The following is a 116,166-nucleotide window of genomic DNA, read 5'->3' on the forward strand; positions in this document are numbered from 1 at the left end:
ATACAGATAAAGCAGAAGAAAATGACCCAAAAAATGACTTTAGGAGAATGTTTGAGGCCTTTAAAGAAGAAATGAAAAGTTCTTTCAAAGAAATGTAGGGGAAGACAAACAAAAAATTGGAAGAAATAAACAAATCCATTAATAAAAATGAAGAAAAAAGCAATGAAACGGGTCAGAAAAACGATTCAAGACTTGAAAACCAAAATAGAGACAATAAAGAAAGCACAAGCCAAGGAAATTCCAGAAATGGAAAATATGGCAAAAAGATCAGGAATCACAAATACAAGCATAAACAGAAGAATAGAAGAGATGGAAGAGATAATCTTAAGCAATGAAGATATGATAAAGGAAACAGACTCATTGGTCAAAGGAAATGTTAGATCTTATAAAAGCTTAACACAAAATATCCAGGAAATATGGGAGACCACGAAAAGATCACCCTAAAAATAATAGAGACAGAAGAAGTAGAAGTCCAACTCAAAATCACAGAAAATATATTTAACAAAATCATAGAAGGAAACTTTCCCAAACTAAAGAAAGATAGGCATATGAGAATGCAAGACACTTACAGAACACCAAATAGACTGAACCAAAAAAGTCCCCTCACCACATAATAACATACTAAATATACAGAATAAACAAAGAATATTAAAAGCTGCAAAGAAAAAAAGGCCAAGTAACATATAAAGGCAGACCTATCAGGATTACACTTGATTTCTCATTTGAGACAATGAAAGCCAGAAGGTCCTGGTCAAGCATTATGCAGACATTAAGAGACCACTGATGAAGGTGTAAATCACAAAACAATCCCACACCAGTTTGGAATTATGATTAATAAAAGGGTACTTTATTTAAGGGGAAAAACTTACTGTCCTAGACAACAGCCCTCGGTGTAGCCAGGAACAGAGTCTGGCACTGGGAAGCAGAAGCCGAAAGCAAGAGAGAGAGCTCACAGCTACCACTGCTTTTTAAAGGAAAAGAGACCACGCCCAAGTGGGCTGGTATCTTAAGGCTGTTGGCTGAGGGGTAAAATGTGCTCCCACAGCACCTCCCCCTTTTGTTTAAATAAGAGAGTTTCAAACCTAATACAGAACTATATACATTAGAAAAAGATATTAAGTATAATTAGAATTACAACCAGCATAAACAATATTAAGCAAGGAACATATGCTAAATGTTTTAACACACATTCTATTCTATGGAGTCTAAGTCTTGTATAGGAAATGGCTTGGCTAGATCATAAGAGTACAGTCACTATGACTATCTAATCTTCAACCCCATCGAAGGCCTGAGGAGATAATATTACTTGAGCAGGCAAGAAGTACAATCAAGTAGCTTCCAAAGCAAGCAATATATGATGGAGATAATTAGTTACTGAGCAATCACCCAAAGTCTCATTTTGCAATATTGAAGCAACCAACTTTGGCTAAGGCCTAGCATAACTGACAGACCATTTTCAGAGGCAGGAAAATTTTCAAAACTGTCTTACCCTGTCTTGGTAAGATTTGACAGTCCTGCTTATCCATTTCCAGATACTATGCAACTTGTCAGTGGTTGAGGCATTGTCAGTTCCTTGCCCATAGGCCAGTTTTGCCAAGAAGAAAACAAGCTCCAAGTGGAGTGTCTTCAGTGCTCAATATTCTCTCAAGAATAGATTGGTGGTGTCAGAAGCAATCATGCCTCATGTCAACAGAACCCTAAGTTATTTAAATGCCATGTTCTACAGATCCTTGAAGTTGTTGAATATTCCCTATCTAGACAGAATACAATCTCAATATATCTAAAGAACCTAATTGATCTGACTGTATGTACAACAAACATGAACAACTATTGACCTATAATGATCAATACCTGTATAACTTAAAGACTAAAGCTTCATGTCAGAATATTAAATAATCTGTAAACAAATGTGCAACAAATAAGGACAGGGACATCCAAATGTAAACAATCAATAAGTATTTTGATCACAGGTAGTAGTAATATATAATGCAATATGAAAATATATCCTAAAAGTTGTATCAATATACAAAATGTCCTAAACAGAGGTAGAAACATGAATATATACAATATGAAAAAATAATTTTGTATGGGTGTACAAATGTAAACAAAAGTAATAGATATAATTTGAACTTGTACCAATATACAAAAACTATACTAATGTAAATTATCCATAAATAATAGCTCACAAGTATTACCCTATTACCCACTCTTACTATCTCCCCTTTTTCTTTTTTTTTAAACAAACATAGTTTTCACCCTAACCCTCTACTCTATCTAGTACAAGAAATAATCAACAACCCCTAAACAGTGTTTCCAACCCTATGGACAAACATATTTGGGATGGGGGCATCGTCTTCTAGAATTGCCGCCTGCTGTCATGGGGGCGATGTTCTCTTAATGGGATTCTGCAAAAATTTAAGTGGTGGTTAAGTTCCAAAATTACTGTCTTATATGATTGCAAACAATTTCTGAGCAGTCAATAGGTTTATTTTGTTTGTTTTGTTTTGTTTTTCAAAGTTCTCATTTGGAGTTCTGGTCAGAATATGAGAAGGTACACCATTTCAGCAGCTGGTACCCAAAAAAGCAGTCTTATAATAGTGCTGTCTACATCACAATGTCATCTCAAATAGGTGGACTTGTTGCTGTGGGGCCCCATCTTCTTCCTGGAAACTTCAAAGATTACTGCAGGAAAAGGATCTGTAGGAAAATCTATGTTCATCATGAAAAACTTAAACATCATTCATATAAACATACATTAAATGAAGAATATGATACAGAGAAAATAAGCATGAAGAAAGTAAATTTTTTCTCAATGTCTTTCTTCTGTCCATACCAGATGGCTCCCGATATGAGACAGAAACTCTGAATGTTCCTTTTAACAACATGCTTGGATTTAGAGAAGTACAGAGCCATTGTCCAATTCCAAAACCAGCTAAATATATTAGTGTGTGTGGTGTGTGTGTGTGTGTGTGTGTGTGTGTGTGTGTGTGTGTGTGTAAATGTAAGTGAAACCTATACCTGGATTCATAAACCATATTCTGTTTCCTAGATGCTCCTTAGTGGATAGTTATTTCTTCTTCTGTAAGCATTCAAACATCCAGGGTCTCTTGAATTTTTGATGATGTATATTTTCCTGTAAAGATAAGAGCAGAACCTTGCCCTAACTTATGAGCTTTGCTTACTACCTGTATGATTGTCACCATTGTGGATGTGCTGTCATTTCTCTTTTTCAAGAGGTTTCTCCTTTTCAAAGCAAATATTTATTAATTTTGATGGTATCCATAATATTTCCTCTCCTGTGGAAACAAGAGCAAAACCCTTTCCCCAACATAGCAAATCTCCTGGTTTCCATTATGAGGTCAGCACATCCTTGAAATACACTGGTTGATTCAATTCAGAAGTTTTTTCCATTATCCAATGCCTCTCTGCTGCTGTTGCTGTTTCTCATTAGAGTTAAGAAAATTCAAGGTTAATAAAGCATTATGCAATCTATTTCTCGGAGTATTTTCCATCCCTTTCTGATTGTTCGGCATATTTTTTATGGTAGGATTTAACCTTTCTAAAACTGCTTGACATGTAGGACTATTTGATATACCTGTAATGTGGTTTATATTATAATAAGCAAAAAAGTGTTTCATTTTTTTAGATACATATGCAGGACCATTGTTTGTCTTCATTTGTGCCGGTATACCCATGATGGCCATAACTTTTAATAAATGTGTGATTACTGAATCAGCCTTTTCTGTGCTCAAGGCGGTTGCCCATTGAAAACCTGAATATGTGTCTATCATGTGATGTGCATATTTTACTTTACCAAATTCTGTGAAGTGGAACACATCCATCTGCCATATCTCATTCCTTTGAGTACCATTTGGGTTATTCCCTGCAAGCAATGGTGTGTGATTATAGAAAGAACAAGTAGGACATCTCTTTATAATCTCTTTAGCTTGTAGTCATGTAATAGAAAACTATTTCTTTAAACCTTTGCTATTGACATGATGTTTTTTTAAATAAAATTCAGAGGCCTACAACACACTTCCAAACAATAATTGTAATGGCCAGAACCTGGAAACAACCTAAATTCCCCTTGACCAAAGAATGGATAAAGTGGAATTACCTGGCACGAGTGAGAAGGAAACATGGACCACACAACAAACCTGCTTAGTAGTTTATTAGAGGGGGCGTGTACAGGCCTGGGGAATCAATGTGTAGAGAGAGAGAGAAAGATGGTGAGTGCAGCTTTTTAAAAGCTGCCTAGCGTATGTGCACAGGGGTTTGGCATGACTACGTCATACACAGATGAAGCAGATGACAGGCTCAGGCATGTGCACACATGGATCATGCAGGGTCCTTTAACATTCAGGCACTTCTGCCTGAGGACTTGTCTGTACATGCATGGCTCTAGAACCTGGTAGGATCAGCCGTATGTGGTTGAAATCATTACATAAAGATATACACAATGAAGTACTATATTGTGGAAAAAATGATACCTTGAAATTTGCAGGCAAATTATCGTGGACCAGCCAAGACAAAAATACCTCTCACCAGAGTGAAAGTGTGGGGATTAGAAATATAATAAAGAATATGAAGGCATGAATGAAAATAGTAAAATGGAGAAAAATATAGGATAGTTGTAATGATCTTTAAGAAACAAGTCACACCCACTCCCTCCCTCATCTGCTGAGGCAAGCTGATCTTCAGCTTCCAACCTGAGTTCTCTCTCTTTTCCATCTTCCTCTTGGAGAGGCAGCTTCGGTCTCTCTCTCTCTCTCTCTCTCTCTCTCTCTCTCTCTCTCTCTCTCTCTCTCTCTCTCTCTTTCTCTCTCTCCCCTATTCTTCCCTCCCTTCCATAACCACTAAATAAATATCCAACTCCACTCTGCATGGTGTGCCTATCCGTATATCTCTCACCTGCCGCTGGGACCAGCCACCTTCGGAGCCCGTTGGACATGATCTCATGCGCAGTCCCTGCCTAGGACTGGCTGCTCTCTGGACCCCCTGCCCACTGCCTGCCATTGCCAGGGATTCCGCAGCAAGCTACTTGGGGATCTACAGCAATTTTTAATAATCCATTACAATAGTATCAGGAAGGAATTCCAGTGAGTACTAAAAATTCACCGTGTTTAATTTCTAACTGCTTAAAATATCACTGAACCTAAAAGGTGTAAGACAGAAGACTACATTAATATGATACAAGGAAATGAACATACCAATTGAAAGTCGCAGGCTACATTCATAGTTAAACATTCTGTTGTTAGAACAAAACAAGTCACCAAGTCAGGCTCATGCCCTAGACCAAAACATTCTGTAGACAAATCACTCCCTGGGTGAAATCCAAAGTTATCTCCATAAAGGAACTAAAATTTAGTTGGCTCCTTAGACTTTTGTTTGAGGTAGGAACAGATCTACTTCTCTATTCCTGGCTATTAGCCACACCTGTTGAAAATAACCTTGAAAAAGCAGAACTCTCTGATTAATGTCTAGGCGGGGCCTTTGTTTGAGGTAGAAGCACTATAACCTCAAAGGATCTAGCAGAAAGTCCCAACTCTCTGACTTTTGATCTATATGGAAACAGGCTCACATTTTCAGGCCTCCACAGCAAATGGATGAATCTAGAAAACAGCATATCAAGTGAAGTAATCCAGACCCAGAAACAGAAATGTAATATGTACTCACACATAAGTGGCTTTTAGAAATAAAGCAAAGAAAAATCAGCCTACAATCCACAATCCCAGAGAACCTAGACAACAAAGAGGACACTAAGAGAGACATACATGGATCTAAACTACTTGGGAAGTAGAAAAAGACAAGATCTCCTGAGTAAATTGGGTGTTTGGGGATCATGAGAAAGGGTAACAGGAGAGGAGAGGAAGGGAAGGGAGTGGACAAAAATATATAGCTCAATAAAAACAATTTAAAACATTACATGCTAAAAATCATTCCCTTTAACTCCTTTACTTTCTCTCCCTAGTCCATCTGTGCCAGCATATTTCAAATCAACTGGAGACTGCTCCAGGTGTTCCCTCAAAATCTGCATCCCAGACAGCTTCAAAGCAGATAGCCCAGGTGGTCCTGCCTCACAAGCTGCTCCAAACCTTGCCTGCACTTCTCTAGCCACAGAGGGTCCTGAGAGCCTGGACAGCAAGTGAAACAGCCTGCTCTTCCCTGACATGGCTGGCTTTCCAGCTCTTCTGCCCTCCCCCAACAACGGCACCCCAATGTCAACAGGAAATAGTCATAGAGAAGACTGAGTCATCCTTCATCATTTATTTATTATCAACAAAAGGCTAGGATGTTAGGTTTCAAACCTGGGACAAATGGCTGAGGTGCCTATTTAACATACCAAAGTGAACCTGGCTACCAGTTCTCCCTGCAATCCCTCGGTCCTACCTATTAGGAGCCCTTCTGGCTGGCATACCTGGACCCCTATCCTAAATTCTCCAGGTCAGGGCCTGGGCTGCTCTTTCTGATTCAATCTAGCCATTTTGGTAACCTGCCCCTTTTGTCTACTCTCTTTTGGGCCTCCTTCCTGCTGCCCCTGGTCCCCCTTTCTCCCTTTTCCTTTTGTTGGACCCTAGCGTCCAATCACCGAGGAGGAGTCGCCGCCCCAAGAGACCATCTCTCATATCACAGCTGATGCAAAAGTGTGAGGATTTTATTAATTCTGTCATGACAGGGTCTTCCAGCAGTCGGGAGGCTAGAAGACACTAAATGTCTGGTACAGGCTATTTTTAAAGGGAAAAACCACAGAAGGAAGGGGTGTCTGGGGGTTGTTCTTTAACTATTATGATTGGCTTATTCAAAAAGGCTATTACCAATAATTGGCTGGAGAGTGGTTGCCAGATCAGATGAGGTAAAGGGAAATTTCTGAGGGTCACTTTGCCCCTTCCCAGGGACTAAGTCAAAACATCAGTAACTGAGTCAACACCTAAGGGTTATCTTGCCCCTATTCAGGGAGATGGAAAGTTCCCTACATCTCAGTACGAGCATGCATAGCTGTCATGTCCTTGGTTCCCAGGAGAGGGGGGGAAGTACTGAGAGTTGTCAGAAATGGCTTCAGAATTGTCTTAAAGTTCTACACTTTTTCCTTCCTGTCTCCTCACATGGCTCGGGGTCTGGATTCTCCCCCAGAAGTTCCAGCCTCTAGCTATGCTCTCCTGCATATCTATCATAAAGTTTCTCCTCCCATACTTAGGAGCAGTCATGTCCTCTTGAATACCAAAGAAAAATTGGAAAACAGAACTGTTCATAAAAACTTCCAAGTTTAGATGTGAGAGAAGAAAGCCTCTTACCACATAGGACCAGACCCACATTCTAATGGTACCCTTGAACTCCCACCTGGTACCTCATGGGTATCTAAAGCTTAACCTAAGCAAAATGTAATTCTTGGCCACCCCAATCCCTGTATAGGGAATCTAACACCTCAACTACCCAGACATGAAGTTAATATGTGACCTTTAACATGAAAATATGCAGAAATCACCAGTTCTGCTATTTTATACCGAATGCCTGTTAGTACTGTCAACAGTGGGAAAGATTAAGGATTGTACTGCCAGTTCTGTTGCTACAACAAAATGCCCAAGGTAATCAACTTAGAAAGAGTAAAGAATTATTTATAGTTTTGCTCCATGATTGACTGGGCCTATTGTTTTGAGCCTAGTGCTTGAGAACATGGCAAGGCAAAGCCATTCATCTCATGATCAGGAAAGAAAGAAAAAGTTAGGGATCGGGTCCCACAATCTATGTCAAGGGCACATCTAGAGACAAAGAACTTTTCCGATGACCTCACTTCTCAATGGTTCTATCAACTCCCCAAGTGCCCCTTTGGGGAACCCAACATTGCCAAGGGAGAAAGCAAGTCCCTCTCTCAGGGACATGACCCAGAAGCCACCCCCACCACTTCCTCTCACGTGTCACTGATCATAACTAGGTCACAGGTCATGCCTAACTATAAGGAAGTCTTTCTCCCCCTAGGCAGTCACATTTGTAAACGGATTCTATTAAGATAGGAATCAAGTACTGGCCACCTTTATTCCTCACAGTTACGGCCCAGCACGTAGCATAGGGGACATCTCCACACACACACACACCCTTGGAAGTATGGGAGGGTGTTTACAAAACATGAAAACTTCAAATACATCTTTCTTCAATTTTCTGTCTTAAAAATACCTTCTTTTTTGAAAAGATTAATTTTATTTTTATTTATATGTATCTTTTGTGTGTGTGTGCATTATCATGCTCAAATGTTGTGGAATATTATTTTCAGGTGTGTAACTTTAGTTTATGCTGCATTTGTTTAACTCTGTGAAGCTGTGTTACTGAGCCTGTCGTAAACACCCGATGATCCTAATAAAGAGATGAATAGCCAATAATTGCAAGGCAGGAGCAAGGATAGGTGGGACTGGCAAGAAGAGAGTATAATAGAAGGAGAAATTTGGGAGGAGCAAGAGAATAAGGAGAGGAAGACATAAATGGTCAGTCACTTAGCCAGTCACAGAGTAAGAAGGAAAGAAAACTATACAGAAATAGAGAAAAATAAAAGCCCAGAGGCAAAAGGTAATCAGGATAATTTAAGGTAAGAAAAGCTGGCAAGAAACAAGCCAAGGTAAGGCCGGGCATTTATAACTAAGAATAAGCTTCCATGTGTGATTTATTTAAGAGCTACATGGCAGACCCCCTAAAATATCAAAAGAGTAAAATATCACACTACACTCAAGTGTGTGTGTATGCTCACCAAGGCCTAAAGAGGGCATTGGATCCACTGGAGATAGGTTACAAGTGGTTGTGGGTTGCCTGGTGTGGGTACCAAGAACCAAATTCTGCTAGAGGAGCACTGTTAAGGGCTGAGAAGTCTCTCCAGGCCCAGAAAGTATCTTCTTATAATTGGACATATTTTTCAATGTAGCTTTTTACCCCTAAGTGAGCCATACAAACATCTGAAGGAAGACATGTGATCAGCCATCACATAGGTCAGCTCCCCAGGAAAGTCTCTGTGTCTGGGATGAGAGGGCAGGTGGCCTACTGGGGTGTGTACAGGAATCAATATCTGTCATGGAAGCAGGAACAGCTGGAGAGAAGAGTTGAACTTCAACCTAGGCTTCTGTTGACCTCCCAGAGGGCTCTGGGGCTAGGTTGGCCCTCAACCATCAGGCCTTGGATGCTGAAGGCATTCAGGGAAAAAGCAAAACCTTAGCGAAGGCCTCCTTCTGCCCAGAGCCATTCCAGGAAGGGACTGAGTAAGAAACCATAGTAGCCACCGCTCAGTTGATGGAATGTGTTTCTGTACAGACCGGATCTGTGCGGGTGCCACAGCACTGGCTGACAGGGACAGGCAAGAAAGAGGGAAAAGACAATCAGAGATAGCATAGCACATACTGTGGGATAGGCCTGTCACTCTGTGCATTATCTCACTTGATCTTCTCGGCAGTCCTACAAGCTGATGATTGGTTAAATTCATCGTATTTCAATCCATAGGAACTCAAGTTAATGCCTCAGAGACACTTATTCAAGAAGAGGCAGACAAGCAGTAGGACTGAGATGCAAACCCAGACAGGGATCCTTCGCCTGAAGCTTTTTGCTGCCTCCAGAACTAAGCTGCAAACATGAGACTGGGATGAGATCTGCTCACAGCTTGGAAGACCTTCAATGCCTCACTGGCCTAAAACAGAAAAGTGAAAAGCTCTGGGGCAGGGCGAACCTGCTCCAGCAGTCAACAATAGAAGGCAGACCTGCTTTGTGCAGCTAGGAGGTTTGTTTTGCATCCTCCTCAGGGAAGATGCTTCTGCTCTTAACACCGAAACTCGGGGCAAAAGAGCACAAACAGAATCTCAGCCAGAGTAAACGTCAGACAAACTCAAGCTGAATAGCCACGTAACCAGCCTGAATGTCAACACATGATGGTCAAGCCAGGCAAAGGAATGCCGAGGAACTGTCCAGATGAAAGTGTACCAGGCTTTTTCTTTTGGGCCACCAACCAGCTCCCAAATCATGATACGGAGGCTTATTATTACTTATGAATGTTTGGCCTTAGCTTAGGCTCATTTCTTGCTAGCTCTTATAACCTGTTTCTCTTTACATTTTGCCTCGGGGCTTTTTATCTCTTCTTTCTGTACGTCCTACTCCTCCTCTGTCCATCTCTGTCTGTCTGTAGCTGCCTGACTGGCTGGCCCCAGACATCTCCTTCGTCTTCTCCCTCATTTTCTTCTCTGTCTTTCCTCTTGTTCTTCTCAAGCCTAGATTTCCCTCCTATTTATTCTCTCTGCCTGCCAGCCCTGCCTATCCCTCTCCTGCCTAGCTATTGGCCGGTCAGCTTTTTATTAGACCAATCAGGTGCCTTAGACAAGATGAAACAAATGCAACACATCTTTACATAACTAAACAAATGCAGTATAAACAAAGTAACACACCCTTACATCGTTAAACAAATGTTCCACAGCATAAACAAATGTAACACACTTTAAAACAATATTCTACAGCAAGTCCTACATCTTGCAGGCCACAGGAAGTTGACTGAAACACTGGAGGTATCCTGAGCATAGGAAACTTCAAAGCCCACCCCCACAGTGACACACTTCCTCCAATAAGGTTATACCCACGCCAATAAAGCCACATCTCCTGATAGTACAACTTTCTATGAGATTATGGGGTCCAATTACATTCAAACTACCACACTACCTAAGTAATTTTTTTTGAAAAAGATGTTTCTTTGACTCACAGTTCTGGGTGCTAGAGAGTCCAAGATCAAGTGGCTGCTTGTTACTGAGCCAGGCCACATGTTGCTCTTCTACATTCTACTATGGCCTTCCCCAGATGCAGCCACTTGATCTTCAAAGATCAAGAACTCTGCTGAGATAGTATTAATCTGTTCACGAGGACTCTATCCCCACTACCCAAAGCTATTCCACTAGGCCCCACCTCCTAACACTGCTAGATTTAAGAAGTATACATCTCAATATGAGTTTTTTTTTGTGTGTGTGGGAGGAAACCATGTTTAACTGCAGCAACTCTCAAATATTAAAAAACTGGAATCACATAACATAGTGGCAGAAGTAAATACAACAAATATTAACAGTAGTGAGAGGCCATTGTAACTTTTTTGAATTTTTGAAAATCTTTCAAAATGAAGAAATGAAAAAAATACATTCCTATAGCCAGGTTGTGATGTTCCATACTTTTAATCCCAGCACTTGGGAGGCAGAGGCAGGCAGATCTCTGTGAGTTCTAGGCCAGACTGATTTACAGAGCAAGTTACAGGACAGCCAGCGTTACACAGAGAAACTCTGTCTGGAAAAACCAGAAGAAGAAGAAAAAGCCACCAATAGGAGAGCAGACACATAAAAAAGATTGTTAGGATCTCTATAGGCTACTAGGAACACACACACACACACACACACACACACAAATACAGACAGGTCAGATCAAACTGACCTCGTTATCTTTTTAATATAAAGGAATTGCTATAGATAGAATGAACTTGGCTTGGGCAGTGCTTACTCTGCTGCTGCAAACATTCTGTGGATATATTTTGATAACACACCTAAGGGTTATCAAAACCTTGCAGCTTGCACCCTGCCCCCCCCCCCAGAGAAAACTGGCAGTTCCTTGTTTACCTAAGGCTGTGGTTCAGATGTTGGGGGTTTAAACAGCAGGAGGTGCTGTTTCACAGTTCTGAAGGTTATAGGTTCAAGATCAAGATATCAACAAGCTGACTCCTGAGGGCCAGGAAGAAAGGAGTGTGTCCCAAGCTTCTCCTTGGTTTGGAGAGGGTCTTCATGTTCCTGTGGCAGTCCATGTGAGTGCCTTTCTCTGATTTCCCCCTTCCTACACAGACATTCATTAGTCATATAAGCAGAACCTACTCAGATGACTCCATGTTTGCTTGATTGCCCTGTGCATCCCATCTCAAATAAGACCACATTCTAAGGCACAGATGTTAGGGTTCCAGCAGGTAAATTTAAGAGGTCAATTCAAGCCTTAAATGGGGAAAGAGAATCTCTAAGACAGTGTCTCAAAGTTCCTTTCTTTGTTGCTTCCTACCTTCTTTCAACTACTTTTGTGACAATACAAATAGGGGAAATACTGAAATTAGCGTCTAAGGGTGGAAAGGAAAAATAGGAAGTAGAGGCTTCTGAAGGAGGTAGTACAGAGACATGAAATTGGAGGATGGAGTTTCTGTGGCCAACTCCCTGTGTACTGAATGGTCCTGAGACACAGCAGCCTGGCATGAGAATTGAGCAGAGAACGAGCGAGCGAAAGGCATTATGCAAACTGCAAGCCTCACAGAACCCTCTAATCACAGGCACTGCCACCTGCTGGGAGGCTTAATCAGAGTTGGGGGGCAGAGCCCAGACTGAGCCAGTGGGATGCTGACTGCAGTTCAATCAGTGAGCAAGATGGGCCTGCCTTTTCTGTTACTGCTGTTCTGATCAGGTGTGGGAGATAGAAACTTACTAATTTACAAATCTAATTGTATGCTAATTTGTGAAACCTATTTGGGAGAATTCCATCCATTTTCTATTCTTCAAAGGAGTTTAGACATTCAGGACTTGGAGAGATCCTACACAACATTGTTCTAGACACTGTCTTTTCAGTAGCCCTGCCAAGTGAGCTAAGGGGGGGGAAGGGGGAAGAGGGGTGTCACACAAAACCTGATATTTCTCCGCTCTTATACTTCCTTATAGTATGGGGGTCCAGTCCTCTGTACCTCCAGTAAAGATGTCTGTCCTATCAGCTGGCTGCTGGTCTTCCCGACTTGGTCAACTTTGGTTCCTCATCTCCTTTTCTTTCCAGTGCTGGGAATCTCTCCCTTTCCACCAATAACGTGCTTTTCTTTTGCAAAAAGTAAACTTGAGCTCCTATCCTAACACTTTTGCCTGAGCCTGAGGTGCTCTCAGGACTGCTGGGTGACTGCCAGGTGGGACCCACGGGCTCATCATCTGCTCACGCCCAAACCCCCCTTCTCAAAGTCAGAAAACAGCTAGAAAACGCTTTGTCTCTTAGTTGCAGGCTTTGCCAGAATCTTTAATGTCACACTCTGATTCTCCAAAAAGGGACATGTGGCTCCGAATTCCCTGAATGCTCTAACCTGAAACTTAGCTTCTAGATCATCTGCAGAGACGAGCATCCTCCTTCCACTATAGCTGATCTGTACAAAGTTTCCTCTTTCTGCTGGCCGGTTCTCCCAATCCTTTCTTCTTGGATGTAGAGCTAAGCGATATTTCTCTGTGGCTAGAGGGAATTTATGACACAGTCCTTTCAAGACTCTCAGTCTTTTCCAAGTCCTTTCTCCTCAAAATTCCTGACTACTGTGTTGAGAAAACTGCTTTAAATGGCTTGATCATCTCAAACAACGTTAAACTCTTAACGTGGGGAAAGCTCTGCTCCAACCCCAGCTCACCAATCTTATTCCATCATAGGTGTTTTACTCTTGCAGGAACCCTTGTGAAAGGCCGTCACCGACCCCACAGCTGTCTTTACTCTCCGACCTCTTCTCTAATGCTTGGCATTTTATTTCTCCCTCTGCACATTTCTTTGCTGATCATGCCTTTCTCACAACACGTTACTTTAGACTCTGCAAATATTTTTTGACTGATCTTCCTGACTCCATTCTCAGTTCTGTACAGAAAGCGTCTTGGTGACCTCTATGTATTAAATTAGTAGAATGTGAGAGGGCAGGACAGTGCAGACATTCTACCTTTTATTTTTACTGAGGCCATTTCAGGTTTAACTAGAATTTGATCTTCTGGACGGAGAAGATTACCCAACTCTATTCTAGAAACCCAAGGGGAGGATGTCCTAGCTAACTTATCTTAGCTTTTATTAAACTGTTTGTGCAGAACCCCCTCCAGCTAATCACTTACTTAGCTTCTGTTAAACTACTAGCTTCTGTCAAACCCTGCTGCAACTGCCAAGTGAGATGCCAGGACATGGTTTCCGCATTTAAAAATTTAAAAAATCAACGTTCTGGACGCTCAAGGGCAAACCTAGGTCCCTGAACACTTGGGTGTAGTCCCAGCTAGCTGCCAAAAAGACTTTCAGTTGGTGGTAAATTGTGTCTAAGTGATCATCTCTGGAGAATTCCCCATAACAGTGTATTTCTAGAATACTCGAGAAACTTGAAATTAATGCCTGTGGGATGGAGAGCTAGGAATGGGGGACTTATGTCAGTCATATCTGCTTTTGAATGAGAAGGAAATTTACCAGTTGCATCATTTAGTTTTTAGTACAACTGCTCCAGCTCCTGCCTGCCTGCCTGCTGCCATTTTCCCCATCACTATGGTCATGGACTCTAATCCTCTAAAACTGAAATCCCCCAGTAAACTCTTTCTTCTATAAGTTGCCTTGGTCATGGTGCTTTGCCACAGCAGTGGTACCATGGAGTGGATTATTGCTGTGACAGGCCTGGCTATCTACTGTTTGGGGTTTTTTGTTTGCTTGCTTGCTTGCTTTCTTGTTTTAAGACGAATGCAGAAGCATTGGAACTGTAGACTATGAAAACGGTTGAATGCTGTAAGTGGGGGCTAATGGGAAATCCTACAGTAGCTTGGAAGACAGTCGTGGTGAGAGCAATGTGCACTATGGAGGCCCAGCTCAAGGGTTTCAGAGTGCCAAAATATCATAAAATGGTCTCCAGCTCATTTAGTAATATTGTTCACTCTGAAACCCTTGGCGCTAAACTGGCTTTAGACTAATTTCAGTAGCAGTGGAGATTTTGAGACAGCCTAATATCGACTCTATTGCTTGATTACCAGTGATCACTCTTATGCAGGTCTATAATGAAAATGAGCAAGTGGTGCCAGAAGAAACAACAATTGATACAGTTTGAGGAGAAAAAGAACCCACATAATTTAATGTCGGACCCTTGGTTTGTCCTAAAAGAGACAGAGAAATAAAGGGAGTGTGTACCCTTAGGGCAGTACCTCACCTCGCTTATCCTGCAATTTGTGTGTGTGTGGGGGGGGGAGGATGGAGGCCTAAGGAATTATCTGTTCCTAAGAGCAACAACAAATTAAAACTTATAAAAATTTAACTCAAGGAGGGTACCAGGTTTTATCCCAAGCAGGGAGAGAAACTTGGCAGCATGGTTCTGGCTTTAGAGCCATAAAGAATACCTCTTGAGTATTCTTCATCCTCTTGAGTATTCTTCATGAGCAAAGGGGTTGTGGAATCTTCATTTATGATTAAGAAGAGCCACTGAGGCAAGGTATGTGGGAGGGAAGTCCTTGCATGGAGGCCCTAACAGGCCATTGTATGAGGCTGCTTGGTGAAGCCTGGATTGTGTTGGAGATGCAGAAGATGTTGGAGTTGGCAGATCCATGGGCTATCTGCCAAGAAGAGTTTCAGACATGGAATGGAAGAGCAGCCTGAGAGAGAAGTGTTTGGTAGCAAGAAAAACTAGAAGGGAAGAACCACATAAGCCCTTTGACATCAGATGTGGAGTCACATCTGATTTGGAGTTTGCTTTGGTGCACTGTTTACTCACTATGCCCAGATCCCTCCCTTTTAGAATAATAATAATATGTAGTCTATGCCTTTTTAAGTTTGAAATATGTAATTTACTTTTCTATTTTACAAGAGGTTACAATTAAGAGATTGCTTTGACTCTCAGAAGACTTTTAAACTCTGTTGAGACTGTGAAAGACAATGTGAACTTTTGAAGTTAGACTTAATGCATTTTGGATTATGAAATAGCTACAAACCTATGGGGACCAGGGAGTGGAATGAGAATGGCTCCCATAGGTTCATATAGTTAAATGCTTGGTTCCCTGTTGGTGGAACTATTTGGGAAGGATTAGGAGGTATGGCCTTGTTGGAAGAGGTGTGTTCCTGGGAGTGGGTCTTGAAATTTCAAAAGCCCATGTTATCCACTCCATCCTATCATGTTTGTAGATGTGTGAGCTCTTAGCTAAAGCTCCAGTGCTATGCCTGTCTGCTTGCCCACTGCCATGCTCCCTACCATGATGATCATGGACTCTACACTGCTGGAGCTGTAAGCCCCTATAACCAAATGATTTATTAGAGTGGCTTACAGGCTGTGGTCTGAGTATTCCAACAATGGCTGTCTCCTGAAGGAAAGGCCAACAATCCGGTAGTTGTTCAGTCCATGAGACTGGATATCTCGGCCATCCCAGTCTGGTGCTGGAGTCCCAGGGATGTCCTAGAGATCTGCCACCTTTCAGTGCACACTGGAATCCAGAAGAAGTAGGTTCTAACTCCAGTGAGGGAAGGCTCAGGATAGATGAACTTGCCAGTGAGAGAGAGGGCAAACAAAAAGCAAAATCTTCCTTCTTCCATGTTCTTTTATGTGGGCTGCCACCAGAAGGCGTATGGCCCAGATTTAGGGTGCATCTTCTGATTTCAAATGATCCAGCTAGGATGGGTCTCTCACCTCCAACACTCCAAACTAAGAAAAATCTCTCTCAGGTGTGCCCAGCGGCTTGGGTTTTGAGTACTTCCAAACATAGTCAAGTCAGCAACCAAGATTAGCCATCACAATCACAAAGTGCTCCTAATCCCTGAGCCAGTTTATGGGTACAATTTTTTTGAGGGCTTAATAAATATCTCAGATCATGCCAGCAAAACTATGACAAAAAACCATTGTCAATGAAGAAACACAGCATTTCCAAGAAGGAGGAGACACTCACAGTTGGAAAGTTGGCCATGGAAAGCAAGCCAGCACTGAGGCAGGGAGGTTGAGAGCAGCATAAATGACCCCCACAGGTGCAGGTCACACATTATAAACTTAGTAGCAAAGAGGAAACATAGGCAAAGGTGCTAAGAGGGGGAGGAAAGGGAACAAAACGTTTTGGAATTTTCTAAATATAAAAAACTAAACAGCTCTGTATGAAAGTAGAAGACAGGGAAAATTCAAGTGTTACATATGCATTATCTGCTATCACCAGAGTATAATCTCCAAGGACGGTATCTGTGTTGACCAGCACAGAATGGGTGCTAATCGATGTGTGATAGGACTAGAGGAATGGAAAAAGCGAACAGTCCAATGCCAGTGTCAAATTACTCAGCATGGATGAACTCAGAATTGAAGAGGGAGTTCAGATAAAAGCTGGGGCCAGCGGGTTGCAGTGGTGGGACAGGCGTTCCTCATGTGGTATGGCATAAAATTTCCTCTCCCATCTGAGTATTAGCAAGTGGAAAGAAAGGGCTGGATCATGATACAAAAAGAATGTTTGGAAGTGAAGCATGATTATTAAAAACTCAGGGTCAGAAATTGGGGTTCAACTTGAAGATCTGAAAAGCAAAACAGTCAACCACTGGCTCTTACTTCAAACTCAGTCTGAGATGGGAATCCTGCCTCCAAGAATCTCAGAATGAGACTGTGTGTGAGAAGTGTCTCACTCCGTTACATATTCCTCTCTAGGGCTGGGATCAAAGGCATGCGCCACTCAATTTCCATGGCAGCTAGGGTGGCTACTGGGATTAAAGGTGTGTGTCATTGTGGCTACTGGGATTAAAGGTGTGTGTTATCATAATCTGGTCTGTAAGGCTGATCAGTGGGACTGTTTTATTCTCAAATCTTTAGGCAGTCTCTATTTATTAAAAACATTTGAAATGCCACCTGATGGAAGAGAAGATGCATGGGCAAGAGGGCAAAATGGGAAAGCAAAATTCTTAGTTTGTTTTCTATAGAAGGATTCATTTTCAAGCACAAATGAGTTCAGTTAAAGGGCTCCTTTCTTAACTATTCTGCTGCTAGAACAAAATAACAGACCAATGAACATGTAAGAAGGAGGAGAAACTTAATTCTCAGAGTTCTGGAAGCTAGGAATTTTTAAATTAAAAGGCCCACATAGTTTAGGTATTATAACATGGCAAAAAAAAAAAAATACAAATGAGACAAAGAGAGAAAACTGGGTAGAATCCCGGCAATAACTAACTTATTTCCTCAATAAAGGTCTTGACCCATCTGAGAAGGTGGCACTTTCATAATCTAATCACCTATTATAGGTTCCATGTGCCAAAATTTTCAATGGCAAGTAAATATAAAATGAGCTTTAGCGGGGACATCCAAACCATAGTAGCCTATGAGCCAGACATGGACTCATCCCTAGGGATGCAGTAATGAGCTGGGCCACACTTTCCAGGAGAAGGCTAGAGAGCTGACACACTATTTACTAGAGAGCTGATGTGCTTTGAGGACACAGAAGACAGCATCAGTCTTCTGCTAGAAGTGTGCTTTGGTGAAGACACAAAGAGGCCCTGGAAATAATGAAGGACTCCCTAATTACATACATTTATTTATTCCATAGCTTATCAAGCATCTACTCTGCACCAGGTAGCGTTAGGCTTGAGAGCACAAACATACACACTCCTTGCCCTCATAGCATTTGGACAGAGAAGACTTTAGTTACAAATTAAGCGTACCAGTGTTAAAATAAAGTGTAAACAACTAGAAAGGAGAGGCAGGAGGCATTGTGAAAAGCAAAATAAATGTTTGAGTTACAGAGTGGGAATGGTACATAATGTTACCTACTTAGAAGATGTAACATTGTATCTCCCATCTTCTGTTTAGAAAAAAATGTTTGTTATCCATGATAAACTAAATTCCCCAATCCCTGCACCCCCCCACCAAGAGCTAGGTTTTGTTGTGCAACTAAAAGCCAGTGATACGCAGTAACCATCTTGTGTACACATCTTGTGCCTCTGAGAGGCAGCCTCTCAGAGAAAGGTTCAGTATTCCCTCTTCACGACTGCTTGGAGGCAGTGGCGAGCTATCCTGGGGCAGGTGGGTGAGCGCAATATCTGAGGTGAAGTAGATTAAGAAGAGAGGAGGAGGCTGGGTGGCTGACACCTAGAGACACTTCAGCAGCCATGAAAAGCTCCTTTCCATGTAAATGTGTATTAAAAACTTGCTTTCTGTATTTGAGGGTGCTCTCATTCTAGTGATCTGTAAGGTCAAACAACATATAGGATCACTGGATCGCTGCTTAATAATAGTACAAACAATGGCAACTCATCGTGCGTGTGTCAAGAACTACTTGGCACCAGACTAAAGCAGAGTTTGAGTACTCATACATATACTTGGGATTTGGGGATTTCATGGCTGAGAAAAAATGAAATAGTCCAAAACAAGAGAAATTTGGTTTCCAGAGGTTTTGTGATTAACTTGTATGTAGCCTCAAATGCCCCTGAGATGGAAAGGCTGTCTGAATAGGCTGTGTTCACAGAAATGTAACAGTGGGGCTTAGTAAACTGGTAATAACTCCATTCTCTGAGCTTCTCTGCGATTGATTCCTAAAACGGAAAAGCCAACAAAAGAAGTATGGTCCATATCTAGCTCACTGTGGGATGAAACAGATTATGAATAGGAGATAGCTTTCTGTTGCATTTTCAAGATCTTTTTGAAGATCAAGGACAATTTTATTAAAGTTTGAGAGACGAATAAAAGAACAGGCAAGCTGCAAATCTTGGCAACTGCCAGGAGGAGGAGATATGGAAAAATGCATGCCTTTGAAGTTAGGCATGGAGGTCAGAAGAACAGTGCGAAAGCCCAAAATGTCAGAGAAGCACACTTAACAGTGCTGGGTCACAGATCCGAGTTCACAGGACGACTGTTTCCAGACTCTGTGTCACGCCAGGGACACGTGGTTAGAAGCAGAAATAGAGAGCTTATTAAGAAAGGGAAAGCATGCTCAAGAATAAGAATGGTGGAAAAACACAAAAGTCCATTTTCAAAAAAATGACTTGGCGTGACTTTATAGTTTATTAATCACTTCCACATCCACTGGCAGGACTATTTTATCCTCCTGCCAGTTTGTTATGTAAAAAAGACCCATTACTACCTGCCGGTTCTACTGCAGGAATCTGAGTGACCTGCAGAAAGCAAGAGGCTTCAGGGAGCAGAGCCAGGTCAGGATACTGACTGTCCCAGCAGAGGTGAAGAGGATGGCCCTGGCCTATGAATGCTCTCAGGGTTGGTGTGTGTTATAGTTCAGATCTGGAATGTCCTCAAAGGCCTATGTGCTAAAGGTTTGCTCCACAGCTTGGTACAATTAGCAGATGATAGAAACTTTAAGAGGGAGGGCCTACAACAGTGGTTTTCCACCTGTGGGTCATGACCCCTTTGGGGTCAAATGACCCTTTCACAAGGGTCACCTAAGTCCATCAGGAAACACAGGTATTTGCATTACAATTCAAAACAGTAGCAAAGCAATGAAAATAATCTAATGGTTGGGGTTACCACAATGTGAGGAATTGTATTAAAGAGTTGTAGAATTAGGAAGGTTGAGAGCCACTAACCTAGGATGAGGTCTCCACATCATTAGGGTTATGTCCGCAAAGTAATTTTCAGAACCTCAATCTCTTCCCATCATTCTTCTACATCCAAGTCGTTTTATTGCTTATTACACCTGTCTTAGAGAGTCTATTGGTGTGAAGAGATACATGACCATGGCAACTCTTATAATGGAAAACATTTAATTGGGGTTGCTCACTTATAGTTCAGAGGCTCAGTCCATTTTCATCATGATGGAACATGGTGGTGTGCAGGCAAACATGGTGCTAGAGAAGGAGATGCTACATGTTAATATGCAGGCAACAGGAAGTAGACTGTCACACTGAGCATGACTTGAGCATATGAGACCTCAAAGCCTGCCTCCACAGTGACACACTTCTTCCAACAAGGTCACACCTATACCAACAAAGCTACTTCTCCTAATGGTGCCACTCCCTTTGGGGGCTATTTTCTTTCAAACCACCACAGCACCCATTTATTTCGACCCGGATAGACTACCACAGTCTCTATAGCAATTGTTGCAATTGATCATGAACTGAAATCTACAAAACTATGAGCCAAAATGAACCTTTTTCTCTTTATAAGTTATTTTTTCAGGTTTGTTAAGGTGACAGAAAGCTGACTAGCATTGAGGGGAAATACAGTGAGTGTTACAAATTGCCACAGTGCAAGGCTCTGAATGGGAGTAGAGTGTGCCAGGCACTGACAAGAATATCTGGGCCTTTTAGACAAGGACCAAAAAGAGAAGGAAGGAAGGAAGGAAGGAAGGTAGGAAGGAAGGAAGGAAGGAAGGAAAGAAGGAAGGAAGGACAGACAGACACGAAGGAAGGAAGGGAGAAAATATTGCAACTGCTAAAAACTCTACTGTCCCATAGGGATCCACAGATGCTGAACCTGAAGCTGTATGTGAACACATGTTCACACACACACACACATACACACACACACACACACACACACACCCCGTGCAGCAAGAGAGACCTAAGTGCAGGAGGCTGACCAAGAACCAAGTTTAAGCTTCAGAGCTCTTAGTGTGTGTGTGTGATAGATCAGTATATTTGCTAAATATTAACACGATTAATCATTTGGCAAACAAGTATTTTGAGATCAACTAAAGTCACCTAGGGATGAAATGCAGGATCTAATTTGGTCTCTGAACGGTAAGCTCTGATTTTTCACACAACCCCACTTCCTCTTGAAACAAATATAAAAGGTGAAATAAAATAGCCAACAAGGAAATTAAAGAGGGCTTCAACTCAAGCCAAGAAAGACCCCGTGGCTTCATCCTGACACCCTATAAAGAAAACTAAAAGTAGAAGTGGAAATAATTGTAGAAGGATCTAAGTGGAGCTGGGACATCAAGGGGTGTTTGTGAGAAAAGGAGAGGAGTTTCTTCAAACAACTGAAAATATGTACTTGAAGATAGAGACACATGCAAGAACAATGCTACAATGCTCTAAGGGAGACTGAGGCAAGAGGATGATGAGCCGGAGGGCAGCAGCAGCTGCACAGTAAGTTCTTCCCTCAACAAAGAAAAAAGGACAAAAAAATCGCCAATACAATATTTATAGATTAAATACAGAGTAATATCAGTTCTTCTTTTTTTTTTTTTTTTTTTTTTTTGGTTTTTCGAGACAGGGTTTCTCTGCAGCTTTGGAGCCTGTCCTGGAACTAGCTCTTGTAGACCAGGCTGGTCTCGAACTCACAGAGATCCGCCTGCCTCTGCCTCCCGAGTGCTGGGATTAAAGGTGTGTACCACCACCACCCGGCAATATCAGTTCTTAAAACAAGGAAATTTTCGTACATGATACAATTAAATAAACCTTGAGGGCTTATGTTAAGTTCAATACATGTACGTAACAAAAGGACAAATGTCATATGCTTCTGCATATGAAGCATTATACTAGGTTAATTCATACAGGCAGAAACTAGAATGGCGATGGCCGGCACTTGTGAGGAGAGAATAGGGAGTTGCTTTCTAGTGAGCACTTTGTTTGGCGTGGGCTTTAAAATGTGGACATGGAAGTGGCGGCGGCAGCTGTGTTGCTCCGCTACCAGTCACTACAATGAACTATCAGAGATGATTAGTTTATAAAGAAAAGCGGTTATTTTATTTCGAGTGGGAGAGGTTATTGTTTTGGACCTCTGGTAGGTGAACTGGGTGGTAATGGTGGGGAGTGGCAGAGAAAACAGCTTGATTCAGACCAACTGAGGTCCTGTTGACGCCATCAGACATACCCTCCAGTGATCTAAGGACTTATCAGGTCATAGTGCCTCCCAACAGAATCACCCTGGGGCTCACGTCTTCAACATGCTTCTGGGAGATACTCAGCATCCAAACTGTAGTAGTTACACAGAATTGCTAGCATTATTTAGGGACGCTAGAGTGAACATTTAAAACAAATAAATGGTGAATTTTATGATATACATATTTTACCACAAGGATTTTTTTTTTTTAAGGCAAAAGAAGAGTGTGCACCAGAGTGACACAACCTAAGAACTCATCTCTATGACCCCGGCTTGGGGGATGCTATGGTGTCCCATATACGACAAGCAAACCTTGAACTATGAAGCCAAAAGCCCCTTGAACTTCTGACCCTCCTGCCATCACCTCTTGAATGACCAATCACCCCCAGCTTGGTCCTGACCTTTAAGAGGAAGGATCACACACAAAAGAGTCAAAGTTTCTAGAAACGGTGAAACAGCCAGGAGAGATTCTCTCCTAGAAATGTGCACCCACTGACACTTTCATTTTAACCCATTGGGAAGACATTTCCCAATTCTGATCCCCAGAACAGGGAAACGTTAAATGTAAGGTAGTATACCATACTGAAGCCATTTGCTTTATTTTAAACTAGCTGACTTAATACTATTTCTTTACCCACAAAGAAAAGACTCTGAGAACACTTCTCAGGGGTAAGTTTCCCCTCAACTGAGAACAGAATTAATCTGTCCTTGGGACCCCCCCCCAAAAAAAAAATCAGAGCTGATTGCTCAGGTCCAATTGTCAGCTGTCATGAATAAAAATATTGAAAACCAAATCAAAACAATGAGTTGTCTCCAAATGTGAATTGGTCGTGTGATATCTAGTACAAATTATACAAAAAAAAAGAGATTGTATGTCTAAGTTTTATAATTAATTGGTTCCTGTGTTTTATTTGGCAACCCTACCATAGGCCGTTCTCAATGAGATCACACAATGAGCGCTTGTGTTTTGCAACGTTTAAAGACTAAGTGAAAGATTTATCACCTTCAAAGATCCAACTTCCAAATTCTCTTTTAGAAAGTGTCTTTTTGGGCTCCTAACACACCTCGTCCCTAGCACAGGGTCTACCGCGGGAAGGCTCTGGCCTGGCTTTGAGCGCCTGGACAGGCTGTGGTATAGAATCGGCGCGGGAAGACCCCCGCGCAGGCGCAGACCACTTGCTGGGTAGGGGTGTCTGCAGTGGAGGCGGGGGGGGGGGGGGGGGTGGGGAGGGAAGACCCCCGCGCAAGCGCAGACTGCGGCGTGTGGCCGAGCCGCTTCCCGCGCAGAGACCGAGCACCTGTTACCTTTACCTCGGGGTGGCCACCAGCTCCGTCCTTGTCCCCGCTGGGACGCTGCCTGTCCCCCCCCCCGCACCCCCCTCGCCCTGTTTATTTATAGTTCTTGTCCGCACTGGCCCATTTCGGGCAGTGTAGTCAGTCAGGCCCGCCCGGCCGTGCCCTCGACCCCGCGGCGTGCCCAGTCACGGCGCCATCGCAGTGGAGCGAGCGGGGCCGGGCGGCAGCAAGTAAGTAGGGGTCCAGAGGGGACGCGCCCTCGGGTCGGCAGGGTCAGCGGCCGCTGGGTACCCCTCTGGCGTGATTCATTTGCGTGATGCCCCTCCCCCCCATGACCCGTTCCGTCCCAGCTAGGCGCTAAACACCATCTAGGTAAGGGCTGGCCTGCCTTCCTAGAGCTCCTTAATAATGCAGGGTTCGGTTCGTTTAAATTCAGTCAGCGCTGAATGTATCCCTGGGCAACTCTCTTAACTTTAAAGCCAGGAATATAATTGCCCTGCATTTTCCCCACATGATTCTTAAGAGGAACTAATGAGCTATAATGCATATTAAAGCACTTGGGAAAGTAGAAAGAACTGCTAATGCAAAAACACTGGGAGCTCACCAAAGGAAAGAGAAAAGAAAGCTTATTTGTCTTTATCATCTCTGTGACTCGTTATTCACGCCTTGTATATGTTTGGGGGAGAATTATTACTATTAAACAAATCAGGGAAACCACCGCACTTAGGTGGTAAGCACTTTCAGAGCCATCTCCGACCACGTTGGTCAATGTAGGATTGGGGAAACCTGGTGATGGCAGAAACAAACCCAGCAAGGGCGTGTGATGCTGTAAACCAGAGGTCACGAACATAGATGGCTGTAAAATAGTCTACAAGGAGAGAGGAGAACAAAGCCAACGTAAGATAAATAATGGCTGACAGTAAAGGTGAGCAGATATGCTCTCTGAGGAGCTGCAGTTGGCTTTTCAGGTCACATGGGAATCAAGGGTCCATTGCTGCTGTATCTTGCTTTTCCCCTATAGATGTGGGAATGTTTCAGGTTTGTTTCTTGAAGCTGATGAAAGCTCTGCTGGTTATTCCCCCAAAATGAGGCCTCTATCTTAGAGAGCAAATGATGACTATGGATTAATCTTGAGGGCGGGGTAAGAAGTCGATGTCATAATGCAGCACATCTTATGGGAAGGGAAGAAAGTCTTCCGGGTGAATTTTGTAGTTGGGCAAGAGGATAATAGCTTAAAGTTTAAAAGCATAACTTTTAAACAAAGTAAAAAAAAAAAATCTTCCAAACTGATGTGTATATGCGAGTTAGAAAGGGGGAGGGGCCAGCATGGTGGCATGTGCCTTAAATCCCAGCACACAGGAGACAGGAAGGCAAGATCTCTGTGAATTGGAGTCCAACGAAGACTACATAGAAAGACCCTGTCTCAAAAAATATTTCTAAGACAAAAGGGAGGGGGAGTGCAGTTATTAGGAAAGAGCTAGTACCGAACAAAGCATTAATTTGATCAACCAAACCATGCCAAGCAACTCTTACATGCCAAGTGTCACCACGGACACAATGAAAATAGAGAAGTGAATGAAACAAAGCCCTTTATGTCAAGAAAGTGGTATCTGAGCCGAATTTTGAAGAGCTGAACAAGGGAAGACAGCGAGAATTGCATTATGAGTTAGAATTGCTAGCACTTTGACACTACAAAACATCTACAAGGAAGGAAAGCCAGGAAGTGAGGCAGGCAGTGGTGGGAGGAGCCAGATTACAGGGAACCCGCAATACTTGAATGAGTGGTGGTGAAAATTGGCCCTTGATAATTTTTTTTAATGTGAAGTAATAATTTTCTTCATGGTTGCCACTGACTTTTTAAGGCCTTCTTAATAAAGGGTTTTGGTTTTTTTTGTTTGTTTGTTTGTTTTTGTTTTTTTGTTTTGTTTTTCGAGACAGGGTTTCTCTGTAGCTTTGGAGCCTGTCCTGGAACTAGCTCTTGTAGACCAGGCTGGTCTCGAACTCACAGAGATCCGCCTGCCTCTGCCTCCCGAGTGCTGGGATTAAAGGCGTGCGCCACCACCGCCCCGCAAGGGTTTTGTTTTAAACATTGAAACCGGGCTATTATTTTCTGCCATAATGTTGACATTTCTTGGTTTGTTAACTCAAGTCTATTGAAGGCAGTTTTAGAAAAATTAGATTTTTGAGCCTGTCCTAGTCACTTTCTGCTTTTCAGTCATTTTTTGTTGGTTTTAAGTAAACAAAAAGGCAAGCTTTGATGTTGGTCATTTCTATCATGGCTGTAACCTATTCCCTGTTCCAATAAACACATAATAACAATTCTGACTCTAGTAACTTCTCCCATCACACAGGTCAATGCTAAAGAAATTAACAAAGAAGTGAGGGATAGCCACAAGATTTCAAAGCTGTTCTCATTCAGACCAGATAGGAGGTTTCTGTATTTTCCCATCGCTCATAAGTTGGGCTGCCTACACTTTGATATGTAAATTTACAATATATGAAAATTCATAATGTATCTATTATTGCTCTGCATATGACATATCAGATAATGTACAGACATCATTTTCAACACAGCTAAGGTTTTCAGAAGCCATAAGTGATTAATATTAATACAGTCTTTTAAACACATTTCATGAAGTTTTCAATCTATAAAAAAGGGCTTAAAGAACAATGAAGTGTGGATTGAGTCCTCACCATACAGCTAAGGAAATTAAACATTTATACAATTGAAACTCCTTGTCATTCTGTCCTGTTTGTCTCCCTTTCTTCCACACCCCATGAAGGCAACCACTCTCCTGAAGTCAGCGCGTATAACTGCCTTTATTTCTTTATGTTCTGGTACTGCTGTACAGGTCCTTCAAAATACATAACATTTAACCTTTTTATTTGGGTGTTTTCAAATTTATGAAAAAATCCAAGAATAATATTAAAAACTCTGTTAATACACTTTACCAAATTCACCAACTATATTGTCAGAATATATGATCTATACTTTTATATCAGAATGGCCTATCGTATTATCTGTTTTAAACACATTAATAGTATGCAGCATGTAATCTAGTCTTTTTCATAACCATGTTTTTGATACATGAAGATCATATTTATTAATTTTTCTGCTGTACAATATTCTTTTGAGTGAATATATTATAGTCTGCTAATGGATATTAAGTTGGTTTTTGCTATTTCAAACAGTGCTGCTATGAATTTTAATTACTTTCTACTAAAGATGGGGAATTTTCTTAGAAAAGCTTGGTCATTATCAATCATTGAGAAAAGGTGGCAACTGTAAAGACAGAGGAAAGATGATAAACTCAAACATTGCGAAAGCAAAGCATTTAACATTTAATTTACGTAATTCATTCTTTGTGTCTTTCACATCATGCCTCCTGACCCCACCCATCTCCCTCCCCCCAAAATAAAACAAAATAAAATTTAAGAGAAAAAAGCGGAAGCTCATCATGGAAGCTACAGTGAGTCACAGTAAACCCGTGTCCACACATTTTTTACATGCCCGCGTTCATTGCAAAGAATCATTGGTCCGATTCGAGGCCCCGATTTGAGGTCTCTGAAAGCAAAACATTTATGATGTAAAGAAATTGACATTTTCGCTCCCCATTAAATTTATAGCCATGCACTTCTCTAAACTAAATATAGTGGACCGGAGTGTAGCCGCATTTGGGATTTGCAGAGTAATTAGGCTTTATTCTTGTGATTTATATTTGTCTTTGCTACTCGTCTTTCTCCATTATTATGGGTACTATTATTATGAATGCATCAGTTCAGTCGGCTATAAATTGGAGCAGAGAATAACTCCCCATTGATATCATTGAGAACATTTATACAATTTTGTTTTGCTGATGAAAGGAGAATACACTCTCTGCCCTCATTATGAGAAAAAGTTGCTGTCAGCTCTCTCCATTATGGGCTGTATCTGTATCCACAAGGGATTCGTGTATGCACTCAATTTTTTTTGTTTGAAAAATGTTTGCACAGGTATGCCCTGCTTTCACGTTACCAGGTAGAGGTTACAAAGATAATAACATGTATAACCTTATTTGTTTCTTCCAACTACTCTTACATAATTCTCAAATCCCAGGTGAAGAAACTAGAATTTAAAGAGGCTATGAAACATGTTCATAATACTGGGATATGGCAGACGTGGACTCAGACCAAGGCATCAGTAACCAAGCCCAAGTTCAGTCCCTAACTGTGGAGTCCCTAACTAAGTTTGCTGAGTCACTGTGATGATAAAATCTACCTATTGTCCATTTGGGGGCTAAAGACTGGAAAAAATGACTTTGTTTATATGCTTTATCCTCATTGTTCAGATGAAGAAACCAAGATTTAGGAAAAGTTAAGTCATTTTAAGACGACAGCAAGCAACTAACTTAACCTCTGTCTGCCACACCAAAACCTCTGTCTCTTAAATGTAGAGAAACAATGCTGAGAATATTTTTGAAGTGTGGTAGCTGATTTAACAGCCAGGCTATTTTTTTAAAAAATTTCAACCAGCAAATTAATTTGATCTGTAAAGCCAAAGCAATTAGAATACCTTTCAGAAGCCTATAAACAGCAATTAGAAGGAATAGGTACTTAGCAAATGTATATATCCATTTAAAACATTCATAGTAAATGATTCTTTAAAATGTTTGAAACTGTCGTTTCTGTTTTCAAGGAAATTGAAGGGGTTTTGTTGTTATTTGAGTAAGCTAATGTTTGAGAAAGAGGAATCACACCCTCTTTTGTTCAAGAGAGTTTCTATAGGTATGGATAATATAGATATAGGTATGAACAAATAGTTGATATTTTCAAAGCAGACAACCAATTCTCAAAACTCTTGAGCTGAATTTAGGATAAGGAGTGGAGATTAGTCACCCAGACAGGATAGTGTCCTACTCAGTCTTGAGAGTGGGTCTATTTATAGCTCTGGAGCAGTCGGCAACCTGCCACTTGTTTTTGCAAAGTCTGTGAGCTAAGAACAGGTTTCATAATTTTAAATAGCTTTTAAAAGTCAAAAGAAGAATATTATTTCATGACACATGAAAATGGGGCATGTTAAATCTGTGAAATTCAAATTTCAGCATCCAAAATTCATTTTACTGGAGCATGGTCATGTTCATTTGTTTATGTTTTTTTCCTCTGTGGCTGCTTTTGTGCCATAAGAGCAAAGTTGAGCGGTTGTGACAGAGCCCAGACGGCTTGCCTGGCGTATCTATCATCTAGCCCTAGGTTTCCAGCTCTTGCACTAAAAGGAGTAAGGATGCAGACTTAGGGGTCGGATGGAATTGGGCTCACAGTCCTGTCTGTTTTCCATGTATAATGCCTTGGCCATTTTGCAAGAAGCCAATAGAAAAAAGTAACTTACATGATTAGTGTTTTCTTTTCTTTTTCTCTTTTGAGACAAGATATAACCGTGTAGTCCTGGCTGCTCTGAAACTCACCGTGTAGATAAGGCTGGCCTTGGACTCATAGAAATCCTCCTGCCTCTACTTCTGCCTAAGTGCTTGGATTAAAGGTGTATGCTACCATGCCCAGCTTGTGATTGGTGCTTTTTATGAAGGTGGAGTAAGAAAACAAGATTCTGATGGTTCTCCTCAACAATATGGTATCTGAAAATATAAGACTACAACTCACTAATGTACGTAATTATACCAACCTTGGGCCACTTTTCTCAACGTTTCTTCAATGCCGTTTATACAAGTAAAGGTTCTAGATTACAAATGATATCATTCTTAATTCAAATCAGCCTTAACTGCCTCCAAACTGTAAACTGTTGAAATTCATTTTCAAACCCAAATTGCTCTGAATACTCTGCTTCCTTCCCTGAGTTTGCTTTGTCCTGAACATGGCTGCTTTGTCCAGGAACATGGCTGCAACAGTGTCAAACATATGAGCCTCCCAGCCATGGGCGCCAAGACTCAAAGTTCATTGCTATAGCCACCCTTGGGTGTCATGCCTGCCCTTGAACCAGTAATATTAGTAAGGGATGTAGGGGGCCTATCTTTTTCTAGGAAGGTGGGTTGGATACTAAGGGAAGCCCAACATCATCCACTATATAATCTATAAGATGTTACCAGGAGAGCTGACTCAGCAACTAAGGGGACTGGCTGCTCTTCTAGAGGACCCAGGTTTGATTCCCAGTGTGGTGGCTTTACAACTGTCCATAACTCCAGTTCCAGGGGATCAGACAACTTTTGCCTGGCCTCTGTAGGTACCAGATTTACATGATGTACAATTATACACACAAACAAAACATCTATACACATAAAATCAAAATAATAAAAATATTTTAAATGCCACCTATATTATATTTATGAACAAACATAGACCCATTACTTACTTAACTTGAACTTTATTTTTTAATCCCAATAGCCAAAATGTAGCACCAAGAAGTCCATCAGGTAGAGTTTGGCTCCTATCCTACATATGTGAAATCATAGGTTTATAATAATAATCTTTGGGTCTCAAGCATCAGTGTTCTAATATTATCAAGATCAGCATTTTAGGAACTGACCAAACTGCCTATGGTGTGTTAGATCAAGAGCACCTTGTTTGGAAGATGCACTTGGCCTTCTGACATCATGAGCACTGGTATGCTTTGATGGCTTCTTATACATCAATACAAATAAAATACTAGGTTTGTAAAAAAAATAAATAACTTCCTTAGCCAGGTGGTAGTGGCACATGCCTTTGATCTCAGCACTCCAGAGGCAGAGGCAGGCAGATCTCCGTTGAAGGCCAGCCTGCAGATCAAGTTCCAGGACAGCCAGGACTTCTCAGAAAAATGCTGCCTCAAAAAACAAAAACAGAAGAGAAGATACTTCCTTAAAAGAAGGTTTCTGTTCTGGATGAAGTGTATGGCTCCATGGTAAGGAGCTTGCCTAGCGCGTGGGACACTCCAGGTTCAATTCTGAGATCTGAACAACAATAAAATAGCTTGGGTTCTTTTTAGCTCCAACTATAGTGTTTATGTATAAAGTGATGGGATGATGTGTCAGGACACCTACGTAATAATGAATTGGGCTAGTCAGCGTGTGTATAAGAGGATTCAGACAAATAACAGTCTCTTAATTGCCCATAATTGTAAAAAAAAAAAATAGATAAATCAGAGGTTTGCTTTTAACCAGAAAACCATCTCCAAGTAAGCTTTAAGCTGTATGGAAGTAGAGTAGAAAAGCAATACCAGAATGTCCAGCAGGTAGACTTCTCTGGCAGTTTTAGTTCTTAGCTCGGATGGTTGTTACGTCACAGGCTCTCGCAGTGCCCCTTGGGTCTCTATAACTCCTTACTATGTGTAAATCCCTTGTTTATTGAAGTGAATTTTAAATCAACACTCAGAAAGAAAGGAAAAGGCAAACTTCCATGAAATGTCTAATTCTTTACGGAACTATAGAAATTTGGGGAGTCCCTACCCTTTCTAGTTGAAAACTATTCCTGTTTGTATAACCCCACGTTTCTTTCTTAAGCATCAACTCTGCTGCCATTCACTGTCACTGCCTGTAGCTTTGTAGTCAAGCGAGACTAGAAAAAGATATAGAGACTAGGACCCTCTCCTCACAAGAGCTCCTGGCTCTGGGGATGTCTTTCTTTAAATCAAAGCAGCTAATTAACTTCCTTGAAACCTCATGTTTGCATCGCCTGGGGAAGGCGAAGGTGACACCACCAGCTTAGAGACTTTTAATTAGACTAGGGCTTTTAAAGGCAAGAAGCAATTCAGTCTGTGCCACTGTGAAACAGGGAACAAAGAAAAGCTGGGCAATGAAGGAAGACACATTTAGTTTTAAGTTTTAAATACCAGGAATTCACAGACCAGCAGCCATTGGCTTGTATTTTAAAACTCAATAGAAATGAAATTTTCATTACCTACCAGTCTGAATCATTTTTCCCATCCAAAAGTTTAATCAGAGTGTGGACCTAATTTCAAGTCATTCCACTGTCAGGGTCTATGTAGTCCTAGTCCTAGTCTTATGGATTAGTCATTACACATCGGTTGAGTGTTGTGGAGTGGTTGAGTGTAACACTACATCTCTTTAGAAATGATATTAACAGATACTTCTGTAGCCTCAGCCCACAGGGTGACCTATTTGATAACCAGAAATGGAATCGCAAAATTTGCTTATCTTTTTGCTTCTTTCTTCCTTCATCCTGAGATTTTCCAGTCCTAGAAAAAAAAATCCCACTGATAATTAGAAGCTATTGCAGTAGCAGTTAATAACTGATGATTTACACATCAAAGTCTTTTTTAGATACAAAGTAGTTGTCTTAAATTGCTCTGTTCTGAGTGTATAATATTTATTTATAAATGCTTCTTAGTACTAATACTATGCATTAAGTATAAAGAAAGTTTTTTCTTAGACGAAACCTGCTTTTTTTCTTACCCTCAGGACAGTTTCATGGCATCTCTGTTGATTTGTGAGTAATCGGAAATGCAAATAGCCCCTGAGGAATCAAGCTAAACTGAAAGAAACATTACTTACAAACTTCAAGGAGTGTATCATGGAGTACCAGACTGAGGGAAAGGAGAAACACCAGCATAGCTCGAATTTACTAGATAAAATTAAGAATATGAGAGAACTAGAAGAAATGATTGACGTAGTACTCATAGCAGAAGAGGAGAAATTTCCTTGCCACAGACTGGTCCTCGCTGCATTTAGTCCCTACTTCAAGGCTATGTTCACCTGTGGACTACTCGAGTGCACTCAGAGGGAGGTCGTACTCTATGACATCACAGCAGAAAGTGTGTCAGTGATACTAACCTACATGTACAGTGCAGTTCTGGAGATCAATAATGCCAATGTACAGACCGTAGCAATGGCTGCCTATTTCATGCAGATGGAAGACGTCTTTAGTGTGTGCCAAAAATATATGATGGACCACATGGATGCCTCCAACTGCATAGGAATCTATTATTTTGCAAAACAAATAGGAGCAGAAGATTTATCTGATCAGTCAAAGAAGTATTTATATCAGCACTTTGCTGAGGTAAGCCTACATGGAGAAATACTAGACATCGAAGCTCACCAGCTTCTGGCACTTATTAAGTCTGATGATTTGAATATATCCAGAGAAGAGAGCATTCTGGACTTGGTTCTGAGATGGGTAAATCATAACCAAGCATTGCGTACAGAGCATCTCGTTGAACTTTTGAAGCAAGTCAGACTGGAACTTATAAATGCTTCCTTTCTAAGAGAGGCCCTAAGAAGGAACACGATGCTCCTTTGTGATAGCAGTTGCATCGACATGATCCAGAATGCATTCAGAGCCATCAAGATGCCCCAGCAGCACTCCCCTAATCTTCGCTATGGCATGGAGACCACCAGCCTGCTGCTTTGCATTGGGAACAATTCTTCTGGAATCAGATCACGGCACAGGAACTATGGGGATGCCAGCTTCTGTTATGACCCCGTGTCACGGAAAACCTATTTTATTTCATCCCCTAAGTATGGGGAGGGTTTAGGAACAGTATGCACTGGGGTAGTCATGGAAAACAATACTATAATTGTGGCTGGAGAAGCAACTGCCTCTAGGCTATCTAGACAAAAGAGCAAGAATATTGAAATTTATAGGTTTGTATCTCATATCAGGTTTTGTATTTTATGTTTAGTTTTGTTAAGATAAAGTCTCAATATGCAGCCATAACTGTCCTGGAACTCTCTGTGTAGACCAGGCTGGAACTCACAGAAATCCACCTGCCTCTGCCTCCTCAGCAATCTTTATATGGTTTTTTTTTAGTGAATATTTTTTTAATATTTTTATTTATTATGTATACAGTATTCTATCTGTGTGTATGCCTGCAGGCCATAAGAGGGCACCAGACCCCATTACAGATGGTTGCGAGCCACCATGTGGTTGCTGGGAATTGAACTCAGGACCTTTGGAAGAGCAGGCAATGCTCTTAACCTCTGAGCCATGTCTCCAGCCCCCTCTTTATATGTTTTTTAAATCTTGTTTTGACATTAGCAGTTGAAGAAGTACTGCTGAGGGGTCACATTTTAAATTAGATATAATAAATATTCTAGTATAAGTCATAAAGAATAATATACAGAACATCATATTATATATCCACAATATCAATATAGCATTATATTTATAATGAAGTCATTCATATTTTGAAATTATTTTTCTTTTGTTTTTTTTTGTTATTATTGTTTTTGTTTGGCTGCTTTTAGGCAGTGCTAAGAATCAAATTCATAGCTTTGGCCATGCTGGGTAAGTGCTCTCTCACTGAGCTCCACCCTCAGCCTGCCTTTTCCATTAATTGTCAAGACATAAATGAATTTTTAATAACTTGAATATGTCTATGTTATGATACAATTGTATTTTTCAGTTTGGACTTAATTATTTGTATGATCAGGCATAATATATAGTATGTAACTTATAATAACAAGAAAATTTTGTTTATATAAACTCTTTTCAATTGATTTTTTAAGTTACTATTTAGAGTAGTAAGTAAATTTTTTAAAATGGGGTCTTATATATCCTAGGTTGATCTAAAATTCACTGTGTAGCTAAGGATAACCTTGAACTTATGATCATTCTGCCTACACTAGTGCTAGGATGTCCAGTTTATGTATTGGGGATTGGACCTGGGGCTTCCCTCATTCTAGGCAAACACTATACTAACTGAACAAGGGATCTTGCTATGTAACCCAAAATAACTTCCAACTCCTACTTCCTTCACCTTCATGAGTGCTAAGATTATAAGCATGTGACACCTCATCTGCTAGGACCTTTTCCTTAACTAGAAAGTTTTCATTCTTGCCCTCAATTTGTGAATCTTCCCTAAACCTTCAGCATTACTGAACTTTTGAAAAACCTTCAATGATAGTAAGAGGAACAAGAACACCTGCTTAGATATAGTTATATAGATGCTTAGCTACACAGTTACATAGATACATGCTTAGACATAGATACACCAGTCTGTATCTTATTTGTGAAAACACATTTATTTATGATGTTGTAAGTGTTTCTGAATGCTTACTGTTTTACTACGTGAGCATGAAATAGACACATAGAGTAAGTACTAAAAGATGTAACTTTCCTTCAGGATCCTTTCCTTTTTGTCAGGGTTTATTCAGATTTTTCAGTCATAATGTAATTCTTTGCGGTAAGATGGAGCAAAGAAGGAACTTAGACGTTATCCTTAGCTACCATTTCTCCTCACTTATTAGCACCGCACATCTGTTCTGAGCCTTTCCTGTCTCTTTTACAGTCATGATTTAAGGATTCTGTCTGATCTCACCTAGTGGTGACAGATTAGAGTCCTGGATAAGTGGTCTGGATCCACACTCGTGGTGGCCAAGCATGTCCCAGGCTACAGGAGCGTCCTTCCTCAGAATTGTCAGGAGACTGCAAAGTGAAGGCCTTACAGGAGGAATCGTTCTGACCTCCCGGGCAGGATTCTTGCAGTTCTGTTTCCTGGTATGGCACATGCTTTGTGCTGGTGCCCTTTCTGTCTCGGGATCTTAATTAAAGAGCCTTGGGCTCTTCAGATATCTCTTTTCTTCCTCATCAAGACAGTCTACTGGTCTCTCACCAGAAATTACTGCTAATAAGCATCAGCCCTGGTTGTGAGTGTGTGTGTGTGTTCTGTTCTGAGCCTTAGACGTTTCTCGTTTTCACTCTAAGAGCCCCTTTCCTTTCTTGCAGCCATCTAACTGCATGCGCCATCATTTCCTTTTCAACTGTCTTACTCTCAGCCAGGCTCCTGACACCAAACAGCTCCTCCACATTGGTCAGAATTAGAGTAAAAGCACCTTTACCTTTAATGTAAAGTGGTCAGAAAGAAGAGTCGTCAGGTTGTCAGAAGCATTGCTTTGCGCTTAGATGAGACAGACTTCCTCATAAATAGTCACCACAGTGGGCTCTAGAAAGCACTGAGCATCCTGTCTCCCTAAGATCTTTGTCTCAGAAGACTCTTAATCTAGCATCACTACAGGCGAATTTGGTACCAAATTTGTGCTAAAAAGGGGAAATCAAGTGTCCTATGGTGTATCCCTGCAATATTATTTTATAATAATTCTTTCATAATTTTAGGATCATTGCTTCTTATCACTTTAATCTTTGTCCAGATGTTCTTCAGACTGCCTGTGTTGTACAGTTCATAGATGTCTGTGTATCCATGCAGATGTATTTCTTTTTGAGTTAAAGTGTGAAATCGACAACACCCTAGTATGCCAGTTCTTTCCATCTTCTTTCTTTATCTTCCAATTTTGGCATATAAAATAAATGAACATGTATTTATTTACTTATTTTGAGACGGGGTTTCTCAGTGTAATTCTGGCTGTTCTGGAACTCACTCTGCAGACCAAGCTGGCCTTGAACTCAGATCCTCCTGCCTCTGCCTCCCAAGTGTTGGGATTAAAGGCCTGCGCCATGACCCCGCGGGATCGTTAAACTATCAACCTGTTGGCACTGAATGTTCTTGTGACTGTTACTTCCTTTTTCTTATGTCATAGCTACTTCCTAGCCACAAGCTTTATAGTTTTATCTGAGCATTTTATCTCCCCATTTTCAGTTCCAAATGTTAAAACAAAAGTCAGATTAGCAAGTTATTTAGAAAACCATCCTCAACCTTCATGGTACCAATTTCATCCTATCATGCTTTCTTAAACTATGCCTCAACCCAAACTCATTTTTGGTTCTTTTACACAGTCACTCAGCTTGCTTTTCTTCAGCATATTGATAATATCTTCCTCACCTTTGAAAACTCATAAATTAAAAATTAGTGAAAATATTCCTTGTGATTCCAGGAACTCTGACGTCCTTTTTAGAATTACACAGAAGACAGTCGCTGAAAGGTTTGAGAAATCCCTGCATCCGACTGTGACAAGCCATGCATGCCTCTATGAAAGGAATATGCCTTTCAACTTTCCTGTCAAGCCTGAAGCAGAATGTTCTCTGAGGAATGTGAGAGTTGGCCCAGAACAAGTGGGAGAAACTCGGATTAGATGACTAACTGTACAATTTCCTTAAAAACTGAGCTCTGTACAGAGCTCACATAAGATCCTGGCTTGATCTTGTTTCCAAGCAGAACACCTGTTTTCTTGTTCTCTGTGTTCCTGGGCTTTGTGCTTTTGTTCCATGTACAATGGATATTTCTAGATATGTCTGAGATATTTAATTTCAGATATTTTATCCCACTCTCCCTATGTGTATTTTTATCTTTCTCATACCAAATGTCTCAAATTACAATTGGAAAAATACATTTACAGGCCAAGCATGGTGGCACACATCTATAACCAACCATTTGAGAGGCAGAGGCAGGAGGATGGCAAGTTCCAGGCCAGCTTGGGCTACCTGCTGAGACTTTACAAAAAAAAAAAAAAAAAAAGACCCACAGTTATCATGAGGCACAGCTGTGAACTAGTACACTCAAGTCTATCACACACCTACCAGTCAGTTACTGTTTGGGGTTTTAGAAGGCACTGACAGACATCTGTCTGAGGACCAACATCTCTTAAGACTCTTCTTAAATAGATAGTATATGTGAAGGAAATTACCCAAATTACCATATTTAGTAGATGAAAATAGATGTAAGATACCAAACAGACATCTGCAGATGGGTTTTTAGCACAATGCTCTTGATCCAGTTTTAAATCAAAACTATAGCTTAAAATAGTGGCTAGGCAAGGTGATGCTCACCCCAGTACTTGAGAGGCTGATACCAGCCTGGTCTATGACTAAGACCAGCCCGGTCTATAGCCAGGGCTACACAGAGAGACCCTGTCTTTAAAAAAAAGTCTACCTATGTACAATTTATAGCTAGAAGTTCTAAACTGAGATACTTTTTAGATTCTCTGCTAAAACCATTAATTCTTTAATGTTTTACTAAAATGCTATTTTTTATCTAAATATTCAGGGTATTTTGTATCTTTGTTTCTTTATTAATTTATGTTAAAGTTAAAAACTGATTTTCTGAAAGATTTCCTATTCCTGCTTTTCTTTCCCAGAATCAGGAAATGTTAAAAACTAGTCCAGGGTAAGGTATACTCTTTCTACTTGTCTATTTTTCCTGTAATTCTCCAGGGAGATGAAGAATATATTTCAGCATATTATGTCTTATTCATTGATCATTGGGGAAAAAGAAAGAAAATATGTATTACTGTCTGTGTTAATGATCTGTTTCTCCTCCAATTAGAAGAGCCAGGTTATATTGTTTTGTTTTAAAAAAAAAAAAAAAAAGCTTAAATGTGTTTCTTGGGTGAGTTGTTGCCATGGTAACTCTAATACTGGTTCTCTCTCTCTCTCTGTCTCTGTCTCTCTCTTTGTATGTGTGTGTGTGTGTGTGTGTGTGTGTGTGTGTGTGTGTGTGTTAACTTGCAGGTATCATGATAGAGGAAACCAGTTTTGGGAAAAGTTATGCACGGCTGAATTTCGAGAGCTCTACGCTCTGGGCAGCATCCATAATGACCTCTATGTCATAGGAGGACAGATGAAGATTAAAAACCAGTACCTCATCACAAACTGTGTTGATAAGTACTCCATAGATCAAGACAACTGGAAACGAGTGTCTCCCCTTCCACTGCAGTTGGCTTGTCACGCTGCGGTGACAGTGAACAATAAACTGTATGTCATCGGAGGCTGGACCCCTCAGGTTAAGAAATTCCTGTATATCTACCTAGTGTGACTGGCTTTTCTGAAAAATGTATCAGATGTTGAGTACTAAAAGATTATGGCTTACATTTTGGCAAAATGCTTTTTACACTGTATAATATAAACTTAAGTCTTGAAATTGTCAAAGCAGCTTTAGAAGTTGATTTTTAAATGTGTTATTTATAGACATGGGTGCATTTAGTACTCATGCTATGCTATGGACTTCATAAGTCTTCCCCTACTGGCTGACTGAAAAAGATCCCTCTGCCAAGGGGTAGCTGCAGTGAGCATCTAAGTAGTGGTACAACTGGATCCTAATTCCAGTTCTGCTGTCTGATGGCCGAGGGGCCAGGGGCCAGTCACTCGTAGGATTCTTGCTGCAGGGGCTAGGGAAATGTTTCGGTTGGGAAGATGTTCGTTGTGCACACATGAGAACCTGATTCCTAGCACCCTTGCGAATGCCTGTAATCCCAGCACTGAGGAGATAGAGACAGGAGGATCCCTGGGACATACTGGCTAGCCAGTCTAGTCAAATTGTCAAACTACAGATTTGATGAGCTACCTTGTCTTAAAAACATAAGATAAACCTTCCTGGGGAACACCTGGGGTTAACATCTGCATATGCACATGTACATGAAAACCCCCATTCACCATGGGTAAGTACAAATGTGTGTGGGCATACACAGAGACACATACACACAGGGTCCCACCGTAAATGGAAAATCAGAATATTGATTCGGTCGTGGCACCATCCTTTCCAGGAAAGTATGTGTGACTGTAAATACCAAGCATCCTTGCTGGGCATCAGCAATATCAGCAGAGTGCTGTTGGTATTGAAGCCCAGAGAAGTGATGGCAAGCCAGTAGAGATGTCAGCAGTGTGACCACAGTGGCCCCATGTCCTTTAGGGTCCTCCTGGGCCTTTGGCATTTACGGTGGTGTCTTTTCAGCTGTCCTCTGCTCTTGCCTTCTTGTTTTCCAATGCAGATTACTCTTACTCCTTGGCTGTCCCTGTGACATAAATTTATTTTTCCTGTATTTTTTCTTATTTTACCAGATTTGCCTCATGATGAAACACATGCTTTTTTGCATTCCCTCCGTAAGCTTGAAAAACTTTATTATACTTTATATGTTTCTATTTGTGCTATAGATCAAACAGTACAGACTTCATCACAGTGAGTAGCTAGAACCTGACATTATCTATAGTTATATTTTCTAAAACTATTCACCTTCACAGTGAATTTGCATGAACAATCCCTCAAAACAACTTGGAAGCTTTGCTTTACTAATGAGGAGATTAAATACCTAAAATTGAAGGAAAGTAAGCAATAAAGGAAAGGTTTGCTAATTTGTAGTCTCTAAATGAGTATTGTGTGATGAGGCAATCTCACTGAGCTTCAGGTACAGCACATGAAACTGGGCTTTGAGTGCCCATGGTGTCAGCATTCCCATCACTTTAAAGGCCTAGACTAAAGCGAAGTGCATGTAACATTCCTAAGGGTGGCAATTATTTCTCTGTTGAAAACTTGAACCCAAAAGAGAGACACATAAATTCTTAACTCAGAGTTGTTATAAAGTTCCAGATATTATAAAAATAACATTATTTTACCTGAAGTTTACAGGTAGAAGCTGCTTGTATCTATGTAAGAATAAAATTTTTCAATTTTTACTATCTAGTCACAAAATAAATATACAAATATATATACCATAAGTGAATATGTAACCATAACTCCAAGTAATTTATGCTAATCCTATTATCTTGAAAATTGAAATCAGGTTATTTACATATAAGTCATAATTATGGTCTAAAATTCTCTAATTACTTACACAGTTAAAATGTTTTGAATTTTTTATAGATTAGAAAAATATAAAGAAAATGCCTTATAAATTATTAAAAATAGTTCTTCATGAGTATCTTTAAAATTCACAACTATGAAGTTTGTTAAGGTTAGGGTTTCCTTTACACACTGTTCAAGAAAGCAAGCTTCGCTTTTTTTTTTTTTAATTTTGTAGTTGCTTCATTTTTTGGCATCTAAATGTGAAAATCACCAATTGCTGTAAACCAACACGTTAGCCCATTGCATATATAAATCCCTCTGATATTGACAGAGTACTCACAACCCCAAGTCTCAGGACTTGGGAAGTCTGAGTCTGGGTGAGACAATTAACCTCCATTCATCTCCTCCGCTGTCTGTTTTGATGAATTGTGTCTACATGCTCACAAAGGCCTCTAAGTGGTCTGTTGTTACATTTGCTGTCATATTTCATACAGATGGATCTTCCTGATGAAGAGCCGGATCGATTAAGCAACAAACTGTTGCAGTATGACCCCAGCCAAGATCAATGGAGAGAGCGGGCACCCATGCAGTACTCTAAGTACCGATTCAGTGCAGCCGTCGTCAACAGTGAGATCTACGTTCTGGGTGAGTAGGAGATTGCTCGGAGCACAGCCGCTCTCATTACTTCAACAGTGTGCGCCTGGAAAAACAAGTTTCCCTACTTCTTGTGTCCCGGTTCAAATGTATATGCATAATTGGCCAAAACGTATTTCTTGTTATCTGGAGTACAAGCCAATTAAGATCAAGTCATTGACTTTAAGGGCAAAACTATTTTTATGGCCTTGGAAACCAAAAGCAGCAGCGGTCTGTCCCGTGGGACACAGGCTGGTGAAGCAGAAGCATTCTTTGTCCATTTTCAGTTGGTGAAATGTGGGGTTTTGCAGCCAACTGTGCTTGTGTTGTTAAAGAAAAAGCCACAGCAAGGTAGACTGTGCCACAGATTTTTGCCAGTTCTCTTCATTTTCCCTAATGCTCCAAATTCCTAACGTCACACTACCAGGTAACTTTTCCATGAATGCATTTCCCCCTCCTCTCTTGAATATGTGTGGTCAGTACTAACCAGCAGGGATTGGTGAAAGAAATTCCAACAGTTAAGAATCCCAGACATCTCCTGTGGGTCCCCTTCCCTCCTCATCCCTGCATCTCCCCGCTTTCTCTTGTCTTAGTCTTCAGAGTGTGTTTTCTCTGACATCACCCTCTATCACCCGCACTTCCCCAGAGTATGGGAAGACTGGGCATGAGGCTGACTGGACTGCTCTGAGTCTCAGTCCTCCCGCCTGCATGACTGACTGGAACACAGGGAGGTGATAAGAGGCAAAAAAAAAAAAAAAAAAAAAAAAGAAAGAAAAGAAAAGATGAGCGCTCTGAGGTAGAAGAAAACCAGGCCTCTAATGGAGACAGTTAAAAAAAAAAAAAACCATGAAATGAAGGCTGTTATCTTTGGCGGTTTTCACAGCATGAAGCAAGGCAATTCATATACTCAAATATTAAAATTGTTTTATTTAAGAACAATTGTGCAACATAATTTATGATTGCCTCAGTTAAGAGACTCACAATTATAATTAAGTTTTTCCTCTAGATAAATATCCCTTTCTTTGTTATAACCAGATTGAGAGCTCCCCCTAACAAGGAACCTCAATTGGGCTAGACATGTAATAAAAATGGTAATGTCTTTTGGATGACTGAGTGGGAAAAGGCACCTTAGAAACAACCTTAGAAGCTCACTCTTCACAGCATGGACAAATGTTCAGTGGGTGAACAAAAGGTAAACTTAAAGGGACCTACACATTTATGTTGGTGACAAAAGAGTGTATTACTGTGCTTCGGGGGGGGGGGGGCAGGAAAGATCAGGAGGCGAGGTAAGAATGAGGGTGCCAGGAAAAGGGGATCAGAGGAGTGGGAATAAGAAAGCCCCAATATGGAAGGAGACTTGTGATTTCAGTCCACTGTAGAAGGCTCATCAGAGTGGTCTGTGGCAGTGGAGTGGGAGGCAGTGGGTAGTTCACATGGCAAGAACCCAGAGGTGGATATGGCCAAGTCCCACCGCACGTAATCTACCTCACCTGGACAAACCACACCTCCTGAAGTGCTGCAGAACAACTAACTACAAAGGGCTTCATAGTTATGTCTCTGGGATCCCAAAACTCAAATGCCAAAAGTGTGGGCCCCTCAAACTTATTTAATAATGCCTTAAGAGCTTCCAAATTTATTTAAAGTTGTAAACTCACAGACTCAAGAAGTTGAACCAACCCTAAATGGAATAAATCCATAAACCCACACCCATATCACATTGCCAACTCGCAGCAGAAAAACAAAAGGAAAGAAAAGCAAATAGGCAAAATCCCTGAACTGTCTACAGGGGAACACAGTCTGGGTGACTCAAGATGTCTGCCCAGAAACCAGGAGAGCTAGGAGCTGGGCAAACACAGCTGAAGTGCTAACAGAGAACTGTCAGCCTGGAATTCTGCATTCCCCCGAAAGCTTCCCTCATGAGTGGGCGTAAATTAACGTATTCTGAGATAATGGAAAGCCAAGACACTGAATATGAATGTGTCTGCTAAGGGAGTGGTTCAGACAGAAGGAAAAGGTGCCAAGTGAAAACTGGAGCACCAGGATGGAATGAGCTCAGCGGAGAGCAAAGGTCTGGACAAGTGGACTGTTCCGCTATGGAGTTCTTAAAAATATGTTTGCAGATCGAAAGTAAAAATTATTATATTTTACAGTTTTCAGTGTATGAAGGCATGAAATTGTGACAGGTATATAAAGCATAAAAGAGGGTGCACGGGGAACCCTGTAAAGCGCTGGTTCTCAGTAGACCAGGACATATTAAATACATATTTTTGTGAGTGCTCTGCGTCATTCCTGTAATCCTCGAACTTGGAAAGCTGGGCAGGAGGAACTCAGCGAGTTCAGTTGAAGCCAGCACGGGTTACAGCATAAGACTCTGTCTCAAAATGATAAGACAAAAAAGTACATATTTTGTAACCCTCAAAGGAAAACTATTAAAAGGGATAGTGCAGAAAAGTCAGTAAATGCGTCACGTGACTAAAAGATGCTGAAGCACTCTGGCAGGAGGCAGCCCTGTGCCCTTTGCCTACTATCTCTCCATTTCCCCTCTCCAGCTCTGGTGGTCACTTACTCAGCCTCTTCTGACTCCACATGTGGAAAGGCCTGTGGAATTTGTCTGTTTCTTGCTTATTTTGTTTAGTGCAATGTCCTCCAGCCTTACCCATATTGTTACAGATTGTTTTTCTCTTTGTAAGTGTGCATATGATTTTGTTTGTGTATAAAACGTGTGTGGGGTGGAGGAAAGAGAGAGAGAAAAGTGCCTCTTGTGTGGAGGTCGGAGGGCAGCCCTGGGTGGTGCTCCTCGGAGGACAGCTGTGCTGCAATTACAGGCACACCATTTCACTCATTTTCTATGTGTATTCTGGGATTTAAACAGAGGTCCTTGTGCTTGCACAGCAAGGGTTCTGTCCTCTGAGCCTTCTCCCTAGCACAGAGGTCCATTCCTAAACCTAAATAATGCTTGGTTTCTATCCGGTCATCCATTCATAGACACCTAGGCTGTCTCTGTCTGTATCTTAGCTGTCGTGAGAGTGCTACAACACAAGAGCACACATCTCTCTCTGACGTGCTTTCATCCGGAAGGGGTCCCGTGCACTGGTATTTTCACTTTTGAGGAATCTCAATGCTGCCTTCCATAGGCTGCACCGACTGTCATTTCTGAAAACCATGTCAAGGCCCCTGCTTCTCCACATCCTGCTAACACCTACCTTTTAATGTTTGGACAACAAAAATTAACTTATTTTTGTTATTATCCTAACAATTATCCTAACCTCACTGTGGTTTTGACATATTGAGTGCTTTTTTCTTGTGTCTGTTGGACATTGTATGTCTTCTTTGGGGAAGAAGTTTATCTAGGTCCTTTGCTCATTTTAAGCAGGTTGTTTAGACTTTTTTACTATCAGGCTATATAAGTTCCTTATATATTTTTATTAACTTAATATATTATTAATATATTATAATATATTATATATTAATATATTAACTTATTGTTACATATGTACTTTCAAAATACTTTTTTAAAACTTTATTGGTTGTTTCATTTGCCATACAGAAGCTTTTTGATTTGATATAGTGTGTTCTATTTTTCTTTTGTGCCTCAGGTTTGGGCATCATATTATTTTCAAGGCCAACGTGAAGCAGCCTTTTCCTGTGTTCTCTTCTATAACTTTTATGGTTCTAGGTTTTATGTTTTGGCCTTTGATCCATTTGAGTTGAATCTTGTGTATGGTGCAGGAAAGGGGTCCAGTTTTCTCTACATAAGCATAGAGCCTTCCAAGCAGCATTTGTTGAAGAAACGCTCCTTTCCCCCATTGTGTAATCCCAGCACCTTGTCAAAAAATATTTAACCGTATGTTCAGTTTTACTTTTAGGATCTGTTCTGTTGGACTGTGTGTTATTTTTGCGCCAGAGCCATACTGTTTTTGTTATTATAATTTTGTAATGCAATCTGAAATCAGAAAATTGTGCTCCAGATTCATTATTTCTCAAGATAATTTGGAAATTCAAGATAATTTATAATTACATATAAATTTATGAACTTTATATATGAATTTTATGTATTACATATATAAACCTTATATATAAGTTTATTGTTCCATATGAACTTATGTGAACAATGTTGGGATTTTAATGAGAATTGCATTGAATCCTTGTGTCACTCCAAGTAATGTACATATATTAATTCTCTTAATGCATGAATATGGAATTGTTTTTCTTTTTGTCTTTCTTGGTTTCTTTCATTTGTGTTTTGCAGGTTTCATGGTTAAAAACTATTTTATCCTTCTCAATGCTATGACATATTGAATTGCCTTTTCAGATAAGATGTTCTTAGCACAAAAAAATCACATTGATTTTTCTGCATTGATTTTGCTTCTTAAAACTTTATTCAGCTTGTTAATTCTAACAGTTTTTATGGATTCTTTGGAGTTTCCACACATAGGATTATGTCATCTGCAAAAGGAGATAATTTTATTTATTTATTTATTTGTGGATGACTTGTTTCATTTCTCATCTGTTTTCTTTCTTTAAAAAAAAGATTTTTAATTATATACCTATATGTGTATGTGCCTATACATTTGTATACATGGGTGCAATTGCCCTCAAAGGCCCAAAAAGGGCATCAGGGCATCAGATTTTCTGGAGCTTTAGTTTATATAAACAGAGACTGTGCTTTTGTTTTTCGGCCACCCAGATCCAAATAATCACACAAAAACTATATTAATTACAACACTGTTTAACCAATGGCTCAGGAGTATTCCTATCTAGCTCTTACATCTTAAATTGATCCACTTCTACTATTTTGTATTTTACCACAAGGCTATTGGTTTGTTGCCTCACATCTTGCTTCTTGTGCAGCTACATGGTGTTTTCTGACTCTGCCTTCTTTCTCCCTGCATTCAGTTTAGTTTTCCTGCTTGCCTATATTCTGCTCTGCCATAGGCCATTAACCAATATTACCATTAACCAATGGTAATAAAACATTCACAGCATACAGAGGTGAATCCCACATCATCTTCCCTTTTTTGTCTAAATAAAAAGGAAGGTTTTAACTTTAAAATAGTAAAATTACATATAACAAAACAGGTATCAAGCAAGAAGTACAGTTATACTATTTCTTTTTTAGTCCAAAGTTTCATATCTAAATCATCTTTTATCATAACTAAGGAAAACTATAACTATCTGTCTTCAACTCCATCAAAAGACCCCAGGAGGATATAATATTACCTGAATAACCAGGAAGTGCTTTGTAAGCAACTTTCAAAACTCTAGAACTTACAGAGACATCTTCGCTGCTTGGATAGTCACCCAAAGTTCTTCTGTAACATTGGGGAATCCAGTCAGCCTACAGGCCTATAGTATCTGACAGACTTTTCCATGAAGCAGGAAATGTGAAAGACTGTTTTGCCTATATTGGCAGTTTGTCAGTCACTTTCTTCTCTGTCCTGCAGAAAGTCTGGTAGACTTTTTAAAGGAGCAGGAGCCCAGAAGGAATGTCTCACCTTCTTTAGGCAAGTTCAGCAGTCATTTTTCTGTGGGTCTTGCATGTCCAGTTTATACAGCATACTGTAAAGCAGTCCAGGCAAAAGCAGTTTCTTGCCCAAATGGCTAGTCTTGTCACATTGAAGGCAAATTCCAAGTTTCTTCAATGCCCATCAACCTCTCTGAAGTAATTGGTGCTGCCAGAAGCAGACATGTCTCAATGATGAGAAAAGTCTAAGTTTAAACCTTTTAAATGTCATATTCTGTAGGTCTTTGAAGGGTTAAATATTATCTAAATGAAATGTCTCTATATCTAGAAAACCTAACTAACACAATTAAAAGTTTGAATATTATAGATGACTGTCTATTAACCTGTATTTCTTAACTATACATTGCATTACTAAATGAGCTGTACAGATACACTACCTTAAACAAGAGCAGAAATACATATACACTGTGTAACAAAATCAACCTTAAATTTGTATTGTCTCTATATTATATTCCCCCCCTTTTTTTAGAAATTGACTGTGACCATTAACCATTTATAACTAACCCTTTTAAAATGAAAATAAACATTTACAAACAACCATTTTGGAAATTTGGGTATAGTTTTCTCCCCCAAACTGCTTTTTGCTTCTTGTTGGGCTAAGGATTTTTAGGGTTTGTGGACATCTTTTGGGGGGCAGCTATTGTTCTATCAAATCACATTATTCTGGAAGCAATCCACAGGTTCTCATCTTCTGTGGAAACAAAAACAGAACCTCTTTTCCAAAGTAACATATCCTTAAACTCAAGTTTTGAAGTCAAGATAGCTTTATGTTGGTTTAGCTTAGCTGTTCCCATGATCAAATGTCTCTCTGCAGGAAGATTATTAATAGTCAAAAAATTCAAAGAAAACACAAAAGTATACATAATCCAGACACTCTGTGTATTTTCCATCTTTACATGGCTTTTTATATTACTTTTATTGTCTGTTTAAAGACTTTGTTTTACTTTTAAAAACTCTTTCTATAACTGCCTGTACCCATTTTTTTCTTAAACCTACGTACATTTTTTAAATACACTATGACCCGTTCAGAGGTCTATTTCTGTCTGGATCTGTCTTTATTCCGTGTCTGTAATCCTTTTTTGAACACTGTTTTAAACTCTTAAGCAGGTATGGCTAGGACCAGAGCCTCTGTTTGGCCTGTTAGTTACACCTTGCTGGGCTTTCCAACATGGCAGAGGTCTGTTTACTGCCAGCTCTGGGAGCCATGTTTACCACCCCAACTCTGGGAAGCAGTTGGCCACACATTTGTTTACCTCCAGCAAACAGCCTATCTGTAAAAAATTCAGCTACCAAGAAGCTGCTCTTGGCTCCCATTTCTGTAGGTCTAAAAGCCCTCTTTTTTTTTAAAAGCTGTTTTTAGGTCTTATGTGGATCCATGCCATACAGTGGGCACCATTTTTAACATGAAGTTTCTGTTCTGCCTAGTCCCAGAGTCATCTAGTCCCAAAGAAACACACAGAGGCATATATTAATTATAAACTGTTTGGCTTATTGCTCAGACTTATTACTAACTAGCTCTTACATCTTAAGTTAACCCATTTCTATTATTTTATATTTTACCACAAGGTTCTTGGTTTGTTGCCTCTCATCTTACTTCTTGGGTATCTACATAGTGTCTCCCTGACTACACCTTCTTTCTCCCTGCATTCAGTTTAGTTTTTCTGCCAGCTATATTCTGCCCTGCCATAGGCAAAGTATCTTCTTTATTAACCAATGGTAATAAAACATATTCACAGCATACCGAGGGGAATCCCACATCAGAGTTATGCATGATTGTAACTTGCTGGATGTGGGTGCTAGGAACCAAAGTTGGGTGCCCTGGTTCTTAGCAATGCAGGTTCTTAGACACTGAGCATCTCTCCAGCCTGTTTGTTTTCTCTTACTAGTGCTTCCAGTGGCCTGTTATGTAGATGTGGGAAGAACAGCAGCCATACCTCAACCCACTTCTCATGGGAGAAGCTCTTCTTCCTCGCTGATTACAGTACTGTCCTCAGGATATTCCCATGTTAAAGAAATTTCTTTCTGAAGATTATGTTGAGAGTTTGATTTTTAAATTACAAGTAGATGTTGAACTTTGTCAAATGCTTTGTATGCATCTATTGAAGTGATCACATTGTTTTAATTTTTCAATCTTTTAATATTTATTTTGTGCAGGAATAACTAGCTTATCAAAGGTAATTCTCATCATACAAGGCAAAATATTGACATTCTGTGAGCAAGAGCTTATTTTGGGTAAAATATTAGTTACCAAGCTGGGACTGGATTGCTGTCAGTTAGAACTGTGGCTTGTGTTTATTACTGAAGCAACAGAGGGTCAGGCCAGGCAGGCCTACAAGAGGCTCAGTGGGGTGAGTTAGCCCACTGTGTTTAAGGGAAGGAGACTGATCCCTCCCCAGGAGCCCCTGAAGCATGTTCACTGGAGAAAGCTGTTGCTGCTTGATTAATTTTATAAGAAACTAGTTCTGAGGCTGGCTTATTGTGCCTATAGGACGCTTGTCTTTTCCTAGGAGCGTGGGACTTTTGTATATCCCTGTTCTGATGTTTTCATCAGTCAAGCAGCTGGGAGACTTGCAGGAGCTGTCCCGATACCCACTACTGCTGCTCATTCTCCTTAAAGATGGGGTTTTGCTTGTGGGTCTGCATGTTGAACAACATGGGCACATCCTGCCTTTTTCTGTAAAGCATTTATTGAAAGATTTCTTGGGTGAGTTTGCTGTGTAGATTTAAGACTTGACAAACACATCTAACCTTGTAACACTCTAGTTAATGAGTTATACAGATGAAGTCCACAATGGCATGGACCTTCGTAACAATAGAAAATTCTATACTTTTATTCATAAATACCCAAGCAAAGGAATTTAACCTGTTTTTCTGTGTCCTTAGAGCCATGAGATTAACTGTTTTCTGTGTTAGCCAAAGTTATGGGTGCATTTTGAGGACCACTAAAGTTGAACATTCCTGTGTCCAGGATTATTATCCTTGGGAATCTGTTCTCAGTGTTCATCTGTCTCAGGGTGGGCTTACCACTTTAGCTTCCTCTCAGAGGACAAAGCCCCTAAAAGGACTATAGTGAATTAGTCCTGGTCCTGGTGGACATCTCAGACCTGAGTCCTACATAGGGAAAGAGAAAAGTGTGACCTCTATGAAGCAGTGGCACCTCTGGTATTTGTCTTTGGGTCTCGTAGTGGTCACCATTCTACTCCAGGCAGATTTTTATCCTCCCTCTCTTAATGCAAGCATACTTTTTCATGTGTTTTTATTTTATTTATTTAAAAATTATTTTATTTACTTGATTTCATGTTGTGTTTTATCACTATTGCTAACATCTATGTAAAATGTCTCTACCACATTCCAAACTAGTCACACAGCCATTGTTTTAGGTACCAGATTACTAGGTTAGAGCGGTCATCATTATTTAGTAACTAGTAAAGCTATATAATCCCATCAGAGGTATCTTTTTAAGTATCTAAAAAGTAGCTGCGGTTTTAGGGCACCCTTGTTCTCTGGCCTTAGAAGTGTTTGCCATGGCCAGCTGTCTTAAGTCCGGTGATTGCCCTATGGACCAAATGCCTCTAGGGGTTTTCTGAAGAGCCGCACTTTGAGATCCTGTGTTGGTCAGCTTTCCATCACTGTGGCCCTGCCGGAGATGGTTGACAGCCTAAAAGAGAAAGGGATTTTCTGTCCAGTTTCAGGGGAGTTATTTGACCCCCCCCCCTTGCTGCTGGGCCTGTGGCTTCACAGTGCTTCATGGCAGGAGCACACGGCAGAGGAAGTTCACCCACTTTGTGGCAGCAGGAATCAGAAAGGGGAGGGCAGAGACCAGAATACCAGTACTCCTTCAAGGATAGACCTCCAGTGGCCTAAGTTCCTTCTTCAAGGCTTCACGTCTCCTTCTTCTTCTTCTTCTTCTTCTTCTTCTTCTTCTTCTTCTTCTTCTTCTTCTTCTCCTCCTCCTCCTCCTCCTCCTCCTCCTCCTCCTCCTTCTTTTCAGAGCTGAGGAGTGGACTCAGGGCCTTGCAAGCACTCTGTAACTGTGCTCAACCCCAGCTCCCAAAACTTTATTTCTTAAAGGTTCCACAACATCTCAGCAATCATCCAATACTGATGACAAACAGTTAGGGCATGGGCCCTCAGTGGGCACTCCAGATCTAAACTGTACCACTCCTTAATGGGCATGCATCCAATTCTAGAGCCTTTCTTCTAAATCAGCAATTTTCCATCCCAATGTATTTTTTTCTGAGACTCTTATTCCAGGCTTAAACCATTTACAAATAGAAATAGCAAGCTTTAAACTAGTTTCTTTTTTTATCTACCCCCAGAAAACAAGTTTGTCAGAGTCTGCTTTGTAGATGGACTTTTCTGTCCCACCAGCCAGATCCCAAATAACCACATAGAGACTTATTATTAATTATAAATGTTTGGCCAGTAGCTTAGGCTTGTCTCCAGCCAGCTCTTACAACTTAATTAACCCATTTCTATTAATCAATATACCTCCCCGAGGCTTGTTTACTTCATCTATGAACTTCCCATGTTGCTTCTTCTGAGTCTCATGACCCCTCTCAGACTCTGCCCTTCCCCCCAGTATTCTCTCTGCTCCAAAACTCTGGTCTAGCCATTTTTTATTAACAATGTAAGCAATACATCTTCACATTGTACAAAAGGGTTATTTCACAACACTGCTTTCTTTGTTTCTGCTGTTGTCTTTTGTTTTTCAAAACAAGGTTTTTCTGTGTAGCCCTGGCTATCCTGGAACTCACTCTGTAGACCAGGCAGACCTTGAACTCACAGAGATCCATCTGCCTCTGCCTCCCAAATGCTGGGATTACAGGTGTGCGCCACCACTGCCTGGCTAAGACTACTGTTTTTATAATATATTTTTCTTTTAATTTTTATTTTATGTATATGTTAGCTTTGCCTACATGTATGTCTCTGCACCACATGTGTGCATTGCCTGAGAAGGCAAAAAGTAGCATTAGAGCCCCTAGAACTGGAGTTACAGTGAGACACCATGGTGCTGGGAACTGAACTCAGGTCCTCTGGAGGAGAAGCTAGTGCTCTAAACACTGACCATCTCTCCATCCCCCATAAAATCTACTTTTATAATATTCTTTTGCTTCATCTTCGTTGCATTTGCAATTCCGGGTCATTTTTGTTCCTATTATTTTCCCAGGACTATTCAAATAATTTTATGGACAAGGCCTATTTCATGGATACATCAGACTCTTAAGCAGATAAACTGGCTTGAGAGCTTGATTGAGGCCCAGAGTCTGGAAAAAGAAAGATTCTGCATTTTCCAAATACTTGGTGCCAGCCTTTTGGGTACCTAAATCCCATAATATTATTATCAAGAAAAAGATTATTTTAAATTACCATACTTTCATCTGCTTAGTGAAAATTTTCTTCCATGCTAGTCCCTTTACAATAATGTATTGTTTCAGTTCTCAAAATAAGTTCTTAGGGCTAGAGAGATAGCTCAGTGATTAAAAGTACATACTGCTCTTACAGAGGACCCAAGTTGGATTCCTAGAACCCCCTTCAGGCGACTCACAACCTGTAACTCCAGTCCCAGATCTGATAGATACGGCTTCTGTTGTTACTGTACTCATGTGTACATACCCTTACATACATACATACACATAATTTTTAAATAAATTCTTTTCTTTGATTATTTTTATTACACAAATAGTGGAATTAAATCTAGGATTGAAGTCCAAATTTGTTCAAGTTCAAAGTTAAATAATTTTTAAAAAGATGTCATTGCTAGAGTCTGCCTGGGGCATCTCAGTGGATAAGAGTTCTTGCCTACAAGCTTGAGGAATAGAGTTTGATTCCCAGAATTCAAGTACAAGTCAGGCAAGCATGATGGGTCCTGGTAATCTCAATACTCTGTTGATTCTCTGGGCAAGCTGGATAACTAGACTAGAAGGAGTTGGTGAGCTCTGTGTTCAGTGAGGGACCCTGCCTCAATAAACACATAGAAGGCAGTCAAAGGAGACACCCAATATCAACTTTAGGTCTTTACATGCCAATACACACGTGTGAAAACATACATGTATGGACACACACAAAGAGAGAGGGAGAGAGGGAGAGAGAGAGAGAGAGAGAGAGAGAGAGAGAGAGAGAGAGAGAGAGAGATCAGCAAAGGCTGTCTTTACATAGGAATAATGTCCGTGGCTGTTGAATCATGAAACTATTCACCTCCTGAACTAAGATGCCAGAGATAACCAGACCTGGATGGTTCTTTTCCCTTGCACTGCTAGGCAAGTGCCTTTGGTTTTCTCTTCAGCGCTGGGGATGGAACCTAAGGCCCTGCTTCATGCTAGGCAAGTGTCCTGCCATCAAGCCACATCCCAGTCTTCAGTCCTTCCCACTGCTGCTAGTTACTGTTTCAGCATCTTTTGTGGCTGTCACATTGCACATGCAAGCTTCTCTGCATTCTATACAACGTGTACAAGATCGTACTGCAGACAACCGTGTATCTCTACAGACTAACATGAAATTAGCCCATGAGATCATATCTCTTTAGCAGTGTTCCCAAATGTTACAAAACAGCTTCAGGTCTCTGTCACGGCGCTAGTACACAGACACAGTTTACTTTTCCTTTTTTGTGGTTTTTCTGTGTGCTGGGCAGTGGCCTGGACGTCTGACGTCCTGAGGGATGAGTGACGCTGTCGCACCACTGGGCATATATTGCCATGGTTGCTAGGGTTCATAGGGTTCGTGCTTTTCTCCCTTGGCAGCTGGGATAGCACCTTATGATAACCTGAGAGCCGCTCCTAAGGGAGGAGGCTTCCAGGGCCATTCCAGTTCCATTCTTCCCAGTCAAGCACCCTAAGTGCATGGCATCTTCAGTGATAAGTTCTGAAGCAACCAAGGACAGCAGCAATAGGCAATATTGTTTGGGGAATCTCTTGGACTTCCTGACCAACAATTCAAAGGGAGGTTTCCTGTGCTGGGCACTAGGGATTTTGTTAGTCTATGGCTCTGGGGGAGATTGTTATGTAATATGTATTTTTGGGTAAATGTGAAGTAACGTGTTTACCCATGGCTTTTTCAATCATCCTTAGTGTTGTTTATTCCTTCTTGCTTCCTGACCCTGTGCTTTCTTCCCTTCCCCTTCCTTAGTTAAAGCTCTCCCTGCCATTTTTTATTTCCTCCTTCACAGCACCTGTCCTACACCTCCCTCTCTAGAGCTCCCCCACTGCTCATGGTATTGGTCCCTTTTCGCTTGCTCGGTTTGTGTGCTTACTCCAGGTTATCCACCCCTACAGATGAAGAGCTGGAATCCAAAATTAAGAGAAAATATGTTGCATCTGTCTTTCTGGGTCCAGTTCACCTCACTTACCAAGATTGTTTTTCTAATCCTCATTATTAATAAGTCATTTGACTTTGACACTTGAGAGTACATTCTGGCAAGTGCTGAATAAATGTAGTAAGTGATAGTTAAAATTAATTAGTATCGCTTGTAGTAAGAGGTCCAGCGTGCACTAGGGTCCTGATGATGATCAGCCCAGATACTTGTTTGGCCACCTGGGAGGGCATCATTGTGCTGGGGCATTCCTTAGAGAACTTCACCTTCTCTGCCTGCTTCTTGCACCACCCGCTGACCTGTGTGGTGCATACATATTTTTCCATGGGCAGCACTCGAAATACCATGAAGAATATGTTCTTGCTGCAGGCACTGAAGACAAAAGCATTCAACAGTTGGGGTGCTGACTCTTATCCCAACCCTGAAGGTTTAGTTTCAGTTGTAAAAATTCCTGAATTTGGGCCTCAGTTAAATTTGCACTAACTTTTTTAGTTGAGGAAATGTTTGATTTTGAAAAGTGTGTTCTTACAGATACCTTGAATTTAGATGGAGAGCTTTCTGGAATGATGTCGAGCTGATCAGGGGAAGAAGCTTTAGTTTCCCGACCCTCTATAGATTGTCTTCTTCACATCAAAATAGAGTTATAGCTGGCTTCTTTGAGACTCCACTCCATGTGTTTTATCAGCTCTACTGCGCTATGATTGGTGTTTCTGAAAGATGACTTCCTAGGAAGCATAAAATAATCTAAACCAGTGGGTCTCAGCCTTCCTAATGCTGCAACCCTTTAATACAGTTCCTCATGTTGTGTTGACCTCCAACCATAAAATTATTTTTATTGCTACTTCAAAACTGTAATTTTGCTATTGTTATTAATTATAGTATAAACATCTGATATTTTTGATGGTCTTAGGTGACCCCCTGTGAAAGGGTCGTTTGACCCTCAAAGGAGTCACACCCAGAGGTTGAGAGAGAACTGCTCATCTAAATGGTCTGTATGAGCTTTATTTATAAGTAAAGGTATGTCCACTGAACACACAGGTGCTGAAACTGCCACTTTTTCTTTGACTTTCTTCCTGAAGGTTTCCTCATGCCTGGATTTTGGGAACTATTGTGGGGGTGATGGTGCTGTGTGCCAGACAGAGCCACTGAGGCCCACCTGGAAAAGACTGAATGAAGGTGCTGCCTTCGGCTGTATATTTTAAATGCCTTATTTTGAAGTTTAAATTTTTTTTCATTTGCATGTAGAAAGCTCACATTCATAGTTTATTAAGTGCTTAATCTACAATAGACATCTAGAAAATGGGTTAGTATAACCTATTTTTATAGAAAATGTGAGCTCCTTACTTTCAGGTTTTAAATCTCATTTTGTGAACAACAAAGAAGAGAGTGGATTAAATTCAGGCTTGTACCAGTAAAGAGTCTAAAAAATAGGACACTCTCAGCTCCTCCTCATGAAAACTTACTGTATACTGTTATATCCATGGGTCAGTGCATCAATCGATGCTCACCAGAAAAACTTCCTGCAGTAAATGGGAATTAACACAGAGACCTACAACTAAACACTACAGAGTGGGAGACTTTGGAGCACTCAGTCTTTAGTGGGATGTCTTCGTCAAGCCCCACCCTTGGGGCCCAGGGAGCAAGGCAGCAAAGGAAAGAGTGTAAAGAGCCAGAGGAGACAGTTGACTCCAAGGAAAGTCTTCCAGACACAACAGGACAGATGCACATAGGAACTCCAAGACACTGTGGCAGCACACACAAGACCTGCACAGGTTTAAGCCAGATGGAGTCCAAGCACCGAGAGGGGAAAGTAGACAGTTTTCTCCAAAGGAATCTCACTGAGCGTATCAACCACACACTCCAGGGTAGGCCCTAATTTCAGGAGTAGTTGGCCAACACAAAACAAACTCTGTGTTTCTTTGTTTGTAGACTTTTTGCTTAGTTTTGTTTTGGCTTTTTTTTTCTTATTGGTCTTTTGCTTGTTTGTTCTGGCATTTGGTTTTGTGGTTTGTTTGTTTGTTTGTTTGTTTGTTTGTTTTTTGAAAGAACATAAAGTTGGTGGATAAGGAGGTGGGAAGGCTCTAAGAGGAGCTGGAGGGAGAAAACATGATCAAAATATTAATAAAAATATTCTCAAAGAAAAAAAGAAAAGCTAGTTATGAGCTCCTACTAAGATGCCCTGGGGTTCTCTGTTCACAGAAGCACATGGTGGGCCAGGTAAAGAAGCAGGCCCTCTGTGGTTGCTCTTGAAATGAAGGTATATATTCATATATATGTTTTAGCTTTCTATCAAGTATATATTCTGAAAAGTCAAATTGAGTACAGAGTCCACTTTAACTTCAGGGAATGCAGAAGTGAGTAAAGGCCACCTGAAGAAGCCTTTGGCCTGCACAAGACTGTCCCTCCCACTGTGCAGCCCCCACCTTTTCCAGCTGCATCCTGTAAGCCCAGGGTCCTCTCCTGGGCACATGTCCCTCGGAGCCTGTTCCCCTACCCTCTCCTCTCAGTGACTTGGGTGACCCCTTGGTCAGATGAACCGCTGGTTCTCCACAGCACAAGTGGCCCTGCCTCTGCTCATGTCTCTCACTTGGGAAAGACCTTGTCTCATTTACCTCTTTGTCTCTTACCTAAGGGCTGGCTTTATGTGGAAGATACTTGCTAAACATTTCTTTGCCAACTTGAATTTCCCCATATCTATATCCTGTCCTAGTCTTCCTTCATGTAAAGTTCCACTTTTAAAAAGTCAGATTAGAGTGCTTTTGGCAATTCTTTCAAATAGAGGCTTTTCATTTCCTTGTAGAGCGGGAGATGGCCAATATCAAGTCTTCCCACACAGCTAATGCCCCAAACCATCAATGTTGTTCCTCAGGAAGCCATTCTGTGCCTCATTGCCTTGCTGAAAATATAATAGCATTGTCTGAGACTGACTCAGCTTGAATGCCATTAAAGAGCAATGAAGGGAAGAGTTACATAAAAGGTCCACGTTATTACTGTAAACGCATTCCAAAGACCACTTTAGTGGTAAATTATTTTATGAGAGCACCAAGCTTCACTGTAATAAGACTTTGTCTTTTCTTTTGACATTTTTTAAAAATACAAATGAGTTACATAGGCTGTGCTTCAAAATGGTGTGTGCTTGGCAGGTGCCTGCCAGGGTCTGAAAGGAACTGAGAGCCTGATAGTAGGGAGTTGCTGGGCAGGTCTGGAGCGAATGATCATAGGGCTGAACTCTGAGAACACAGATCCTGTGAGACTGTCAGTGTAGGTGGCGTATACTCAGAGTATTTACTAAACCGGTGCTTCCTTAGGCAGCCCTAGGCTGGTTTAGAAGAGACCCGGGTGAGTGCATGACTCTTCTCATAGCTAGCACTATGCACTCCATTATCTGGTCAAAGTGTCCTGACAGGTGATATGGGCACCTGCCTGGCATGCTCTGCTCTTTTTGCAGGTGTCTTTCCTGTTTAAAATGACATTCCTAAAACTCATGCTGAATGGGGGTGAAATTTTGTTCCTGTTGCCAGAGGGTCAAATAGGTTATCCTAGGTGCTTCTTTGTTCTGAGAAAAGTCGTATGAGCTTCAGTGGCCAAAAGGCTCTCAGCTGGGGTGAATGGCTCATCATTGCTTGTACATAGATCATAAACTGTTTCCAGCTAAGCATTAGATCGTGTTAACACTTTTTCTTCAGGCATCCTTAACAGTACTCAGAATACCAGACTTGCATGTGTTCCCCAAACTGCAACTTAGCAGGGCCTATCACTAGTGACCTGAAGGTTCTGTATTTCATTGTGATCGTCCCTCAGGGTATAACTCCAATACTGTGTTGTGAGTGTGCTCTTCCAGAAGACTCTGAGTATCTTAGGAACAAAACACAAAAACCAGACACTGCTTATTGCCTGATGTCTGATACAAATATGAACTGGGCACAGGAAATTTTAGATTGCTTGAAGTTAACTAGAAATTTAAAATGAGTCTGAGGGCTTGAAAGATGGCTCAAGGGCATCTTTCAAGGGCACTTAGCACCCACATCAGTCAGCTCACAAACTGCTTATTACTCTGGATCCAGGGTTTCTGATGCCCTCTTCTGATCTCTGCAGGCACCAGACACACATGTGGTGCACAGACATACATGTAGGCAAAATATTCATACACATAAAGTAAATATATTAAAATAATAAATTCAGAATCCCTTATAGGCAGAGGCTACATATTCATTTTCCAGCTGTTCAGACCCAAATAATCACACAGAAACTATATTAATTATAACACTGCTTGACCAATAGCTTAGGCTTCTTATTAACTAACTCTTACATCTTAAATTAATCCAGTCCTATTATTTTTCTTTTCTTTTTTTTTTTTTTTTTTTTTTTGGTTTTTCGAGACAGGGTTTCCCTGTAGTCTCTAGAGCCTGTCCTGGAGCTAGCTCTTGTAGACCAGGCTGGCCTCGAACTCAGAGATCCGCCTGCCTCTGCCTCCCGAGTGCTGGGATTAAAGGCGTGCGCCACCACCGCCCGGCCCAGTCCTATTATTTTTGTATTTTACCACAAGGCCCATGGTTTACCAGTAAGGTTCTGTGACATCTGTCTCCTTTGGCAGCTACATGACGTCTCTCTGACTTCACCTTCTTTTCTCCTGGATCTCTGCTTTTAATTCCCACCTTGTTCTATTCTACCCTGCCTAGACCCAAGCATCTTTTTTATTCATTAACCAATAAAAGCAACACATATACAGAAGGACTTCCCACACCAATCCCTAAGGGTAGAATACAGGTATTCGTATTTTTAATAGTGTGTGTGTGTGTGTCTGTGATTTGTATACATGTGAACACTCGAGTATGCCACCACACATATGTGGAAGACCACTCTCAGGAGTTCTTGTTTCCACTTTGAGTTGTGGTCTCCTTGTTTCTTCTGCTGCACTGCACCTGTGAGCTTCTAGACATTCTCCTGTCTCTGCCTCCCGCCTCCCTGTAGAAGTCCTGAAGTTACAGATGCAAATCCAACTTCTTACATAGATTCTGAGGCTCAAACTTGGGTCATCTGATATACAAATCCAATACTTTGACCTCTTGAGCCATCCATCTCTCCCACTGTAATCTTTTTTTCTTCAAATTGTTATCTAACAAATTCTCTGAAGTTCTATTTAAGAGAAAGACATCATTCTTGGTACCACAGGAATACAAATGTGTACACCATGCCTTGAAGGACCTCTGCCTTGAGCTGCCCATGCTTCTGAGCTGGGATATAATTGATTGATGGATCTTTGTAGAGGCATTAGTAGGGTTTGGACTATATCCTGAGGAGAAGAACCAACAGTCTTGTTTGCACATGGTCTGCTTCTAAAGCTGTCCAGGTACTGAGCACTGAGTTCTCTGGACTCAGAACTTGCCTCATTCTACAGTCATTCATCAGGGAAAAGGTGACCTGGGAATAGGTGAGGAAAGTGCCATTCATGTGTTCACCTCAATTTCAGTAAAGAAAGAACTGGGGGTTCTGTCCTTGGGAGCTTGCAGGCTAATCTAATAGAAGACAGGGAAAGGGGGAGAGGGAGAGAAGGAGAGGAAGCTGTTGTAGTTTGAGAGACCAGCTCTCAAGGCTACAACCAGGGTTTGAAGACAAGGTCCACAGCGTAGCAAAACTGAACTAAAGGGTTTCTATCTGAGGAGTAAAGACTCACATACACAATTTGAGGGTCATTTTATTATCCTGTAGCTCCAATTCCCTTTCTCTAATTGTCTCTAATTCTCTTTAATTCCAATTCTCTGTTTTGATTCTCCCCTGCTTATTTGTTTACCTAGCTTAAATACATTTTTTACAGGAGGCTTGAGGCAATAAGAAAAAATTACAAGAATTACATCTCACTGGTCATAATGCATACCTTGGGTAAATGATAAGAAGCTGAGCCATTTACCATGGCACCACATAGGCTGGGACATCCCAGACAGTGGCATTGAAAATGTCCCAACCCTCAAAATATATTCTCTTATCCTGTTTCTAATCCCAAAACATAAAAAGGGGGGAATCTTGTAACTTTGGCTGCAAGGCCAAACCATTTTTTGTGGTCCTGGATAATTGTGAAACTTTACTCACAGTAGCTGGACTTGATTAACTGATTAATTGTTATTTGGGACCTAAACAATAAACAGTTAGTTAGCTGAACCTTGAGTTTTATATCATAAACTGAGATTAGAAGTTTATGTAGAGTATTAATTGTGAAGGAATTTAGTAGGGAATGACTGCTGGCCTGTGTTATCAACCAAGTTTAGTTAGAAAAATTGGCATGGTATTTTAGGATACTTTGTGTTAATAACCTTGGTTGGACATCTGTGACCTTGTCCTTGTACATATCTGTAAAGTTTTTAATGTATGATCTGTTTACAAAAACATTCAGTCTAGTTGGAACTTTCTCTGAGGTAAAAATGAGCTGATTGTGTGTAGCTTGTCTTAAACTGGGGAGAAATTGTTGTTTTCTGTGGTCATCTAAGTAAAAGGAAAAAACAGGCTTTTAAGTATCTTATAGTTCTTGCGGGACAATTATGAAGTTATGAAGCATATCCTAGTATATGTTCTATATATCACAATTATACAGCTTAGCAAGAAGTTATCTTCCTGACCATACTTGAATCTATCTGCCCCCCCCCAAGATTGAGTTGCAATCATGAGACCACATATGCATACCATATGAGATTACACATGCAGGTATTTGGAAGACACTATGGCTGATTTTTCACATGTGTAATTACAGACAGGAGCAATAGTTTTCAGGTCCTGCAAGTCTTATCTGAACAAGATTCTCCTCCATCAGAAAATCATTCCTCTGGTGGGTTGACATATGAACACTAGTTGTCAACTGCTGTATATTCTCATGGACTCTGACAGGGAGAGATAGAGAGAAAGTTTTTATAGGAACCTTGATTTCTGTTCAGGGGACAAAGTCCCATTCTGAATGGAGACAGGAATGACTTTTTGGGAGGGTATAGGCAAGTTAGGCCTTAAAGGCACAGGAGCATTTCAAGCTGGGGAGGGGGTGTCAGAGAATGCAGCCTGAGAAAAGATCAGAGAGAAAGGTCTTGACTCTATGGAGAACTGTCAAGCTGCCTCAGCCTAAGGTGCAAGGAAGAAAAGAAAGCCAGGGTTATGAGAAAGACAGGACCTGGATTATCCAGATCCTTGTGCCCCTTTGGAGGAAGGAATAGATATGAAAACAGACACAGTCTACAGAACTGGTGACTAAGAAAGACATGGAGGACAGTGGCACTATTCATCTGGGGCTGTTGCCTCTGACCTTTGTGGTCTGGACTTGTCATCTACTAAACTTGCTCAGAGTTGCTGTCCAGCCTCACCCTGAGCTGTTCTCTCCTTAGGACTCAACAACCCTCAGGCATTTGGAGGACTTGCAGTACACACTGGCACAGTATGGGAAGAGACAAGAAAAGATGAACTCAGGGTCTGAAATGCCCAAGTGTGATTAGAAACACCACCACCCAGTGCTGGGCTGAGATGGACAGCCTAGGGTTGCTCACAATCTACTGAGACAGGACTTGCAACTGCAGCTTATATGGCACCAGCAGCTCCACTCCAGGGCTTTATGCATTCTTACTTTATTTTTCTCGATTGTCTCATTCTAGAACTGTCTATTTCCCTTTCTACATTTGGAAAGCACAAAACAGTTCAAATATGAGAGTTTTTCTCTCCAAAATCAAGCTCTAATGCACGAAACTTTGTCTTTCTGCTGTTCTTTTTATTACCCCGAGAATTTTGGTCTTTGGGATGCAGGGGGAGTGGGTTGTGGTATTCTGCTTGGGTAGCAAGTAAAATGCAAAGCAGATTGTTAACGTTCTTAGCTTGGCGAGAAATGTGTGGGAACCACCAACCCAAGTTCTCTGAACCCAAGGCACACTATTGGTTAGCAATGCTAGCATTATCCAGGATTTGGTAAGAGGAAGTAAGAACTTTTTTTACTGAAAATACTCAAGAGTCCCTGTGTTAGGCTTTAGAAAGTGACAAGATGCTTTTTTTTTAAGGTTTTAGGCTTGAAATCTAGAATTTTAAAATAACTGTGCAGCGGGGGCTAGAGAACTGACAAGTTGCATGAGAATGGAGCAAATTATCAAAAGCTTCCCATTAGTGGGTGGGGGCTGAGGTCCCCTGTGGGCCAGAAAGAAGCCGGGCAGCTCAAGAGATAAGCCATTTTTACTCCAAGAAACTCAAGATTTCTAGAATGTTCTTCCCCACAGTTCTTACAACTCACATGCTATGGCTGGTAAGTGGCTCTGTGTTGCCAGAGAGAGCATCTGATGCCTGATGGGTTTTGGCTTTTTGAGACAGAGTCCTACCCTGTAGCCCTGGCTGGATTGGTAGTCACTAAGTAGTCTGGGTTGTCCTCATACTTATGTAGCCCAGGCGAGGCTCAAACTCATGGTAATCCTCTTGCTCAGTTTCCCAAGTGTGGGATTACAAGCATGCGATTACAAGCATGCACTACCACAGCCTTTGGTTGTCTTAACCTGATACCCTCTACCCAGGTTCAAAAGAAATTTCTAAGAACATTTGACCCTACATCAAGAAACCAGCAATTATACACATAAAAAAATCAACCGAGGATAATCAGAAGATCTCAGCAATTTCAGAAAATACTGGTGTACTTAAAACCCCACAGAACATGACAGAAAATAATCATCATCTGAGCACCAGCTGTGTGTGTGCCATGTTGCTTAGATGCAGTATACAAGAGGAAATCCATAAAGGAAAATTTCCTTGGTGATACCCATGAACGCCCTGAGTTCCTCCTGGTTTTCTCCTTTTCTTGGTCATTATCTAAACAGTTTGATCCTTGCCACACTTTATGAAATTGGCATTATTATTCTTGGTGTACAGGTGAGAGTGATTGAGGCTTAGAAGAATTAAATTAATCAACTGCCCTTGGCTATCAAGTAGTGACACAAGAATGTGAACCAGGATCTGTTTCTAAAGGTACACATGCTTTCACCATGGCAAGTAGATGCCCCCCACCCCACACACAGTCAGTGCCCCACCCCTAAGCCTGGTTTTGCAATGCAAGCAACTTTGGGCGCTTGTCATAAATGTTAATGAAATCCTTCCCCTGCTTTGGATGGAACCCAGAGCAGGATAGAATAAGCCTGCCACCTTGAGGCTGCCCTGTAGGGGAAGGGTATGGGCTGTATTCAGGGCAACTGGATGGCAAGTCCCTGTGCCTTCAGCCTGCTGTCTGCCAGGCTTTCTGTGGGAGGACAAGCTGACTCCCACACACCCCCAGAAATGAAAGAACCTATCATAGCCTAACATCAGAAGAAGGAATCTTTATCTTTGTGGGAATAAAATGAAGAAAGAGTGGCAAGTTGTAATTTTCTTCCCCATCCCACGCCCAAATAATCTAGGTATATATTTTGCATGTGGGGTGCATTTGGGCATGATCTATGAAGGCAATTTCTGTTCACTTGCTCGGTTTTGAGTGAGGGAACATCGTGCTCAGAAATTCTGGCAGCACATAGATTAAAGCCACTGAGCTGACTTATTGACATTCTGCAGCTGCAGATCACACCCTAGGCTTCCTCTCATCAAAAGGCTGTGCTTGTAGAGCCAGTGCTGACTTATTAATAAAGATCAGGCCTTTATTTGATTATTTATCTAATCAAGATTCACCTTCAGTCTAAGCTCATTAAGCTTGCTGCTAATGGAGTGTGCTTGAGGTGAAATTACACTCAGTGACACAGAGACTGAGTTCAAGCTTCACAGCCAGGACAGATACAGAGCACATAGTAAGCTGGGGTCACCCAGGAGTGGGAGGAGGTCACCCAGGGGTGGGACAGAGCATGTTAGCTATCTGTTCACAAAAGAGAATGGACACATTTCACAAGGCTGGTTTTGAATGTAGAAATTAAATGTACTTGGTAGCAGAGCAAAGGTGACAGGCACTCTCATTATCTCCGACAATCAAGAGTGGAGTTAGACTCAAGATGCTGGTGCACTTGGGTGCCACAAACCGGCTCCTGGTGACTTCTCTAGACTGTTTGCTTCACTTACTGTTCTAACATGGTTGCAACACAAACCAACGCCAAAGCATGTCTCCTGCTTCTCATCATCTTTTTACCTTGCAGAGCTCTGTGGCCACAGATAAAGCTGCATGACTTCTTGCCCAATAGTAGGAAGTTCCATTTTTTCCTACCACTTAGAAGTTTCCCGCTACTGCAGTGCCACACTGAAAGTGGGCCAGTCTGTGAACACAGAGCTGTGCCGAGGCCTATATGTCCCCTCCTTCAAACCACAGCAGCTCAGACTTGGCTTCAGAGTGGGCTAAATTATGTATCTAGGCAGATAAGAGAGAAGACAGCTAAGGGCCTCTTGAGCTCATATCCTCCGTCTCTGGGTTCATGCTGCGAGAACTGACCAAGTGACGTCACCAAAGAGGGAGAGACCCCTCCAGTCTTTTATCACCTTCAGAATCTGGGTTAAGACCCATTTATGGAGAAACACACAGCTCTCGTCCCTGAATTCATTGAAACTGTATGGCAGGCCCAGTCATGAGGATGCGACCTTTGCCCTCTGCCAGCTTACAGTACCCAGACCTGGACAGACAGGGAGTACAGTGTGGAAAGAGTGGCAGAGAGAATGTGGGGGCGGAACATGTCTTACTCGTTCATTCATTCCAGGCACATGGCATATCAGGATTTGTTGGAGGTGCTGAAGGTAGGGTCAGAGAACAAGACAAAGAAGCAGGTGATGGTGAAGATGCTGCCTGACTAATTCAGCAAAGGGCAGAGTCGCAGTAGCAGTGAAGAAGAGAGGAGGCTGTGTGACCAACTTCTCAGAACGTGGAGTCTACCATAAAGGCTATGAGTATTTCTTAGTTTTGAGTTTGTGATAAACACTATGCCCCAACAGCACTCATCACCCCACATATCAGTGGCCCTTCCAGGAACATCCTCCCTGAGAGCTGGTGTAGCCATGGCCAACACTTTGCAGTATTTTTATAGCTTACAAATATCGGTAGTGAGTCTAAATAGAACAGCGTAGTGATGAGAACAATTGCAAATACAAGACTGTCCCTTCTTCCAGGGAATCTGCCTCGGTCTTAGGAGCTGCCCTGTAGGTCAGAAAGCATGACCCACACATTTTAAAACCTTTTGTCTTGGGACTCAGGCAGTGTCTTAGTTAACTTTCTATTGCCACAATAAAATAGCACAACCAAGGCATGTTACAGAAGGACAGAAGGGGGGGTTGTTTTTGCTTACCATTCCAGAGAGATAAGAGTCCATTACCATGGAGGGAAAGCTTACAGCTGGGGCAGTAAGCTAAGAGCTTACATCTCAGACTGTGAACAGGAAGCTGAGAGCAAAGCTGAGGAATGGCACAGGTCTTTGAACTCTCAAAGCCCACCCCTAGTGACGTGCCCCGCCATGACATTCTTCCTCCAGCAAGACCACACCTCCTAAATCTCCCCCAACACCAACACCAACCAGGGACCAAGCCTTCTAAACCTCAAGACTCTGGGGAGGGGGGAGGGGTATCTCATTCAATTCACCACAGGAGGAGAGAATAAAAACCAGATGCAAGCAGGCAGATTGATGTTTCTGGTCACAATGAATTGGAAAATCTTACACAATTGGACTTAAAATCCTAATTCTATACATATTATGTCTGCTCCCTGTTTCCATCCCTGAACCTCTGAAGCAGTCCTTGAGATGCCTGCCTTACTTTTTAATCTGTTTACATGTATGGCCCCTTCCACTCTGTTAACTTCTTGTTGCTTTTGAGCTGTCACCTACCATTATCTTGCCAACACTGAGATTTAGTGAGCATCTGCTGAATAAACCATGGTGTCCAGGAAGGGAGAGACCTGGGCATTTCACCTCCCAGTTCTTCTGGTCTTCCTTTAATCTCACACCTGAAATTTACCGAAGAGCCCTTCTTTTCTAATGGAAAAGCATCCATGCAAATGAAGACAAGAGGCCAGTTTGATGAGGCATGGAAAAGATAGTCCTTGATTCTTACATCCGTGAAATCATTGCTAACAACCAATATTCTTACTGGAAAGGGAGTGCTCACTGTGCAAACGACATTGCAGGGTCTACTCTGAATGATTCTTATGTCTAAGTAAAGGGAAATACTGCATTGCAGTGACACATTACAGTGACATTGAGTTTGTCTGTGAAACACATGGAAGACATTGCTGTCACAGAAATTACCTTTGAAATAGGTGGCAAAGAAAAGGCCAGCAAGCCGATGCTGCCAACTGCACTAGGAGGGGAGGATGTCCACTGTAAAGCTTCTGCTCCCAAACACCCCCATTTCTGTGCTTCGTTCTCTTAGGCGGAATTGGCTGTGTGGGCCGAGACAGGGGACAAGTTCGGAAGTGCCTTGATGTTGTGGAGATCTACAACCCTGATGGGGACTTCTGGCGGGAAGGCCCACCTATGCCAAGTCCCCTCCTCTCACTGAGAACTAATTCCACCAACGCGGGTGCAGTGGATGGGAAGCTCTATGTCTGCGGGGGATTTCATGGAGCAGGTACTTGTCTAGCTACGAATATAGCAGGGACCTCTTGGCATGGACCTCTACCTCCATTATGCTACTTGATGGTCAGTGCTTGCTTTCCAGAGTAGTGAGACCCTGGCAAAAATCTGGTTCAAGTTTTTAGTACATCTAGTACATGGCAGCCATTCAGGTCATAGCAGCTGAGTATGAAGGGAAAAGAAATAAAAGAGGAAGGCAAATCCCTGGTAGTGGGGCTAAAAGAAAGATTTCAAAACAGGAGGGACATGGAAGCAGAGGAATGAGCAGAAGTGTTGGGTGTTAGGTTTTTACCTACCAATGCAGAAAACCCTTATATTGCTAGTTACTACCAACTGGAGTATATTGCTTGATCGCTTTTCTGAAATGATGCCTAGTGTATACACACACATACACACACACAAACACACAGACACACACACACAATTTTCAACAACCAAACAAGAAACTTAGAAGATATATAAGTCAAACACAGTAAATGTTTGTTCTTTATTTAACCTTTCATGAAAAGGTGTTTTTCAGATAGTATGGGAAATTTAAAAATAGGCCAGGGTATTAGATGATATTAATGAGTTATTTTAGAGACAATAATATTATTGTATTTTATATAAATTCAAATAAAAAGAATATTCTGAACACTTAGAGATTGCATTTGATTATTTGCAGGTAAAAATGATGCACTATCTAAAATCTGATCTACTACAGCAAATTTTTTATGTTTATTATTTAAGTGTGTATGTGAATGCCACATGTTGACCTCAGAAACCAAAATAAGGTGTCACATCCCTGGGAGCTGGATATATAGGCAGTTGTGAGTTACCAACCTGGGTACCAGGAACCAAACTCAGGTCCTCTGGAAGAGGAGCAAGTGCTGTAAACCACTGAGCCATCTCTGCAGCCCGACAGCAGATTTTCTCAGTAGAAGGAGGAGCTGGAATCCATTCTGCCACACTGATGAACGTGGTCATTATTAAGACTGGATAGGTTTGTGCTGGGCGATGCTGCCTTCACCATTTCACTCTGTGTGCTGGAAAGTCCCCATGACTTTACTTTTTCTTCATTTGTCCTTTAGAGACATTCCCAAAAAGTCTTTAAAGTTTTTATTACATTTTATTTAGTGTGTGGGGGTGCGATGACTTGAGTGTGGCGGTCCAAGAGCAACTTTTGGGAGCTGGTTGTCTCTAAGAGTCCTGGGGATTGAACTCGGGATTGAACTGGGCAGGAAGAGACTTCACCTGCTGCGCCATCTTGCCAATCCCAAAGAGACTGTTTTTTTTTTTAAAGTTAGTATCTCTTACTTCTTGAACATTAGCCTTATTTGAGGTTTTCATCTCTCACAGTAGCAAGAAAGTTGATGGTATAGGAAATCTAAGTGCAGGTCCTGCCTATGTGTCTGGAGCTTTGAAAGATTGCCTGATGAGGGTTCAGGCACTGAGCTCTCCTCAGTTTGGTCTGTGAACTCTATTGGTCACCTGACAGTTGACTTTCTTTTGACCAGAAAAGAAGGGCAGAGAAACAAGAGCTGGCCCAGGTCCTCTGAGAATAGGTGGTCACCAGTATCTAAGGTGCTAGATGGACAGCTTTGCCATATGTCTGGGTCCTACCTTCCCTTGTATGGAGTTGAGAACCTGATGTCCCCTGACTTTTCACAGGTATGATAAACTCATCCTACATGTGGAACTCTCCTTGGTTACATAACAGACTGATGGTGCTTCATGCTGGAGGGAAAGAATCAACCTCAAGAGCTCCCAAAGCCCATTTTCATTCCTTAGTTCTAAGGTGGTAGGTTGCCTGGGGTTGGCTGAATGAATTGTCATTGAGATTTTATGCAAGATAGAACAATCAGATGACCACATGCTCTTGTGACGTGGGGTTGTCACCAGACCTAAAGAGACTGTATTTTCTCTCCTTGAGTGACAATATACAGTTATTTACTTATCTAGGAAACCATAGTCAAGGAATTCCCTCCTCCCCTTCCCCTTAGTAGACAGTAGTAGTGGCCTGAATTCACTATGTTACCCAGGCTAGGCCCCAACTTGTGACAATCCTCATGCGTCAGCCTATCAAGTGTTGCAATGACAGGCATAAGCCACCAGGCCTAACTTCCAGTCTCTTTTAATATTGTCAGTTCTGTAGATGTTTATTGAAATGCACTCTTGAGATCTTCAGCATTTGATTTGTAAGACAGATGCATTAACACACAATGAACAGTGATTTGTTCTTGGTTAAAATAGCAAGTTGAACACCTTTATTTTCTCTCCAAGTCCCCCTAAAGTAATAGCAGAATAAGTGTAGTCTAAGAAGAGAGGAAGGACAAAAGCAGCACAGCATTAGAACTTGGAGCGGACGAGCACATGGTGACCAGACCTGAGTCAGTTTAATCCTAAACTGGAATGACAAGAGAAAGAAGAGCTGGTTGGTACCACAGAGCCCCTCATACCCCACATACCTGTCATCAACAGGTGACTCTGGGTGGAGGAGTAAGAGTGATACTGAAAGCATGAAGGGTACCTGAAAGACAGGAAGCCCCCGTCACCTGTTCCAACCTCATAGAGAGACAGAGCCTTCATCCCAGAAGGATGGAGGTAAGGACGGGCACTGAGGTCAGGGGTCTAATACTAAAGATGGGGATTAAGAGAAAAATCACACTGAGTTGAGATCCCCAGCTTTCTTCTTTCCCTGACATCTAGAATTCTGGCATTTTTGCCCTACAGAAACCATGACTGGGCAAAGCCAAACCTGTCTACCTGTGATGAGACTCACAGAAAAATTTTACGTGATATCCCATGCCCCTATACACATACACACACATATGCATGTGTGTATGTGTATTTACATGTATCTGTATATCTATGTGTAAATATGTATATTGACAAGGTCTCAGTATACAACCCACCCTGGCCTTGAACTTGTGATACTTTTGCATCAGCATTCTAAGTGCTGGAACTTGGCTACCTCATGTCTAAAGATGAGCAAACAGCTAGATCCTTGAGGAAAACATATAAAGCAGCGTAGCCCAGAAGAGCTGAGACTGTGCTAGGAGGAGCTGCAGTCTGAGAGATGAAGTAAATGCTGTGTTGAAGGAACAGAGAATGGATCGTGAAGAGATTTCCAGGAAATTAAGATGTGTAGCAGTAATTGAATCTACACTGGAAATGTGGCAAAGATAGTTGACGAAACTTCCCAGAAAGAAGAGTAAAGAAACAATTGTAAAATCAGAGGAAGAGAAATGAGGTGCAGGAGGCACAGCCTTGGAGTAGCAGAACCTCTGGCAAAGAGAACAGAAAGTGGACAGGAATGTGTCGTTCATAGAGTAGAGAAAGAGAAACTCCAGAACTGAAGTCACTAGACTAGAGGAAGCTACCATATGCCCTGAGAAGCAGGTAAAACCAGACCAAGCCAACGCATATCATTGTGACATTAGAGACAAACTTGGTCTCAAAACGCTCTTAAGAGAGGAAGAGTTTTATCCCGAGCACCTAGACTCAGACTTCTGAACTATGATGTTGGAAGCTAAAAGAAAATGAAACCAATGCATCCGGAATTTATGTGGAAAACCACTTTCCACCTACATACCTAAATGTATACAGAAAAAGGATTAAGCAGTAGAAAGAAAGAGGAAACTCCTGAGAGGATGAGGGAAGACCCCAGGAAAACAACCATTGTACAGTAGACCTGGGGAGCAGCAGTGCAGAACGGAGCTATCCCCGGGCTGTGGGGAAAAGGGCATTGGATCCAACGTGGGCGCTAGGAACTTAACTCTGGTCCCTCTGCAAGAGCAACAGTGTTCCTACCTGCTGAGCCATCTCCTCAGCCCCTAAATCACAATAATTTTAATTTTAGATACTGAGGGCATTGCAGTGAAAGCTAACAACGCTAAAACAACATCAAAGAAGACACCAGGTTTTATTCCTTTAATATTTGGTGTGGCCCAGCCAAGATGACATAAGAACTAAATGTTGAGCTAACCAATATTGTTCCTTTATTGTCCTATAAAAATAAGAAAGTAGAAAATAGGCAGGTATGCTAAAGGTGAGAGACGAAGCTAAGTCCTACATGGGAGTCTAAAAGTTCTCAGTGTCATTGTCTTTATCTGTTTCTGTGGCTACCACAAAATCTCTGAAGTTGGATTCCTATAAGAAAAAGCTTATGAGCTCACAGTTTTGGAGAACAGAAGAAGTTCATATACTCAAGTGACCCCAACTGTTTGACCTCTGGTAAGAGAGAGCTCCTTGGCTGAGTCACTGCATGGGTGGATGGTGTCATAGTGGCAGTATGTGCAGAAGGGAGAGGTCACATGGCAAAACAGGAAGCCCAAGTAACTCAGGAGCTAGTCTCTCTTATTTTTGTTTTATGAGACAAAGTCTGAGTTGGAGAAAGTCACTATGTGAGCCAGGCTGGCCTTGAACTTACAGTGGGCCTCCTGCCTCTGCCTCCTGAGTACTGCAGTTATGGGCATGAGCTACTAGGCTACACTCAACCAATCTGGAGCACTAGTCCTAGGCCCCATGAGAGCTGCACCAACCCTTATAAAGAGAGCAATCCCAGGATCTGCTCATTGTCTACGAAGCCCCACCTCTTAAAAGCCTCCCGCCTCCCAGCCCCACCACTCTGGAGACAAAGTCTCCTCCACACGAATCTTCAGAGAACAAACTCAAAGAGTTTCCAGAGCACACCCGCCTTCATCTGAGAAATCAAGAATGAAGTGTTATAAAATGTTATTTATAGGGCTGGAGTCAGTGCCGGGAGAAGCTGACAAGTGGGAAGAGGAGCAGTGGGTAGGGACAGCTTCTTCAAGGAATTACAGGGGTACAGTCATCTGACCCTTCATATCATGTGACTATGAAGCTGAGAAAACTAGAACAAAGTTAACAATATGCAAATCAAGCGTGAATAAAGAGGAATGGCAGGGGAGCACTAAGGAGTCTGCTGGAGACCAGTCCCTGGGGGCTTGTGGGATTCTCAAGTCTTCTGGGCAGAGACACAGTCTGCCGTTGTTCTGGGCTATTTTTTAAGCATCTTTGTATAGCAGATGGTCTTAGAAGACACATTATCTCCCTCCATAGCAAAGGCCAGACAGGCTTACTGGTTCTTGTGAAAGTTTTACGTTTCCCAAGCCCAGGATTTCTTTCTAGCACTCACAGGTGGTAGCCGGCATTCTTCCGGTCACTCCGTGAGATTGTGAGCTCAGACAGATGGCATTTAAAATGTTGACGTGCAGCAACAGCAACATCAGCAGCAAAGAACATTGTCCTTCCTCTGGGACTCAGGACTCCTCTGTCTTCTTCGGCACCCATGAGTCTGCATCAAACTAGCTTAGAAAAACCCAGAACCTTCTTGGTTTTGACAGAGTCCTAAGTCTCTCCCAGGAGGCTTTCTTCTCCACTTCCAACATAAACTGAGGAAGCCAGCATTGTTTCAAGGCCAGAGCTTTTAAGACCAGTCTCTCACACATTCTTACAAAACATAAATGAGCAGACATTTCTCAACTCATTCTGTTAAGTCAGTGTTACCCAATTTAAAAAAAAAAAAAGGCAAAGTTCAAAACTCAGAAGCTAGGGAGATGGCTCAGTCAGGAAAATGCTCGCCATGTGCCCTGGGGACCTAGGTCTGATCCCTCCGAACCTATGTAAGAGGCCAGGAATACTCCTGTATTTCCAGCACTAGGAAGGATCCCAGGGACTCAGTGCCCAGGCAGTCTAGCTGAATCGGTGAGTTCAGAGAACAATGCTGTCTCACAGAATAAGGTAGGTTGGACTGTAGAGATGGCTCCGGGGTTAAAAAGCATTTACTGTTCTTGTAAAGACGGGAGTGTGGCTCCCAGCAACCACATCAAGCTGCTCACAGCCCTACTCCAGCTCCAGAAGACCTGAGGTCTTCTCTAGCTCCCACAGGCACCCACACTCACACATACAGACAAACATACATACACATAAGTAAAAACAAAGCAAGGAGCTGGAGAAATGGCTCAATAGCTGAGAGCAGAGGCTGCGCCTCCAGAGGACTTGGATTAGATTCCCAGCACCTACATGGCAGTTCATAAGCACCTGCAACTCCACTTCCAGGGGATCTGACACCCTTTTCTGGCCTCCTTGGACACCAGGCACACATGTGATGCACAGAAATATTTGCAGGGAAAATACCCAGACAATTAAATATTTTAAAATACAAAACAAAAATAAATAAGGTGCAGAGTCATTGAGGAAGACACTTGATGTCAGCTCAGGCCTCCGTATATGCACTCATGTGTACATACACCCACACACATGGCACATGTACACATGTAGACACACCAAAGAAATCAAAGATTGCAAATGCAGAACTCCTCAACTGATCCAGCAACCGATCCAGCAACACACAAGAAGAGTTATGGATCAAGACCATGCAGGACTCTCCTAGACACTCAAGGCTGACTAATTCTCTGAAAATTGATCTATATAACACACCTATGACTAGAATAAAAGAAAAAATGGGATGGTCAACTTAAGAGATGATAAATAAAAGACAACAAAATGCAGCTTCCACTCACCGCAAACAGTCGGCACGGTGACTGAACCCTAACACACATCTGTGGGAAGTCCACAGCTGACGTCATACTTGACGGGAAGACAGAAGGCTTTGCTCTGAGAATAATAATACAACATAATGTTCAGCACTGTGCTGGGGACTGCTCAGGGCGATTAGAAAAAGGAAATACGAGCAGCCATATTATAAAGTAATAAAATATGACATTATCTTGTATTTAGAAAATTCCGAGAGGTTTTTTTTAACTTATTGATTCTAAGAAACAAGTTCAGTAAGGTTGCAAGATGCAGAGTTAATGTACAGAAAGATCATATTTGTCTGCCTTTGCAACAAGCAATCCAAATGTTAAAATTAAGAAAACATTACATTTATTGTGCCACCAAAAAAAAAAACCACTTAGGAATAAATTTAACAGAAGGCACAGAACTTGTACATTAAAAAGTACAAAATAGGCCAGGTGGTGGTGGCACACGCCTTTAATCCCAGCACTCGGGAGGCACAGGCAGGTGAATCTCTGAGTTTGAGGCCAGCCTGGTCTACTACGCTAGTTCCAGAACAGGCTCCAAAACTGCAGAGAAACCCTGTCTTGAAAAACCAAAAAAAAAGTACAAAATAATTAACAATAGTAACAATAATAATAGCCCAGAGCTGGAAGGGTGTGGCTCAGATATTAAAAGCACTTGTTGCTCTTGCAGAGGACCCAGATTTGGTTCCCAGCACCCACATGGCAGCTAACAGCTGTCTGTAACTCCTGTACCACAGGACCCAATGCCCTTTTCAGTCTCTGAGAACACTGCACACACATGGTACACAGACATATATACAGGCAAAGCACCCATACATAAAATAAAAATTAATAAAACATTCAAAAAATGTAAATAATAAACCAAATAAGTAGTCAGGTTAATAAGATGTTTTAAATTTTAAATGGAGTTAGTTAGTTTTTTGGGGGGGGGGGTTCCTGTGGGCTTTTTGTTTTGTTTTGGCACTTTTTTGTCTTATTGATTTTTCATTTGTTTTGATTTTAATTTTTGTGATTTTGTGTTTTTAAAGACAAATAGAACATAAAGTTTGGTAGGTAAGGAGGTGGATAGAAGATCTGAAAAAAGTTGGGGGAGGAAAAAACATGCCCAAAATATATTATATGAAAAAAATTTACATGGAAATGCAAGAGACCTTTATAATAAGAGCCAAAATACTCACTTCAAAGCTATGACAGTCCAGACTGTGGGGTTCCAGCAAATTACACTGAACAGCTCAGTGGGAAAGCCCTGAGCATTCAGAAGTGACCCCTTCTATTACAGTCACTTGGTTTGCAACAAAGCTTCTAAGATAGTTTAATTGGGAAAGAATCTTTTGCCACCAAATTGTACAGGAATGATTGGATATACACATGCAAAAGAGTGAAATTGGACCCCTACCTCACACCATGTACAAAGATGAACTCAAAAAGGGGGGAAAAGATGTAAATATCATTGCTAAAGCTACCAAGTCTTGGAAGGAAATGAAGGCATCTTTGTGGCTTTGAATTATACACTGAATAGGCAAGTTGTTCTAAGAGCATTTTTTTAAAAAGACAACTGAGAGAATGAGAAAAATTGCAAATAATATATCTGACAAATAAGAGACATATCTAGACCATATAAAGAAATCTGGTTCAATAGCAAAAGACAGGTCACCAACTTTTAAACAATTATTTCTTCTACTTTTTGAGACTATAATATAATCATATAATTTCCACCTTCCCTTTCTTCTCACCAAACCCTCCCCTATGTCCTTCCTAAATGCATAAATACCCCTCATCAGTCTGTATAATGTTACTTGTATGCATGTTTTCAGGACTGACCATTTGGTATTAGCCAACCAGTTGGTGTGCTCTTCTTTGGGGAAAGCTACCTCTCCCCCTCCCAGCATTCATCAGTTGCCTGGAGTTCTTGGTGTAGGGAGGGAATTGCCAATTTGTTAATTGATGACGAACCTGAATAGATATTTCTCCAATGAATGTAAACCAATGACCAAGTGCTGAACATCACCATCCCCACCAGAGAGGCTGTCACAAAGGGATAGATAGATAGATAGATAGATAGATAGATAGATAGATAGATAGATAGATAGATAGATAGAAACAAGTCTTGACACGTACTGGGGAAGTCAGGATCCTCATACACCACTGGTGAGGGCGTAAGTGCGCAGCTGCTGTGGAACATGGCCAGCACTTCCTTAAAGGGTTAAACTCCAGTGGCCATGTGACCTAGCAGTTCACCCCGAGTGCACACAGAAGGCCCTTCAACTCTGTCTCTCACAGAAGCTCATGTGGTAGAGTCCACACTGCAGTGTTGTGACAGCCCAGAGGTGGAAACAATGCACATGCTTAACAACTGATGGATAGACAGATACAACGTTCTGCAGTCACACAGCAGAATAGCACTGAGCAACAAATGGGTTGCTAATGTGTGCTCTAGCATCGTGAAATCACCCTAAGGGAGAAGACAGTCTCCAAAGATCATCTTGCCTCTAACCCTCTTGCCATAGCCCACTAATAGGAAATGCCCAGGGAAGGCAGAAGTGGGTTTGTGGAGGCCGAGGAGCAAAGGAAGGGAGAAGGGGAAGTGACTGTCACACTCTCTCCCTATGGGTACTTCAGCTCAATTCTTATTTAATGTCAGACCCCAAAGCTGACCACTTAGGAGGAAGAAGAGGATGGTAGTTCTTGCTTTTTCCTTTAAAACAAGCATTAGTACATATAATTCATGTAACATTCACTCCCTAAAGGCAAAAAAAACAGTGGGATGTGGTTTTTAGCATATTCACAAAGTTAGTGTGACCACCTCACCGCCTAATTTCAGAACATCATCAGCTCCCAAATAAACCCTGTGTTTTGCAAAGGACGAGGCAGAAATAACGCGTCCCAGAGATGAAGACTGTGGTGGCAGACGACACCTAGTGGCAGACACCCATTCCAGCTGTAAGAATACCCAAAAGATGACAGTTGTGACCCTAGGAGGGAAAGTGATTCCTTTGCCCACGCTTGGTACCCACGAATACTGCTTTTCAAGGGACCACATGGGCTCGGACTGTGGCATTTTGTGAAAACCTTGAGCTCTTTGAAGACATTGAATTCAGTTCATCAGGGTTTTCTGGTGCTGGACTTATTACAGCACAGGCACTTAGGTGTAACCTGCAGCTACTGCCTCCCTCCAAAATTGCAAGGAAGCTCTGCAGGCATGCTAGGGAGCAGCACCAGCGACATCTCCATTTCGGCCCATCTCTGTCTCCTAGATTTCATCCAGAAGCCTGAGATAGTCTGCTTTCAGCCCACCAGGGCTCAACTCAACCTCAGCTGGCTTCCCAGGAACCCAACATTCCCACCTCAATTTTGTTCCTTCCCCATCCTTCTTCCTTCACTGGGAACTGGAAAGGCTTCCTGATTCCCCTGTCTGCCCAGCAGAACTTTCTTTACACCCCTTTGTCTCCTCTAGTGAAGTCTAGACTAGTCTAGGTGGTGAGATTATGGTGGCTGCAAAGGACAAACCCAAACCAGCAGGGAGAAAACACACTGGGAAGTACTTTGTGGGTTCTTCCACTATCCGATGCAGCGTAAGACCAATGCTGGTGTTGACTGCACTAACATCAGCTTTGAGCACTGTGCATGAATTCATTCATTTATTCTCACGACAGCCTGCGAGGGAGAGATACTGGTATCACCTTTATAGATGCAGAAACTGACACGCAGGAGGTCACACGGATGGCAAATATTGAATTTGGAGTTCAGAGTCACATATGGAGTCTGGCTCCAAAAGTCTGCTTCATAAATAGTAGGCTGCCTGTCAAATTAAATTATATTACATTATAGTATTTAGTATGGAGATATATGGAGTATATGGTATTATTATTTGGATATTATTTAAAGGATCTTTAAAGATTGGTGTGTGTGTGTGTGTGTGTGTGTGTGTGCGTGTGTGTGTGTGTGTGTGTGTGATATGTATGTGAAGGTCAGAGGATAACTTTTGAGAATCAGTTCTCTCTTTACACCATTTGGGTCCCTGGGATGAAACTCAGATCATCAGGCTTGGTAACAAGTACATTTACCCACTGAGCCATTTCAGCACCCCTAAAAGGACTTTAGATTACTGTAATATGTTGTCGGGATTGAGAATTATTACCCTGGGTGATGCCTGTTAGATTTTATTCATTTAACATGTTTTATTGAATGCAATTATGTGATAAGTAAACTCTTACTAGCTGCAACCCTGAAGGACTTAACTAAAAGCAGAATAAATAAGTTGTTAATTGAGCTGCTTAGAATGGAGCATACTCCTTAGAAGTACAGAAACAAGTAACTGCAAGGCGAACTCAGGAGAGCTTACTGCTCCCGAAGCCTGTGAGCTGTCAAGGACTTTCAGGGAGTCATGCCCAACACATTATAATCGAACTTCTGAACACCAACAACAGAGAAAAGCCTTGAAAGAAGCAAGAGAAAGTCAACAGATAAGAGAACAGATATTAAAATGTCCAGATTTCTCAAGCCAAGGATGGGACATGATTTCTAAAGGACTTAAAAACAAACAAGGATCTGAAACCTGACACCAGCAAGGATGTTGTTTAGGAACCAGCAAAGTCAGGACAAGACGCTCCCTACATGAGGGAAACAGAACTTGTTGTAGCAGACCCGTTGTTGAAAAGAAAGTTCCCAGAGATGAAGAGCAAATGATACCACAGAGAAACCTGGAGGGCAGGACATTGGTTCAGTAGTAGCTCTTGCCTATGTGCGAGGCCCTGATTCCAGGTCCAGAATCATAGGGGAAAGTGGCCAAGAGACCTGAAACCTCAAGAGTCAATGAAGAGAAACACAAAGAGTAAATATCTGGGTACCTGTTGTAGAATATTTTCTCTCCCTTAATGATTTAAAATATGTGACTTTAGAGTGAAATTTTCACATTTCCTGGTGGTACTTTCAGTGTGCATTTCTAACCCACAGAGGGGCCATCTCCCTCTCTGTGGGAAGGGAAGCTACTTGTAGAAAGATTCCTACACTCTAGAGTAACAATGTGTTAATTCAGAATGGCCAATGTGTACAGCTGTATACAACTGTATATAGAGTATATAATGAGCCTTACAGCATCTACTAAAATATGACCAGAGACATGGGATTATAAACTTCAAGATAAATTAAAAATGGAAATTGAAAATGTTCACACAGTTAAAAAAGAAAAAAAAGAAGAAAAAGAATTTTTAATTAATTAGACCTGAACTCCAGCACATTAATATCACAGCAAATATAATAGCCAAATCCAGCAATTTAGAAACTGTAGCCCATCCCTGGTAAATCTAGTTCACTGTGTTATATAAATAAAATTTCACTAGAAACTACATCTATTTACTTGCATATTGTTTCTGGCCATTCTCTTGTCTGTGGTCTTAATTAAATTAACTAAAAGACAAAGATTGTTAAGACTACTAGACTGCATCTAACTATATGCTATCTACAAAAGTCTGACTGACACTGGGTGTGGTAGTGCACCCCTGTAACCTCAGACCCCAAGGCTTTGTCCAGTGGATTGTGATGTTGAAGCTAGCCTGCACTACATGGTGGGACCCCGCCTCAAAAACAAGAAAAGAAATCGAGTGTAAATATAACTGCACCACTGGTCAAAGTCAAAAGATGAGCCAGGTATGGTGGAGCACTCCTTTATTTAGTCCCAGCACTCGGGAGGCAGAGGCAAGAGAATCTCTGAGTTCAAGGCCAGCCTAGTCTACAGAGTGAGTTCTAGGACAGCCATAGAGACACAGAGAAACCTGTCTCAAACAAACAAACAAACAAACAGAACAAAACAAAAAGTCAAAGGATAAACCTGGGAGCAGAGGCATGCCTCTAATCCCCGTACTTGGGCATGGAGGCAGGAGAACCTGAATGATGCTGACATCACCCTCAGCCACACAGAGTTGGAAAGCCTGGGCTTCATGAGACCCTATCTTGAACATGCTAAAGGGAAGTGTGCTGAAGAGGTGGCTCTGTGGATATATCTAACAACAAATGTTGAGGATCTGTGTAGCGTGGAGCTGAGGGCCACATCCCACCACCCAGCTCCTGGCCGTCTGGCTAGCTTATGTCCCAAAATAACAACACACAAACTGTATTCTTTTAAACACTGCCTGGCCCATTAATTTCAGCTTCTTACTCACATCTTGACTAACCCATATCTAGTAATCTATGTAACACCATGAGTGGTGTCTTACCCGGAAAGATTCAGCATGTCTGACCTGGTGGCTGGCTTCATGGCATCTCACTGAGGAGAGGCATGGTGGTCTGACTAACTTAGGAGAGGCATGGCATCTGACTGAGCCATCTACCTCACTTCCTTCTTCCTGTTCTGTCTACTCCACCCACCTAAGGGCTGGCCAAGGCAGTTTCTTTATTAACGAATGAAATCAACACAAACAGAAGACTCTCCCACATCAGATCTGTGTTTGGGAAGAGCTAAATGAATGAGCTAGAGGAGCCGAAGTGATTTTGAAACCAGAAGAAGAGAGTGAGTGTGTTCACTGTTTAACTTGAAGACTTGGTGTAAAGATAGCCATTAACACAGTGTGGGACTGGTGACGGGGAGTGTATTAGTCAGGGTTTCCGTTGTTGCAGCAAAACACCATGACCAAAAAGCAGACTGGGGAGGAAAGGGTTTGTTTGGCTTACTCTTCAGCATTTCTGGTATCCCTGAAGGAAGTCAAGCAGGAACCTGGAGGCAGCTGATGCAAAGGCCATGGAGGAGTGCTGCTTACTGGCTTGCTCTCCATGGCTTGCTCAGCCTGCTTTCTCATAGAATCCAGGACCACCAGCCTAGGGGTGGCACCACCCACAATGGGCTGGGGCTTCCCCCATCAATCACTAAGAAAATGCCTTACAACTGAATCTTATGCAGGCGGTTTCTTAATTAAGGTTCCCTTTTTTCAGATGACTCCCACATGTGTCAAGTGGATATAAAACTAGCCAGGACAGGAAGAACACAAAAATGAGTAAAAAAAAATAAAAATCAAACATCCATAAATGGACCCAAACAAATGTGGCAGATTATTTTGTTTTCCTTTGTTTTGTTTTGATATAGGATCTCATCATGTGGCCATGCTAGTCTGGAACTCGATATATAGACCAGGATAGCCTTGAATTTACAGAGACCCTCCTGCATCTGCCATTCAAGTTCTGGAATTAAAGGCATGCACCACAATCCCTGGCCAGAAAATTGAATTTTAACAAGCATGTAATTGAGCAAAGTAAGGAAAGTGCTCGGAATTGATGTGGGTCACCAGTTCACTTGCTCCCAAGCCTAGCAACCTGTTTGATAGATAATAGAGAACCAACTCCCACCCAACAAATAAGAAACAAAACATTATAATAAGTAAATAGATATAAGTTTGCACAAACTCTTCCCCAAAGTAGACAAGCAAGTCTAAAATAAGATGCTCAATACCATTTCCATAAGAAAATGTGAATTAAAGTTGCCATGAGCTACTACAAACTATCTGAAAAGCTAAATATTTTAAGACATTATTTGACAATTAGGTCTTGACCTAAGGAGAATGTTAAGCAAAACAGACTCTCATGCATTCCTGGTGAGAATGCAAAATGAAGCATCCACTCTGGAAAACAGCAAAGCAGGTCACCTGATGCATGTGTCTGTAATTACCCCAGAGAGAAGAATGCTAACACAAAAACTTGTACATGAATATCTTTCAAGTTAGAATTTCTAAAACTGAGCAAGCAACTCAAAGGCCCTTAAGGAGATGAACAAAGAAACAAGATGTGGTAAACTATACATGGGAAAAGCACTCAGCAGCACAAAGAGCATAGCAGCTGGAGCTACTCCAGACAGTTGCGAGCTGCCATGTGGGTGCCAGGATCCAAACCCAGGTCCGCTGGAAGAGTGACTGCTGAGCCATCCCGCCAGCCCCTGTTCTGCTATCCCAATGCTTCTATGTGACTTAATAGAAACATTCCAGGCTGGACATTGTGGTATTGCCACAGCACTTGGGAGGCAGGGGCAGGTGGATCACTGTGAATTCAAAGCCAGCCTGGTCTACATAGCAAGTTCCAGGCCAGCCAGGACTGTGTGTGTATGAAACCTTGTCTCAAAAACTAAGAACAAGCCGGGCAGTGGTGGCGCACGCCTTTAATCCCAGCACTCGGGAGGCAGAGGCAGGCGGATCTCTGTAAGTTTGAGACCAGCCTGGTCTACAAGAGCTAGCTCCAGGTCAGGCTCTAAAGCCGCAGAGAAACCCTGTCTCGAAAAACCAAAAAAAAAAAAACTAAGAACAAAACCTCACCATATAAATAAAGTTAGAAAAGCTAGGGATGTGTTTACAGTCTATTAATGGAATGCCAATTGTCCCTTGATCAAAATTAATTTTACAGGTGTATTCTTTCAATTTGATGAAATCCTTAATCAGTTAAATGCATGACCAAAGCATGAATGCTGACACACGTTCCTATCTGTGTGATCCCTATCTTGTGTGCTCTGTGAGATCACAAAGACCTGCTGATCATGTCTGTCCTGACATGCCTCTTGCCGCCTCCTTCTTCCTGAGCCAGGATTAGTTCATTTGACAGGCAGCTTCCTTGCCACCAGAAGAGCAGTCACATCCCTGACTGGGCACTGGCCAGAGTAACCTGGACTCCTCATTATTTATTCACACACCCAGGAGGCCAGAGCAACATGCGCAGTGAGATGGCTCATTCCCCTTCTCAGAGTCATTCATACAGGGGACAGGACGTAGAGCGCACGCAGTGAGATGGACATTGGAATAAATCGATATCATGGTTTTGGTGCGAGCTGCTCCTCTCAGGCTACTGTGTGTAAAGACTTGGTCCCTGGCTGCTGGGGCTGTTTTGGGAGGCTACGAACTTTTAGGAAGGAGGGTCTAGATGGAGGAAGAAGGCCTCTGGGAACAGGCCTGCTTTCAGCATGTTTCCTGGTCTGCCTACACATGAGCAGAGCAAGCCACCGCTCGCCCACCACCATGAAGCCGTCAGCCGCCATGCCTTCACCACCATGATGGACTGTGTTCCTTAAAACACTGAGTTCAGGAACAGACAAGCAAGCGAAAACAAAACTTCCTCCTTAAGATACCTCCTGTCAGGTGTTTGGTCACCGTGGTGACAACAGTAACATGGAAGAGAAATTGAACATAAGCATGGATGAGGCGAGGGGTGCCCTACATAAACTGGTGGGACATGTCCCTAAGAATATCCCAAAGGTGTGGGATGGCTCCGAACTTATTCTGCACTGCTCTTTCAGAGGACATGAGTTCAGTTCCCAGGACCGAAGCCAGGCAGCTCACAATCACTCATAATTCCAGGGGACTCGACATCCTCTTCTGGCCTCTGTGGGCACTGTTCATACCCGCACGCAGACAGATACACATGAACATAATTAAAAAATAAATGTACAAAGTTTTTAAGTAGTGACACTGTTCCTATAATAACACACAAAAAGTTAGCATTTCTCTGATGGGTCAGTCAGTGGAGAACAGTGTGCAGTCCCCAAACACCGTCGCTTTCGGTTTTCTGACTGCATCAAAGAGCGAATGGAGATGAAAATGGTCCCTGATGTTCCCACCTCCCAGAGTACAGGGCACACCCTAAAGAAACTGGGGTGCATGCCAGGACAGTCTGCCACATACGTGGACTTTCATTAACTTATTTACCCCAAAGCTCATGTGCATATTTCATTTACTCCCTGGTAGAGCTGAGCCCATTTTTCTATAGACCGTGCTCTTGAACCACTGGCTGCTGGAGCAGTGGCCACAGCTTGCTGACCCCTCAGGGAATGTGATGCTGCTGTGTGTGGTGCGTCTATTTTGGGGGACTAGCTGCATTGAAAAGAGCTGACATGGGGTTCAGCCTCCTGTTCCTTTTCCTTGTTAGTGTGCTGATATTTCGTCCTAAGTAGGTCAACTCGAATACCATCCCCTTTTCCTGGTTCTCTGAGCCCTGAGCTTAGGAGCGTACCAAGAGGACAAACCACACCAACCTGGTGGGGATGGTGACCACCTGCAGTCACAGAGAAGGGTGTGGCAGTGCACCCTCTTTCTGAGGAGAAGCCTGTCTGGTTGCCATCCTTCTTTTATGGTTAATACAGTGATTTTTCACTCCATGTCAATGAAATAACAGACTCCTAGAAAAAATGGCAACACATACATGGTTTTAAGAAACAACCTGGAGTTTCTGTACTGTGGTAGTATGCAGTATGGGGAGATGTAAACTAATACATTTTTTATACAGCTAATGTGAAAGCATTTACTAACTTAAGGGCTTGAATTTGCTTTTTAAATAAAATTTTAAAAAATCCTTAAAAAAAAACTTGAAGGCTGGGTGGTGGTGATGCACACGCCTTTAATCCCAGCATTCGGAAGGCAGAGACAGGTGGATCTCCAATTTGAGACCAGCCTGGTCTAAAGAGCCAGTTCTGGGACAGGAGGCATCTTAGGAAGCATTGTCTCAAAAAAAAAAAAAAAAAAAAAAAAAAAAAAAAAAAAAAAAAAAAAAAAAAAACAGAGAGAGAGAGAGAGAGAACACAAAATAGACAAGGAAACTGGGGAAATAAATCCAGAAAAGACAACTGACTGCAGTTTTAAGAGGTCTGCCTACATTCATTTGAAGGAAAACACAAAGTCCGTCTTCCCAATAAAACAAAAGAAAACGAGGACTTGAGTGTGGCCTTGCTAAAAAGCAAGAGCGCCACCATGTGGAGGAGCAGCTACTTTATCTTGTAGTAGGAACAAACAGACAACAGCTGTGCTAGACTCTTGTCCTACTGGCCCTCTCCTAGTCTTGCTGAGGCGGTGCACGCTCCAGTGCACGCTCCCTCCTCTTGCACTCTTATCCCGCAGCCCAGGCTTGGGCCCAGGCGTCCTCTCCTGTCTGCCACTAAGAAGGGGACACAGCCATGATAGCGAGGGGCAGTGCTGGCATTCTGGCCCCAGCTCCCCACAGTCTTTGAGTTGCTGGCCTCTCAACAGACCCCACCCTACCATAGGATGCCAAATTGTTCCTATCACCACCCCAACCCTAATGAACAAGCATAGTCCTTTTGCACTTAACATAGCTTTGAAATAGGGAAAGCAGAAACTACCGGAAACAGTAGGATATGGGAGTAACTCCATTAAAACGCATGGACTCGAAGATGCCTTTCTCAGAAACCCAGAGATCAAGTTGCTAGAAACTAGAGCAAAAAGATTTAGATTTTAGCTCTCCAACAAGACCGTTAATACCCACATGTGCCTATTTTAGTTTTTAGTTTAAGCTATTAACAATTAAAAATTTAAAAATCAGATCCTCAGTTTCACTAGCAATAATCCAAAGTGCTCAACATCCCACGTGCCTGTCTGTGTTGGCCAGCACCGTTAGAGTGCATCCCTCAGCACAGAAAGTCCCTTGTGGAGCACTGCGGCAAAGACAAGAACTAGATCAACTTAATTCATAGAAATGTGGAAGCTCTGGCATGGGCACACCCCTTTAATCGTAGCACTTGGGAGGCAGAGGCACTGTGATTGCTATGAGTTTGGGACCAACATGATTTACATAGCAAGTTCGAGACCTGCTGGAACTATACCCTCTCGAAACAAAAATATAGAAACTTACAGTAAACAAATAGGGGATACATTCCTGTTGGATACTTTAAGAATATACATATTAGGGGCTGGAGTTCAGAGCACTGGCTGTCCTTCCAGAGGAACTGGGTTCAATGCCTAGCACCCACATGGCAGCTCACAACTGTCCGTATCTCCTGTTTCAGGGGATCTGACACCTTCACACCAATACACATAAAATAAATTTAAAAAAAATATTTTAAAAAAGAATATAGATGTTAACCAACTGTAAATAGAGCAAAAGATAATTTCAATGTATTTTTCAGATTAGAAGTTATAGAAACCATTTACTTGTCCACAATGCAATTAAGTTAAAAATTTAAAATCTATTTAGATGAATTAGGGGCTAATAAAGCTTGCCCTTAGATCAAAAACACTGGTGACAACTTATGCTGAAGAGGTTGTAGGGTAAAGGGAACACTCCTGCATTGCTGGTAGGAATGCAAGCTGGTACAGCCTCTCTGGATGTCTGTGTGGTGATTTCTCAGAAAATTAGGAAACAACCTTCCTAAAGACCCAGCAATACCACTTTGGGGTATATATCCAAAGGATGCTCAGTCATGCCACAAGGACATGTGCTCAACTATGTTCATAGCAGTATTGTTTGTCATAGCCAGAACCTGGAAACAACCTAAATGCCCCTTGACCAAAGAATGGAAAAGGAAAATGTGGTACATTTACACAATGGAGTACTACGCAGCAGAAAAAAAATAATACCATCTTGAATTTTACAGGCAAATGGATGGAACTAGAAAACATCATTTTGAATGAGATAACCCAGACCCAGAAAGACAATTATCACATGTATTCACTCATAAGTGGCTTTTAAACATAAAGCAAAGAAAACCAGCCTACAAATCACAATCCCAGAGAACCTAGACAACAATGAAGACTCTAAGAAAGACATACATGGATCTAATCTGCATGGGAAGTAGAAAAAGACAAGATCTCCTGAGTAAATTGGAAGCATGGGGACCATGGGAGAGGGTTGAAGGGGAGGGGAGAGGCAGGGAGGGGAGCAGAAAAAAAGTGTAGAGCTCAATAAAAATTAAAAAAAAAAGCTTGTCCTTGTCACCAAGACAGACAACTTGATTGAGTGCAATCTCTGGAACCCACATGGTGGCAGGAGAGAGTCAACTCCTCATACACAATAGATATAACTTGTTTTATGGTTTTTATTATCAAAGGATAGTCAAACACTAATACATTCATACTTACAAGTCAGCTTTTTTTGCAACAGGTTCTCAATGTGTAGCTCTGACTGTCTTGAAACTCAGAATGTAGATGAGGTTGGGCTTGAACTCAAAGATCTACCTTCCTCTACCTCCTTAGTGCTGTAATTAAAGGTGTATACCAGCATGCCTCACTATTAGCTTAATTTTCTTTTTCCGAGACAAGGTTTCTTTGGGTAGCCTCTGCTGTCCTGAAACTCACTCTGTAGACCAGGTTGGCCTCAACCTCAAGATAAATCTGCCTCCCCAGAGCTGGAACTAAAAGCAATCAGCTTAATTCTTCAAAAATTTATTATATGTGTATGTGTACGTATGTGCGTGCATGCGTGCGTGCGTGTGTGTGCGCGCGCGTGCGTGCGTGCGTGCGTGCGTGCATGTGTGTGTCTGTGTGTGTGTGTGTGTGTGTGTATGCAATACCCATAGAGGCAAGAAGAGGGCATCAGATCCCATGGAGCTGAAGTTAAAAGAAAGCAGTTGTGAGCCACCAACTTGGTACTAGGAGCTAAACTTGGGTCCTCTACAAGAGTATACACTCATAACTGCTGAGCCATCTCTCCAGTCCTCCACTGGAAAATCTTAAACATTCTAAACAAGTCTTGAGTTAAAACAGTATTCACTGTAGAATGACAGACTGGAGAAATCTGAACGGTACCAGGGACCTTTTAGATGGTGGTAGAGCCCTCAGAAGGACATGAAAGATTTGAGTGAGTGAACCCAGCACCCATGTCAGAGGACAGAGAAGGAACTAACTGCAGAGAGAACAAGAGAAGCTCTCAGAAACAGGTTTCAGCTTGGCGCAAATGATTCTGTCACACTTCTGAAAGTTCTTGATTTGAGGTCAGAAGTCCGATGTGATTTCCTGCTTTCCATGTGGCTAGTGTATTCACTGGGGTTTTACAAAGATAATAAGCCTCCCCGATTCCCAAGATTGAGAAGTACATCTAATTAGCTTCTAATTAGGATCTCTACTGTGAGCCCTTCCCAATTTGATCTGAAATTGTAGTATATAAATTCAATGAAAATCATACCTATTCTTCCTTTCTGTTCTGAGATTACCCCCAAGGGCTTCATGCATTGCTAGGCAGTTGCTCTCCCACTGAGCTGTGTCATCAACCCCACCCCCTTGTTTTTACATTCTTACTAGAAGACAGGGTCCCACTAAATTGACCAGATTAGTCTTAAACAATACAGTTGTCTTGAAGTAGAAAAAGACCAATGATTAGATAGTGATTTATTCGTTTATTTAGAGATTTACTTAAAGCGCTGCTTGTATGGCCTATTTGCCAAGCATGACTTCACTTGCTATCTGGAACAGAGTGACCTGGAGGAATAGCTCAAACAATGGTCCTTGCCCCTAACCACCTGCTGACTGCTGTGTACCCTTCTGTGAAATCCCGCGTGCTTGTCCACTCTACCTCGTGGTTTTAGAGTACAATGAGAATACACTGGACCATCATCAAAGCCTTTCAGGGGATGTCCTGGCTGCGGTCCATGGGTAACATCTCCTCTCTCTCATCTCGCTGGTGTCAGAGTGTCCATTTCAGAAAGATTCCCCTCACAGTCTACTCCAATGGCCACAGCAACCAGTTTGTCTTTTTTTTTTCCAGTTTGCCATATTTTTTTGCGTTCTATTCCTTTCGTTTTGTCCAAAGTGCTTCTAAAGAAATGTAAGCACCAGGCCATCCCATTCATTAGCAGCTGTCCTTTACTGGGTGGATGTATGAACTCGCCCCATGCTACTGCTGCACCTAACGACCAACAATGTTGCTGTCTATCAGTGATGCCCGGTCCACACCAGATCCTAGGTGGTATCAGGAACCTCTTCCGTGTGTTTGTTCACATCATGATCCTGCTGTTTGCTCTTTGATCGTGAAATCTAAATTCAATTGCGTTCCAGGCAGGTACACACCTTCTATGACTTCTGCTGTATTGAGATTTTTTTTTTTTTTTGCCCTAACCTTTTCATTGTTAGTTAATGTGAATACTCTAGAAGTGTTCTGGTGCATGCATCCTTTTATTCATTTGGCACAGGGTTCTTGTTTCTGTGATTAAACTAACTGATCAGGCTTTGTAGACCCCTCAGAACAGTGGTACACAGTGGAGTTTTGTTTGCCAAGGGCTGTAGAACTTAGGCAAGTTGATTAGCTTGTCTGAACCTGTTACCTTCACTATTAATGGAGAAAACGGTGAATGTTTCTTAGATGGTTGTTCAAAGGGCCAGTTGATTTTCTCAACAGTTATTAATGTCAATTAAATAGTCATTTTATTAACACCAGACAACCTTGCACAAATGAAAGTGTTTGTCCTTATCTGAATTTAGTCTTGTGATTATTTTTTTTTTTTTTTTTTTTTAGTTTTTTTTAAGACAAGTCTTGCTCTGCCCAGGCTGGTACTGAACTTCTAGGCTGCAGTGACCCTCCTGCCTCATTCTCTATACCACTGTGTCCTGGCTAGCTTTAAGTCAATTTGACACAAGCTTGAGTTATCTGAAAGGAGGGGATCTCAACTGAGAATATCCCTCCATAAGATCTGGCTGTGGGACATTGTCTTAATTAGTTATGGGGGGGGGCAGCCAATTGTGGGTGGTGCCATCCCTGAGTTTGTGGTTCTGGGTTCTATAGGAGAGCAGGCTGAACAAGTCTTGAGGAACAAGTCAGTAAGCAGCACCCCTTCATGGCCTCTGCATCAGTTCCTGCCTCCAGGTTCCTGCCTTTTTGAGTTCCTGTCCTGACTTCCTTCTATGATGAACAGTGATAGAGAAGTATAAGCCATATAAAGCATTTCCTCCCCAAGTTTCTTTTTTTTTTTTTTTTTTTTTTTTTTGGTTTTTCGAGACAGGGTTTCTCTGCAGCTTTAGAGCCTGTCCTGGAGCTAGCTCTTGTAGACCAGGCTGGTCTCGAACTCACAGAGATCTGCCTGCCTCTGCCTCCCGAGTGCTGGGATTAAAGGCGTGCGCCACCACCGCCCGGCTCCAAGTTTCTTTCTGTTTATGGTGTTTTGTCCCAGCTAGAGAAACCCTAACTAAGATACATTGCATCCAGCTTCTCATTATTTTCATCAAGACAACTTTTAAGTTAATTATTTCAACCCCAAATCCCTCCAATTTGAAAGTATTATTTAGATGTTCTCAAGATAGTAAACAAAAAGCATCAGAAATACAGAGAGAGAGAGAGAGAGAGAGAGAGAGAGAGAGAGAATGAGAGGAAGCAGGTGGTCACTGGAATGCAGAAATTCTCTACCCCCAAGCCTGACAAAACAAACCCCAGATCTCAAGATATCCACAACCACTGAGCCATCTCAGTAAACATGAAAGTGGGGAGCACTGGGAACTTGTGGAGATCTGATTACACTGACGAACAAGGAAGACATCAACCAACAAGAGGAGGTGACTGAGAAACTTGCATCCCTGCTTTCTCTATGAAGAAATAAGAGAAGACAGCCAAACATGGTGGCCTGGGCCTGTAATCTCAGTACCTGGAGGCTGAGGCAGAAGAGGGCCTTGAGTTTAAGACCAACCTGGGCTACACAGTGCTAGTCCAGCCAGAGCTGTATCAAACACATACACACACACACACACACACACACACACACACACACACAAGTAATATGAGAAGATGAAAGAATTCATGAAATAAAGCATTGAAAGATGATGTCAGCACGGTCGAAAGGAGAAAATATACTTAAGTACAAAGGAAAGGTCAGGGCACCTGTATTGAAGGCACCTGTAGACCCAGACTGCTTGCTGTGTCCTTTCCTAGTATTTGAATCTGTAGTATCCCCCATAAACTGTATGTCAAAGGCTTGCTCTTTTGTTTGGTGATGTTAGGAGGCACTTAAACCTCTAGGATGTATAAGGCCTAATGGTGGATTCTTTAGTCATTGGGTCGCAACCTCCCCAGATCTCCAGGAACCTTGGACCGGACTGTGAGGCCCTGCCTCCCCAGATCCCCAGCTGCCATAAAGTGAACAGCTTCTTCCACCGTGCACTCCTACTGCGATGTGCATCACCATCAGCACCAGTCCCAGAATAATGGGGCCAATAAACCATGGACAAAACCTCAAGGACTGAGAGCAAAGTAAACCTTTATTCTTTATAAAGTATTTGCCTTGGGCCTTTAGTCATGGTGCTAGAGTTGACTAACAACCTTAGTGACTATTCTGCATGGTTTTTGGCATGGTAGTAGTGGGAATGAGAGATACAGACAGAGCTTTTGTAGGGCTCCATCTCAAGGCTGAGGAGTTAGCACCAGCCTGGAGAGGATCAAGCTCCTCTTCAAACAAGGGGAGTTGCAGGTCTTTATGGGTTCTGGAGGACATCAGGTACTTACGGGAACAAGGGTGGGATAAAAATTAAAGGAGTCTGGATGCTTAAACTGCTGGGCCCATAAACTCAACTATAGTAGGTGATTAGTAACCTCCAGATCTCTGAAAGTACCTCAGCTGATGTGTTCTCCAGCCACCCACGTCATAGGTGTTCTAAACAGCCACCCACATCATAGGTGTTCTAAACAGCACACCTAGTGGAAAACTAAGACATATCACTCATCTGTGATCCCCAAAATAGTGATTTTTTGATCAGCTAAAGACAAGTGCGTGTGGAGGGTTTGTTCAGATTTTCTCTCAGCAAACACCTTATCTCTGTTGCCATCCCTGGCAGTGCAGACTCCGGATATGCTCAAGTCCGTATATGACAACAGTGTGTGCAGTTTACACACACCAAGAAACCCTACACCAGGACTTCTTAAACTTTTCCACTTGCACCCGTTTTCACCCGAGAATTTACATGACCCTTGGTACAGATACATAAAAAAGTACACAAATCAAAATTTGCCGACAGTGTAACACAGAACAACCCCAAAATACTCATGGATTTGAGTATTATATGCTTAGGAATAGCAGTAGGGAAATAGTAAAAGTCTTTGTGATCCAAATTAAACGACTGTGTTTTTATAAGCGCAGAAATTTGAGGCTGGAGTGTTGGTTCAGTGGTTGAGCACTTGTGCTCTTGCTGAAGGCCTGGGCTTGAGTTCCAGACACAGAGCCCCTCAGAATCATCTGTATCTTCAGTTCCAGGGGATCTGATCCCCTCCTCTAACCCCCACAGGCTCCTGGCACACGTGTGGTGCACAATGTACATAAAATAAACAAATCTTTAAAAATTAGAAAAAGAGCAGAAATTTTGTGTGTTTAATAAAAGCAGTGAAGTTTCTGTGAATGGTGACACACACCTTTAATTTCAGTACTCAAGAGGCAGAGACAGGTGGATCTCTGTTAGTTTAAGGCCAGCCTGGTCTACAGAGTGAGTTCCAGGACTGGCTCTAAAACTATAGAGAAACTCTGTCTCAAAAGACACCAAAAGAAAAAAAAAGATTAGCAAAACAAAAGCCCTGCATAGGTCTGAATCCAAGCTGAGGTGTTTGGGGCACTATGGTGTGATGAGCGCAGAGCAATTGTCGGTGCTGTGTGTTTAGAACCAGGGCAGCCATGAGGTCACAGTGCCACACAGGTGAGCACTGCCAGAAATGCCTCAGGTACAATGTGCATTTGATTTTGAACTAATTTTTAGTCCTTGGGCATTTATAAAATGTTTGCTGTTAGCCGGGCGGTGGTGGCGCACGCCTTTAATCCCAGCACTCGGGAGGCAGAGGCAGGCGGATCTCTGTGAGTTCGAGACCAGCCTGGTCTACAAGAGCTAGTTCCAGGACAGGCTCCAAAGCCACAGAGAAACCCTGTCTCGAAAAACCAAAAAAAGAAAAAAAAATGTTTGCTGTTGACAAAGTCTTCACAGCTGGCTCGTGTGGAGTCATGACCCACAGTCTAAGAACTGCTTCTACATTTTGTGTATGAGCTAGCACATTGTCACAGCTGTGCAAATGCTTCTCTCTTTGTGTTTCGAGACAAGGTTTCACTGTGCAACCCTGGCTGTCCTGGAGCTTACTCTGTAGACCAGGCTGGCCTTGAACTCAAGACATCTGCCTGCCTCTGCCTCCTGAGTACTGTGAGTAAAGGTGTGTACCACACTGCCTGGCTGCGAATGGTTCTTACAAGAGAACAAACTGCATGCTCACACAGATGGAGGTGCCTTCTTTGCATATTTTACATCCAGGGTTGGTCAAGTTCACAGATGTGGAATCAGTGGACATGGAGGGCCAATGTGTTCATAGTCAGTTGTTTTTGGCATTTGCCAGGCACTGCTCTTGAGGATCAGCTATGATGTGACCCTGGAGTCCGTCCTCTGAGGACATTACAAAGAATGAAAAGAGGCACAAAGCAATGGAGTTCAGATAATAAAAACCTAGAGACAAATATAGTGATGTTTTATTTATTAATTAGTAAATAAAATTAATTAGTAAATAAGCTTTATTTACTAATTAATAAATAAAATATCACTCTAAAGCAATGATACATTGTCCCAAGCTGCCCACTTTCCAAATGAAGGATTCACCGAACCTGTCTGCCCTTGCTTCTGCATTAGTTAAGCTCTTTCCATGTAAGCCACACATGTGCCCTCAAGTGTCTTTGTGCATTGGGTTGGAAGGGTGCCTGGGCACACGGATCCACAGATTCCCTCTGTGTTCCAAGCACATCAGAGAGGCCTAGGCCAGTGCCTTTCTGGATTTCAGCCCTGTGCCCCTCACTCAGACATATCGCCTCTCCCTGTGCTGACCTCTGCCTGGTGCGCTTCAGCCTTCTGATCAGTTCAGTCTTCAGTCCAGTACTGCACCTGGGAGCATCTCCAGCCCGGCTCCATCCACAAGCAGGCCTGAGTGAGAAGCGGGGTATGCCTGCCTGCCTGCCTGGACTCCCCATCCTGCAGAGCTTGTCCTAAGTGCATTCCTCCTGAAGGTTTCTGCATTTCATTTTTTCTGGCTTCGACATAATCCATTTTGAACCTTCTGGCCTTGATGTACACCAGGGGTCAGCGACTTTTTCTTAAAGGGCCAAGTAGCAGAATCTAGGTAATGACCCTCTGGATTCTCAGTCACACGAGTTGGCCCTTTCCCTCCAGGTTAAAATCTCAGAAAGAATGAATACAGTTGACCCAGCCCACTTCCAGCATCAGTCCTTGTTGCCCAGGCTGCAAATTATTTCTCTGTAGCCTTGAATCCATACCCACCAGGAGCTATCAGCCATGGCTGCACAGATAAAGACATGGCCACCAGGCTGCAGCCCAGAAGCCAGCTGTAGCTTGACAGGCATGCACTGAGGCCCACTGTCCAACAAAGCACTGGCTTATAGCAGTGGTATAGACTACGGAATGGAAGAACGAGGGACTGAACAAATGCTTGGAGATTAAATAGCTTGATTTTTAGAAAAGTAATTGGGGTGGGTGTGCAGCTCAATGGAGCCTTGCCCAAGCTGTGTGAGGCCCTGGGTTCTAGGAATCCCCAGCACCAGTGAGTGAATGATCAGTGAATGAATAAATGACGAAGTAAAGCAGGAAACCCTGCACTTTGAATTGTTGCCTTCATTGCCACCTGCTGGCCAGAACGGGTATCAGGCTAAAGTTCTTAAACCTCTTAAAGAGGTTTCTTTGTATGTAGAAAGAACCTTTTTCTAAGAAAAGCTGTAGTTTCCTTCCTTAAAAGAATTTACTGCTGGGCGGTGGTGGCGCACGCCTCTAATCCCAGCACTCGGGAGGCAGAGGCAGGCGGATCTCTGAGTTCAAGGCCAGCCTGGTCTACAAGAGCTAGTTCCAGGACAGGCTCTAGAAACTACAGGGAAACCCTGTCTCGAAAAACCAAAAAAAAAAAAAAAAATTTACTATTCTAAAAATAACATTTTATTTATGAGACAGTTATGTAAAATTTTGTTTGTATTTTACATGAAAACATTTAGAAGAAACAAAGTTGGTATTTTTACCCCAAAAAAGGAATAAGAGATAGATATTTCAAATATCTTTACATAATTAAAGAATATAGAAAAATAAATATGAAAATATTAGGGGAAAGAAGAGATGTATCGGCAGTTAAGAACACTTGCTGCTCTTGCAGAGGACCTGAGTTCAGTTTCCAGCACCCAACAGAACAGCCCATAACTACCTGGGGTTCTGATGGTTTCGTCTAGGCTCTGTGGACACGTGAACACACAAATACATAAATAAAGATAAATTATTAAAAACTGACAAAATAAAGAACCTAGACAGTAGTAGGCTCCTGATCTTTGAAGGGAAGCCTCGCCTGTGCTCTCATGCCTTCCTTCCGCTGCCTGGCCACCTAGTATCTTCTCACTGAATGGTGTGCCTCGTCCCCTGCCTCTGGACACTTACACTAGGCTCTTTCCCTCCCATAGTTCCTCCTGGCATGGCACGCCTCGCTGACCATCACATAATGACGTACCAAGCAGGACATCTATCCTCGCACGGCAGCCCTTGTCCACTTGCCAAGTCTGGTTGCCTCTCTCTTCTTCCTGCATAAGCTCCTGCCAGGCAGACCCCTCCAGAAAACCCCTCTGGAAATCACTGTGACCTCCCATTGCAGGATTGTGAACCCCTGCTCTTTCTCAGTCCAGGAACACTGGGGCATCTATGACAGGTCTTCTAAAACCCAGCCCACATCTTTCTCAAGCCCCCTTTACTAAGTTCTCAAGCTGCCCAGGGTTCTCACACTGTCTGCTTCCTGCCCACATCCTGGCTGAGTGTCAGTATCTGTCCACCTACTTGCGCAGAGAAGGTGATGGCTGGGTCAAGATTGCACTACCCAGGCTGTCCTGCTTGGTACGTCATTATGTGACGGTCAGCGAGGCGTGCCATGCCAGGAGGAACTATGGGAGGGAAAGAGCCTAGTGTAAGTGTCCAGAGGCAGGGGACGAGGCACACCGTTCAGTGAGAAGATACTAGGTGGTCAGGCAGCGGAAGGAAGGCATGAGAGCACAGGCGAGCTTCCCTTCAAAGATCAGGTGTGTTGTTGGTTGTTTATTCTTTTCTCTTTTGGCTCTTTAGCGACCTGCCACCCAGCTCCCAAATAAAACATACACACAGAGTCTTATTACTTATGAATGCCCAGCCTTAGCTTGGCTCATTTCTAGCCAGTTTTTCTTATCCTAAATTATCCCATCTACCTTTTGCCTTGGGACTTTATCTTTCTCTATTTCTGTATCTCTTTCTTTACTTCTTTCTCCGTGGCTTATTGTGTAGCTAGGTAACTGACCCTAATGTCCTCCCCTCCTTGTTCTATCTTGTTCCTTCTTTCTTCTTGCTCCTTTATCTTCTTTCTATTTATTCTCTCTGCCAGCCAACCCTCCCTATCCTTTGTTCTCCTTTGCTATTGGCCATTCAGCTTGTTATTAGACCAATCAGGTGTTTTATGCAGGCACAGTAACACAGTGTCACAGAGTTAAACAAATGCAACAAAAAATGCAACACATCTTTGCACCATTAAACAAATGTTCCACAGCATAAACAAATATAACACACCTTAAAATAATATTCTACAACACTTGTGCATACAGAAATCAAGACAACTCCATAGCATTGAAACATCCTTCCAACATGAGACAGTGGTGTATTCTGTCAATACTTGAAAATGTTTTAAAGATATTTTTATTTTCATTTTATGTGTATGTGTGAGTGTCTGCCTCTGTGTACATGTAATATGTGTGTATGGTGTCCCAGGAGGCCAGAAAAGGATGTCAGATCCTCTGGAACTAGAGTTACAAGTGGTTGTGAGCTGCCCCGTGTGGCTACTGGGAATTGAACTTGGGTCCTCTGCAAGAGCAACAGGTGCTTTTAACTGCTGAGCCATCTCTCCAGCCGTGCTGAGACAATGTTTTAATGTGAGCTGCATGATAGTCTTCTTTAAATTCTTAAATATCAGGACACATACTTCCATTGTCTTTAAGTACCTTATTCAGTGGTTTGTTGATTAACCCTTGGCCCTCAAAGAGGATGCAGTCAGAGTGGTGACAGTCTCTGAGATTAACATACCGTGTGTTGTTTGTTTGTTTTGTCTTCCTATATTACTGTCTTTCAGATCGCCATGAGGTTATCTCCAAAGAAATTTTGGAGCTGGACCCTTGGGAGAACCAGTGGAATGTTGTCGCCATCAACGTCCTCATGCATGACAGCTATGACGTCTGCCTGGTAGCTAGGATGAACCCCCGAGACCTCATCCCACCACCCTCAGATCTGATTGATGAAGGTGGTGACCACAGAGGGCAAAGATGAGGGTCGCGCAGCTGGAGGGGCCATAGCCTGGCAGCAGTCAGGTCTCCAAATGCACGACCCAGCATACTGTGTGATGCTGACATTCTCAATGCATGCATAGCGGCCCCTGTGTAAAGCTGTACTGAGCTGTGCAGGGCTGGCAGTACAGGGTCTTCCCTTAGGGCATCCCAGCCTGATAGAGTAGATAGGGCGGTGATGATGAGGTTCATGAGAGTGGGGCAAGGAGTACAAGGAAGGTGGCGCCCTCCTCTGCTGGGGGCTCGGGAACACTGCCAAGCAGTCCCCATGAGTGCTTTGATGATGACATCCTGGGAGAGGCCAGTCAAAGGCCCTAAAGTAGGAGAGCTGGTGCCTGTCTGTGGCATCTAGTCTAGCCTGGTCACACGGCTTGCACACAAGATTTGTCCCTGAGAGAAGAAAGCTTATAACTAGGTGACCAGTGCCTGAAAGAGGGAGGAGCATAGGTCTGGGCCTGGAGAGAGGAGCCATCTTTCTTGGGGCTTTGCCCCAGCTTAGTCTGTCTGTTAGAACTGCCCTGACCTACAGCAAAAGTGCCCACTGTGGGCCAAATGTTCGTACCTGGAGCCCAGATCTGTCTGGACCATGGGCTACAGTGAGCAGAGTATTCCTGGACACAGGAATTGGGGTTAGTCCTGAGTGTCTAGACTGAACCTGCCCAGTGCCTCGGCCCAGCTCTCAGCTACACAGGACCTTCCTCAGGTTGACTGAACCCATCAGGTCTAAACATGGGGACCCAGGCTCTAGTGAGGAGAGAAGAGACGCCTATTGACTGCCTGCTGCCTCCTTCAGATCCCTCCCCTGGCTGGGAGGGTGAGGTGAAGCCTACTTCAGGGCGAGCAGGGCACAGTGAGCTCTCCCTAGATATGTTAGGGGTGATATGCAAATTACACATGGAAACCCATCTATTCTGCTTCCATTCATATTTCTGGATGCACAGCAGATCCATTCGGTGGCTGTTCTCCAACAACTTCACAAGAGCTCCCGTGTAAGCAGGGCAGATGCCCTGGGATCTTTCCTGGAGAACAGCAAACCCTGCATGGAGACAGTGTGTGCTCTCCAGGTTCAACCCTCTCCCTACAGGAAAGGCAGGCTCAGGGGTCAAACGGAGCCACGTGACCTTGTTTGTGACACCAAGCTGGGATTACTACACTCTGGAGCAGGGACCGTGCCTGTCTCTCTGGGGTCACCCCCTAAGTCCCTGTTGCAGTATCTGGCACATGGGTGGAGTTTGGGGTGATCTGAGCCTGTAAGGGGACGTCAAGTTCCAGCGTCCTCATTCTGCCCCCTAGTGAGAATGGTAATCTGAGGTTTCCCTTTTCGGAGGCAACCAGAGCTGCTCCTGGCTTTGGCAGCCAGATGGGGAGGAGGCTCTACTGTGTGTGCCTCTGCCCCCCCCCCCAGACTCCCCTTCCAGAATCCCTGTCCCTACTTCACCCACCCGCCACCCTCGGCATGTTAGAAGCTGCCTGTCACCTGGATCATGGGCTGTAGTGGCTTACCTTCTGAATGCACTGGCCCCTTGGCAGCCAGGACCAGGGGCAAACTTTTCCAAATCTTACCTTCCTCCTATACAGAATGGGAAGGGAAAGCCCACATCCTTTACAGGGCTGGCGTGTGGACTGAGTGGGAAAATGCTGAGTGGTGTACCGTGTTAAACACAAACACCATGAACAGGCTTTCGCTGCTGGCCTTCTTACTGCCACCATGCATTTCCCAGGACAGGGGCAGAACAAGATAGAGCCCAGCCTTCGGTAATATTAGACTTCAGTGAAAGAAGGGAATGCGTTTCAGTTGTTTCCTGATTTCCCCTGTGCTTGGCCTCCTTAGCAGTGATGAGGACTCCCTTGGGGTCTGCAGCCCCTTGAGAACATAAGTAGATGTATCCAGGGCATCATCGGGTAGGGAGAGTCATCCTGGGCTAGGACAACCATTGCTGTCATGCTACGGGGTATGAGAAGGCAGCTTTGCAGGGAAGCTGCTGGGGGAGGACTCAGGAGAGTGGCTGGGCTCCCTGGAGCAGTCGTGCCCCAAAGCTGGAGGAGAGACAGAAGCTGGGACTATTCTCAGCCTGATTCCCCACAGGTGCGTCCAAGGTCTCAGATGTCTGATGTGAATTCCCTTTGTTCAACGTCCAGAACCAGAGTACAGGCTTGGGTGTTAGTGCTCACTTTCAGCTCAGGGCTTCCTGTCTGACTTTCCTATTTGTGATTCAAAACAACCCGCGCTGCCCTCCTGGAGAACTATTGTTAGAGATTCCATTTGGATGGACCTCCTGTTACTCCTTCACTGTCACTGAAGGGCTTCTGACACTGTGTGAAGGCCCTTAGAAAATGCCTGCTACTGGGGCTTCTTATCTTTGTGAGGCAGGATTGCTGGGTGCTGAGCGAGGAAACACATGGGGAAGTAATTTGGATGCCGTGCTGATAAAGGACTGCAGCTGTCAGCCTTACTGACTCAGTTTTGTGCTCAGCACGAGGCAGCATTGTTCTCAGGCTGACTTTATAATGAAGAAATGCTCTGACTGGCAGACTTATAAAATACATTTTGCTAATGAACAATTGCCCCCATTTGGTTTTCGTATTGTGGGGTGAGTGGAGTTTCGGTTGAACAAGAATCCCAGTGCCTGGTAAATGTGGTGTTCTCAGGAGCAGGGAACATCATAGTCAGAGAGTGGTGACATCCAGGGCAGAAGCAGGTGGGGAGATGGGCAAGGGGGCACAGGTGGCCTACTTCCAGGACAGTGCAGACTCTGGCCTTTTCTACACAAAGCAAATGTGCAACACAGCCCCCCTCTTACACCCCCTTGATATAGCCCAAGCTGGCTTCAATTTTGCGATTCTCCCTGCCCTCTGCCTCCTGAGTGCTGGGATTAACAGGCATGCACCACGCACTCCAGCTATAAAGTTCTGCCTCAGTAGGCAAAAAATGCTAAGACCCCACATTTCCTGTGTTACTCTACAACCTCAGTAGAACAAATTACTATGGATTCGGAGGCTTAAACCAGCACAGACTTAACCTCTCCTGGTCTGGAACTCAAGGGCTAAGTCTGTGGTTGGTGGCTGTGACTCTTCTGAGGTTCTTGCCTGGTGTTTGCCTCCAGAACTGGCTGAGCTATCTTGTTCTGAGGCACCTTTCTTTCTCCATCTCCAGAACCAGCAACCACATGCCCAGGCCTACGTCTCCTCTCTTCCTCTCCCACTTTCCAGACACTATGATGATTTGGTCCACCGGATGATGCAGGGGAATTCTTGCCTTTCTGTTGCCCATACAACAATCCATACAGATACACAAATATTTATTTCCTCACCTTCTCTTTCTCTGGTCAGGAAACTCAGGGGAAATGACAGAGGTATCCATACAGATGCCTTGGCAGCTGCCAGCATGTGTCTTAGGACTTTGCTTGCTGTGAAGACACAGCAAGAGGTCACCTCTACTCCCCAGAAGGCCTCTAGGGGCAGCGATGCACATCCGTAAGGAGCCACCATAGATAAAACCCATATAGCAGAAGGGAAAAGTGAGAAGAGGGAGCCAGGTTGTGACAGCATTGAAGAATACCCGAACTAAGTCATCCCAAAACCCAGCCTTGCCTCTGGGCCTTGCCAGGTTAGTCAACATCTCATGTCCCTTTGTGAACCATCCCAAGGTTTCTTAACAGTGGCACAGGGAGGAGGGCATCATAAGCAGGAAGTAGGGGGGTTCGAAGGGCAGGAGAGTCATAGGTTGTCACCCTGGTCATCCCTGACTCTGGCCCTTGAGTGGGCATGCAAGGGTTAAGTCATACCTAATCCACCTGGCCATGGGGCTACAGAGCTGGGGATGAGACTGGGGATTGGATCTGGAGATGAGGAGGGAGCGGGAAGACATGAAGCTCACCTTCCCTGCTCTGCTGGCCTACTTGATTTCTGGCAGGGTTGGCTGGTGGGTTCCCAGGGAATGCCTGTGCAGTTGGGGCTGGAATAAAGTGATGATTTGGGGGAAGGAAGATTGAAGGGGAAGATGTGTGATTCACCCAAGAATGGTGGGAGGGGGAAGGGAGAAAGGGGAAGGGGAAGGGGAAGGAAGGATGGTCGGCTGGAGAGTGAGGGGGAGCCTGGGGGCTGGATTTAGAGAAGTGAGAGGTGAGGATCTGCAATTACCTACCTGCTTCCCTGGCTGGAGTTCTCACTCTGTTTTCTGATTGGCCATTTTCAAGAGGAGTGTTTCTGCCTGGGGGGGGGGGGGTTTACTGTGGAACAGGTCTGATGAGGGAGCAACTGGCTCCAGCGTGTGGAGTCTTTCCCAGCAGGTGTCTGGACTGCACAGCTGCCTTTGCTCAGCCCCATGCCCAGGTAGATGGACCTAACTAATCAGAAGAGATAGGGAGGGACACTACATACTCATCAAAGGGAAAACTCCACCAAAGGACATTGTAATTCTTAACATCTATGCACCAAACATAAGGGCACCCATGTTCATATAAGAAACACTACTCAGCTTAAATCACATATTGACCTTCAGAAACTGACAGTAGGAGACTCCAATACCCAGCTCTTGCCAATAGACAGGTCATCCAGACAAAACCTGAACAGACTCTGCTCTTTCTTCCCATCGCTCATCGCCCACACCGGACGTCCAGCCAACTAACTTTCGGACCATGGCCAACCTCGAGCGTACCTTCATTGCCATCAAGCCAGATGACGTGCAGCGCGGCCTGGTGGGCGAGATCATCAAGCGCTTTGAGAAGAAGGGGTTCTGCCTGTTGGCCATGAAGTTCCTTCAGCTTCTGAGGAATACCTGAAGCAGCACTACATTGACCTGAAAGACCGTCCTTTCTTCCCAGGGCTGGTGAAGTACATGAACTCGGGGCCTGTGGTGGCCATGGTCTGGGAGGGGCTCAATGTGGTGAAGACAGGCTGAATGATCTGGGAGGGGACCAATCTAGCTGATTCTAAGCCAGGCACCATTCGAGGGGATTTTTGCATTCAAGTTGTCATGAACATCATTCATGGCAGTGATTCAGTGCAAAGTGCAGAGAAAGAGATCAGTCTATGGTTTAAGCCTGAAGAACTGATTGACTACAAGTCTTGTGCTCATGACTGGGTATATGAGTAGAGATGGATAGCTCTGGGTACTTCTCAGCATTACTGATAGATCCCTGGACACAGCTCTTCATTCCTTCCACAGAATGGATCATCTTTTCTAAAACAATAAAGACTTTGGAACTGGAAAAAAACCTGAACAGAAATGCTGGCGCTAACATATGTTATAAACCAACTGGACCTAACAGATATTTACAGAACATTTCACTGAACACAAAAGAATACCTTCCTCTCAGTACCTCATGGAACTTTCCTTAAAACTGACCACATACTTGGACACAAAACAAGTATCAAAAGATACTTAAATAAAATTGAAATAACACCCTTCATTCTGTCTGACCACCATCAATTAAAATTGGATATCAACAACAACAGAAACAATAGAAAGCTTACAAACTCATGGAAACTTAATAACTCACTACTTAATGAAAATAATGAGACAAGACATAAAAAAGAAGTTAAAGACTTCCTAGAATTGAATGAAATGAATACACACATATGCTATATAGTGAAGGTGGTTCTAAGAGGCAAGTGAATGGCACTAAGTGCCTACATAAAAAATTTGGAGAGGTCTCATACTAGTAATTTTTTTTAAATATTTATTTATACACTATTCTGTCTGTGTGTATGTCTGCAGGCCAGCAGAGGGCACCAGACTCCATTACAGATGGTTGTGCGCCACCATGTGGTTGCTGGGAATTGAACTCAGGACCTGTGGAAGAGCAGGCAATGCTCTTAACCTCTGAGCCATCTCTCCAGCCCCTCATACTAGTAATTTAATGGCACACCTGAAAGCTCTAGAACAACAAGAAGAAATCACACCCCAAAGGAGTAGATGTCAAGAAATAATCAAACTCAGGGCTGAAATCAATAAAATAGAACAACAACAAAAATTACAAAGAATCAATGAAACAAAGAGTTGGTTGTTTGAGAAAATCAGTATGACTGACCAGCCTTTATCCAAATTAACTAGCAGGCAGAGAGAGAATATCCAAGTTAACAAAATTAGGGATTAAGTGGGGGACATTAACAGACACCAAAGACACAAAGAATCATAAGAACATACTTTAAAAACATGTACTCTAAAAAAATTGGAAAATCTAAAAGAAATGGATAATTTCTTGATACATACCACTTACCAAAGTTAAGGCCAGATAAGTAATCTAAACAGTCCTATAATCTCTAGTGAAATAGAAGCAGGCACTAAAAGTCTCTCAACCAGAAAAGGCCAAGGCCAGATGGTTTTAGCACAAAATTATACCAGATTTTCAAAGAAGACAATGCCAATACTCCTCAAATTATTCCACAAAATAGAAACAGAAGGAACAGTGCCCGATCTGTTTTACAAGACAATAGTTACCTTGGTATCTAAACCATATAAGGACCCAACAAAAGAGAATTACAGACTAATTTCTCTTATGAACATAGATGTAAAAATTCCCAATAAAATACTTACAAACCAAATCCAAGAACACATCAAAAAGATAATCTACCATGATCAAATAGGCTTCATCCTAGAGATGGTGGTGGGTCAATATATATATAAGTTGATAAATGCAATTCACCATATAAAGAAACTGAAAGGCAAAAAAAATCACATGATCATCTCATTAGATGCAGAAAAAGCCTTTGAAAAAAATCCAGCACCTCTTCTTGATAAAAGTCCTCAAGAAATTAAGGTATACCAGGATATACTTAAACATAATAAAGGCGGTTTACAGAAAGCCGATAGCCAGCATCAAATTAAATGAAGAGGAACTCAAAGCAACTTAACTAAAATCAGGAACAAGACAAGGCTGTCCACTCTCCATATGTATGTAATATAGTATTTGAAGCCAGCTAGAGCAATAAGACAACTGAAGGAGACCAAGGGGATACAAATTGGAAAGAAAGAAATCAAAGTATTGCTATTTGTAGATAATGTGTTGGTATACATAAATGACCTGGAAAGTTCAACAGGGATCCCCTACAGCTGATAAATTCTGCAAAGTAGCTGGATACAAAATTAACTCACAAAAATCAGTAGCTCAAATGACAAATGAACTGCAAAAGAAATCAGGGAACCAACACCTTTTACAATAGCCTCAAATAATATAAAATATCATGGGGTAAGTCTAACCAAACAAGTGAAAGTCTTGTATGATAAAAAAAAATTAAGACATTGAAGAAAAACTGAAGAAGATATCAGAAGATGGAAGATCTCCCAGTCTCATGGATTGGTAGAATGAAACATAGTAAAAATGACCATCCTACCAAAAGCAATCTACAGATTCAATGCAATCCCCATCAAAATTCCAACACAATTCTTTACAGATCTTGAAGAACAATTTCCAACTTCACACACACACACACAGCACACACACACACACACACACACACACACACACACACACACACCCCAAAAACAAAAAACAGGCTAGAAAACAATCCTGAATAATTAAAGAACTGCTGGAGGTGTCACCATCCCTGACCTCAAGCTCTACTACAGAGCTGTAGGAATAAAAACAGTATGATATTGTCACAAAAATGGCATATGAATCAACGGAATGAAATGTAAGACCCAGACATAAATCCACACATCTATGGAAAGCTAATGTTTTATAAAGGAGTCAGAAATACACTGGAAACAAGACAGCAACTTCAACAAATGGTGCTGGTCAAACTGGATGGCTAAGTGTAGAAGAATGCAGACAGATCCACACTATCACCCTGCACAAAACTCAACTCCAAATGGATCAAAGACCTTAGCATAAAACCAGACACACTGAACTTGATAGAAGAGAAAGTGGGAATCACCTTGAACTCACTAGCACAGAAAAAGACTCTCTCAACAGAACATCGTTAGCACAGGCACTAAGATCAACAATTAATAAATGGGACGTCGTGAAACAGAAAAACTTCTGCATAGCAAAGGACACCGTCATTCAGACAAAGTGGCAACCTATAAAATAAGAAAAGATTTTACCAACTCTACATCTGAAAGGGGGCTAATGTCCAAAATATATAAAGAACTAAAAAGACTAGATATCAAGAAAACAACCCAATTTAAAAATGGGGTACAGGGCTGGAGAGATGGCTCAGTCATTAAAGGTTAGGTTCACAACACGAACATAAATAAATAAATAAATAAATAGGGTACAGTTCTAGACAGAGGAGTCTCAAAAGAAGAAATTCAAGTGGCTGAAAACACTTTAAAAATGTTCAACAGTTTAGCCATCAAGGAAACGCAAATCAAAACTACTTTGAGATTTCATCTTACACCTGTCAGAATGGCTAGATCAATAACACAAGTGGGACAGCTATTGCTGGCAAGGATGTGGGGGCAGGGGAACACTCCTCTACTGCTGGTGTACAGCCACTGTGGAAATCAGTGTGGCAGTTCCTCAGAAGGATGGGAATCAATCTACCTCAAGACCCAGCAATACCACTCTTGGGCACATACCCATAGGATACTTTATCTTACCATAGACACACTCGCTCTATGTTCATTGCTGCTTTATTCATAATTGCCAGAAATTGGAACAACCTAGATGGCCTTCAACTGATGAATGGATAAAGAAAATGTGGTACATTTACACAATGGATTATTACTCAGCCATTAAAAAATGAAATCATGAAATTCACCAGTAAATGGATGGAACTAGAAAAAAAATCATCCTGAGTGAAGTAACCCAGACCCACAAAATAAATATAATATTTATTTTCTTATGTGTGAATATTAGCTACGTGATTATCAAGCTACAATTCCATAGAACCACAGAGATTAGGTATAGAGTAAAGGGGTTGGGGAGGGGGCAAGAGGCCAGATGAGAAGGAACGAGAGGAGTAAGAGTGAGGGGAAACCATAATCAGGATATATTATGTGAGAAAATAAAAGGAAAAAATCAATAACAGGAAACATTTTAAATATAAATAAAAGGGAATGAAAAAGGACTAAACGCAAGTAATGAACATGTCTTATGAATGAATAAATAAAGCTAATGATTTTTCTAGTTCTAATTCTGTCATGGAATTTTGGGTTCAGGTGGTAGATAAATCATAAAGTATATTCAATTCTGAAAGGGTCAAATCATTTGAAGCTTCATATCTTTCATTCAAAATGCCAATTCTAGGTGCGCCTCAGAGTGCCGCTATGGGACCTCCCGGAGGAAAGATCAATCGTCCCCGCACGGAGCTGAGGAAGAAGTTATTCAAGCGCCGGAGGGTGCTGAGCAGGGATCGGCGACGAAAGCGCCAGGTGGTCGGGGCTGTGATAGACGAAGGGCTGACTACAAGGCACCACCTCAAGAAGCGGGCGTCCAGTGCACGTGCCAACATCACGCTGTCCGGGAAGAAGCGCAGGAAACTCCTGCAGCAAATCGGTCTTGCTCAGAAAGAAAAAGCAGCCATGGAAGTGGAAAACCCCTCCAAGTCATCCAGGACTAGTGAGCCACAGCCCAAGAGACAAAAGAAGATGAAAGTTCCCCAGGATGTAGATATGGAGGATCTGGGAGATGAGAGCTAAAGCCTCTACCTCTGCTATGAGAAGATTCTCAACAGCAACCAGAGGATTTGGAGGACTTTGGAGAAAATACTACCATATTCACTCTCCCAGACACCCTCTGATGGCCCACCGACCTTCCCTGGAGTTAGATACTGGAAGGGAAGAAGACACAGAAAAAGTCTGGAGATGTTCCGCTCTAGCAGCCAACTCCTTTCGTAATAAAGCCCTGGAGGTTTAAATTAACGTGTGATGAAGTTGCAAGAATGGGGATGGGCCATGTAAGAAGGCCTTTGAGAGACAGTCCAGAAGCAGGACACACAGTGTGCTTGAGCAAGCAGTAAGAAACTAGGTATTGCAGCGTGTGGTGGTGCTCACTTTTAATCCCAGCACTTTGAGGCAGAGGCAGGTGGATTTCTGTTCTAGGCTAGCTTATTCCAGGTCAGCCAGGGGCTACATGGTAAAACCCTATCTCAAAAGAAACTAGGTAGCTTCTTCAGTGGTCCCCATCTTTCTATACAGTAACACTCCCAATTTTCCATTTTTGAAAATTACAGGTTATTGAATGGCTGGTGGGGAGGCAAGGAATCTGCCAGTATACCTGTGTGACCTGGGATTATAGTAAGGACAGTTTTTTTTTTTTGTTGTTTTTTTTAACTGGGATGGTGGTGATTCTGGGAGTCAAACCCAGGGCCCCACCCATTCTGGGCTTTCTTTGTGCCATCTACGTCCTGAGCACCTGTATGTCTCTATTTCTCTATCAGCACTCATGCTGTAGGGAGACAGGGGTCTTCCTTATATAGCCCAGTCTGTTTTGAACATGTGTTTCCTCTGCTTCTGCCTCCACAGTGCTGGATTATGGGTATGAGACATGCCCAGCCCCTAACTTGCTTTTCCCATTGCAAACATCTAAATAGATGGAGGCTGATGTTAAGAGGGCTTGACCCAGCCCAGCAACCTGAGTTTCATCCCTGGACTTAACAGTGGAAGGAGAGCCAACTCTCCAAGTTTGTCCTCATGGCTTCCACGCTTGCATTTGTCAAACATGGTCCTCCATATACACAGTAAATGTAACAACAGAGCACAACCAAACACATTAAAGAAATAGACGTGGACTTACAAAATAAATAAATAATAAATAAATAAAATGCCAATTCTAACTGTATACATTTCAAGTTGTGCAGACTTTGAGTCTGGTTAATTCTGGTGTGTGGACATTTTTTTTTTTACTTTGCAAGTTTTAAATAAAATTTAAAAAAGTAAAAATTAAAAAAAGATTAAAATCTTTATCTAGACATGGTGATATGTACATACCCATATCCCAGAGCTTGGGAGACAGAGGCAAAAGGATTGCCACAGGGCAGAGACTATTATGGTCTACACAGTGTGTTCCAGACCAGCCAGACTTACAACAGGACTCTGTCTCTAAACAAAACTAAACAAAACAAAAAAGTGAGATTCAATAAATTGCTTTAAAGCTACAACCTTGGCTTCTGAGGGGAGGAAGAACCGTGTTCTTTAAGACTGTGCTCTGGTTGGCCCACTGTGCTCCTGTGATGGCCCCACACCCATGGTATGTGAAGCAACACAAATTCACCTAGTGGGTTATTAAAAAAAATTAATGGAGGACGGGAAGTTGGTGGGGGTGTGGTAGATATAGGAAGAGTTAGGGATGGGTAAGAATAGATGATAAATCAAATACATTGCGTGTATTACAAAATTCCAAAGATCAATAAAAATATGTAGTTTTAAATATAATTTTTTATTTATTCTTTGGGAATTTCACATCATACACTCCAATCCCACTTATTTCCCAGTCCATCCATATCCACCCTTCACCCTTGCAATGTCTCCCTCAAAATAAAATAAAAATTTTAATTAAAAAAAGAAACAAAACACTTTGCTCCTCCATCTTTCCCACTGGTGTAGGAGGTTCTTCTGTCTATGTGTTTGCTTTCATGGTTGAATAAGAAACTGCCTTGGCCTTTTGATAGGACAGCACTTAGTAGGCGGAGTAGACAGAATGGAATGCTGGGAAGAGGGATTCAGAGAGCTGTCATGGACTGCCAGGTCAGACACGCTAAATCTTTCCTGGTAAGCCACAGCCATCGTGGTAAACACAGGTTATTAGAATTGGTTAAATCAAGATGGAGAGTTAGCCAATAAGAGGGCTAAAAATAATGGCCAGGCTGTGTTTGAATGAATACAGTTTCTGTGTGGTTATTTTGGGTGTAACGCTAGCCAGGCGGGATGGAACAAAGGGGCCCCGTCACACCCCTTCAACCCTCTCAACCTCTCCATCGCTCTTTGTTCATCTTAGTGGCACTGGTTTGTCACACAGTGTAACCCTTCTGTCCAAACAGCTTACTTTTGAATGTCATTTGTAATGAGTTGTTGATCTGGTTCAAGACCTCTGGCTTTTGGTACACCATCCATACTGGACCCTCACTAAAACTCCTCTCAGGTACCTTGCTGTTGCCTGGAGTCCAGGAGATTCCTGCAGCTATGGTTTCACAGGACTGGTCCCTTCATGTGCTCCAGCAGATCATAGATGGAGTAGATGTTGGGGTGGACCAAGTCAAAGCACTGGAATGTGAACCTGGGCTAGCGTGAGTTTGGTCAGTCTGGGCCTCTGCTGGGACTGCCCCTTCGGGGTGGGACAGAGCAAGCTTTCCTGAGCTCTCAGGTCAGCTCTCCCTTGTAGGGTGGGGTCTTGCTCTCCCAAAAGCAGTGGCCAGTAAGGGGGCAGAGCCAGATCTCCCAAGGCCAGGGAAGGGGGTGGGGCTGAGAGCTATCTTGAGGAGAAGGGCAAAGAATGAAACAGGTGTGGTTGAAGGAACTTCCAGATCTACCTTCCATGGGCTTCTGAAAAGACTCCTCAAGAGATGATGAGACCAGGAAACAGCACATCCTGCTGGGAAAGCGTCTGGGTAGAGTGCCAAGCAGGCTTCTGTGCTATGGGCCCAAAGAGCACCTGCTCCCCTTTGGCCTCTGTATCAGTTCCTGCCCCTACTTCTCTGTGTGCTGGACTGCAAGCTATAAGATGAAATAAACCCTTTCCTTCCCATGATGCTCTTGGTCATGGTGATTTATCACAGCACTAGAAACCCTAACTACAACCCCAGCATTTCTTCCTCTTTCCAGGACCAAGCTGACTCTGGTACCCAAGGGAAAGCCAGCTCAGGGTGGCCTCCAAGATGGGGAACTGTCATGGTTGATGACTCCTTGTCACCTTGACATCTGCTTATGACATGGGTTGAAAGTGCCACAAGCCACAAAAGGGTCAGAAAAACAGGTCCCTCTGACACATTCGGGATGGGATAAGAATTGTCAAAACATGCCAAGAGGACATGACATGTCCATTTCAAACAATTTTGATTACCTCGACCCAACATTTTTGATTAATTATGTTCCTATAGACACTACAGACTCTGCAGGTACTTAAAAATCATCTCATAGGCTGTAAGTGAACTCAGTACTGTCCATGCATGACATCCTATCTATGTCAAGAGTACTGGGCAGTCACTACAAAAGGAGCGAGAGAGCAAGGCCGACAGTGCGGAACTAACCCCAGTGTTGCTGTAGGTCCAAAGACAGGTTGACGGTGTATCTGTACAGGAAACTAGCATTGTGTAAAGTTGTATAAGATTGTTGTGTAAATGAGTTTGTATGTACATAGAGCCTTCAAGAAAAATGCAAGAACCAAAAACCAGAATCTACCAGAGAGGTAGAAGGGTGAACTGGCTTTCGGTGCCCATTCGTTTGGATCGCTTGGCTGCTTTGGCATGTGACATGCAATAACAGGCAGCGCGTGCTGATGAGGACACTGGATTTCAGGAGCCTGGGGTGCAGCGGGGAGAGACTCTGAGCCAGCACGGAAACCAGGTTGGCGGTGTCTCAGAAAGTTAGGTTAGTATTACCATCTGTCCCAGCAATGTACTTCTGGGCATAGTCCCAGAAGAATTAAAAAATGAGGACTAAAATAGATGTGCACACCAATATCCACAGCAGCAGGATTAACCAGAGGCAGAGGAGGCAACCCAGGTATCCATGGACACAGGTAACAGGATCTGGCCTGTCTAACCATGGGCTGCGAACCAGAAACCTTACAAGGATGGAAATTCTGACACCTGCTACCACATGGATGAGACTACAGCAAAGCCAGTGGCAACAGTACGGGTCCAATTGTATTTGTTTTTAAGGACAGATTCAGAAGAATCCTTTATTAAGATGGGAAAGCTGTTTCTTCCTCTGTGTGAGGTGTCTGAAGACTTGAAGGGCTTCTTCCATTTCCAGTCATGTGGTAGCAACTAAACCAGCTTTGCCTTCTGCAAACACCAAGAAATTGGGATTTCTTACGGCATTCTTTTTTCCAGGCCTGATCAATGAATGACAGTATGCAGACAGTGACTCTGGGAGATGGCATGTTTAGTCTACTTTCTATTGGTCATAACGCCTGATAGCACATCTAAATAAGTCACTAAGGAGATGACTTTATTCAGGCTCATTGCTCCGGGAGGCTGAATGTCTTATTCAGTATTAAACACACTTCATACAGTCAGAGTCCAGAGGCCACAAAGGACTTTGCATGGTGAGAGAAAGGGGTATATGTGAGGCTCTGTCCTTGGGCCTCCGCTCCCTCTTCTCATAAGGACACCAGAATTCTATCACAGGGTTTACCATGATGGTTTAATCCCAGTTACCTAAGTGTCAACCCTCCTCATATCTCTCAGTGGGGGTTAAACTCCACTGTGAACTTGGGAGTGGACAAGCCACATTCAAACTACAACCACAGGAACAAATGAGGTGGCCTTCTGGCTGCCCCAGCTCCCCCCTGCAGTGCAGTAGAGATCCAGGCAGAACAGAGTGATGTGGAGGGCACTGTCATCTATGGGAGACAAGGGAGTTGGAAAGGAGAAAGTCACACACACAGCTCCCTGATTCTGTTCAGTCTGCCTGGGTTTCTTTCCAAAGGCTGGTCTCCATGTGCATGCCCAGGTGAGATTACATCAAACTGGCCAAGAGCTGCTGGGAAGCCACATGTGAAACCCAGGGGTCACACAGGACAGGAGGCTGTCAGGCAGGACATCCCTGTGGATCACCTGACAGCCTGAGAAGCTGCAGAAGAGCTGAGCCTTTGGAGTTTGACTAAAGAGGTCCAGAAGAAAAAGGTCACTCTGGCCCAGTGTTTATAGGTCAAAATCACAGTCAAATGCTAGTCAGAGCCAAGTCCTGCCACTCATAAAGGAAAGTGACATCTAGCACTTATCATTGTGGCCAGAAAGACACTTGACAACAAAATAATTGACATTGTGACTCTGTGCTTTGTATCAGTAAATGTCCCCTCAAAGAACCATACTAAACAAACCCAAGTACTATTGGGAGACAGTGGACACACTAGTTCCTAATGATTAGGAGGGGGAACTAGTGGAAGTTAGGTTACTGTGGCATGCCCTCTAGGGGGATATTGGGGTCCTGCCTTCTTTCTTCCTCACTCCCCAGCTGCCATGTGGTAACTGCAGCAGGATACCCTGTGTGGTGGTTTGATAGAAAAGAGCTCCCAAAGGGATTGATACTATTAGCAGGTGTGGCCTTGTTGGAAGAAGTGTGTCACTGTGGAGGCGGGCTTTGAAATCTCATATATGCTCAAGCAGTGCCTAGTGAGCCAGACCACTTCCTGGTGCCTTCCTATCAATTTGTAAGACTCTCAGCTTCAGCATCAAGTTTGCCTGTACACCACTATGCCACACCATGATAATGGACTAAACATGTACTTACTAAAAACGTAAGACACCCAAATTATGTTTTTCCTTCATAAGAATTCTTATGATCATGGTGTCTCTTCATAGCAATAGAAAACCATAATCAAGACAGAAGTTGGTACCAGGAACTGGGGTGTTGCTGTGATAGACCTGACCATGCTTTTGTTGGAAGGAATATGGACCTTGGGACTGTGGATTAGAAAAGCAGTTAACAGCTTTAAGTGCTGCTTAGTGGGTTATACTAATTGAAACATGGAAGACTGTGGGACTGAGGGTGATTTGAACTGTGGGGGGGGGGCTGGCTCAAGATGTTTCAGAGGAGAATAATTTGAATATGTTGCCTAGAGACTGTTCTTGTGAAATTTTGGTGAAGAATATGGCTGCTTTTTGCTCTCGTTTGAAGAGTTTGCCTGAGGCTAAAGTGAAGAGTTTTGGATTAATTGCATTGGCAGAAGAAATCCCAAAACAGCCTAGTACTGACTGTTGTGTGGTCACTATTGGTCACTCTTACACGGATTTATATTGAAAAGGTAGAAAAGCACCAGGAGTGGAATGGAGCTGAATCCTATGTTCAAGGAGAAATGGAATAAAAGGCGAGATCCCACCCAGCTAAGTTTCCAACTTGTGAAAAGGAATTAAAGAAAAGCTTAGAGCCAGATTTGGTGGTGCATGCTTTATTTCTAGCACTCAGAAGGTAGTGGCTGGTGGATCTCTGAGTTCAATGCCAGCCTGTCTACAGATCCAGTTTCAGGACAGCCAAGCTTAGATAGCAAAGGACAAAAAGCTGGCGAATATGTAATTGAGTAAGGGAGCCACTTTCCAGTCACAACGAGCAGCAGAACTTGGCAGTTTCAGCCACATGGTTCTGACTTTAAAGTCAAAGGGGTTATGGAATATTCCTCCTATGGCTAAGGAAAGCCCCTGAGGTCAGGCATGTCTCAGGGGGGTCCCTGAATGGAGACCCAGAGAAGCCATTGTGTGAAGCTGTGAAGTTGAAGCCTGAGTTGCCTTGGAGACCCCAGGATGTTGGAGATGCCAGAGCCATGGGATACCTACACAGTAAAGCTGCTAGCAGGGAGTGGAACCAGCCCAAGAGAGAGAAGTGTGTTGTAGCCAACAAAGCTGAAAGGAGCTGGAGATCTGAAAAGTGCTTTAGTACAATCAAGTACTAAGAGGAAAGACAAGGGTGGAAGAAAACAGAGCGAAACACAGTATCTTGAGTGAGATGGAGCAATCACAGCGCCAGGAGACTAAGGGGATGTCTGTCAATCTTCTGAACTTGGTGAAAACTTAAATGCCCAGATCACCTTGAAGAGAGAGCTGGTTGGCTCAATCTGACACATTTCCAAGTAACCTGCTGGCCCTTCAACTGATGCAGCTCCCCTCCAATGCCCTGCAACTGGGCTTAAGGGGAGCTCCATGTCCCTGCCTCTTCCTTGCAGAAGTGGCTGTACTGAAGAAACATTTGGTGCTTTGGACCCCACCGCATCTGCTTCAGGAGCCCACACATGTGAGCACAGACACATCACCATCACAGGGCCAAGGTGACGCAGAGGAGCTGGGGATGACAAAACAGCATCTTAAAGAGTGGCCCCACAAACCCAGACCCAGAAGAAAAAGACACCCAAACCAGCCAAAGCTGACATATTGTATTCCAGCAGAGCCACAGTACAAGTCCTGTGTGGGAAGTGGAAGTCCCTGGGAGAAAAATGGTCAGATTCAAACTGGAGCCAGAGGAAAGGAGGCAGAATTCTAGAAAGGGAAATTTGTTGGTACCTAGGAAAATGGTTTTCTTGTTTTAAAATTTTAAGAGAGAAGTCAACTGTTAAAAGTACACTGGTAAACTGGGCATGGTGGCACAAACCTTTAGTCCCAGCACTTGGGAAGCAGAGGCAGGCAGATCTCTGAGTTTGAGGTCAGCCTGGTCTACAGAGCGAGCTCCAGAATAGCCAGGGCTGTTACACAAAGGGAAACCGGAAACTGGTGACAGTGTGCTGTGGGACCAGTGGCATCCGTGACTGTGAGCTGTACAAACACGGAAAAGAGCAGCCAGTCCCACTGCTTGTGGGGTTGTGTACATATTGAACTAATACAGAATCATTTGAAACTGGATTCTGTCATTTTAAGATGTGAGCTGTAAACCCTTAGGCAATCAAATTAAAGAAAACACAAAGAAGCCTGGAGAGTTGGTTCAGGGGTTAAGAGCACTTATTGCTCTTGCAGAAGACCCAGGTTCAATTCCCAGCATCCACACAGTGGCTTACAACCATCTGTAAGTTCGGTCTCAGAGGATCTGATGCCCTTTTCTGACCTCCTCAGGCACCAGGCACATTTGTGGTAAACAGACATATATGCGAGCAAAACACTCATACACACGAAATGACAAATCTAAAAAAGTTAAAGAAAATAAAAAGAGGTGCTAGGGTTTAAAGAGTTTATTTAAATTTTTTATTAATAAAAACTCAGGAGTCAAATATTAGGGTGAAAACTTGACTGATCAGAGAAATGATGGAGAAGCAACCCCAGTGACCTCCTCTTTCTCTCCTTTCCCTATCCAAAAGGGCCCACGAATCTTTCTAAACTCCTCTCTACTTCCTTTGTCTCTCTATATGTATCCTGGGTCCTCCAAAACCTCTATAGCAGCTGGGTGGCAGCGGCGCATGCCTTTAATTCCAGCACTCAGGAGGCAGAGGCAGGCAGATCTCTGTGAGTTCGCAAGACAGGCTCCAAAGCTACAGAGAAACCCTGTCTCGAAAAAACAAAACAAAAACAAAAAAGAAAGAAAAAAAAGAAAGAAACAAAAAAAGAGAAAGGAAAAAATCTTTATAGCTAATCCTGGTCAGTTAGTCGCTAACTCTGCCCCCAATTTAAGTTTAAACTTTATTAACAGTCTCAGAGTGTCACTGTGCAAAAAATCCTGCAACAAGAGATGGCTCAGTGTTTAAGACCACTGCTGATCTTACAGAGGACCTGAATTCAGTTCCCAGCACCCACAAAGAGGCTCACAACTACCTGTAACTCCAGCTCCAGGTGATCTGAACCCTGGTGTGGCCTCCTCAGGTATTGTATACATGTGGTACTCATACATACCTGCAGACAAAACATCCATAATTTTAAAATAAAGTAAGTATATCTTTTAAAAAAAAGAAAGAAAGAAACCTATTTGGGGTGGGAATGGGCTTCACTTGGTAGAGTGCTTGCCAAGCTCATACAAAGCCCATGTTCAATTCCAGCATCACATAAATTGGGTGTGGTAGCACACATCTGTAATCTTAACTGTATCAGCAATAGGAGACATGAATTAACAAGCACCCTGTCTTAACAGCTTCACTCAGAAACAACCCATGCCTCCATCTCATCCAGCTACATGTTGGCCACTTGTGAGTTTTCTTCTGAGCCCATGAAGAACCTTCCTGATTCTCTTCAGCTTACAAGCTGGATATGTTTACCTTGGTCTCCCCTTGCCCTGTCACAATAGGCAAGGTTGTGAATGTGCCCTTGTGCTGTTGAACAATGCTTTGTACACTGTAAATATGTACTGCTCTCATTGTTGATAAAAGCCGATTGGCCGATGCCTAGGCAGGATTTTCAGGGCAGAGAGAATGCTGGGAAGGATGGAGTCAGAGGAGTCATGAGACACAGAGCCTCAGGGGCAGCATATAGATTAATAGAAATGGGTTCATTTAATTTGTAAGAGCTAGTTAGTAATAAGCCTGAGCTATTAGCCAAGCATTTATAATTAATAATTAGTCTCTGAGTGGTTATTTAGGAAGTGGCTGGCAGAAGAGAGCTGATTGAGGTCCCTAAGAAAAACTCTGCCTATACCCTTAGGGCTGGAGTTTCCACTTGACTCCAGTAAGTCAAGTCAGCTCCTTCGGGGAGATCCATGGGGTGCTACCAATTTATAGTCTGTCTTCACTTAGAAGAAAACTTTGGGTCAGGAACAATTATCCATGTATATCATTAATGCCTTGATTCAGGACAGAACACAGGACAGTGGTAAATTGCTTAGTTTGTTTTTCTTGGAGTGGAACTTCACTCTGTGAACACGGCAGGGCAATACCAAAAGGCATCCCAGTATTAGTGTACCATACCTGAGTGGAGCCTGTGCAACCCACAATGGCATGGTGGAGGGACTGAACACAGAAAGTAGCTAAAGCTGCAGTCCTGCAGATTCGATCCTGCTCTTCCCTTTCTCTGTAAATAAAGATTTATTGCAACACAGTCACAGCCACTCATTTGTTGCTGTCTGTGGCTGCTTTTGTGCTAACAGAGCAAGAGCAGAGCTGGGCAGTCATCACAGAAGTCAATTCCTGGGAAACCTAAAACACACACTATCCTGTCCTTGTAAAAAGCTCTTTAAGGCCACTGGTGGCTAGCCTTGGAGAGGTAGGTCGGCTTCTAGGGCTGCCATGTTCTCACGTGATCTGTGTGGGTACATAACCATGCCAACTTTGAACATAGTCGTTGATTCATAATTTGCATATTTTCATGTCAAATCCCTTGCTCCTCTCAGGAAATCCCCCTGAACTAAGACCTCCAAAATTAAAAAGATAAAAATCCACAAGACCAGAGGAAAAAAAGACAGTGACAGGTGAATAATGCTTTGGACAGCAGATGAACATGAAGTCATAGCAGCATTTCATTTATATTTTAATAAATAAAGCTTGCCTGAAGATCAGAGAGAAAAACAGCCCCACTGGTCAGCCTTACAGACCAGGCAGTGGTAACACACAAACACCTTTAATTCCATAGCCACATTAGTTTGCCATAGAAACCAGGCAGTGCATGTCTTTAATCCCAGCCCTAGAGAGGATTGTAAAACGGGAGTAGACAGTTCTCAGACTCAGTCTCATTCTGAGATTCCTAGAGACAGGATCGCAATTTTGGACTGAGGCTGAGGTAAGAGCCAGTGGCTGGCTACTTTGCTTTTTGGTCTTCAGGTTGAACCCCAATTTCTCTCTCTTAGTTTTTTTTTTGTTTTTTTTGTTTTTTTTTTTTTTTTGGTTTTTCGAGACAGAGTTTCTCTGTGGTTTTTGAGCCTGTCCTGGAACTAGCTCTTGTAGACCAGACTGGCCTTGAACTCACAGAGATCCGTCTGCC

General features: G+C 42.5%; 2 protein-coding genes and 1 pseudogene across 2 annotated transcripts; all 3 read left to right on the plus strand.

Moving 5' to 3' along the window:
- Nucleotides 1-32,290: 32,290 nt before the first annotated feature.
- Nucleotides 32,291-95,722, plus strand: Kbtbd12 (kelch repeat and BTB domain containing 12). The gene is made up of 5 exons (XM_038317790.1): nt 32,291-33,360; nt 38,120-38,390; nt 40,661-40,811; nt 65,960-66,157; nt 95,529-95,722. The coding sequence occupies exons 1-5, from the start codon at nt 32,291-32,293 to the stop codon at nt 95,720-95,722; spliced, it is 1,884 nt and encodes a 627-aa protein (XP_038173718.1).
- A 4,654-nt stretch (nt 95,723-100,376) lies between these two features.
- Nucleotides 100,377-100,948, plus strand: LOC119808031 (annotated as a pseudogene).
- Nucleotides 100,949-104,945: 3,997 nt separating this feature from the next.
- On the plus strand, nt 104,946-105,543 carry C2H11orf98 (chromosome 2 C11orf98 homolog). Its single transcript, XM_038320685.1, has one exon. It carries the CDS (start codon nt 104,954-104,956, stop codon nt 105,323-105,325), a length of 372 nt encoding a protein of 123 aa, XP_038176613.1. The 5' UTR covers nt 104,946-104,953; the 3' UTR covers nt 105,326-105,543.
- Nucleotides 105,544-116,166: the final 10,623 nt, after the last annotated feature.

Source organism: Arvicola amphibius, chromosome 2 (assembly GCF_903992535.2).
Source record: "Arvicola amphibius chromosome 2, mArvAmp1.2, whole genome shotgun sequence".
In the NCBI taxonomy this organism is placed as follows: domain Eukaryota; kingdom Metazoa; phylum Chordata; class Mammalia; order Rodentia; family Cricetidae; genus Arvicola; species Arvicola amphibius.

Excerpts from the sequence above, each read along its gene's own strand:
- Kbtbd12 (XM_038317790.1), top strand. The coding sequence starts at position 32,291 with ATGGAGTACCAGACTGAGGGAAAGGAGAAACACCAGCATAGCTCGAAT. Across the intron at positions 33,361-38,119 it reads AAGAATATTGAAATTTATAG|GTATCATGATAGAGGAAACC; the intron begins GTTTGTATCTCA and ends GTTAACTTGCAG. Across the intron at positions 38,391-40,660 it reads TCGGAGGCTGGACCCCTCAG|ATGGATCTTCCTGATGAAGA; the intron begins GTTAAGAAATTC and ends TATTTCATACAG.
- C2H11orf98 (XM_038320685.1), top strand. The coding sequence starts at position 104,954 with ATGGGACCTCCCGGAGGAAAGATCAATCGTCCCCGCACGGAGCTGAGG.